The 144,179-nt window shown below is 37.5% G+C and overlaps 4 protein-coding genes across 4 annotated transcripts; 3 read left to right on the top strand and 1 right to left on the bottom strand.

Annotated features, from left to right (window-relative positions):
• The first annotated feature begins 45,171 nt into the window (after positions 1–45,171).
• On the top strand, positions 45,172–66,607 carry LOC106907850 (lysophosphatidylcholine acyltransferase 1). The gene is made up of 14 exons (XM_088013633.1): positions 45,172–45,635; positions 52,223–52,362; positions 53,107–53,321; positions 56,749–56,861; positions 57,211–57,271; positions 57,971–58,029; positions 58,401–58,435; positions 58,853–58,907; positions 59,101–59,183; positions 59,462–59,587; positions 60,102–60,255; positions 61,144–61,242; positions 61,635–61,776; positions 61,931–66,607. Exons 1-14 carry the CDS (start codon positions 45,513–45,515, stop codon positions 62,161–62,163), a joined length of 1,638 nt encoding a protein of 545 aa, XP_087869759.1. The 5' UTR covers positions 45,172–45,512; the 3' UTR covers positions 62,164–66,607.
• A 4,463-nt stretch (positions 66,608–71,070) lies between these two features.
• Positions 71,071–88,411, top strand: slc6a3 (solute carrier family 6 member 3). Its single transcript, XM_014973729.2, has 15 exons — positions 71,071–71,404; positions 71,884–72,088; positions 73,169–73,300; positions 77,293–77,509; positions 78,454–78,592; positions 78,792–78,926; positions 80,413–80,516; positions 81,164–81,288; positions 81,941–82,053; positions 82,703–82,831; positions 83,057–83,156; positions 85,154–85,254; positions 85,462–85,629; positions 85,736–85,807; positions 85,980–88,411. Exons 1-15 carry the CDS (start codon positions 71,348–71,350, stop codon positions 86,001–86,003), a joined length of 1,821 nt encoding a protein of 606 aa, XP_014829215.1. The 5' UTR covers positions 71,071–71,347; the 3' UTR covers positions 86,004–88,411.
• Positions 88,412–91,422: 3,011 nt separating this feature from the next.
• Positions 91,423–107,741, top strand: dcdc2 (doublecortin domain containing 2). The gene is given in 9 exon segments (XM_014973731.2): positions 91,423–92,239; positions 94,125–94,179; positions 97,599–97,675; positions 97,790–97,924; positions 98,117–98,266; positions 99,040–99,094; positions 99,280–99,463; positions 106,560–106,630; positions 106,858–107,741. Coding segments are annotated over 9 exon segments (1,791 nt in total). The 5' UTR covers positions 91,423–91,952; the 3' UTR covers positions 107,635–107,741.
• A 2,538-nt stretch (positions 107,742–110,279) lies between these two features.
• Positions 110,280–114,828, bottom strand: nrsn1 (neurensin 1). The gene is made up of 4 exons (XM_088014178.1): positions 114,404–114,828; positions 114,115–114,207; positions 113,882–114,000; positions 110,280–112,731 (listed from the first exon to the last, which is right to left on the bottom strand). The coding sequence occupies exons 1-4, from the start codon at positions 114,500–114,502 to the stop codon at positions 112,353–112,355; spliced, it is 690 nt and encodes a 229-aa protein (XP_087870304.1). The 5' UTR covers positions 114,503–114,828; the 3' UTR covers positions 110,280–112,352.
• Between the last annotated feature and the right edge of the window lie 29,351 nt (positions 114,829–144,179).

Raw genomic sequence — 144,179 nt, 5'->3', positions numbered from 1 at the left:
TATATATGTATAGCTAAACTTACATTTGAACATAAATAAACATAATGACATCAATTCAATTTTTAGAACATATATGTTTACTTGTTTTTCAGCCAATATAAACTCTATGTGTACATCTAATGGAAAGTTGAAACGTTTGAATGTTTCTGTGTATCAAAGTTCAGTCTCATTTCATTTAGTTTGAAGTGTAGATGTATTTAGTCTTGTATATGGTAAAGTTTAAACTGAACAATAACCTTAAGCATCAAAAAGTGTAAACATCCTTGTTAAAATAACAAATTGTATAACCTGTTCACTATTAACATTGTGCTGTTGCATTTTGCTAAAACATACACCTTATCAATTTTATTTGACAACACCCATGTGGTACTTTATAGACGCTCTATGTGTCCAAATATAAATCTTGCATCCATCTCGCATGAATAAGCGCATTAAATACATATCTTGTTTGTCACTGTTTCTCAGCTTTTGTTGTTTTTTTTTTCCTCTTTTTGTGCAGGTGTAGAAGCAGATTCCTAATATCTATTTCTTACATCCTCTCTCTTCCTTTTGTTTCATTCTTAAATCCTTGCTGGTTCTTAAGAAATTCTGAAAAAGGTCGTTCCAGTTAATGCTTGTGACGGATCTGGATATCAAACCAGACCTGCTGCGCATCTCAGTGACAACAATCTTTTTGGCATTAAAAGGTGTTAATTCACATTCAGCCTTCTTTGTTGGATTTAACCGCAGACCTTGAATTTTAAAACATTTGCAGAACATTTCCAGTGTTTTGCAGCAAAGAAAATGAAAGCAGAAAGACTCCAAAATAGCACCTCTAACAAGTCCCGCTGAGAGAGAGAGAGCGAGAGAAAGAGACACCTTTGCAGGCCCATTGCTCCTGGGCTACAACATGTTGTGTGACGACTCAGTAACTCCAACAGGTCCACTTTAGACTATTTGGAGAGTTTTGAAAGACAGCCCGGCCAACTGTGAGTGTGTGGTCTGACTCGCTGTATGATTCTCCGCCTGCCATGCGTCTCAATCAAGCCAAACGTCTGCTTCCTAGCTGCTCTGTCTTTACTTGGCCCTCCTTTCTCTCTCTCTCTCTTTTTCTTTTTCTATCTTTTCTTCTCCCGCCAAGCTCTGCTTCGGAGCAAGAAGTGGGACTTTACATTCTCGAATCAAATTATGATGAGTCAGCCAAGCGATGTGTTTTCCGTCTTTCTCCGAAATAACAACCCGAATCTGTACTTTCTCCTGACAATCCAGAGGGAGAAGAGCAAGACAGAGTCTTTGTTCACAAGCTTGTAACTGTGCTGGGCCGGTTGCGACCGAGTTTATAAGATCCGCTGGCTGCAGGGCTAACTGGGATTTCACAGTGGTCAAGCCTCTTAGTTTGCCTTTCAGCAAAGCATTTTACAAGATTTCCCAATTTCTGCTTTTGTGACCTACTTGACAGGCGATATTTTCTAACTTTAAATTCACTCCTACCCAACAATGCAGGTATATCTGCCTTAAATAAAAGTTTTCTATGTGAAGAACTGCTGACTTCTGCAAACACTGAAGTAGAACGAACAGGATTCATGCTGTATTACTATTAGTATTACCATTATTATTATTATTACATATAGTTTATAGAAAAAATGTGACAATCATGTTTTAGACCCCTATACTCTAATTGGACCAAATTTAGACTAAACTGTTAGATGTTCAAATCAGCTAGTTATACGGTTTCGGAGAAATCTTTGTAAAAGATTAACAAGACGTCATTGGAGGCACCGAACAGTTGAAGTCTCCTGATGTGATGAAGATGCTGGTGAATCTGTGAGCAGACGTTTGCCACATTTGTTCTCCAACTGAAGTTACTCCAAGATATATTTGTATGAATCCGTCGTTAATGAGCAGTTGATGAGCATCAAACCAAACCACTTGCTCTATTGTATGCCGGCATAAAACAGGGCAGGTTGTCAGCAAGCTAAGAACTGCAGTGTCATCTGAAAAACGTAACCACATATTGACCAGACTCAAAAACTATTACAAGCAATGTAAACAGCTTATGCATCCCTGAGGTGCTCCAGAGAACGTCTCCCTAATTGAAAGAAACAAACGGTGCTATTTAATCAAAAAGGGATTCACATTCAAGTGGAATAGTTTTATTAAATTAATAAGTGCTTGAGACAAAGATGTGGTCGACATCTTTGTCACTACAGAGGTTAGAGTCATAAACACATGAGTTTTATTAGTGTGACTGTGTGAATATTATGGACATTTCATAAAGACACACAGTTCTAAAGTTGTAGGATTCAAATAATTTTCAACACTGGAGACAAAGAAGTACAAAAAGATGTGCTTTGTTTTCAAACAGTTTTATAAGAACTTTAAACTTTTAGAACTTCCAGGCAAGTAATTCATCTGAAAGAAAGAAAGAAAAAAAACAAGAGCAAAGGTGTTTTTTTTCAGACATCAGAAGACAGTTTTCTCTCCTCCCCTCTGGTCAATGGTGCTGAGGTCCGTCCCTGCATAAGCAGTGTGCAGGACGAGTACAGTGGCTGCGGCTGACTGATCTCCCGGCTCATTAAGGCACTGGCGAGCCCATTTGGCCCGGTCCTGTAATGGGAGCCTGTACTGTGTCAGAAACACTTATTTGCTCCACAGCCATCACAGGACATTAACATTCACGACGGCCTATCACACGAGAGGAGGTGAGAGGGGGTCATTGGGGCGTCTCACAGGGCTTACTCACCACCCCTAGCCCATTTGCGTGTGCGCGCACACACACACACATGCACACACACACACACACACACACACACACAGTAGACTTCCATTTCTTATGTAAACATAAAGACAAATAGAACATTCTCTAAGCATTGATCTCAGTATGAAACTCTGAAGCCCCTGCATGTTCCCTGCATACATACGGACCGCTTTTGTGCATGCATCTGAAAAAGCCGTGATATAGTTTCAATTTCCTAACACACTTTTTTGTTGATTGCATGCACACACACTCGCAAACCCTGCGATCTCTTACACACTCAAGGAAACATGCAATCAGCCCTCTAAGTAAAGGTCACATTTGCAATGCAGGTGACTCGAGCAGAAGGCACAAGGTAATTGGCTGACGGGACGGGGAGTGCTAATACCTTGTCTCCAAAAGATTATGTGATGGATGAGAGTAGCTTGGCATTGGGGTAATTAGATGTGTTTTGAGAAGACGAGACTGGGCCAAGCCCTTCTCTTATAGTGAGTGGAAGTAAATTGGTGAAATGGAAGAAAGTCACTGAAGGGGAGGCATCTTAAGAACTTGGGGTCACATAAGGCCTTACTTCAAATTTCTAGATCAGTAGAAGGCTAACACTGAAATGAAAACGAACACCAGCTTAAAGCTGAATTCTACTAAAACGTCAATATTATGGATTGTTGGGAAACTAGAAAAGAGATAAACAGAGGTAGCATATATCTGGTATTATTTCTTACTACAATAAAATGTGATTAGTTAGAATTCTACAATCAGATTAATATTCTGCTCAAAAAAATAAAGGGAACATTTCACTTTAATTTTGTGTGTGGCTCCAAATCCAGGCCTCCATTGGTTAATAAATTTGATTTCCACTGATGATTTTTGTGTGATTTTGTTGTCAGCACATTCAACTTTGTACAGAACAAAGTATTCAATGAGAATATTTCATTCATTCATTCATTCAGATCTAGGATGTGTTATTTGAGTGTTCCCTTTATTTTTTTGAGCAGTGTATATCTATAATTTGCATTCCAGTGAGGCTCGTTTGTCATATTAAAGGTGGATTTTGAATTTAATTAAATTTCAATTAGGTTCATTTATATTCCACCAATTCACATTAAATCACATCTTGATTCACTTTACAAACAAGTCATTTAAATTCAAACAAACAACATTTCCAAGTAATCCTAGAAGTGATGGATACAGCGAGCTAAAAAGTTAGTTGTGCTTTCCCCAGAAGCAATAATCAACATTACACCAATAAGATATGGGCAGAAGCTAATGCTAACGTGTTAGCTTCTATCCCAATTATATCAAATGCCAATTTCCCTTTGACATAATTTACATAGTCTATGATCAGTAGACTTATGTTTATGTCTTCTTCTCTAATGTCCATGTTTGTGTTCCTATATGTCTGTTTCAAATAAAGTTCTTGGGTAAAAAAAAGAGTGATGTATTAAGAGGAAACGGAACTGCTGTGCAAACTTTCTTCACCCACTTCAAAATAAGAGCATGAATGTTAACGTTTAACTACTTGAATTAACAGTGTAGAACCGAAAAAGGTCAACACAGATGTTAAACTTTATTCAGCTGAAAGTTTTTACAGCTGAAAAAACTTTTTGTTTTACAGCTAGAGGAAAAAAAACTTCTTTTTTTTCAGCTGTAAAAATAAAAAAGTCGTAAAACTTTCAGTTGGAAATTAAATTTCCAGTATTTATCTGGAATAGTTTACTTAGGGGAAACTATGTGCGCTAAATGTTTTTAAAGTTAGCAAAGCGCTAAACAACAACAACAACAAAAATAGCTCCACTCTTGATGAGAAATGAGCACACTACTGGATCTTAGCTACCAAACAATGCATTCAATTTTGTTCATTATTCAAATCAGAGTAACGTTTGTGTGTGCACAGACACCTGCTGTCTCATCCAGCAGGAATGCATCGTGCATGCTGGGTTTCCATGTTACTTGCAGCATTCACTCCTCCTGGACGAGCACGTAGAGACAGTAGACAATTTCTTGCGTTGTGTTGTTGACTTTAAAGCAATCCCTCCTAAAGCATGCAACCCATATAGAGGCACTAGTCCTCGACACAGCCTTCACAACTTGAGTCCCATCCCATTGACTTTTGCTGCTTGTCTTCCCCCTCTCTCACAACCGGCTTTACTGTCTGACCAGTGTCAAATAAAGGCTACGAGCCAGGAAAAAAGACTTTAAAAAACAACTATAAAGTTAAAAGAAGAAAGAGAACATTGATTTGTTGGCAGCAATATCTTAGCCGATGCCTCCCTCCAGGAGGGGACCACAGTCAAACAGAGCACCAGATGTAGCTTCTATGGAGAGGAAAAAAATAATGAGAGAACATAAAGTTAACAGTTGAAATAACAGCAAATGTTGCAACCTGGAGAGCAGCAGAAGAATAAAGCATCAGAGTGAGGAAAAGTGGTTAGTTTGTCCTCCAGCAGCCTTCGCCTATAACTTCATAACTACGGAAATCGCTCCTAAACTTTTAAAATGAGACACGAGAGAGACAGAGCAAAGGAGAACCATTTTCTAAGCGGTACTTCCCACTCCGAGTCGGGCTGTAGAAAGTTTAAGCAGATTTTAAATGGACTTCTCAATAAGCCAACACTTCAGAAGTAAAAAAAAAAAAAAAAATTTCATAGTCTTATGTAATATTCTACTTTTACATGTCATATTTACATCGACTGCAAACAGAAAATCAACAACATTAAAATAAATAAAAGCTTGTGTTTCATGAAAGTTCAGTAATATTCTAATTTATTGTATGTGTCTGCAAATGGTGCAAGCAAAAATAATAATAATAAAAAAACAATAACAAAAGAAACTGTCGAGTAATCACTATAGGGATTAAAATTCACCATACATTAAGGCTGTTAAATGTATTTTTTTTTCTCAGTGGATATAAAAAAATAACTTTTTGAAAGTTGGGATTAAGTGGAAAAGTTTGGATTTATAATGAATTTTCTCTATTTCATGCAAAGCTAAAATAGTGCATAGATGCTCAAATGTTTTGATAAGGAATCAAGGCTTATGTTTATGTGAAATTCCATGTTACATATATATATATATATATATATATATATATATATATATATATATATATATTAGAGGTGTGCCGATCGATCGGTCACCGATCATAATCGGGCCGATTTTCGTGAAAAAGTGCATGATCGGTGATCGGCGATCATTGTCTCTTTTACCGATACCGATCACCTACTTCTCATTTCGCAGCCTGCCTGTGCAGCTGGTCTCCTCTTTCCTTCACTCTGCGCAAACGCGCAACAACAAATCTTAAGCGATGTGCAACTATAACGCACTGAGTGAATGGGGAAGTTTGCTGCGTGTTGCTGCGGAAAATTGAAGCAGGTCAAAATGCATCAACACAACGAAGCTAATACGACATAAAAACAGTGCCATACTTGACGGAGTTTGGCTACATCGAGGCTCACTGCAGTAAAAAAGACAAACGGAGGATCAGATAGCAGGTAAAGCAGCGCACAGCTACAAACACTCACCCGGATTAGCATGACGGTCAGAAAGCTAAACAAATAACCTGGAAAATTATTTAAGTCTTCGAGCTGCGATGTAAGACGCTGGCTCTGCTCTCGCTGTTGAACCGCTGCTACGCTACAGGTAGTAATATTTCACAGACGGAGCGCCGCTTCTGCTCCACCTGGTAGTGACTCTCACACCGAACCTCTGCTTAAAGCTGCAGCATCGAACTTAAAAAAAACAAACATTTTACATACGTATTAAAACTTTCGCTGTCCTAACATGAGACAGATAATCTCTGAAAAAATAATTGATCTCCTCCCTGATCTGCATAATTTCTCCGCTCAGTCAGAAACAGCCAATCAGAACTAGCAGTAATCAGCTAGCCGCCATGCTATCAGGAAGTTTTCATTCAGTAACTCTGGATTGTTTATTGTAATGGAACCTGTTTTTGCCTTTGAATGTTAAGTTTTATACTTGAATTTTTTTGGCAATGTTGAGAGGTTTTATTTTGGCTCATTGCATTATTTAACCTCTTCAGAGCCTTCATATGTTATCAGTCTGTTAAAGATAGTATTATCAATAGCAGTACACAATGCCTGTTTTGTTTAGTTTTCTTCTTGAAAAAAATTATTAAAAACAAGTTTTTGTCTAAATTAAGGTGAATTCATGGTTCCTTTTTCCACATAATGTAACCGGTAGTGTTTATGATAAAAAAAATAAATAAAATAATAATAATAATTATGTGATCGGTATCGGTGATCGGTATCGGTGTATCGGCCCTCATGGGTGATCGGTATCGGTATCGGCAGGAAAAAACCTGATTGGCACATCCCTAATATATATATATTCCTTTTCCATAGCTAAGCTGTACTTTTATTGAGTTTCTATGCATTGTATGTAAGAAAATTCAATCAGAAAAAAATGAAGAGAAAGAAGTGATAACAACTAAACCTGATTGTTCTGTAAAAAAAAAAAAAGATATGAATTGCACAATGCAAGGCTTCTACAGAAAATGACTTGTATTGTCATTTAAATTTACCATATAAACAAAAAAAAAAAAGATGAAAAATGTAGGACACATTGAAGAAGCAGACATGAGAAAAGAGAGTGAAAATGGGTGCAAAGCACTCTAATTGAAGTGGGCCAGTTGCAGTGGGGTGAAACCCTTTAAGACACATGCATTATTTACATAGTGTATGTGCGTTTGTGCGTGCACTCGTGTGTGTGTGTGTGTGTGTGTGTGTGTGTGTGTGTGTGTCTGTGTGTGTGCTTGTGCGTGCGTGTGCGTGTGTGTGTGTGTGTGTGTGTGTGTAGATTCTGTGTGACACCCCGTCTGCATTGCGCCTCCTTTGGAGAATGAATATATGCTATCATGGGGCATTCATGTGGAAACAAAGACTCTGCAGTTCTCCATATAGTGTGCTCAAAATGGAAATATTGTCACCAACGCATTACTTAACTGCCACTGTCAAGAAAGGAATCTCAAGTGTCCTTCCAATATAAATCTAGTTTGCAATAAATGAAAGGTGAACTTAGTGGTTGAATCACTATTCCAACATAGCATAAAAATCAACTAAAGGTAGAGTCTAGTCAACGTGGGATGTGACCAGTTTATTTCAAAATGTATATCTAGTATTTTAGATAGCTTCGTAGAAGTGGACACATGCATGCCTTCAATAGAGATGGGAAATCCTGTGTGAATATGTAGAGGATATGTTTTTCTTCTTGCAAAAACTAGGATTGTTGAACAGATCAAAAACTGATTTTATGTTGCAACTTATATATTACTCAGTCACTGATTCACGTAAATTCAACTTTGGCTTTAGTCAGAAATCTTCGGTCCACTCCAATAAATCAGGATATACATTTAAATGCCAGAAGTTAAGATTTGACATTTGATCATCACGGTGAGAACAGTAGATGCTTTATTGAACAACCTTTTCCTGCAGAGTCACAAGAGCATGTCCATTGTACATGCTCAGTTTACTAGCAAATGAAGATGATGTCGCTTTAAAAACATGTTCTTACCCCAAACCACAACTATAATCCTTACTACACTGAACTAATTGTAATACTTGAGAAAGTTGCAGTTGGATATTATACTTTTATGTCTCTCTCTCTTTCTCTCTCTCTCTCTCTCTCTCTCTCTCTCTCTCATAAACATGTTGTGAAATCCCAGATGACAGTGACATGGTCAATTCACAAATGAATTTTGCAGCAACACTTCAAACGCAATGCTTTTTGACATCATATAAATAAATAGAAGTCAGGAAAGACAAAATTGTGGACCTTCCCAGATCTGGTTCATCATTGCCTACAACTTTCCGGTGTCTTAAGGTGCCATGCTCATCAGTTCAATACGCACAATTTAAAACAAAAAGGGAATGTCGAGCCGTCACACTTTTCAGGAAGTTGACCCAATCCATGTTTCAGTGACAAAAGTGCTTTAGTGCAAAATATATTTATCATTCCCAGAACAAAAAGAAAGACACCTTCTTGAAGATACTGAATGAAGCTGGTAAGATTGTTAATATCCTTAGTGAAACAAGCCTTGTGCTGAAGGCTACTCAACAAGGAAGAAACCATTACTCCAGAATCATGATTACAAAAGCCAGATTACAGGTAGCAGGTGCACAGTGGGATTTCTTGAGACAACTATTGGCAGTAAAACTGAAGCGTTTGGCCATCACCTCGACTATTACATTAGGAGGAAAAATGGGGAACCTGCAGGTTTGCAGGACTCAGAACTCCATCCCACCTGGGAAGTATGGAGAGTGGGAACATTGTGCTGTGTGGGGGATTTGCTGCAGGATGGACTGGTCAACTTCACAAAATGGTACAACGAGGAAAACACAGTATGTGGAAGAAAAAGAGGAGAAAATCAAACAGGAAACGCTCAGTCCGATCCATCAGAGAATGGGAAAAGAATGCTAAGTGTCTAACGCATTTGGTTTTAATTGCATCCCTCTACCTTAAGTCAAAACAAACACTTGCTGTCCTGAAATACCCATGAAAACAAGGCCATGACTGCTTCATGGAGGGCTGCATGTGCATGAAGCAAAATTCAGCTGTAACGTTAAGCAACGTCACTTTTAATCCCGTACCAGAGTCAAAATGAGGGTATGGGAAATGTCACATGAGAATTTATAATTCTCTTGCCCAGCAGGTTATTGTTGTTGTGTGCAAATAAGATTAGCAGCTTGTATTTTCTCAGGTCTGTGCTTTGAAACAGTAAGCCTGGCTGTGTATATAATTAGAGAGAGATTATGGCGAGGCCACTGCCAGCGACCACGGCCAACTGACATACTGTGTGTGTGTGTGTGTGTGTGTGTGTGTGTGTGTGTGTGTGTGTGTGTCGACGTGAGCTGGCTGCGGTTGTTTTGCCGTTAGCCTCTCTATAATCTCTGTGTGTGGATGCATATGAGGTTACAAGACCACAGGTGATGTTTGTAGTGCAAAAAAAAACAAAAAAAAAAACACCCAGGACATTAGGCGAAACTGAAAAAAAAAAAAAGTATTAAGTATTAAACTACAGTGTGGTAAGAAAAATGCACATGTCTGACAAGGCTACTACAAATCCCGTTCCATGAAAGACGAATGTTAATTTGATTGTCAGTGGTTGCCCTTTGTTACTCCAGGCTCCAGACTCAATCTGAGAGTAAACATGCCACACTGTGAACTTGGCAGATGTCTGCGGCTACTATCTATCCTGCTGATGCTCCCGAGTGTTTAATTGTGGGGCCATCAATATCCTGTTTATTCAGTCTGCATAGGAATAATCACTTCAGTAAATGTGGGATGTTTTGACAGGACATTTAGGGGATTGTAGGTCAGAAATCTTTCCACATGTAACCCAGGAAAGAAGTTTTTGAAAATGAATTCAAACCCTTTTTTTTTTTTTTTAACAAACTCAAAAATACACAGATAAAATACAAGTTTGTTTTTTTAATAAGTATACCAATGTCCACTTATGATTAAAAACCTTCTCTAGAATTTCTTTTTGTTTTTGTACATTTATTTATTGCAAACTGAATTATAGCACTTAAATCTACACAAAATGCTTCCTTTTATACCTCTGCATCGTCCGTCGTACCAACTACACAGTGCCTCTCCTTCCGTTGCATTACCATCTATTTCCCGTCACTCCATGTAGCCTGAAAGTTACTAAATAATAGAAGAATTATGGGTATTTTATTCAGCCACTTTTCACGCACAGTTTCACACAAATTTGCGCTCAGAGCGTTTTTCTAACTGACTGCAGAATCACAGTGGTTTACTGCAGCCCGTACTAATAGACATCTCCCCCCTTGCAATTAGTTTTCATTGAATGCTATTGATTTTTAACCCCTTTCAATTACATACACAAAAAGTCAACCACCTAGATGTTTGTAGTCATTATGTGCAACTCTTTTGTGTCTTCCTCGATACTAATTATGTGTGGCTGTTGGTGGCAGCATCTTCCCTTTTTGGAAAAAGGAGAGAGAGAGAAGAAAAAAAAAAAACACTACATGCACCAGTGAAGATCTGGGGTCCTGTCGCATATGTGTGTGCATGGGTGTATGTGATCGAGTGTCTGAGCGCATGGCTATCCTTCCACCGTGAAGCCTATGGAGAATACACCTAATAAAATAAATATGACTTGGATAAAGGGGAAAAAAAAAAAAAAAACGTGTTTGTCCCATGGCACGTCTTTCACTGAGTCGGTAATGTATTGCATTGTCTGTGTGGCCTGGCGTTTCTCCTGCATTGTTAAAGGAATGCTCTCAGAAATGTCCTTGCTGTACTTAAGTCTAAATAAATCCTGACGTTAAACTTTTGTATCCTTTGAACGGGATTTGAAGATTTATATTAAAATGCTTTGGGGATTGAAAGGAGAGCTAGAAAAAGGAAGGAAACAAAAGGAAGAGAACTAATTTATAGATGTGAGTCTTTGAACAGATGTATACTTTCTCATGAAGGTATACATCTGTATACAGATAATAAAAAAAAATCTCATCATGATTAGAAATTGTGATTTTAAATCATGAAGAGAAACAACAAAAGAAAAACAATTCTAGCCACATTATTTTCCATAAAAATATAATTGACAAATTTGTTAAATTATGAATCAAGTGTGATTAACTGCATTTTGGTTTAATTTTGTGGAAAAAAAAAAAAAAGAAAAGAAAAAGTTACTTTAAAAGACTCTAGAGAGACTTATAAAGTCTTTTCTAAGGCAAAAGGCAAACCGTTATTATTATTCACTACTCTATTATTCACAAAAAAACTCCCACTGCTGATCAAGAAGAACATTAAGGCACATCTCACATTTATAAAAAAAAAATTAAAAATAAAAATCTAGATGTTTCTAAGACATTTGAAAAAATATTCTGAGTCATCACGAAAAACGTAAAACTTTTTTCAAGGCTTGTGACATCGGCGTAAAACTCCCAAACAATTTCAGAAAACAAACATCAAACATGGTGGTAGTGGTATGATGTGTCCATTTTTTTTATTGATTAAGAAAGTGAAAAATGTGGAATATCCTTCAATTTGTTTTTGAATGTCAGCTCAAGCAGGGTCATGCCACATGTCTATGATCCAAAGCACACTAGCAAGTCAACCTCCAAATAGCTAAAAAAGAAACACAAAACGGTGCTCTGGATGTAAACTTGATCTAAATCCCTTGGCGTGACTTTGCAAATATCAATAATTCAGTTTTGCTGCAAACAAACAGAAACGTTTTGGCTTGGTTGGTCTGGATAGTTATATTCTCCTTAATTTACGAAAGAAAAAAAAAATGTGCAGACTGTATTTAGTACTTACACAAGTTCTCTTTCTCTGACATTAAGACTCATAAGGTAATCTGAACCATCTAGGTGAGGCAAAAGAACAAAAAAAAAAAAAAAGCAGAAACAAAACGCATATCATTTGGATTTTTATGTCACTGCTTACTTCAAATACTGCAGATAAGCTTAAAAAGTAGCACCGGTCTGTGTTTGCGCCAGCGTCACACATATTTGCTCACCCTCTAAACAAGGATGCCATGCATATGTGCAGAACAGATTTGGCTACCTCCTCGGAGTTGAATCATTCAACCTATTCCTGGCGCATGGCACCAATTCAATGACTATGAGAGGACATGTATACATGGTAATACAATAAAGCAGAAACTGACTTGTACTATTATTTTAGATGTTTGATCTCAGAAACAAACGTTACTTCACACTAACATGAAAAGTGACTAAGTGGCAGAGATTTGTCATAAATTGATATTGGATAAATATTAAAACGTTACAGAGATGACAGATGTGTTTACATTACCAAACCAACCATCAATTGCTGTAGAGCCAAAGCTGATGTGCTCAGTATGTTCAGCTCATTTTTCATACTTTTTTTCAAAAGAATATTCACACTGACAATGTAAACTAGTTAATGAAGATTTTATGGTGGATCAAAACTGACAAAAATAAAAGCAAAAATATATAAAAGGCCTTTGAATAAATAAATAAATAAACTTAAAATGCTCAGGAAAGGAGCATTTTAAGGAGGAAAGATCAATGTTCTCATTGATCTTTCCTCTCACTAGAGAAGGGCTCTAATGGGGCAAAGGTGAGATCCAAAGCGATTTCAGTACGGAAAGTCACAAAGCCTCGGTCATAATGTTTCGAGGTCGACAGGTGGTTATGAATTGCGGCTTAATAATGTTTACCTTTGATTTCTTCTCTTCCAGAGGACGTGTTTAAGGAAAAAAAGGGGGAATGTTGGAAGGTAGACGGGTACAGGTAAGGGAGTGTTAAGTTGTGGGAGTGATCCAAACAGCTGATCACAGAAGGGAAGTCGGAGGAGCAGTGACCAAAGGGAATGAGGAAGCACAGCGCTGGACTGTAGGAATGCAGGAGCGGTTCCTGTACACAAGGAGAGCAGTGCCAATCAGAATCAGCGCTTGAGGAAAGAACCAACACAAGAGGTAGGTGTGATTACCGTGGTGGCGAGCAAAACAATCTGGCTTCTGCCTCAGGGGATCCGCTCTTCTTTAAGCTCCTCCTGATTGGTCTTGATGAGCTGCAGCTGCGGGAGGACACCTGTCCGTCACATCCTATACAGGAGGGAGGAGGTAAGGAGAGAAAAATGCACACACCAACTTACACACAGCTTTTTGGATATGACACGCATGTGTGTCTGATTGCTTCAGCGTGACTGTAAGTATAACAGATAGACTAACAGGGAGTTACAGAGTTTGTGTTAGTGACCGATTGTTTAAAAAGTCTTTAATCATCCTCTATCTGTTTTCTAAACAACACAGATGGCCAGAGCTGGGATTAGATCCCAGGGTTTTCTTGCCACTCTGCCCAACACATTGCAATCTGAAAGGCAAGGCAAGGGAAGTTGATTTCCACAACACAATTCATACACAAGGCAATTCAAATTGCTTCATAGAAAACCAAGTGAAAGGCCGCTCCCCGTCAGAAACAACCAATCGCAGCCAGGAGGAACTTCTTAGCACTGCCAATCACACTTGTGTATGTGCTGCGCTACAGCTCCTCTTCCACAGTGGAGCCTATCATGAATCATGAGGTTAGTAAGCGTGGCCATCGATGACGACAGGCAAACAGTTAGCCTGTTACTCCCCTATTAGCACAGCTGCAGCAAACCAACAGTCTTGACTTGTATGTTTTGTACTTGGGAGGGTGTAAGCAGTGCGTACACTAGCTTAATTGGCAGCAAAAAGGCGTTCCTCATGGCTCTGATTGGTTGGCTTTCATATTTTCACAGATTATCTGTGAAAACTGCGTTGTCAGGACACAGTGACAGTTTAACAAATATTTAAAAACATATTGTTATAAGTTACCTAGTGTGGTTTTAAAGTAATAAAAAAAGTCTTTTTTTTAATCAAAAGCTGCCATAAACAAACAAAAAAAAAGGTTTCCAGTTTTCATTTAAAAGAATCTAAAAGTTTCTGCAAATCTCAAGTTTTCAGGAAGTTTTTTCTGGATCTGAGGTAATGTAGGTAATAATTGTAATAGCAGAAATTTTCAACTTTTCTGCTGGGATTAGTACATAGTGTAACTTATCTGTAAACTATTATTTATTGCACATTAACATTGCTTGAAGGGGTAAACACATACTGTAGATAACATCAAATTCCAACAGGATTTCTGGGAATCTGAATTGTTTACATAGCAGATATAACTATTGAAATAAAACAGAAAGGTTCTTAAGTTATTGACTCAAAGATCCCATTTTCTTTTCAACTCCTTCCTTGTGATTGAGCTGATAAATATGCTAATAGACAGCAACTCTGATATGTTTAAATTAATGCTTGCATTTGTATAAAGAGCACCTTGACATCACGAAGAATCACATTTTTTTTCCAGATACTTTGACATCAGCGTTCTATTATTTGTACACCAAAGGTCAATGTTCAGTTTCTTTTTTTTTTTTTTTTTCCCCCTTTGGCACCTAATTAAAATTGTTTGTTTGACAGCTTCGCAGGGATGTCTTGGCTATTCTCATGTCTCGCGTTTCAACAGTTTAAAGGTTTTTTGAAGAAAGTTTTTAGCCCTTGGATCAAAGTCAGAAAGATCCTCTCTAATTATGACGAGGCTCAGACTGGGTGTCTCACTCTCTCTTTCCCACCTGCTCTCTTGATCTCTCTGTCATTGACTTGGCTATCTATCACAAAGTGCTCCTTTGATAATTACATGCCAAAATGACTTAAAACCCCTCCACTAGGTTTAAGGGATTGCAGCCTGAGTGACGTGCCAACTCACCCTGAGGACTTTTAAACAAGGTAAGTCAGGGGAACGGCATGCGCCTCCTCCTCCCCCTTTTCCCATAACTGTTCAGCAAGAGCTAATTACAGTCTTTTATAATACTCTGACTCGTTATTTTTGACTAAACAAGATCACTCTGAATCTTTCCCTTCGCACAAGCGTCTGCGGGAGCGAGAGAGGAACAAGTTGGCAGGAGGTGAGGTGAAGACAGGCTGCAATTCAGCGAAACAGATAATTAACCAGTGTTTGGCGGAGTGGAGGCTTCTTTATTTATTTTAACAGGTTCAGCAAGAGACTCCTCTGAGTTTTTCAGGCGATGGAAAGGAGACTTCAGGAAAGAGGGGCAGCAAAGAAATAGAATGTTGATGGGCAAAATGCCAAGCCGCAGAGTCTCTGGTGGGTTCTTCCATGACACAGCCGTGTACGTGTGTCTGCTTGCGTGTGTGTGTGTGTGTGTGTGTACAGGTGTGTATGGAGGAGCAAAACCCCAGAACAAGCCAGCAGAGCCTGAACATTTGGCACTTGCAGTTCATGTGTTAAATGTGGGCATGGTTGTCAGCGTGTAAGGAGGTGTGTTGAACTTGCTTAGCATGTCTGTTGGACACTTGCACACTTTGTATACTTTTACACACCATGGCAGAGTCATGGAGCCACAGAGGTGCGCTTGAGTGTCTGGTTGCTTCAGTGTGACTGTAAGTGTAACAGATGAACCAGCAGCTGAGTTTATGTGAGAGAGAGAGAGAGAAAAAAAGGAAGTATTTTATTGTCCTGAAGTAGATTTTTATTTGTCTTTGTGTTTTCCATTCTTTGTAATTATGTGGTCAAATCTTCTCAGAATAAGGTGAAGATGTGCTGTGTGTCAGCGCGTATGCAAAGACATAAAGCCAACTGTTTCTTGGAAAATATTAGATTAGACAAGTATAACCTCTTTTGAAAAGTAGAAAACTAATTTTTATTGAAAGAGATGTGGGTGCCTGGTGTTTGGATGTTTTTTTTTTTTTTTTAAATCAAAAGGTTCACTGTGTTTATACACTGCTTAAAAATGTATAAAAGTCATTGAACTTTTCCACAGTTTACAATATTCCACCCACAGACTCCTGTGCATTTTATAGAAAGTGTATGTGAAAGTCCAGCAGTAGTGTACATCTGTGAATTTGAAGGTAAAGGATGTGTTTTTTTTATGACATAAAATCAGATGAATGCAAAGTGCATTTATCTTTTGCTGCCCTGAGTTAAAATGTTATAGAATTGCTTTTTACTTTAAAATAAGCTGCTAATCTGAGGGAGTATGTCTCTACTAGCTTTGCGCATCAAGAGACAGATTTTTCTTTAAATAGCTGAAGTTCATAAAATTTATATGTGGAGCAATTTTAAAATATGCATCTATTTTAGGTCTTCACTTTGTGCCATTCTAGCATATGATTATACCTTGATCTAAACCTTTTAGTCCAACCTAAAAGGTTTAGATCAAGCTGTTTTCGTCAGGCATTGACCTGTTTGTAGCTCAGTTCAGCATCCTATTAAACTTGACCATCTTTCCTGTCTCTGCTGAAGAAATCCCTTGCCACTGCCTGACACTGTCCTTTTTATATTTCACAGGAGGGATTGTGTTTTCAGGCGGATGTGCAGTGCTAGTTTTGTTCCAAACACAGGGGGTTTGCATGTGTGCGAAAAAAATCTGTGTTTTCTTCTACTTTTTTCAAAGCATGTATACTGTGTCTCACTTGATATGTGGCAATCTGCAAAGTTGGACTTATTATGGCTTTCTTGTCAATAGCTTTCTTCACCTGTGGTTTGAATTTTTGCGGTTCAACCCTTTTATTGGGCCTTTTGGCTACTTCTCTGTTAAATTCTCTCCCTGCAGGCCTGTTGGCGTCAGTGGAAGCCCATTTCTCGGAGAGTCAGCTGTCGCACCATGCTCTTTTCATTGTTAGATGACGAACTTGTGAGATGTTTCAACTTGGGATATTGTTCCATAACGTAGCGCTGCTTTAAACATTTACATACCTGTATTGATATTTATCAACAACTTATTTGTAGACAAAATTCATATTGTTTTCCATCATCTTCACAAATATACAAAACTCTCTGCTGGTCTGTGTCAACACTTCCTGATAACAAAGTAACTAAGGATGACTGGTCCATCACAAAAAATGAAAAGTTATCAAGATGCTTACAAACCACCATGTTTTATTTTATTTTATTTTTCTGACAAAAATACTCTATAACTGTTATTAGAGAAGTTCAGGATTTGTCAAAGTCTGTTCAGTTTTGTGGTTTGAAAGGCCAGCGTCTTCGTAAGGTTTCTACTGGAGTGTTAAACCACAGTTTCAGTTTTTAGTATTGAGGTTTATACTGTGAGTATTCTGCTTGTTTTGCTTTTTTTTAATTATGAGACTCTCCTGTACCCAGCGGCCAGAGTCGAAACCCCAAAGTACACTGAACTGAACTTGCGGCAGAACAAAGGTGGGGTTCACATTGTTGCCCCGCTCAGATTAGGCAGTATCTAAAGCAACAGTGACCTCTGTGGTTTAAAAATAGAACTACAAAAGAAGAGGAGCATAAAGTTGGACATATTGAACACACGATCTCAGAGTTTGTGTTGAAATTTGCTCCGTACCCTATTAACTTGTAATTTTATCAGCTAGCTCAGGTGACTTCATCCCTATTTCTACTGATTAAGAAGACAATGAGGCTCAAGATTAATATAGCTGGAATACAACCACGGTGACACAATTCCTGTTGAATGATATGAACAGAAAACATGAATGAAGACCGAATTAAAGACCGGCGACATGCATCTGATTAAAACCGGTTTCTCTTTAGCTGTGAGGAACGAGTCTCTTTGTCTGTCAATCTTGTTTGTCCATCTCTGTGTAAGTCACTACGCCTTTGTGTGTGTGCATGTCTGTGTGGGAGAGGGAAGAACCCGACTGTCAGACTGTCTGTCTATCACCGCTGATACTAGCAGTTTGCTGGAGGGGAAACATCTAGATATTTCTGCTTGACCGTACAGCTGCCCAGCCTGAGACGGCCTCTCCTCCTGTGTCGGCCCCTCTGCGGACAGCTGCGCCGGGCGTGGATGTGTCTGCTCATGTCTCGGTGTGTGCGTGTGTGTGTGTGTGTGTGTGTGTGTGTGTGTGTGTGTGTGTGTGTGTGTGTGTGTGTGTGCCTGTGTGTTTATGCACATCAGACAACTCGAGACAATGTGGGGGCCAGTTGGACAGTGATTTTGGAATCTGTTTCACCCTCAGGTGACTGTCAAGCTGTCAGAAAAGCAGGTTTGTTCCAGCTCAAGATGTATCTCACCATGTTTATATTTGCAGCTATTTTCCCCTTTGAGTGCTAACATCTTGTTGACAATGCTGTACACAGAGAGCCCGGACAGGTAAATAAGTCACACAGTGCTCCTGGCCTGTCGATGCAGCGGTATCTCGAGAAGCAGGACTTGGAAGATAAAGAAACTGCAGACTGGTATTTTGAAATCTTAACATTTTTTTAAGCCTATAAGAGAAAGGTTTATGTTTATTGGTAATACAGTTTTAAGTGATTGAGATGTTAAAAGTTAGAGTTGAAATGTACTAAGGTTTAAACGATTATCTTCCTCCATGTATTATTGAGGCATTACGTAGAGAAGTTAAAAATGTGAAGCTGCAGTGTTTACTTAGGTCCTACTCATGTTTTATTTTTTTTTCTTAAACTCTTTTTCTCTAAGGGAGACCTGGTCAAGAGCACAACATAAGCTATGATTGACAAACTTATATGATTAAAACCGACAAAAAAATTTTACAAAATATGACGAAGAAAATAAAATCAGCCTTAAAAATACTCCTGATTTGGATTTAAATCCACTCAATAAAAAGTTCCGTCATTTTCAAGTCAATCAGTTGATAGTAAGTTGGAAAGACATGGACCAAACAATCTCTGTTTTGAGTTAGCATGTTTAAGCTGCTTCTTATTTAAAACTTATTGCTAATTTAAAGACCTTGTGGTGACATGTAGGTTAGCTAAACCCGCCATATTTAGTCAGTGGAAGACTGACAGTAACCCGCTATTCAACAGAACCTATGGAGAACTGTTTTTGAGTTTTTTTACAGTTTTTTTTTCATTCTGGATTGATTAAAAAGTGGCCTTCACTCAAAGCTTGTCATAATGGCTAAAATAAATGGCCATTTGGGTCATTTCACATCCAAACCCCAGCAGAAAGAGAGCCGATAGATAACACGTTAGACACTTTTAGAACATTTTGTCAACTTAAAAAGCTTAACAAAAATGATAAATGCTACAGGTAGTTATTTTAAAATGAATGTTACAAATCATTGTGCCACCAATGAATTTATTATAAAACCCTTAACATAGATTGTTTTCCCCCTCAATGAATAAAACTACAGGCTGCATTTTTTTTTTCTAAAATCTCTTAGAAATCATTAAAGACACCAATGAGGATTGTTACACTAAGACACAAAGAGTGACACTGCATTAGTTCCTGTTTGTTTTTACCCGATTTGCATAGGAAAAGCCTTACTTAAGACTGTTGTTAAATTTGATTAAGATCATAAAACACTGTTTCTCTGAATACCATCTGAACTTCATGTTTCGTTCCTCCCTAATCCCTTGAGCATGAGAATTTAGACTGAAACAAGACTGGAGAAGTCTAAGCGTTATATCTGCTGCATCCATGTGCTTTATCACTTGGCAGATAATAACGAGCCTCTTAGTTTATCGTCGAACACAAGGCGGTCTACTCTGTTCATCGTCTGCTGTCCCTGGGTGAGCGTGCCCTAAGCGTTCCCTTGACCCCTGCAGTATTGAGAGAACAAAGTGAGAAAAGGCCTATTTATTATAACACCTATTACCTTTTGAATGGCGACAACCGTACAATATGATTTTAAAAAAAAAATAAATTTCACAAAGCAGCACACAATAATTGAACTCCCCTTTGGACATGAACAATAGAGGGAGGTTGGCTGTCATATATCCGAAAACAAAGATTTTTTTATTTTTTTTTTCCCCCAATTCAGGACGGTAATAAATGCAAGCATTAGAGATTACTGTTGGGTTTCTGTTCAAGCCTGTTATCAAAGAGTAACAATGGTTTCATGGCTTTCATGAAACTAAAACTTTTTTTTTTTTTTTCGTGTCAAAGCCATCCTGCACTGAGGGAAATAATCTCCCATATATAAGTCCATTGTATGAGGGCCAATATAACCATCAGCAGGCTGATGTGTCTGTTGTTTGTGATTGCATGCTTGCATCACTTCCCAGAAGATAGGTGATCAAATACAAAGACAGCAGGATGCCAAACACATGTCGCAGCAAATGCGAGGATTTACACGGACCTCTGACGGGCCCTAAAGGACGGGGCGGAAATCCATGTTTCTGGTTGCACAACATTCCGCTGCTCCAAACAAATTTCTTTTATTATCTTTTCCTCGAGGAACACCGATGGGAACGTCGACCGAAGAGGAAATTCCGACGTGTTTACAAAAAAAAAAAAAAGAACAGAACCAAATTATGAATTCAACAACCTTTGTGTTCGAGCGAAACAAACGCAGAGAGGCCTACAGACGATTCGACGTAAGCTCGCGTGCAAACATCTGCACACAAACACACAAGATGCAGAGATGTGCAAATATGCAGTCGCAGTGCACAGAAGGGGATTACAATATTCCCCCCCCCCCTTTATCCAGATTAGACAAGATCAAATTATTTCCCTTCCCCGATGCCAGTTTTCTGCTGTCTAATGCCGGCTTTTCAAACAACACAAGGTTTATTGTGAGCGGCGCATAAAGCAGCAGATTTCAAATTCCTGTCAAATGTGCTGTGACAGAATGCTGCGGCTCCGCTCGCATTCAGCGGAAGGAGGCCCGTGCAGGCCACTTACACTGGGTGCAGCTAAGCTGTTTATGTCCCCCATTCATCAGTTACACAGGCCGGCGAGTGTAAACACAACAGTATCTTTTTAATTGTGCTGTCTCGAGCCTTGCTTCTCGGCCGAATTAGAGAGCAGACCACTCTCTGTTTCTCTCAGAGTTTGGCAGATTAGCAGCCTTCCTGTAAGGGTGGCTCGGTTTTGAGTTGTCACCGAATCAGCTTAAACTTCCCTCAGTGAGCGTGGAGCGGCGCGATAACAACCCTACGGTACGTTTGTAGGGCAGAGATGCTGCAGGACCTGGAGGGGTGGCTGGACGGGAGCGTCTGTCTGCATGCGTTTGTGTGTCCAGCAGGCTTTTTGGTTTGTTGTCCCTTCATTTGTTAGTCGGTCAAAGATAATAGGAAACAAGACTTTGATTCTGTGTGGTGCTCGTGTGTACTTATTCGTGCGTGAGAGTTTGATAGAAAGGAAATGGGAGACGTGCAACTGAGAAACTGGATGAAAGCAGAGGCTGCCGTGAAAGCTCAGGGTACTTACTTATGGCCACCGATGACGGCGGATAAACAGTTTTCTTGAAATGGTAAGTCGTTTCTCCATCATTAGCACATTTAGAAGCATGTACACAACGTTGATTGACAGCGCTAAGACACTACTCCTGGCTCTGATTGGTTGTTTTTGACCAGGAGCGGTGCATTACTTCAGACAGCAACAGTAGCACAGAGAGGAGCTTGATCTTTTCACAGATCATCTGTCTCGTTTCACACCACCACAACATGGTGACAGTTTTAACAAGTATGCACAAAAACATATTTTTCATAAAAGTTACATACTGAGGCTTACCGCAAAATAAAAACAATGTTATAAAATATAAAATCTCTTTTTAGAACACAAATTTGTAGGTTTATTTTATTTGGAAACTTCAAAACAAAAATGCATTTTTCAATCCAAGCCTTTAAAAATTGCTTGTACTGCATTTTTCATAACATTGTCTGCTTTTGTGGAACAATCAGATGGAGTTAAACTTGGAAGGACATTTGGTTTTTAAAAATTAAAATGTTGTCCTTTCTGTACTGAGTATCGAATGTAACCCTGGCAGTGAAAATACGGCCCGTCTCCTCCGCAAAAAGAATGAACCTTTTTGCTTTTAGTCGATGTAGATCGGATATTACTTGTTCTGACAATGACTTGTGACATTTAGGGGAAAAAGAGAACGTGAAAAGAGTAAAAACGGAATGGCAATGAATCAGAAATTATATGTTTAGTCCACTTTTGTTTTATTTTACAGCTAATTAAAATCTCAGACAAAATCATGTCTGTCATAAAATAAGAATAATGTTTCCAATTTGACATTATTTCCATGTATTTTCCTAAAAAAAACTGTCAACTTTGTCATCTGGCTTTATACACTGCTCAAAAAAATAAAGGGAACACTCAAATAACACATCCTAGATCTGAATGAATGAAATATTCTCATTGAATACTTTGTTCGGTACAAAGTTGAATGTGCTGACAACAAAATCACACAAAAATCATCAATGGAAATCAAATTTATTAACCAATGGAGGCCTGGATTTGGAGCCACACACAAAATTAAAGTGAAATGTTCCCTTTATTTTTTTGAGCAGTATATATACATACAGTATGTGCATGTGTGCACCTCAGAGTATTCTCTACCAAGTGCCTTGGAAAAGTAATCATATCTCTTCACGTTTTTCACATGTTGTTATATAAAGTTGCAAAACAACAAATGTTTGTGTAAATCAACAAAAAAAAAGGTATGAGTTTGTATTCAACACCTTGGGGTCAACACTTTGTAGAGACATTTTTTCTCCAATTACCAATTATATATATATATATATATATATATATATATATATATATATATATATATATATATATATTTATATATATATATATATATATATATATATATATATATATATATATATATATATATATATATATATATATATAAATATATATATATATATATATTTTCATGCTTACCAGACAACTTTGAAACTGCAATTCCCAAGAAAATATGAAAACACTTTTCCAGCAGTCCAGATCGTTTGTCAATTATTTGGAAGGAAAGTCTTAGTAGAAGATGATTTATAAGCAGTCATTCTCCTGAAAAATATGTGTGGATGTGTGTAGATAAAACCAAAAATTTTCTGAATCACGCACATGACGATCTTAGGAGAACCCTTTGGTAGCCCTGTTGTTAAATCTCATAGATACACTGTCAATTTGAAGGGATATTTTAAAAATACATATATTCAACAGACAATTGAATTTCTCGTAATCATTTCAAAGGCAAGGGGAAAAAATCCTCAGGTCCAAGGAGCACTGAGGTGATGCCTATTAATGCCCCTCCATCCGACAGCAACGCTGAAAAGGTAGAATCGTGAAATGACAAGCCCCTAAAAAAAGTGAATGAGCACACTTGAACGATTTCAACTACAGCTCCCCTCAACCATGGCTGTGGTTTTGAAAAGGAGGCGAATATAGTGAATACTGTCTGAAGACTGATGCAAAGCCAAGTGGACAGGCAGGTAATGGGAGGCTGAAGCGGGGAGGGAAAGACAGCTATGGAGCAATCATGAAAATGAATGCAAATGGAAGCAAGAGCAGCCATAGGAGGTCTGGGAGCATAAAGAAGGATGTACCTATTAGGAAATATATTCAAGTAGCGCCAAAAGTCTACACGTTTCACGTTAATGTATTGGACTTACCAGACAACTTTGAAACTGCACGCTAATGTGTTAGCAGTTTAAAATCATAAGTTGACAGCATACGCATGAGAATGCAGTTTACTCAGTGAATCTGGAGCTCTTTAAATAAGCAAATAGCAAAACAAAATTGTCTTTAAAGAATTACCCTAGCAGCTAAGTTTAGCAAAGTCGCTCCAAATTGTTCATGCTTAAAGTAAGAGTTGAAATTTAAGTTAAGTGTGTGTGTGTGTGCCCTCTTTTTGTAGATTAGGTCTACCCATAGGCGTTGCCATTATCCCATAATACACTCAATAATTGGATGAAAATATACATCAGATCTGTGAAATTTATTACCTCAAATGTATGTCAATAAAAATGGTAGGTAAAAAAGAAAGATAATATTTGCACTGTTGAAATGCAGCTACAAAAATTGATAAATTAGGTTTAAATTTAAAGTAACAACACTGGTGCTTCCAATGGTCCAACAGTATTGATAAATATAAATATATTTTAGGTATATGAAGTTAAGATAGGACACGGTAAGCTTGAATGAATTCCACCATTTATTTATTTATGCTTATATCTTACTGAAAACCATCAACATTTAGAAATTGTTTCCTAACTTTTTTCTTATGTAAAGATAAAAAAAGAGTCTTGTGACCTTCTAACTTTGTAAATAGCAATAATAGCGGCTCCTGATGAAGCAGCAGTTCATAACTCCTCTCTCTCACTCTTCCTCTGTTTCTCCTTTTTACATGCCTTCTTTCCACGCACCGCAGGTTCTTGATGTCCTGCAGCTTTGAACATCTCAGCTTGTGGTTACCAGATTAATAAAACAGGGAATTAATGAATTTTGGATGGAATATTCACAGTTGGGAGCAGGCTGTACTTCATTAGAGCCTGTATTATTGATCAGACTGAAGACCTCGTGTTCCTCTGGAGCTGAACTGTTAAAACCAGACGCCAGCTTCCCTGTTCACTGCAAAGAATGCTAATTACGCAAAGGTAAAGAATTGATATCGAATTGGGAGCAATTTCCAGATGAATCATCATCACAGCTTGGCACTAAGAGGATTGACTTTAATATGCATCCGGCCCGTCACAAGCGGTTAAGCTGGTAATATGATTAAGGGTGAGGAGGTTTAAAAGTTAGAAATATTTAAACCCTGTACTGCTCTGGGGCTTCACTGTTGGTAGAACTATTGCCTCGCAGCAAGAATCCCTGTGTTCAAATCCCAGCCTGAGTTTCCATGTTCTCACCATGTATGTGTGGATTCTCTCTGGGTACTCCGGCTTCTTCCACACAGTCCAAAAACATGACTGTCAGGTTCACTGATCCAACTAGAAGTCTGTGTTTGTACGTGATTGCTTGTCCTCTGTGTTTGTCCTCTATATTGACCTGTGATGGACTGCTGACCTGTCCAGAAAGCCTCTTGCTCAATAATCTCTGGTGAAGTACACCAGTACTGCTCTATATGGGTTTATCTTTATGAGTATTGAGACATATCTCTTTGTGTAAAATAATAACATTTTTCAATAAAGAATAAAACACCGAAAAGTATAAATTAGCCTTCAAAACTTTGCAGTCAACATGAGCCCACATTATCAGATAAACTCAGGCTAAAAGTCAGGGAAAGTATTAATTCGGTTCTCCTTTTGTGTACTGATATACCAGTATGTAAATGCATAATGAAGTATCAGTTTGTTTGTTCTTTGCTCCTCTTTAGTGACTATAGTTTGTGCTCTGGAGTAACTTGTCATGAAAATTTAACGGGACGCTAAGTGAATAATGCACTTTCTAGTTGAGCGCAGACACAATGAAAAATTAACACCAGAAATAATTAATCTTGATTGGTGCCTGCACGACTTAGGAACTGCTGTTGTGACCTTATGAGTAATTCATCTCTAATGCAAACTCTTCTCTTCACTTGCGCTGAAAATAATGTCACTTCCATGTTGCGTGGATTCTGAAAAGACTCTTAACTTATGTTCCACCGTGTCGTAAGTACAACGGGCACTTGAGCGCCTCTGCTTGACTTTGAAATTTTATTTTTGCTTCATTTTGAAACTCCTCCCAGTCATTTAACATGCATTTAACCAGAGGTAAACATGCATCCTAAGCAAGATTTCAATTTGTAGCGATTAATTGTTACCTTTCTTCCCTGGCACGGCTCACTGTGAACAACTTTGTTTTGTCTTGTTGTCTACCACTTGGCATATTGTTACTAGCACTGCACACGCCTTGGATTTAACTGTCATTTAGCCTAATGCAGCATCCAGTTCTCCGTGTTTACATGGTGTTAGCCTGACTACTACCACTGCGGATATGTTAGTTTGCCTGTTTTCTAAAGCGAGTCAACAAATAAGTCCAGTGTTACATGAATACCTACAGGACCAGGGCGAGTCAGCGTCAACTTCTAGATCAGAATAAAGAAAGTCCTTATTGTTTATTTACTTTGTCATTAAAGCATGATTTTTATGTTGAGCTTTGGAGCTACGGATGAAGGCATATTTTTATTTTTTTTTGCAGTACTTTTTGCATTGTATCTCACAAGATTGCTGTCTTATGATCGACCGGTTTATGTTGCTACAAATGCATTCCTTAACAAAAAAAAGACCTGCAAAGAAATCACAAAAGTTTAGCTGCTAATAATGTGTTTGCAAGTATATTTGAGGAAAACACAATGAAAAGTTCAGATATTTCTGTAGATTAATTAAAAAAGTGAAACTAATATTTTATAGCTTCATTTAAACGCAGAAATAAGTGCTTCGAATATGTCACTGTGTGTGATTTTGTGAACTCATTTAATAAAATAAAACAACGCCTTCAGACATGTACGACTAATTCCACCTGCGGAGGCGTCGAAGGTCGGCACGATATTTGTTGAGAGTTTTTCTGAGTGCAGCCTAAAATCATGCATGTGGGTTTAAATTAGCACATTTAAATGAAAGTTAGATGTGCAATGTTCTCAGTTATAGGATACAACTGATAAATGCTTAGGTCCTGATTTAACCCAACCGATACTCCAAAACTCACAAGTAAAGTTTCTTTCCACAAAACCCAGTGTGTAGTCTGGATGGGACGCCTCCTCCCCCTCCGCACAGACAGAGATTACTCTCAACCCCTCGTGATCCTCTTGTTATTCCCGTACGGCATCTCGCTGAATGAGTGAATCCATCCTGACAACAAATGGGGTATAAGACACAGAATATGTTTCCCTTCACTTCTCTGTATTACTAATAGATAGACTGTTGGGTTGCATGGCATAAATACTTTAACTACGTCGCCTCCATTTGTAGTTGCACGGCCCAAACAGATCCAAACAGGAATGTATGAAATATGAATTGGCATTTTATAATGGCTTATTGTGTGTGAGTAACCGTCTGCCTGAGTGCGTTGTGCATTATCGTCACGTTCTGCGGGGGGCTGTCCAACCCATGAACACAAAATAAATTGAGGAGGATGAGAATTCGAGTTTTCGCCAGGGACTCAGCTTGCAATGGTGGGCAACACTGTATGGGAATCGTACATCTGCCAAATCCTAAGACGTCTTAATAATATAAAAACCCTGAAGCATTGTTTTCTGTTGGGATTTTAAATATTGGTAATTCTTTGAGACAATAGTGCTCCACAACGAACTAAAACTGAAACCGTCTTTTCGGTACGTATCTCACCACATGTGATACAAGTTAAGGAAAATAGCAGAACACAAATTCTGAGCATGAATTTGACTGGTAAATAAATAAAAAAAAAAGAAAATTCCTGAGGAATCAGCGAATCAAGATATTGAATGCCAATGTGGCTGCGAAGAGAGTTGGGACAGGCACCAGCCAGGGAGCAGCCTCACAAATCCTGGTGAAAACACAGCAGACTGGAGAGGATGCAGGCTTGACACTTGTCAGCACAGATAAGTTGTCATGTTAAGAACAAAGGTTTCTATTTTATTCATGTCAGACTGTCACAAAATTGTCAAAGTAGTTTAGTTATTTTCTTGCGGATGTGTATAATTTTTGGTGGATGATCTGAGTGGAGGACTTGGATATACGCCAAGAGAAATCCTACTTACAAAAGATGTTTTAGCCTTTTTATTGCTTTCACAAATTAGTCATGGATAAGAAATTTTGGATTTTTCTTTACAAAAAGAAAAAAAAGGACACTGCAGTTTTACTTAATACTTTTTTGATTCTCTATTGACTTGGCTTAGTCTCATCCACTCCAGAACATGCACCTTGTTCTCACTGCATGCTACATATATACTTAATAATAACATTAATCCATATTATTATTATTATTATTATTATTATTATTATTAAGTATGAAATTAAATACATTTTAGACCAAGAAATTAAGTCAAAAGAATACTGTTTCTCAGTGGCCGGTTTTATGCTCAACATGCTGTATGCTTACCACAAGAGAAAACATAGTTAGAAGAGCAAATGGGCAGAGCATGTAGACAAGATACATGGTTTCTTTGAGGTTGTACTACACTCTTGTTGGACATCATGCCAACCTAGGGCTGATCCATCACACTCAGCAACACAAATGCACTCTAGCTGTGGAGCTTCGACCGCAGATCTGTCATTGTAAGGGCTGCAGAACATCTTGTCTGTCTTGAGCTCACACTACAGTTAAACTGTTGTACTACATATAAAATCAGAGGTCCCTCATTTAACAGGGCAAGGAACATAAAGTCTGTCTTGTTAAAAGCCCAAGACTGCAAATAGAGCCAATTACCACTTCAAAGATTCTGCACTATAAGGATACAGATAAAAACCATGTGGACAAAATAAATGTTCTTTAAATTGCCACAATAGTCTTACAACAAAGACCAGTGAAAGCATCATGTTCACATCGGTTTTGCCCCTTTAGACATATAAATACAAGTGTTATAAAATAATATTTCAAAGTACTTTTTATTTTTCTTTTTTTTTTTTTTTTTACAAAAAGAGCAATGTGAATTGCCCTAAGCAACCTCACGCTTCAGAACTGGAGTGAGGTTGTAAAATTCTGATAGATTTTCTCCTGTATTTTAAAAGAAGTCTTTTTTATGAATGTACATTGTGTTCCATGCCACTGAGTTGACTGAAGAGACAAAGAAACAAAACACAGTAACATAGGTTTGGTATTTATGAATTAAGAAAAGCTTAGTACTAATCAGTAGCCGATCTTGGAATTATTGCTAGTTGAGAACCCTCAAAAGTAGTAGGCCAGAGTTTTTTTTTTATTTTTCTTTTTGTTTTATTTTTCTGAAGGCTAAGCATAATGCAAGAACAATCTTGAAGAGGAATTTTACAAATTCTGTAAATCTGGAGAGATTCAGAAGTGGAAAACATCGGATTGTCCATTCACTTTATTGTGGTTCAGGTACTGGTAGCCTTTGACCTTGAGACAGTCATTTACCCTTCTGTGATAAGAGGATCATCTGATCTATTTGAACCAAAGTCTGACCTTTTTTCCTCAGTAGTGAAGTGACGTTTGACCACACAGCACATATTTAGAAACCTTGTCCTCAGTTTTCATTTTAGATTAACACAGACCACATCTTTACTTTAGTTAAGATGATGACTTGCGTCAACATTAAGTCATGTAAGGACCAGACACACTGGTTGTCTTCATGTATTTCTATGCCACAGCTCCTGTGGAAGAGAGACAGATTCTGCAGTCAGCTCTCCTAATGGTTTATAAGACAAATGGACCATAAAAAGAGAAAACTGCTTCACAGGAGTGTGTCCATGACAGATTATTTTTCTGCTTATTTTATCATGTGTCATTTTATGAACTTGTCTGAAAGAAACATATTCAGCAACTAGTAAAGCAATTTATCACATTATGTGTCACATTAAGATAGGTTGAAATATTTGGTCATAAGTAGAGCCCCAGAAATCTTTCATCAGGGTGACCAGATAGGGCCAGTGAGCATTTTTATATACATGTTTTATATATTTTGTATGATTGACATACTTATTTAGTTATTATTTATGCATTTATTTATTGGGATTTATATTTATGTCTTGATTAAAGATGATTGTATGGTTTCTTGACCTAAATATCATTTATTGGGAGGTGGGCTTCAGTGGGGTGTCCAGGAATTTTCCATGATCTTCTTCAAAGATTCTGCTGAGTTTGTTAAAAAAAAGATCTGAACGTTCTCTGACCTGTCAGACTATATCATTTTATTTAGCCTTGATCCCCAGAGTTTGTATGCAAAATGCACACTCGAAACCAGGTGTTTACATACACCGAATAAAAAGACACATGCACATTTCTGTCTTTTAAAACGTATGATTTGGGTCAAACCCTTTGAGCTTCTCACAGTAGTTCAGTTTAAAAGAGATGAATCCTTGATGCTGACCCAATATGTGCAAACTTTTGAATTTGAGAAATGTTCTCAGGCATTTATTAAACAGAAACGATTTGGGTAATTCTAACTGACCTAAAACAAGAGGGGTTTTGTCGCATTTAACTTCAGACAGTGGAGAAAAAAAATGTATGTGTCTTTTTATTTGGTAAATGTCTGGTTTAAAATGTAACAACTTCCAAACATTTTGGCTTTGGATCTACCTAAAACCGGCCAAAGTACATTGGAACATTGAAACATTAACAATAAAAAATGCATCAGCAGCATGTTTTTTTTTGTTTCTTTTAGGATGGGGGGAAAAGGAAGAGAAAGGGAAGTGAGTCAAAAGTTATTAATGACTCATCCATATGCATGTTCTGGACAATTATCCATTCACAGGTGAATGTAACCGATAGACCACTTGCTCTTTCTACAACAAATCAAATCAACCTTGATAACATCAATTGCATCCTTCTCTTTACTGCATCCATTCACTCTAGTCATCCATTCTAGTGTGTCCACTTGTCTGTGTGTGTCTCCTTTTTTTTGATAAACTATAAGGACCATTTTGCTAATAAAACTTTGTGGGGACACACTCCTCCTTTAAGAAAAGGTGCTGCTCTTGGCTTAGGGGTTATGTTTAGGACCATAGTGTGAATTGATTAGGTTTAGGGTTCAGCATGTATTGGTAATGGTTAAATTATGCTATAGGACAGAACGAAAAGTGAAGGTAAGTCAATGTAAAGTCCTCGTGAAGATAGAAAGATATAGTATAGGTGTGATTTTGTAACCCAAAGGATGTTAGTGTGCCTTTGGTAATCAAACTATTACCAAAATTTGCTTGCCCATCCACTGAGGGGGCCGACAAAGAGACAAAAAAAAAAAAAAAAAAGAGAGAGAAAGGGAAGGGCTTAATTACTTTAGCCTGTTCCACTGTCAGGTCATTAATAAACTGAGTTATCTTCCTCTGATGCCCAGCTTGGAGCTTCCCTTAGCCATATCTGCAGCTTATCTACAGTAAAATGTTTGGAACACTTTTTTTTTTTTCACTCAGAAAATAATTCAAGATTTTTGTCTTTTTTTCAGGGGGTATGAAGAGAATAAAAATAAAGCACGAACTACACAGGAGATATTTATGGCATGATGTGAAAAGTCAGCTAAGTGCATGTGCTCATGTTAGTGTGATTCGATGTGCATGTCTACATGCATGTGTGTGTTCTAGGCGGATAAATGTTGCAGACCAGGGCTGGCCACGGCTTCATAAACATTGATGGATCTCGGCAACCTGCAAATGCAGATAAGGGAGGTGGAAAAATCACCCGGGCAGTTTTCTTACTTCTCGGCCCAATGTATATTTAAAAAGACTGTATATGTTGTAGGTTACATATGCATTGCTTACCTCCTCCCTCACATACATCAATGACAAGCAAGGAAAAATGAATAGTCAATAATAGCATGGCTGGGTTGTCCCGCCAAGTCTACTTGTGCATATTTTACACTCACCCCTATCAAAAAAAAATAGTAATGTGATATGGAGTTCATTTCCTGTAGAGTAACCTTTGGCCTATTTGCCTGGAAAGATAAAATGGTACAGAGTTGGTAATTTAGGCATGCTACAGCCTGCTATGAATTATCTACCTACAAGCCATGAAAACCCAGATTTTTCTTTTTTTTTTTCCTCAACTAGTGCCCAGCCGTATTAAATCTCATAAAATGCTGACAGTATACACAATCATGAGGGAAGAAGAAGTCTATTTATGGATATCACACTTGGTCAAATCTTGCCATTTGTTTTATGCGACAGATGCAATGTGTATGAGTTACGCTTAGCTAGACGAGTACCTTGTTTGGATGGGCTTTCTATTTTCTAGCTAACTTGGAGTTCTGTTTTGGGAGTTCCTTCACCTCCGTTTCTCTCTTGGCTGGATGGATACGTATCTTTTGACTCCAACAGTGGTTCTGCCTGCCACAGGAAATTCTAATGGCTTTTTCACCAATATAGTGCTTACTAAGCTATATTTGGACTTGGATTAACCCACTCCAATGCATGAGCTGCTCCTCCGTTGTAATTCTGGTTGTTTGTTTTGGCCTGTTGTCCTGCTGGAAGAAGTTTGGACCATCTATCGCAGCCTCTTCCAGCATTGCGCTGTATTCTCTTCAACTCTGAACAGCTCTCCTTAATCTGTTGAACTAAGCCTATCCTCAGCATGACACTGAGTGGTAGCTGCAACGGGAAGCTACCACTTGAGTAGCCACAATAAAAGTCCAAAAATAGTGAATAAAGACAGTGTAGAAAAAATAATAATACAGACGTTGACAAAATACCACAAGGTTCAGGCTATGATGTGCTGTAGTTTATGTATGTTTTTGACTTTGTATTTTTATGAGTTGTTAATATATTTAATTATTTTAATGTTGAGTATTGAGCATTATTTTTAATGTAAAGTATATTACTTAGTGATCATATTGTCAGAAGGGCCACTTAAACCAGAGGTTTATTATTAATACTCAATATTATTGTTGTTGACAAAAGGATAAAGTCTGGTCAGGAAATTACTGAGTTCTTCCCAGAATTTTTTTATTTTTTTATTTAATAACCTCTCGAAATATTTCAAGAAGTTATTCCTGGTGAATGACAGACACGCTCGTTCTTTTTACCTTTAAATTTTCCATCAACCTTTGAGTTTATTGGAATGACAAAACAAAAATGATTTTCTAACTCAAATTTGTGTTGGCGCGCTCAGATATTGTTGTCAATGAAGTCAGACTCACTGCTGGTGATGCTGGTTGGTGATTCAATCACCCCACTACCCAGTGTTTTACCCAGCACACACATACACACCCGCACACGCATGTAACCCCCCCCCCCCCCCCTTCGATATTCAGGGTCAGCCATGCCCATCTCCTCTGCTCTACATTTAGGATTCATGAATAAGTAATGGCGTCTCTCATCACCTCAGAGCACTGACAGTCAAGCCAAGAGCTTTCATCTGCTCCAGCCCATGTTCAATGTTAATGTTTTCTTTCCCTCCTGATCATATGACAGACAAGCAGCTGACCCGAAACCACCATAAACAGTGGCACTATGTAAGCGCACTGCTGTGAGGAAATGGAAATCTGGCCAAATTATTTGATTTATTCTAAGGTTGTTATTATGGCACAGTCAGGCATAAGTTTGCAAACTTTTTGAGGTTCTAGCAATATAACCTGAACTTACTAAAATGAATTAAGGTTAACACAAAATACATTTCACGATGAAACTGGTTAAATGTTTTTGATCTTGAAATGTTAAAGTTGCGCAAAAGCAAAGTAAATCGATTTAGCATAGCCTTGCTTGTGAAGATCTCACTTCTTTTGAGCAGGGTTTGTCAGCGAGAGTGGGATGGTACGAAAATAAATGCAAACATTAATCAACAGTGTCATCTCGTAATTGTAATAAATTCTAACCAAATGGCATCACATATTACAGTGTTTTTGAAAATCTGTCTTTTGGGTCAAGCTTGTAAGACAACTTTGAAGAAAACGACAAAGACAGATCCTCTTCTATGTCGTAGATACTCTTCAGTATTTCTAACTAATTCAGATCCACTGAAAATTAATAAACTTGATTCTTTACCTTCACAACAATAAATAAACCACACTTGCTTTCAAGAAAGAAGAAAACGTGTAGTAGATTATCCAGCTAGCTGAAGCTAATGTTTCTCTGACACCTGTCTTAGTTTCTCATATTATCTCAGATCTTTAGTACAGACAAAATAGATTCAATTTTCCCTGCCCACAAGCAGTCCGAATTAAGTCTACCTTCTTTGCTGCTGACCTTGGACTTAGGACAAACCTCAACAGGTTTCAAGGCCTTCTACACAACTTTGATGGAGGATTTCTCTGAAAAGATGTATGGTAATTCCTGTCAGGCTAATGCTAGCTTAAAAGATGTCATTTTCAAAAGGTTCTTTTAATCTGGTGCACACATTTTCTAACTTGTTGAATATGTATCTAGAACTCCAATATCTCCAATACTTCCTTAAACTTAGCTGTGAAATATTTTAATTTTGTGATGAAACGAGGAAGTTGTTCTTTCCATCAAAGTATTTAAGAACTTGCATTTATGCTGATGTCAGACCGCTGACATCACCAAAATTTATTTCAAATTTGTTACAGTTGCACCAATTATTGACTTTGCTGTGATTTTATTCAAAGAGTAAAATATAGTCTCTGTCACCCGATCTTATATGATACACATTAAGTGCTAAAAATGTTGACATTTTTGTGATGAGAGACTTTTCCACTCACCACCCCTTCGATCTCAGGTAACTCAGCCACTCGTTATTTCCTGTCCTTGTCACCCTGTTCACTGCTATTTAATTCAAGTTTAGGGACACTGACCCTCGAGAATGGAGTTTGAAATAGACCACTGCTTTACAATAGATTTAGGATTTCCTTTCATAGTTTCAAACATGCTTTTGCTTTACTTGTTAAGCTATATAGAATAGATTATCCTTTGCTGTCCCACAGTGGGAAAAATTAAGGTGTAAGAGCAGAAGCAAGAGAGGCAGGTTCACGTCCCTCGATGTATTAAAACTGTAGAGGAAACTACATTAATGTTATGTTTCACATTAAGGGGAGGATTATGATGTAAAACACTGTGCAGGTAACAGAGCAACTGAAGGAATTATGGATGTCATGCTACTAGTTTGTCACTCTCTTGTTTGGAGAGGGATAGTAAGTTGTTGAACTTCTTTTTTACACTTTAACTTTGTTTCCATTGATAATCTTTGTTTCCAGATGAGAGTTTGTGTTTGGACACAAACTCATTTCTGTTCATTATCCATTTTCCGGCTCTTACTTTCATTCTGTCTTTGACACTTACTTTTGAGTATTCAGTTAATGCTAAATTGATGGATTAAGTTATCCCTGGCTCCAAATCAATCGCAACATTTCCCCCCCCTCCTCCTCTCCTTGTTCCTTTACGCTGGACTGAGATGCCAGAGAAAGGGAGAGAGAATGCATTGAGCCACTGATAAGGCTCTCACCCATTATGTGTCATTTTAAACAAAGAAGCAAGGCAGCCTGTGGAGACTCCCTATCAGCTATTAAACAGAGACGTAGCACGCAGCCTGAGATTAATGATTAGCATTTTCTCCTGGTAGAATGAAGATGCTGGCTTGGACTGGCGATAACAAGCCGGAGCGTATAAAAAAAACAAAAAAAAAAAACACTTCCTATTCCACACTTCTCTCATTTTTTCAGTTTTCTCTTCTCTCTAGATGTTCTCGACCTCATAAATACATAAATATCTATATCCAGACATTATCGTCTCTTATACATTTTCCTCCTTTTTTTTTACTCTCTTTCATTTTTCTTCTGCCATCACTTTTCATTCTCGCTCCCTTCGTAGAGGCAAATAAATGCACTGGCTGCGTCGCTGTCCTTTTGTCTTGCATCCTCGTGTAATCTGTTAGGAGTGGACAACTTGGAATCCCTTATGTCACAGTCGGAGACTTGTAAGTCCCGGCCAGATACAAGGCAGAACGACACAGAATGAAAGGGGGGGATTTAAGTAAGGGTTTGATAGGAGCATGTAGGGCCATTGTTTTCTTCGCTGCAAGACCAATGTCAGCCATTGTGCTGAGACAGTTTCAGCTGCATGTAAGGGGTTGGAAGACGGCTAGGTTTTAAATGTGCCAAAAGGATCTGGAGTTCAAATTATGTAGCATATTTTATATGAGATCTAAATTACACTGAAGATACTGTAATTTTATTGTAAGATACAAAATACAACACATAAGAAATTAGTAATACTTTAATAAAGTAAAAAAATAAAAACTTGAACAGTGGAGTCAAATAGGAAGTCATTCTGACTGGCCTGTAGAGATCATGTCATTCATTTACCATATATATTAGAGATGCAACATTTTTACAAAAATCATGGCACAGTTCATTTTCATTATGCTTCAATCAATAAAAATAAGTATGATTTAATGATTTTCCTTTTTCACTTCAGTCACCAAAAAAAAAAACTAATAATTTTAAGTTCTGCAATTTGTTGGAATTGACTAAGTTCCAAAACTTCTAAAAGTTCATTTAAAAAACATACATTTATTACATTTTTGTACTGAAAGAAAGGGGAAATAACTACGGTTTATCAACAAATAAACCATATATTCTGAATTGTCGAAATATAAATCATAAATGCAAAACTGTCACAGTGCCACCAGTTTGTTTTTCTCTTCCTTTGGCTTTATCATAGACGAGGAGCCATACACTTAAAAACTTGTAAAACTGCTGTTTCAGAAAAATAGATAAGGTGCTAAAAGTTGAAAATACATTTTGAAATAGCTTTTAAGATTTCCGTTGACTGACAGAACCTAATGACTTTACGCTCTTAATTTGTCAAACAAAAGAAAAAGACATTCCAATGGAGAAACGCATATCACACCTTTGACCAAAGCACTAGTCTCATAAATATGCTGATTTTGTGTTTTTCCACAAGAACAGTTAGAAATAGATGCAACAAAAAAACACCCAAAATTGAATCTCGCACAGAGACATGTGCTTATTTTCCAAGGATGGATATGAACACATGCTGCACATGTGGCACCATACAAACAAAAGGAAATTTACACAGAATGTAGCATGCATGCGTGCATACACACTTGCAGATGTGAACAGTCACAGATGAAGACAAGGTCCACACAAGCACTTTAGGGATGGTCAAAGGAACATCACAAGAGCTCCACCATTTGCTCGCAGCTAGTACTGCAACAAGCCACACACCATATTCTGCATGTCAGATGCTTCTGTATAAATCACACATGTCTACCAATGTGTAGACATGCAAAATTGATAATATATTTTTCTTATGTGGTTTGATTTATATTGGCAGTCAAATTGTCAGGTTGTAAGCAAGTCCTCAGAAAAAAAAAAGAAAAAAAAATCATATTTCCTGGGTCAAATATGTATTAAACTAGCTAACAAGCAAGCTGAGAGTCAGACCTATTGGTTGTCATTACTACGCAGAAGACCAGGAAATGATGGGGAAAGCCCAACAGTAAAAGAGTGTGAAATCAAAGTCCTTTTGCTTTGATACGGTTGTCATCACCACAGGTGCTCAATTAGACTAAACACTGTCACCCTTTCAGGGAAACGAAGGACAAGAGAGGCAGCCAGAGGAAGAGAGGAAATAAGGCTGTACTTGTTGCAGTGTTAGCAGATGTGGAGACATGGAAGGACATTTCTTCAACAAAAGAATATAAACACGTCGCGAGAAATGTGCCATCAACCCTGTTCTACTTTTAGTGTAGATTTATTTTCCTAAGCTTTCAGCCTGTTTTCCATTCCAGCTTGTCTTGACCAATTGCATCCATTAAAGTAAAGAATTTCTGGTTCTGTTTAATTTTTCCAGCCTGCTTGTCAAAACAAGAACTTTCAAATCTTGACAATTTGCAGTGCTGTGAAAAAGTATTTGCCTCTACAAGATTTTTTTTATTTTTTTTTTTTATGGGGGGTGGTGTTCACTTTTGTTGTCACTGTTGATGTGTCTGATGAAGAAAGAGACAGCCTATGCAAATATCTGAAAGGATCCTTTCAGCTATTAACAATAAAACATATACCCAAATCAGCACTAGTCTTCTTTTTTGTTAAGCGTGGACTAACTGTGATTAACCGCAACTTTGGGAAAAACAAAGTTCAAATTCACAAGTCACACACAGGCCTGATTAACTTCCGGACATGTTCAGTAAAGAAATCACTTAAATGGAACCTATCTTACAACATGAAGAAGGCTAAAATATCTCCAGAAGCAACACATTATGTCCCGATAGCTTGCTTTCATGTGACGTCACGCAGCTGTACCGTGAGAGCGTGGAAAACAGATGGAGGGTACAGGCGGTGAAAAAGCTGAGAATCTGCCATTTGAAAAAAAAAATGCTCATGTTTTGTGCAGTTTACAGCTTCTAAAATTGTTCTAATAAACAAAAGGGGAAGCGTTATTACAGAGTACCAAATGTTGTCGTGTATGAATGTGAAAAATGTACAAAGCTCACAGAACAACGCTGTAAAAAGTGGTTAGCTGTCGGAAGGATTGGCATCTGCTAATGCCATTGTCTGCATCGACCTCTTCACCGGCGGTAGGTTAGCTGGCTCTGTTTAGGTTGTCTCTAAATAACTCTTCACTTAATATCGATCGTTAAGCTAGCATTAGTCTAATATGTACTTTCTCTATACTTCTTAGGCTCCACAATCCCATGATCAGAGGTGATCAGTGGACATTGAATTGTCAAGGTAGAATGTGTAACCAGCAGTATTCTTAAATATTACATGTAATATTGCCTGAAACAAACAACTACCAGGCTAATGTTCCCTGTTTGTTGACATGATAGCCTCTACTATTAGTACTATTGGTACTAAGCGGCGTTTGGAATTCCAGCAACACACAGTGAGAATGAATATCCACGAATGGAGAAAACACGAACGCGGTGCACATTTTAGGATGGCCAACCAAAATTATTCCAAGGAGCACTTGCAATTTATCGAGGAGGTTACGGAAGAAAAGGAGAATAGCATCTAAAGTGCTCTTGACGTTGCATGCTTCAGAGAGGACAAGAATATTTAATTTGAAAGAAAATGTGTCCACTGACACTTGCATTTAACTAGAAAGCCATACAATTAAAAAAGATGGGTGTGCCCCTCAGTATAATTCAAACCAAATTATATGAATAATGAATTAAGGCTTCTGAATTATGTAGAGAAACACCTGCCACTACATGTTTGGAGTGCAATCGCATAATTCAGAAGCCAGCATGTTTTTAATCACAGTGCACTAAAAGCCTGATACGAACACACCGAAACAAAAAGTAAGGGTCACAAACTTTGACCTTTGCCTTGACAGCCATTGTAAAGTTCAAGAATTTCACAGGCATTTCACTGTCTGGAACAGACACTAATACCTACTCAGACATTAGTAACTCCTTCGTGGTTTTCAGCTGACATGGTGAGAGCACAACATAGTAAGTATTTTTGTAATGACTGTGTGTTCATCTATGTCAGTACTTCGTCTGTTTTTTTGTCTTCCTGCCGTCTGTATTTTAATCACATTCCAAAGCCTTGAGCTCCCACTTCAGTTCCACATTTTATCTGTTGTTGTGTCTGCAGTCATATTCAATAATTCAGAATTTTATGTCCCAATGAGTCCCATTTGTCAGACTAAATCTGAGAAATTATCTTTTTTTTTTCTCTTGGAATTAACACTGTCAACCATATTAAGTCTACATCTTTGATTTTAAAAATAGTATTTTTATTCATTTGATTATTAGACTTTTTGCTGGGAGATGTTATTTGGTGAAGTTGTATAACCACATTTTCTCACTGTGGTCTCTCAGTAGAAAACCAAACCTAAACTGGTGGTTTAAATCAGGGTATGAAATGTATTTTTTTTACAGGTCTGAATTAAGGCAAGGTTAGTATGAAACTTACCATAAAACAGTTGCTCCATTATTTTTTACCCAAAAAAGTCCAGCATGAACCAATAAAAATGACAAAGGTACCCTATGTTAATGGCCAAAGAAGATTCTCAACTTATGAAAAAGGTGCTTAATACGTTTATGTTAATCTACCTAAAAGCTCGCCTTTTTAGAAAGCGTCTTTTCTATTTTCCTACTGTACACAAACCTTGAAGAATAGAAGGCTACAAAAGTAACTTTCACAAACATTTTCCTGCATAATCCCCCCTTATGCCTCTTTTCCTTTTTGTATTTGGGAAATTACAGTTGTACAGGTGTCTTACCAAAAGAATAACGCTGAAAGACAGGCATGCAAAAGGACAGCCAAGCACTTGTGTTCACCACAAAGATCTTGCTTGTCTTACAACTGACTGCCCTGCCCAACAAGTGGCTTTAGTTACAAAAAAACCTGCTCCTCTACCCGGAACTCCTTCATCTCCATGAGGAGCAAAGAGGACGATGGAAGGTGCTTTCCGAGATGAGCCGAAAAGTGGCTTCCATTTTCAAAGGGCCGTGGATGTACATGGCTTGCGGATTCCTGTGTTAGCTGTGAGATAACGCGACACCTGGAGGGGCCCGACAGGAAGAAAAGACAAGAGAACAGAGATGAGGGAGAAAAAAAAAAAAAAGAAACGAGAGAAGCCGCTTAGATGCCATGCCAGGGAGGGGATCCGCGGCTCTCTCAGATTTCAAATGTCCGTTCTGTGAAATTGTGGTTTCAAACATTTCCAATCTCGCTGCCATCCCATCTCTACCCCTTTCATCCCAGACTTGTCGTCAGCACATCATGAAATGTGAAGATTAGTGCTTTGCGGAGAAATGGCTGGTGTGAATTCCTTTTTACCACAGGCTTTTGAAAAAAAACATTGCCTGTGTTTTATCGCTTATGGTGCCAAAAGATGACAAAATGCATGGTTCTAAATTACATAAAGAGAAAGGCTCTTTGTGGCAGGAGTAAAACAAAGGACCTTTATTTGTTTTTTTTTTTTTTTTTTTTGAATGACACATCCAGAGAGTCCCCTGTCAGTCTCAGGCGGGAGCCATTTCCTGAAGCCAAACTGTTCTCTTTGTGTGTTGAATATGTTTTGGAACATGCTGACCATTGATTGACATGGGCGCAAGGGCTGGTAAAACATTTCTGCGGTATGAAGCAAACAACAGTTCGTCTGTCACTCTGGTTCAGATGTTTTGCCTGAGGGGTTGTACTGATATAATAGTGGTGCAAAAATCTGAACATTTCCTCTTCGTGTTCTCGCTCTCCCTCATCCTTTCCCTTTCACTCACTCCAGCTGCTTTGAAACAGTGAGCTGGTTAAAAAAAAAAAAAAAAAAAAAATCCTTTGTATTTTTCTTAACCTGATCACAGGCTGTGGTTTTTCTTTATCTTCTTCGTGCATAATTTGTGTTTACAACCAGCAATGGATGAAAGACAAATGCAACCAAGCCACCAGCAATCCTTCAGCTGATTGATACGAGCTAAGCAGGATCTGGTAAGAACAATATAAAGTCATAACTCAGCTGTTTTGAAGCCTGTTGATCTAAATCTGAAAACTGGGGAAAAGTTATCTAAAATGTTAGTATTAATCTCATTAACTATCTTGATAGAAAAGCCTCTCTCTCGCAGCAGCGTATTCCCTGGTCAGATACTCCAGTCAACACTGAGTTGTAAATGTAAGTGAAACGATGAGTGAAGAGACTCAACATGGTGTATTCAGCAGCAGCATTTGCTTTAAAAAAAACACTTCGAAGGAAGTTTGGATAAAACCACGGTTGTATGTACGCAAATTATCATGAATTATCCTCCCAGCAAAACACAAAGAGTTTATAGTTAACACTTTGGAGTTAATGTTTCATGCAAAATGACTTCTTTTAAACCTTCATGAATAAGTATGAAAACCTGGAAAGATGAGAACCTTCAAGCATGTTTGGTTTGAGAGATTGAAACACTTCTTCAAAACTTTTTTTTTTTTTTTTGAAAACGTGCATTTCAGACTTAGGCGTAGATTAAATTGTGATTAGCGCTAGAGCATGGATTCAAATTTGATTGTTTTAATTGATTGACAGCTCTAATTTAAATTCAGGCAGGCTATTTTTCAGCTAATCAACAACTATAAAATGTTCAAATCCGGAAAGAAATATGGCTTCATGTGATTTCGTGGCAAGCATTTACAATCCCAAAACCCGACATGGTGAGAAAGTGGACCAAGGATGGCACATTGAGAGGTGGAAGAAAATGTTATTCTGCAACAAGAAAATAAATCTGCACGGTTCTGATGGCTTACAAGATTAGTATGACAACCAGAGTCTAGTCAAATTGTCTTCCATACAGTGACGGAGATTCCATCATAACCTCGGAGCTTCAGGTTCTTCAGGGTTAACGAAGCAGACGAGGTAGAAATGTTTCAGTGAGCCTTGAATGAAGCTCTTTGTCTATGAGACAATGTCTTGGTCTTTCAACAAGGCAAGGTTGCACTTCAAACCTCTCATCTGACAAAAAAACCTCTTCAAGAAGCATTAAGCGACTGACTGAGATTGTACTTTAACGCTCAGAATTATCTAATTTGAAGTGATCATACCTTTAGACTTTTTTGTTTGTTTGTTTGTTTGAGGTAGATGTTTATTGCACATTGCATAACCTTTCTTCTTGCTTATGAGTTAACAGAATGTACAATAACTACGGCGTATTTATACTTTTTGAGACGTTTAAGCTTTACTATTTTACTTAAAATAGTTGGAAGGCATAGTAGTGGCACTTTCGATTTCCAAATGAAAACAACAGGGGGGAAAAATGCTATATATATATATATATATATATATATATATGAAATGTCCTGGTAGTTGTGTATTTTCCAAAATGTCATATGGATTGATTCAACAGCAGCATTACAATTTTAATCAGTGGTGTAGAACCAGGTGTTAAAACCCATGCGGCAGCCCTCCAGGCCATAAGAAATTGGACAAGGCACCAGGAAATTGTCTCTCCTCTAGAAACAAGTGTTTTGTGATTGTTTACCCCATGTCTTTAAATTGCATTTCTTCCTTTTTAATTTAAGCACCTCAGCTATGGGACTGAAGAAGGGAAAGGGAACGTGAAAATAGAGCGGGAGAAATGAGGGAGGGTGGGGTGGGAGGGGACTTTTTTCCTTTCCCCCCCCCCCCTTTCTCTCTGTCTCTCCATTTTCTCCAGCATTAACCCTGTCTGGTGTCATTGTTGTCAAATGCAAATGTCACGACCTGATATGGTCAGCCCACGGGGCACTTTGGCTACATATTGTTGCACGCCAGAATTAAAATATGAAGTAGAGTGGTCCATTTGGTTTGTGTGTGTGTGTGTGTGTGTGTGTGTGTGCGTGTGCGTGTGTGTGTGTGGATGTTTTCACAGATGTGTGCGTTCAACTGCCTGTCCTTGACATTCTTAGAAAAAGCATAAGCAGAAACATGATTGCACAAAAGAACAAGGGGGAGATTCTGTGTCATAGATGAAATGTTGCCTCCATCACGCAAAGCAATTTTTCCTACTATGCTTGAGCACATACGTGAACAAACATGCCCTTCGATCAATGGGCTCATAAAAGGAAAACTTTCAAAACTGCTGTGCACATACAATTCAGCTTAACACCAGCAGAGTTTAATACTTGGTTTATTCTTAAAGGAAGGGGTGTTATAAAAATTCTACTTTTTTGAGTTAAAAATGCCTTGAATGTTGCTTTGATTCTTTCATGCATGTTTGAGGAATCCTTGAATGTCCTGAAGCAGCTATTTGGGGATCCCTGAACGTTCGCTCTCAACAAAACCACTCTTTCCACAGAGCTGCTCCTTGGAGGCGCCGTCTCCAGCCGAGCTTCTGCCTCACAGAGCACCTTGTCCCTCCACACCTTCCCCACTCAGCTCCTTCAGACTAGCAGCGGCAAACACATGGTGGAAGTGCATGTCTGCTGAACTTACACAAATTACTTCTCAGTCCAGTTCTGCAAATAATCATTGTAAACATGAGGTGCTGAGTTCAGTGTCAGAAAAGCTTCTTAAAAAAACAGAAGCCCAATATCAAGATATCAAATTACAAAGTCAAATTTCTTTTATTTAAATCATGATCCATATATACAGCATTTTAACGCAGTTGCTAGATTGTGTTTCAAAATGACACTGTGTACCTGGAACATACACGGTACCACTCCTTTATTACTTAATTTTGGTTTGCATTAATCTTAATTCACATTGTCTCTAGTTAAAAGTACCAATTTCTTAATACCCTGTTTTATATTTTCAAAGGGTCTGATGAAAATGTAAGTTAGAAAAAAATGATCGAGACTTTATGACTCTTATTGAGCGTCTTTCTCTGACATAATTTGTATCTATACCTTGTGTTTTTACACCAGAAAGAAACTTGTTAAATGTTGGTTCCAGCTGCTGTTGTCAAGCATAATTTGAGATTAGTAAAGATGAACATAAAACAGTGATGAACATAAGGTCATGTACTTGGAACAAAATAATATACTTTTGAATATTTAACACCAATGGTTTCAATAGTATTTTTACCCCATATTTTGTCATGTTAGCACTACATCATGACACATGTTTTAAATGTATTACAATTAAAAAAGCTATGTAGAAAATTCACTGTTAAAAAGAAAACATTTCTAACATAATGTATGCTTTTCCATCCACTGTTTTGAATGCTTTGAGGTGGTCTATCATTTGAAAGACCCCTAAAAACATATTCTCATTTTTACTTGTAAAATGGTAAAAATGTGGGAATTGTAAATAAATACTTGCAAGGCAGAGCACAATCCATATGTAATGCATCCATAAATAAATCCTTGGTGGTAAAGGAAATGCAAGTTAATTACCACATTAGGTTTTTTTCTTTTTTTTTTACATTTTACATTGTAAAAAATATTTCAAGGCGTGCAAATGAAAACATTACCGTTTTGTATAGCAACTGAGAGGGGGCCCTTAAAATTTTGAGTTTTCTCCGAATATTACAGAATATTACAAAGATTTTGCCACAAGAGGGCAGCACATAACTACTTTTACAACACCGAAGTCAATCCACGGTGCCATCACTGCTGAATAGCATCACACTTCTGGTAGAAATAATCAGTCAAATATTCCACATAAGCTCAAAACATGCAGAGATTAAAGCTAACAGACATATGTCTTTTAATATTTGAACACTGATTGTTGCTATAGCCTACAACTATCAGGAATTTTTAAAGGCATTCTCAGTCAAATTATCTACTTTGACCATAGACTACCGTAAATTACCAACCTCAGTTTACTCCCAACAACACAAGAGTTCATCCAGTAGAAATTTACCATAAAATGCGAAAGTTAGAAAGGAACAAAAGTGCATAATGGGATTAAGTGACAAAATTACTGAATCCCATAATTGACCACAATAAAAAAATCCTAAAAAAAAAAATCATAATGTTATTATTTAATAGTTACACCTTGTTAGAGATTTATTTGCCAATTGCATCAGCACTAATAAGACAGCTAAAGGAAGATAGGATTACATAATCCTACTATTTGAACACAGGGGTTACTGATATTATTTATTATTATGATGAGTACGGTCTGAACTTTATATAACCCTCTAACTACAAATTACATCTTTGTATTTTATATATTTCATTTTTGCTGTATTCATTACAGTTTTCCGTTAAAGTTTTTAAATTACGACATGTGAGGGGATTTTGAAGGCAACATTGGGTCGTGCTTGGCAAATACCGTTGTGGACGCGCGCAGGCGCCCTGCTGTAAGAAAGGTATCGCGCTTCCGTTAGCTTTGAGAGCTAACGGGCAGGTCTGGTTGGGGAAGAGGCTGTGCAGGAAGGAGACCTGCGCAGCCAGACAGATATTGGTGACTTCAGATATCCCCAGTTAATCCTTGAGCTAACAATTATCCCTCCATGCTGACCAGGAAAGGGAGATAACGTTAATAGCTTGGCACTGCCTCCATTTAAATTAGCAACCGACCAAGCCAGTTAAAGGGGAAGACCGCGTTTTGCTTTGAGGGGCTTCTTCTATTTTTTGGCAGTTTTCTTTTTAGGACATCAAAAGTACCAACTGCAGCCTCACCTTACGGTCTTTCTAAGTATGAGGTTGTCGAGTAGCAAACGTTGTGCGACTGAAGGAGATGGGAAGAAAATGGACCAACCTCCTCCGTTCAGAAACCCTTTTGTGCACGTCTTGAAATTCACTCCACTGGAAAAGGCAAAGGTATGAACAGCTTATCTGCACACTAACATGATGCCTTGCTTGTTGGACATGGAACAGTTGAGTGCGACACAGTGATTGTGTTGTCAACATTATGTCGCAAGGTAGTTTTTTTCTTGTTTCCTTTTAATCAGCTGTGCTAGTCTTAGCTAACCGGCTAACATTAGCAGAGTACATGTCACTTTAATCTTGTGGCTTTGTTTAGCTTTTACTTCAAACACGTTTTGGTTTTCATATAGTTTAGAGCACAATAAATATTAGGAGTTGCGACCACGTTGTTTAATTTTAATATCAGGGTTTATGCAAAATAAGTTTGTTTCACTCATGAAACCCTTAAAATAAAATACAGTTGACTGGAGCATGGCCCACTGTTCAGGAGGGGCCTAGCTTGTTGCTCTGAACTGCATGCTGTTTTAGTGCCTTTGCCAAAAAGACATTTCAGTTGGCATTATCAAAGAAAAAAATAATACATGCATTTTTCAAACATTGTAGTTTAGCAACTTGTTTTAGGATGTCCTCTTGCATTGTTGGATTTAACAATAAGCATAATTCACAGCAGCAAGCAACATTCCTGAAATTGATACATTTTTAAAACACATTTTTGTGCAATGTTTTCATGGGTTACAAATAAGAGAAAATGACATGTGTAAGTATGTAAAAATTGTTGTGCAAACAAAATATGCCGCCATATGTAATTTTGAGATGCATGGAATGACTTGTAGCTTTTCTGAATCTAAAACTATGCTGCCTGGCTCTCATCATGAGTACATGAAGAGGGTGACTGAGTTTCAACATTTACTTTGAACACTGACATGTCCTGTTGCTCTCCATAAGTGTTCAAATTCAAAATAACAAATGTCACAGACGTTATTACTGTAAAAATCAGTGTATATTATTTTAGACATAGCCGTGTAGTAATGGTTGCTTTTCAATTTTAAATAAAATAATTTAATGTGACATTTTTGGTTTAAAATGTTTGTGGGAGGAGAGAGAGGTTATTTTCCAGGTGCATGGTGCCATTTCTTAAAGTCAAGTAAATTGTTGTGTATATCAAGAATAATGTGATATACACATTATATGCCGAGCCACCTGGTTCGGCGTACCAGCCGAACCAGGTGGCTCTTAACATTAAATTGATATTTAGAAGCATGGCCAACCTGGATTGGATAGCTTTATTCACTTTCACTACTGCTACTGCTAAACTACAGGCAGACTAAAATTCTGAATCAGAATTTAGCAGTTTGCCTTCTTGAAATTGGCCTCTGTCTCTTTAAGAATCTCCTACACTTTCACATATTCCTCATTCAGCCTGTCATGACAACAGTGCTTCTCCACGATGCTCTTTTAAACTGTTCTTAGACGCAATGGTCTGAGGAATAGTTTGTATGAAGAGCTCAGCAGATGCACAGTTCCACCAGGTATTTATTCATTGCTGCCACTGCTAGCCTAGAGGAGCAGCATGGTGTAGGTGTGGGGGAGAGGTGCTCTATGAGGTCGTTGGAGATCGTAGCTCTAAGAAAGAGCTTTGGGTAAATACGAGACGCATTGTAAGCAAAACTTTAGGCACCCCAGAATGGCTGCCACGGGACATTTAAGGGAATTCTCAGACATGCAGAAATTATTCAAAGCAGCACTCCAGATATGTTTTTGATGAGGGATTAACAGTATAACATGATATAAGGCTTAATCAGTTTGACATAATTTAGCATGACTTACCTATTTTTTCTGTAGAAACCTTTCATCTGTGCTAATTTACATTCTTTTTTTAAAGGTTTTATTGGCTCTAGTGGCCTTTATTTGATAGTAAACTGACAGAGAAGGGGAAGACATGCGGCAAAGGTTGCCAGGCCGGGAATCGAACCTGCGACGTCTGCATCAAGGACTAAGGCCTCCATATGTGGGTTATGCTTAACCCCTGCGCCACCACAGCACACCTGCTAATTTACATTCTTGTTATTCAAATTGAATTCAACAATGTAAAAAAAAAAAAAAAAAAAAGTTACCCTTTGTTCCATGCTTCATCCAGAGTGTCTGGACTCTCAGCTATTGAGTAACGATTGCTTGCTACCAGGTGGCTCTTAACATTAAATCGCTATTTAGAAGCATGGCCAACCTGGACTGAATAGCTTTATTCACTTTCACTGCTGCTACTGCTAAACTACAGGCAGACTAAAATTCTGAATCAGAATGGAAATCAATATCATTGTTCACAATGTTTTGAATTTCTGCAGGAGTAATCCAGTTCAGTGGGAGAAAGCCCTTATGGGGTAGTGAAGAGAGATGAGAATCAAGTGGAATTGTGTAGGAAGGCAATGGCTAGGCTAGGTGCTTCATGTATATAAAAAGTCAGTGTTGAGTCCTGGGACTGCTGCTACTGTTGGGTTAGTGGGTAGGACATTGAAATTTCAAAATTCAATCAAATGCTGGATTGCAACACGATGCACTTTTCAGAATATTTAAGTCTTACTACTGCTGAGAATAGAGATTTAACTATATGCAACATTTAAGTTTAATGTTTGCAAATATATTATGATAATTAAAATTATCACAGTTTTGGCAGTTGTGTCAAACATTTCCAAAAAGTAGTACAAGTTGCTGCTCATGTGAAACAAGATTTTGATGGAGAAATACTGTCACATGCTGCATTATACACGGCATAAAGGACATTCTACTAATGACATTTGTTCCTTAAAAACTAAGGGTTGACTAATCATTAAGAATACCACATGGACCCTCTTGTTGAATTCACATGAGTTGAAATAGGGGAAGTGTTTGCATCTACTTGAGGTCATGAGTTTCTGTTGTTGAGAACAGTGATTAGAAATCCAGCATGTGGTTTAAACTTCTGACTGCAGTTTGTGTCTTCTCACAAATGAGGTTGAGAAAAGTGTAGAACTCCTCAGAGTGATGCTACTGCATGTTTCCTGTCAAGATGGTTCGCAAAAAGAACAAAGAAATGCACAACTAAGCTGTATGCGGCATGAAGTTGCACACAAATGTTTGTTCAGCATCATAATAAATTGTCTTCTATGATTGATACTTCCATAACAAGTAGGAGGGGAGTATGTTGTTACAGGTTATACATGGTAACCTAGGGAGGGTCAGACACAGGTCACATAATCTTTTCATAGTTGATGTGAAAAGTTAGTCAGATGTATAAAATCCAGAAAATAGTCAGTACTTTAAGTCTGTAACAGTTTTTTCTTATTGCAATATGTAATCACAGTTCCTAGGAGAATAGATATTGACTACATTTAAAAAGACATAGAAATGAATGAGAAAATAAATGTGAAGAAATGTTGCTTGTTAGCCACAAAGCTGAGGAAAAGAATGACTTTATCTTTTAACTAAATTGTAAAAAAAATTCCTATCTGAGAATCGCCTCTAACCCAGATGAACTGCTGCTGAGACTTGTGGGATTTCCTCCACTGGTGCGAAGCGAGATGAGGGAAATCCCCTCGTTCAGAAACTCTTGTTGAGTTGTGGTCACTTCAATTGGAGAAATGTTCCGATTTCAAAACTTTGGCTGAAGCGCAGATTGATCCTTCAGATTAACATCAAAGCCATGACATTCGATGACGCACTTAAGCAATTACGCAATTCAAGTCCATGCAGACCAGATAGTTTGCATGTTTGTTTCTTCAACACCTCTTGTTTGTTTGGTGATTGTGCTATTCTTACAATCTTGTTTAAAAATAATAATAGCCTTATTAGCAAATGATCACCCAATAAACTGAAGTGACGTATTTATGGGTGTGAGGAATATGTTCAATCTAACACTGATATTCGATCTCTTTTCACTCAAAAGTTTCCAGTTTCAGAAATGGGGAGGAAGCAAAGCCAATCCACATCTGATCTGTTAGATCGTCGTCCAAGTTGTGCTTAGTCTTAGACCATAAGTCTCTTACGTGTAAAGGGCAAACTAAAGACCACTGAACTAATAGGCTGAAGCAGAATTATAACCTACCGTGTTTTCAGCATGTCTCTCTTGTCGTAGAGACTTACTAGTGATGAACAAGTCAAACTTATCTCCATGTGAAATATGTTAACATCTTTTCTATCAAAGGAAGAAACCATTCATCAAAGCTGGATGTGTGTAATTATGTATGCTTCTGTTGGTTTTCTACATAAATCTTATACAATTAAGAAACTGAATTTAGCAGTGGGATAACTTGCGCTTATTGTCTTAAATCTGTCTGATCATGTTATATTGTCTGAATTGCATAGTGAATACTGGTCAATAATGCAATGCATGAACCTGTCTTTGTATTAGCCGTCATGTTAAAGACAAAGCAGCCTATGCAACATTTCTAGATTTTTTCCTGTTTTTACTTTATATAAAAAAAGTACAAATTATTTAGAAACCCCTGTAACTCACCCCAGAGTTCACAATCTAGTTATTGCTTTGAACAAGCATGAAGCAAAACAGGAAAAAAAGAGAAGTTAATCCAGAATGCCTAGATGCATGCAACATATATTCAAGAATGGAGTTTAAATGGCTTATCTTTATTTCATGGTTATATGAATTCAGAAACAGGACTCATGAAGTGACATTCGTTTCATAATTATCTTGTCCGATTAGCTGCACTAATCTTTAATCATGTTCATCACTTTTGAACCATTTATCCTGCATTGTAGTACTGCCTGATTTCACAGAAATAATTATTTGCATTACAGTTGCTTAACATTTTAACTTTCTCTACTACAGTTAACCATCTTTTGAAGGGAATGTACCTTTGCATAATGTTGCCATCACTTTTCGTGTGCTGTAGGATTTTGTCCACTGAGGAAATAGACCTGGTGTAGGCATTAAGGGAAATTAGAGTTCATCAAACTGCAGATAAGCACTATTATATTCTACCCATCACGCGTCCAAGAATTTGGTGTTTTGTGACGCTACTTGCATAGCTTAGCACCAATCAATTGTGCAGTGATAATTATGACCAAGTATCCAAGCCATTGGGTGAATTACTGTGAATGCTCTGCAGTAGCCCCTTTTTGAACAAGTAAATTTGAGCGGTTTTTTAGTAGCATAGTTTTGAAAAAAGGAAACCTTTAAAAGCCTGTGCAACTCAGACGTCCAAGTGTTTTACATATATCTCAGAGGTCGCAGTAGACTTTTTTTGTTCTGTCATTTTGACCGACATGTTCTAGTTAAACCGCAAATCCAGATTCCATCACACTTAAAGCAGATGAACGTATTTAACTTTTTGTCCATAGTGACCAAAACTATATATATATATATATATATATATATATATATATATATATATATATATATATATATATATATATATATTTTTTTTTTTTTTTTTTTTTTTTTAACTACTGCTTCCTCTTTCACTGTATGTTTGCTTGTTATTCACAAGAAAGCCTTAACCTGAAACTGCTTTGCGTTTATAGCCCAGAGTAAAATATGCATCTTTACTTGATTTAAACAAAAGCACAACAGTAACAAACTGTTGCAGCTGTTCACTAAAACAGTGTGACATTAGTGAAACACTGTCATTAAAGCTGGTATTTAAATGCACCTTCTGGGTCTTTTCATTGAACAGTAATTATTCCAAAAACTAAATGATGTTCTTTAGGGCAGTGGTAAATGACAACTATGAAAATGTATTCCACTTGTAATATTTTTCAGAGTGTCAACAATGCCAGCTTTTGTTCCCCTTTCAAGAGTGAGAACTGCTTTTGTAAAATTGTATGTGGTGTACTTTAAAATCCTTATGCAATTCAGGGTTTGCTTTAGAAATATTGCACACTTGTTGCAATAAATTAGGTGCTTGCTCCTGTTCTTAAAAGTCAGTTCTCTTACAGCACATGGCTGAAAGCTTCTTTTTATGTGGATGTTCAAGATTTTAAGGACCTGAGACACCCAGAGGGCGCCAAAGTAAGAAGATGTTAGCCTATGACACAGTATCTGGGGAAAATAAACATTTCATACACCAATGATTTATTTATTTTTTTTCCAAGTTTTCTGACTTGCAAAAAATGAAGATGACATATTGTTTAAAAAACAAAGATCCACTAATTGCATTGTTTATTTTTGAATAATTAAATGTTTATTTTATTGCACGTAATGCATATGATATAAAATAGAGCTTAATGTTTGGTGCAGAAGTCTGTTTCTTGTAGTTTGTCACCAGGTTTGCATACACTGCAGCAGGGATTTTAGCCTGTACAGATCTCCAGATCTTTCCGACTTCGGAGCTGTTGCTGGGCAACACAGAGTTTCAGCTCGTTCCAAAGATTTTCTGTTGAGATCAGGTCTCAAGACTGGCTCAGCCACGCTAGGACCTTGAAATTCATTTTACAGAGCTACTACTTGATTGCCCTCTGAGTGTGTTTGGGTCATTGTCCAGCCACAACCCATCTTCATTTCTCTTACTGAGGGGACGAGGTTGTTACGGCCCCATCCATCCTTAAAATCTAACATTTTTCAAACTTCCAATGGTTATGCATTGGTGCATCACCAAAACTGTCTCATTTTAGAGTAGTTTTGATTCCATTATGTGAGTTTCTACTGAGAAGACATGATGCAATGTTTGTTTGATTAACACTTCTTCCCCCCTCCTCTTACTCTTTAACAGATTGGATTAATGACGGTGACACTATTCCCTATCCGTCTGCTCATAGCAGCATTTATGATGCTGCTGGCTTGGCCTTTTGCCTTCCTTGCTTCAGTGGGACGCTCCGAGACCACTGTTGAACCCCAGTGCCTCTGGAGGAGGTAGGTGCTCTGCTGCTCAAATGTGTCTCTGAAAAAATGTTTGCACTGATGTAAGGAAAGCTGAAACAACTTTTTTGATTGTGGAGATTAACCCTTTTTTTTTTTTTTTTTTGCTTTATAACATGTCATATCAGCAAAAACTATTGTATTACTAACAGATATTCAAAATTTTAAAAAATAATTTTTTTGGTGTTCAAAAAAAAGTCACAGCTGTTCTTTGTATCATTTAATCTTTGCAGTGTTATTTTTGTTTTTTTTCCAGACCTTGAGGGTTTATTAGAGAACTTTATTTACCAAATGACAATCAGACAAGTCAATAAATAAGTTTTGGACAGATTTATTTGCAGTTGGGTTATAAAACAATATGCCAAGTTTAAAACATCCAAGTTTTTAACTTTTAAATCTGTGATCTAAAATTAAATTAAAAGAAAACATGGCCCAGTTCAAATATGCAGACATGGTGAAGACATAGCCCAAACGACTTTTAGCTGGTATTATGTCGATTAACTTGTTCAGAGGGGTATCATGCAAATACATACCAGGTTTGGGTTTTCATTCAAAACGCACATTATCAGAACCAGTGTATTTATTTTTTTCATATCTAAATTATTTCTCTGTGTCAGGCCATCTCACAAACCTCCCGTATTACCAGCACTGCTGTTTAAACAAAATGCACCATACTGAGTGTTTGTAATTCAAAGTTGAATGAAAAGAGCACCAAGTCATGCCAAATTTTGTTCACAGACTGGTGGACATCATCCTAAGAGTGATCATGCGGATCATGTGGTTTGCGGGAGGCTTTCACTGGATAACTGTGAAAGGGCAAAGAGCTCTGCCTACAGAAGCACCCATCATCACCCTGGCACCCCACTCCTCTTACTTTGACGCCATCCCCGTCACAATGACGATGTCCTCGATAGTCATGAAGGCTGAGAGCAAGGACATACCCGTTTGGGGAAGTAAGTAAAATGTACTAAAATGTTTGTTGTTACCATTAAACAAAACAACCATTCAGTACACATGTAGCATATGACATTGTTTGGTTTGATGCCACAAATTATTGCTTTAAAATTGTAATGGAGCTAAAGCTTTTACTTTGTCAGTATTTTAAATAAGCTGATTTGGATCGCCTGCACTATCAGTCACTATGCTTTCCTGATAAGGTAGTGTGGACTTTATGCTGAGTAGTAGTTGCTACAATCAAAACAAATATTGACAGTCGATAAGGACTGCTACTGGGGTCATAAAGGAAACAATTCAAATCGGGTCAACGCGGTGACAAACTAAACAGACTTGGTCCATTTATTAAAAATGACACAGTACACACTTCACCTTATTTAGTTATCAAAGGTCACTATTGACCTACACCATAGTTAGGATTGAACATTTTTCCCACATTTTAGCAGTGTAAGAGAACGTGTGTGTGTGTGTTTATAGGAACAGGCTTGAGATTGAGCTGTAAAATCATTGTCAAAATTTTCAACGTCCCCAAAAGCTAATTTGGTAAACTGTTAATTTAAACATGCATATACTTATATAATTTTATGCTCTTAAATACAGTGAGTTGCTAAGGCAACACTCAAATGTCCTCAGTTATTCTAGGAATAGGAAAACTCTTTTAATTTCAAGTAAACATTGATTTATTTAGAATTTCAGCTAACCTTAGTTTCAAAGTTTCAATTTGCTAAATACATTTTGCTCATTGACTGCTAAATATTTGACAAGGAGACACTTTTCTACTAACTCCTACAAAATTCTTTCAGGTTTATCTGAAGTAAACATATTATTTTCTCCTGCTATTATTGATTTAATTTTATCAAAACCCAGACCAGGAGCTTGTACACAGACCCGATGCAGACATCAGGTAGACCTTAGTCGCAGACTGCAGTCACGCCACATTGACAGCATATCCTATTAAGTGGCTTGCATGTGAAGTTACCCTTCTAGCTGCCAGTGAAGACATTGGATCATATACACCTCTAAGCAGGACACAGTCAAGGTTTGTGTCTTATTTTAGCCTCTCTTTCACCTCATCCTGCCCTGTCAACTAAGTCAGCAATTTGCCACATTGTTAGCTCCAGGCTGAGTGGAGCTCAGCCAAGTTAAAACGCTCTTACTTGCTTGCATTGCAAGATTGAAATGACATACTATTGGTGCATAATATTTCTGGCAGTGTGTGTCAGAATCAACACTCTGCAATATGCTGGGATGGTGCGTTGTAGTATTCTAAGGTATCAAATACATGCAACACTAGATTAATTTATTTTTCTTTTTTTTTTTTTTTTGCACAGCTTTTGTTTGACTCTGAAACAGTCATGACAATGTGAAAATAATAAGACTTGCCAATCTTAAATTTCAGTCCTATTGCCTTTGTAAAAGGAGCCAGGAAGCAGAGCCTGCCAAGCATGTGGAACCCATAATGAGCATTAAGACATGATCAGCTGCAGTCACGTGTGCAGAATGTCTTTTGGAAGGAGCTAGCATTAATCCCTTCCTGTCAGTAGGAAACTCAATCACAAGCAGCTTTTTCTTCATGTAGTTCCACCTCTTTTTTTTTGGGTTTTTTTTTCAAATACTACATTATCTTTTTTTTTTGTTTTTTTCATGCCCTTTAATTTCTTCCTTTTTTTTTTTTCCTCAAACATGTTTGGAGGATTTGGTTTTCAACTGGTTAAGCTTGAACATTCAAAAATATCAAGAAATACACAACTGCCATCTGAATCTTTAACCCAGTGTCATATTCATTGTACTTTTCCGTGTGCAGTATGCCTCTGTTAGTGCCAATAGCTAACGTTTACCTTTTTTAATGTTGTGAAAGCTTCCTTTTAGTTTTAAGGAGTGAAGGAGTTTAGACCCAGGAAGTAATATTGAAAGCTGCATTTTGTAATTATTTGTCAGTGTGCTGTGTTTTGTCAGATTTTTTTTATTTATTTTTTAGCTGATTTAAACTGTTTATCTTCCTAATTAAAGTACATCTTCCTTAACCTTGAGTTGGGTTTATCACATTACACATCTGTGTCGCTTTCCCACAGATGTGTAATGTGTGGTGAATTATGGGAACTTGCTAAAGCATATAGCCTTAGTTTTAGTAATTCTAAAAGTACTAAGCCAATGTAACCAGTGATGCTTCGTGTTGGTTGGGCTTTGTTTTTGGTGGAAGTTAGTTTGCATAAAAACGAGGAAGAGTCGTGACAGATACAGCTAGCATGAGGAAAAGCACTGACAGCTTCACTGGGAAATTATCTGGATGGCCAGCAGCAGCATCAACGTACACCATGCTTTTGTCTGTTTAAACAAATTGGTTCTGCATCAACCAAGATTAGGCATAAGACAGTGCCAGAGCCTCCACTTCCACAACAAAATAGTGTTTAAAACAGAATGCAGTGATTATATTCAAATATTTTCAGTCCAGCTAATTTTTGCACCAATGGCTCCTTCAACATAATTTATAGACTCAGTTTGGTAAATGTTATTTCTTTCTCCTTTTAATAATTTGTATTTTAATATTTTACATCCATTTCCATATTTTTATTTATTTTAATGTACTTAAATTTAAATAATCTAAGTTCAGCTATAAACTCAGATTATATAAAAGTGCTTATTATTTTGACTAGCCAGAATTACTAACTGGAGTGCTTGTATAGTAGCGGCCACAGTACATCGCCGCTACTACACAGCTATCGGTTAAACTGAAACTGAACTCTGCATTGCTAAGTTCCTGTCATGTGTCATTGTATATAAAAATAGCTGTGCAAGTTCCAAGAAGAAACAATAGAGTTTAACGGGGAACAATGACATTGTGGAGCTTGATTAAACTAAAATGAAGTTAAATGATCGCTTGTGTCCTTGTAGCCTCATATTTACTGACTGTATTTATAAAAAGAAGCGAGACCTATCTTACATTTACGATCTGAAGATGAGGCTATTCTGACTCATGCTTCTGTCTTTGAGGAACTTGTGTTACTAACATTCACAGCTGTGTTTAAAATAGCAGACTAATTGTGGTTTCTTTGACCCAAACATAACACAGATGGGTTTACTTATTAAAGCTGCGCTCAGTCAAATATAACTGTTTTCTAAAGTTTCCATAATGAGATGTTCTACTCCCTCAAGCTTCTGCTTTTTATCTAATTGTACTTCAGACTTGTAAAAATGTCTGCCAATAAGCATGTTTGACATGACATGTTTGTCAGGAGTGATTTGGTGTTAACTTATTTAACGGCTCCAACTGCAAGTAAGACATGCAGAAGTGCCTTAATGTCATTTGTGTTCTTAATCATAATCTCTTTTGCTTTTGAAATTGCTTTACTTTGTTGAAATAACACAATTTTTTCTTGACTTAACTGTGTTATATATTCATTTTTCGACTCTGTGCGTCTCTTCCAGCTTTGATAAAATACATTCGGCCAGTGTTCGTATCCCGATCAGACCAGAACTCAAGAAAGAAGACAGTGGAGGAGATCAGGCGGAGAGCTCATTATGGAGGAGATTGGCCTCAAGTTAGTGGATTGACAAAACTGTAATTTTGTTGTGGCCTAATAATCCACCAAAAGAAGCATCTTTTAACAGGAACTGTTTTTTTTTTTGTTTTTTTTTTTTGCATGTCTAATTTACCAAGGTGGTTGCAGCTCTGCTAAATCTTTTTGACTTTTATTTATTTTTTTTTTAAACAAACTTACATAGAGTCACACAAATGATTCATAGTAACATTTGGTGGATCGCTTTGGGATGTATTACTTGCCGTGTTACATATCGTACTTAAGACAAACACTGTATTGTTCCTACTGGCATGAACAATAATACAACATATTGTTTTATCAGCGATTAATTTCCTACTCTTACTTTTAGGTCATGATTTTTCCAGAGGGGACCTGCACCAATAGATCCTGCCTCATTACCTTTAAACCAGGTAACATGTTTCCAGGCATTCAGTCGAAACTTTGTTCACTAAAGTACAGCTGATTTCAAGGTGTGGTGTGGTGTGGTTTGCCACTAGTAAACCACACTTTTCGTCATTTGAAAGAATGTTACACAACATTAAACAAAGTGAGCCCAAATGTGAAAATTGGGTTATTTTAGGCCTGTCTTTTATTTTGGGCTCTTTCTAATAATCTGCACTAACAAAATCAAATATCATTAATGACCACTGACATAATAAGTAAATAACACTGATTATTACTGGTGAACCAGCGACATGGTGATTGGTAACAAAGGTTGTTTTTTTTTTTGTTTTTTTTGATGCACGTTGGAATCAAAGGCTGCAAGTCGTCTATCCAACAGATGAGCCATTAAAGCAGAAATTCCTAAAGTGTAACTCTTCAGAAAAACAAACAAAGAATAATGTCCTGTAGATATCAATTTACACTGTGCTGAAAATAACTTGATACTTTTTGCAAGATACTTCTTGAACCACAGAGACATGTGAAGGGTGATCAGCAAAATAGACTAAGTTTAAGTCGTTATTAAACTCCTAAAGGTAGATTCATGACATATAAACTACAGAAATCTGGCTTTGGGTGTTGTATTTCAGTGGCTTTGTTTATGTGTTTCCAGGTTTGCAGCTATGATGATTTATCTATCTAAACTTTGTTTTCTTTTTTTCTTTTAGGGGCTTTTATTCCTGGTGTTCCAGTGCAGCCTGTTGTGATTCGCTACCCCAATAAACTGGTAAGATTGCCGATAGATTGGGTAATAGACTATTTTACTGCCAAACCTTTTATTTTTATATATATATATATATATATATATATATATATATATATATATATATATATATATATATATATATATATATATATATATATATATTATATATATATATATATATATATTTTATATATATATATATATATATATATATATATATATATTATGAGTAACAATTTAGAGTCACTTCCTCTTGTTGCTTTTAGATATTTTTTAAGCCAGACTCTTGTAAATACATCAATTTGCTGTCTGTCATAAAGTCGAAGGAAAAAGTACTATAATAATATGTTTTAAAGCAAATTTACCTTAATAGTTTTATGTGTTTTTAACAGGACACAATCACATGGACGTGGCAAGGACCAGGAGCGTACGTACTGTTCTTTTTATATATATATATATATATATATATATATATATACACACACACACACACAGTAATTATTATTATATGGTCTATGGTAGTAATGTTAGAAATTAGCATTTTGTGGGGAGGTAAACTATTAAATAAATGTAACATTTATTTAATCATAAATAAATCATAAATAATAAATTGACATTTGCTGGAGTAAAAGAAAGAAACCCAGTGCTTATGGTTTTCATCTTGGCATTATTATAACAACTTAGATCTGTGGTTTGTTAAATGCTGTGATTACTTGTTAGTTGGCCTCACTCAGATAGTCATTTGACAGCATGTTGCACAACAATAAACAAAGTGTTGGTGTCTTAGAAACTGCTGTGTGTGTCTTTATTGGTCACTTATGATTTCTATCTTTCTGCCTTTCAGGTTTAAAATCTTGTGGCTGACTCTCTGCCAGTTACACAATGAGTTTGTGATAGAGGTAAGTATGAAAGCATGATTATGTGTGCATTTTTCTCTCATTGTCAAAGATGGCTTGCTTGATGTTCGTCAATCATTAAAAGCAAGAATTTGACCTTAGAAGCCCCCAGGTTCTTTTGTCATTCAATTTTTTGTTAAATTTACACTTATTTTTCTTTTAAAATGCTCACATTTTACTTTTGGATTTTGTGCAGTTCCTTCCCATTTACACCCCTTCGGAGGAGGAGAAAAGGAATCCTGCTCTCTTTGCAGTCAATGTGAGACGAGTCATGGCTAAGTAAGTGAAATGTATTGATTGTTCTGGCAGATGTGAGAAATGATACTGTCCTGTACTCTGCAGTTTGGTATGCACATCACCACAAGTAACAGAAAGGAAGCTCAGATGGCCACAGATTTGTAAAATCCCTGTATCTAATCATAAGGATTTGATCTGTGATCACTAAAAGTTTCATACGTTTGAGATGAAAGCATAAATCTTTTCCATAATAAGAACATACACCTAAAGCAAAGTATTGATTTGTCCCGTCGTCGTCCCGTCATCCCTGGTGCGCTCAGAGCCCTGGGGGTACCTATCACAGATTATTCATTTGAAGACTGCCAGCTGGCGATGGCAGAGGGCCAACTGAGGCTGCCGGTCGACACCTGTCTGTTGGAGTTTGCCAAGCTTGTCAGGAGACTGGGGTGAGTCAAGTTTTCCAATGCACAGCACTCATTAAAGAGAACTAAGTAAAGGGCATGAATGGGAGACGAAGAAAATCACAGCAGGAAATCAGCAGGGATTTTTTTTTTTTTTTTTGGCCGCAGTATTGTAAACGAGTGTGGCGTACTCAAACGTCATTGTCTGATTTTTGTTCAGGATAGATTCTTGACGTTGTAAGATGCACCAGTTAAGTGTATGCAGTGGATTGGTGCTCTTTGTGACAAGCAGCTACCGGAAAAGAGTTCCAGTTCCTCTTTAGCTACTGGAGATTTGACTGAACTTCTTCTTTTAAAAAGTTTTGTAAAATTTAGTGAGGTTATCCAACTCTAAACGTCAACCAAAATTGTCCTTCCAGTTGAGAGAAAACGATCCTTTCTCAGTGCATCAGTTATCTTTTTTTTTCTCCTTTTAAATAATTAGAAAATGTTTTCTTGCTCACATAATGCATAATAGTTTACAGATCCTAAACAAGAGTTTCCTCCCATGCTGTCGCAGGCTGAAGCCCCAGAACACCGAGAAGGTGTTGCAGGAATACGGGAACAGAGCCAGAAAGCTGGAAGGGCAGAAACTTGCCTTGGAAGACTTTGCTCACTTCCTTGATGTCCCAGTTTCAGATATGCTGCGCGACATGTTTGCTCTTTTTGATGAGGTAACGACCTTACGGTTCGATAAAGTATGTGTTTTGTGAAAAACAAAAAGAAAAAAAAAAAAAAAAACGATGGACTTGTGGGTCAATGTAGTTGACAAAGCATATTGTTTTGCAGTACAGGAAGATGGGTAAAATAAATAGATTTGTAATTATCAAACAGTCCTCTGTGTGCTCATAACTTTGGTTAGTGTATCTGTACACATTAAAAAAAACAAAATACAATATCTCACACTATCCATTTATTCAACCATCTATACCTTCTTAGGAAACATATTGCTTTGGCAACACTTTGCATTTCAAAAGATAAATTTTTCGTCTAGACGTTCATTAATAGTTTCTCAAGATTTTGTTCTTCTAGGAGTCAGAATGCTGCAGAAAATCCTCCCAAGCACTTTTCCAAGGGTTTTTAATCAATTTCTGGTCTTTGATTCCCAATATATGTTTGAAAGAAAAAAATCCTTTAGAGACAACTTCACCGTGATGAATCCTAATCCTGGAAATTTGATCTTGGGATATGCTGGTAGAGGTGCTGGGTGTAGAAAAGTGATGGGAAAGTTTGTTACTTTGTGAAACCAGGTAGCGAGATGGCCTTTTTTGTTTTTTTCTTTTTTTTTAACAAGGCCACATTATTCTGCTAAAATTAAACCTCATGTAATGTTACTCTTGTGATCTCATACAGAATTTTGCAGAGTGTAATAAATTAATTTAATTTAGAAAACGCTGTTTCAGCAACTTCCATTGTAAATTTAATGTATCCTTTTGTTTCATTTACTTATGATCAATAAGGCTGCTGATGGTGACGGGGCCGAAAATATTTTTGCCTGCTTTTTTTGGTGGCAGCAAACTTCTTTTTTCGTATTATAGCTCATTTTCATTCTTTTTTTACAGTATGAAGATAACAGCATGGACATTAGAGAATATGTGATAGCCTTATCCGTCGTATGCAGACCTGCCAAAACTCTGGAAACAATGAAATTGGCTTTCAAGGTAGGTTTTGCTTCTATCTGTGCTTAGTTATTTATTTGGGAAAAAAATGGATTTAAGACAAATAGAACAAGATCAAACTGTGTACTGATCTTGTCGCCAGACAGAATGACGCACTGTTTGTTGACTTGGCCTGAGCTTAGTTATATTCAAGTGCTACTTGGTGATTTGAGTGTCGAAGTAGTATGATGTTTTTTTTTTTGTTGTTGTTGTTGCTGTTGTTTCTCTGTGCAAGCTGTTAGTTTATTAAACATTACTTTCCAGGTTCATTGTGCAGCTGTTCAGAGCTCTGTTTCATAGAAATGAAATGTGAATGTGCATCAGAACCAAGTAGACTTATAAATTTTCACAATCTTTTAAATGAACTGTTTGATACCCATTTCCTCTTTTTGCAGATGTTTGAGGCAGAGGAAGACAGCGCCATCACAGAGAGCGAGCTGGCAGTTGTGCTGAAGACGGCTTTAGGAGTGACTCACCTCAACGTGTCCCGTCTGTTTACGGCCATCGACGTCGATGACACGGGGAAGATTACATTTGGTAAAGCGATCCTCCAAACACTTCAACGCTCTTCTCTGTTATAAACTTTCCAGTCAAAGTGGGCATGGGCTTCTTTTCACAGTCTAAAATATCTACTGTCCAGCCAGCTTGTAACGTTGTCTTTGTCTCTGGCTCCCCCTTGTGGTCTTTTCAGATAAGTTCCGAGGGTTTGTGGAGGAGAACCCAGACTTTGCTGATGACTATCTTCACACTGAAAGTGTAGGTCCTCAGAGTGGACCTAGTCAGGAACACCCCACCCAGACCAACCCATCAACTATAAACCTGCAAGGCACTGCCAACAGCAAAACAGCCAATGGTATCTGTCCCGACTTCAGCCCTAAAGACCATGACAGCTCAGTAGATGCACTCATAAAGAAACACAACTGATAGAGTAGAGGGAGCAGGGCCTCTCCTGGTGAGAGGGATTGCTGTAAGGGGCAATATTGGTTACCTTGTAGTAACTTTTTCACACAGTAAGCGACAACATTTCATTAAACACAAACATAAAATGAAATTTACCCTTTCTTATTGGTGTTTTATCCATGAGGTTCTTTTCATTTCAGCCTGTAAACAACCTTTTTTCCCCCCTCCCCTTAGGAAGAATTGTCGTAACGCCAAATACTGGCTTTTTTGGGATACAATGCTTAAATACTTGAAGGGCAAGCACTTATTAGCATTCTTGGGAGTCAATTTTAAGTTATTTTTACTCGTTCCCCCCTGCATGTTTTTAACACAAATTTACCAAGACGCAAACAATCTCTGGATTGCAAAGATAACACAACTTTTTGTGAAATCTATTTTTGTTTTGTTCTTGTAATGTTTTATCCATTTCCTCCTTTTAATGGTAGCTGCCTTTTGAACTTTTAAATGAAAATGCAGAATAAATGGGCTCCTGTAATTTCTGTGGAGAAGGAAGGCCCGGGGGAACCGGTGAGGAACGGCTGGAAGCACGAAGCTTCTGCAGCCGTATTTGAGGTGATCTCGGGTCTCTGAACTTCGACAATTATAACTGCTACGAGTGTTTGTGTGTGTGTGTGTGTGCGCGAGCGAGCGCGTGCGTGTGAATGTGTGTGTAAACACAGTGATATGATTTAGCTCAGGGTTCAGTGACAAAAATGGAAAAATTAACAATGATGTCATGGTTTTTGACTATTTGTAGGTTACATGCATGTAAACTGTTCTTCGCAACTGATCTCTTGTCCTTGTCGCTTCATAGTTTCATACAGTTTTGGTTATTTCAGTGTTTTGTTTCATTTGATAATACACAACTTGGACCAAATTGCATTGGGTGAAAAAATGAAACGCCTTTTTTTTTGTGTGTGTGTGTGTTTTTGTTTGCCTTTCATGTAGGCATGGGCCGGTATGAGATTCTCAAAATATACCAACGCGACCTTGTTGTCACTGTATCACCATATTAAAAAGTTAAAAAGAAAAAAAAAAAAAAAACTCTTCAAATAGTTTTTTTGTTGTCAAAGCATTTTGAGGAGAGGCAGCACTGCATTACTCTCCCTGCCCCACAAAGCTGGAGGAAGTTATGGCTAATTAAAACAAGTTTGAATGCTAAGAGATTTTTTCTTTCTCATTACGATTCCATAATATTTTAAGCATTGGTATATCTTGATACCAGTAACCGCCACATGCCTACCCAGTCTTGTAACCGGTTAAAAGGGATCAAATTATGGCATGAGACCAGTGAAAGCAAACAATCACCAGAATTTTTGGTACTTTCTTCTCAGTGTTACATTGTTAAAAGAAAAACGTTAGAGCCACTTATTGATACAGTTACAATTTTCTGAGTTCTTGTACATTTTTTTTTATTTTTATTTCCAGTCAATGTTGAAATATTTAACCTACCAGAAATATCCACCATGTTTCTGATCTTCACAAAAGGAGATATTTTCATTATGCTGTAAGGTGGATCCGAGAACTTGTACCTGTGACCACAATAAAGAAGAGCCCCCCTCTGTTAGCATTTAAACCTCATTCTGAAAATGTACTTACAGGTTGAGCAAACAGTCGTGATAAAATGCGTCAGTGAGCAGGGTTTAGTTTGAGAGACTCTGTACTCCTGTGAATTCTGTACATGTATGAAATATATTCAGAATTAACCAGATGTAAAGGGGAGATACTTTTAAAATTTAAACTAAAAAGAAGGAAGATTTCAGACTTTTTTTTTTTTTTTTTTCCCATTACAAATTTAAGGAAGTTGTCGAGATGATCTCTAAGATTAGGTAGTCATTTTTGTAGGTGTGCACTGATTGCAGTGTTTTGGCCGATTGCCAATCTTTAAAAAGCCTGGCCTGCAGAATCCGATTTTGATTGATACCAATTTTTTTGTCAGAAATGTTGCTAAATATAGCAAGAAAGACCCTAAGTTGGAGACGGCGCATACTTGTGTGTCAGTCAAACCGACCTCACAGCAGAGCAGAAGAGGGCAGTGGCTGATTCTTAGACCTTTGCTGAGGTTGATAAAATTGGTGGATGAGATTGACTTCACATGAAAGTATCAGCCGATCACCAGTCTCTCAAAATTAAGGAAATCTGCACCAGTAAATCAGCTGGCCGATAAATCGGTGCACCCCTACGTTTTTGCGTTTTTCTTTTTTTTTTTTTTTTTAAGACTTAAAATCTAAATATGGGTTTAATGAAGGTTTGTCTTAGTAACATTAACAAATGTTTGAATTTCAATTATGCTGGTATTTTATGAAAAAATGTAAAATATACACAGCTTGCCACCTAAATTTTTATCAAACTTTGTTTACCTCCTTCAGATTATGCCAATGATGCTCACTTTTTAAGTCATTTTCTGACAAATTTGGTTTTCTTTGTTCTACAGAAACGCTCAGTGTAACAACTTGTGTTTCTACTTCTCTTAAGCTTTACCCTTCTTTACATTCTGCCATTAATCATAAATGATCATATTTAAAGGGAATACCTCCCCTGAGAGAATCAAGTGATTCACTTTGCCGTCTGTATTCACCATCATTTCCAAAACTCTGTAAATTTGTCACGTTCCCATTTCGTTGTATCCTTTATATATCCTCCTTTCCGACTTTGAGTAAAGCAATATTCCTCATATGTTTAGCCTTCTCCAGATGAATGCTTTTTAAAAGTTCCAATATGTATTTTGAATATTCCAGATGCGGGACATTTTGTGAATTTTTGATATACGTATGTGAATGATTATTCTTTTCACTGCCATGACAAAGATCTGTGATCTTCTCTGCTCTGCAGTTTGTATTGATCATGACAAATGAGCCACATTTTTTTTTGTTCTCCTTTTATTTTTATTTTTTTAATAATCTTAGTTATTTTGTGCTTTATTGCTCCTGCACAGTGTAAAATTTTATTGCTATATTATTACTGGTGTCGCCGAGTCGACTGCTTAGGAACAAAATGCAGATTTCATATGAAAACCTATAGCCTTGATAGCCTCTACTGAATTTTTATGCTAAAAAGAGAATGTACAGACAATCTTGTCACAATCAGAAGCTCTCAATAGTGCTGATCTCCAGTGGACATTTTCCTAAGACGTCATGGTTTTCCAGAATTTGCTTTTAGTTTTTTTTTTGTTTGTTTGTTTGTTTGTTTGAGATGTGCAGGTTGAACTAAGTGCGAGTGCATTGAGTGATAGAGCCCTGAGGTGACGCGCCACCACATGACGGGCCGGGGTCACACAAACACTCCAGACTGCACACGCATACAAACTATCGTTTCCTATGATTTATGACAATCTTAAAGCATTGTCCTGCTGTTACGTTTTTTTTTGTTTTTTTTTTTTTCCAGAATTGTATGGATTTGTGCTTGCACTTTACAGTGCTTCTTTTATTTTTGTAAAGATAAGGTCAGAAAGCTCTGAAGCGCAGTAGGGTCATAGTCTACAGTATTTCAATTCACCGTTAACTTCTTTCTTTTGGAAAGGGAGCACAGAGAAAGTTGAGGATTTTATTTAGTTCAGTTTAAGTTCTTCCCCCAGCTCATCCTACTGTTCTTTGTCAAGATTGTGGAAATTAGGCGCCTAAAATAATTGCGTAAACTCATGGGAGTTGGCAGTCAGAAAAAAGATTTGAAGGACTTGACTAGGTTTACACCATGAATTAGAAAACTATTAAATGTTTCCAATTTAAAATAACTCTTCTATTAATACAGATGCTGCATTTTAGAAAGATGTTATTGTATTGGTATACAAGCTGAAAATCAGTGAAATACATTAAAACCGAACAAATTCTCAAAGTTTTTTTTTTTTGTGTGTGTTTTTTGTCCGAGAAGGAATATGCTGTTTTGTTTGATTTAAACAGAATATAGGATTATATGCCCTCAGATATTCAAAACTAAACTTTTGTTTTTTTTTGGTACTTAAAAAGAGTAATGCGTTGGGGTTGAATGAATATACATTTGTTTTCATTTAGTTTCCCTTATAAATATCTCTGTAGAGATTTATCTTTTTTATTTTTTTTCAAACATGAAATCTTCATGTGAGGAAAATGTAAAACCTGCAAGAGACAAACTTGTATTTATGCTATTGCTGCCTGTCACAGTTTGTTCTGCAGTGAGCCTAAGACGAAGGACCGGTGTACTCTTACAGAGTGATATTGTCTTTCTGATGGCTTATTGTAAGTGAATCACCTGAAATATTTTGAGGTTTTTTTTTTTTTCTTCGTCTAGTTTTATTTCCAGTCTTTTTCTATATCAAACAAGTTTTATTTTATTACTGCATTTTGATGCTAAAGAGTCATAACAAAAAAGCTATTTTGAATCTGTTCATGATGGCTATTATGTAACTTGTCAATGTGACTCTTGGATGAAATTAAAGACAAAGTGTTAAAATGCAGCTGTGTCTGTCATTATTAGAACATTATCTCTGCCTAAATAAATGCATGAAAGTGGTGTTCTACGTAAAGGTGCTGCACAGTCTAAGAATTAGGAGTGCAAACAAAACATGTCCAAATATGCTAGCATAATTTATTAATTGAAAGTATTTTGTGATGTCTTTTTTCCTGTTTCATTCTATCAAGAAAAATCAGAAATGCTCATTTGATCCAATGTAGTTTAAGGAAAAGTAAAATACTCGACAGTTGTTTAATGTCTCCCTCTTGTGAGGACATAATGAACTGCTGTTCATTTTTTTTGAAGGCACTATCTTTATGCTATTGACTTAAGTTTTTCCCTTTCTTGTAGGTGTAAATAATGGAGGGACTTTCTAGACCATTCATCTACTTTAAAATCTGCTTTTTCACTTTTTACAACACACCCAGAGCCTTTGCACATTAAAACGGATTACTTCAGTTGCCATGTTTTGCTGTTATTTTCCACTTTTACTATAAAATCCCAAATGAGGATTGTGGGGGAAAAAAAAAAAAAAAGATAATTATTGGGACGTTTGTTGTATTGCGACAAATGTTAAAATGCAGGTACATCAAATATCTCTTATGGGCTGTAGTGAGGCGGGAAAATAAACACAAGTATTGTTTTTCAGATGATTTTTATCAGAAAATGTGCAAATGTCTTTTAATTTTGTTCATTGCCTCCTTTCATTTTTTTTTCTCCCTTTTTTGGTGATTTCTGATGCAGAACTACTTTATTAGTCTGCATCCTTGTGCTTTTTTTATTTTTTATGTTTTATTTCATGTTTAATATTTGTCAGTAAGCAAAAATCTGATTTTGAGCATAAGGATTTTTAAATGAACCAGGGTTGTTTGACCTGTAAGGTGCTTTAGGATAATATTTGATATGAGTTCATGCAGTCTAAAACTGAATTGTGAAATGAGACCTTCAGTGTGTTTTTGCTGTATCTGACATAGTTGTCTGGGCTTGAGGAGCAAAGTTTTAATTGTCTTAAATAAGTGGTAGCCATGAGATGTGCACAATTGTCCTTGCTAATCTTTTGTTCCTTTTGTGTTCTTTTGTTGTAAGACCAGACACTAGTCAGAGAAAAGGAATGTTTTGGACTGTTTTTTGAAGCGGAACAAAAATATGAGTAGAGAGAAAAAGAACATGAAGGGTGTGTCGCTGAAAGACAGAATGATTTAATCCATGTGTTTTCCTTTCATTCCTAGCTACGCATCCTCACCCGTCTCACCTTTCCACTTCATTCGTCTTCACCTCTTCTGCTCCCTCCTTGCTTTTGCTCTTCCCCTCTTTCTCGCTGGGTCTCAGCTGTTGCATTTATGAAAACAAGACACTCGATTATGTGCGACTTGTTGTTTGTCGAAGCTCCACTCGAAATCTCATATTTCCAGCACGACTTGCATTGACCCAACAATTTCTGCTATGAGGCCTGAGGATTGATTGATGGTTGCACTTTGAAGGTGCGCACATTGTGGAGGCAGCAGATTTAGGGATTAGTGGCCAATTGATCAACCTGATTGGCTTGCATACAAGAAACTGTCGTCGCGAATACGGCAGGTCGTAAATCTGTCCGTGGCGCGAGAGCTGATTGCGTTATTTGATGTCCTGATCCTGTTTTGGTTGAGCTGGAAACGGGAGAGGCCTGGATGTTGGGAATTATTGTGTTTAAGCCGCTGAACATGACACATAATGAGATTTATGGTTCTGCAAGGCATGTTGGTTGGTCACCGAGTTGGAGGAAGTGGAGACCAAGGCAAAAAGGGGAAATGGTTTTTATAGCAGGTGGCGTTATGTTGACAGTTACTTTTTCCGTTGCTTAAATGTGCAGAGTAAAATTTAAAAAAAAATATGCTTTTATTTGTTCTGAGTATTGAGATGATGAACTTCTTCAACACAAACCTTTTTGAAGACACAAGACCTCAGTGTGGTTAACACTACACTCAGCCATTCAAGAATATGAAATGAAATACAACTCAGAAAGTTATTTCAGTGATTTAATTTAAAGTGAAGCTTGGATTCATTATAGAAAATGAAATGAGTCAAGATTTTATTTTATTTTTATTTTTTTTTTCCCGTTCATGTTAATAATTAGTTAAATTTCTCAGGAAATTATCTTATCTCACCTACATTTTTGGGGGCTGGTCCACACTCAGCTCAGCCATTTGTTCATACTTCCATCTACTAACAAACCGTATTTGGCACCTGTCCACACAGCCAAAAGTGCCAATACAAGGTTTAGTTACCTTAATATAAATGTATCTGATTTGCTAGCAGACTCTAAACCCCTGAAAAGAGTACTGCCAACAGGAAGACAAGAAAAATCAGTCCAAGCAATGCGGACAGTCTCAATTCCCACAGTAGCTCGGAGAATGGACTTTAAAATATTATTTTTGGTTTATAATTTACTGGGTGATTTGTCACCAAAACGCATCAAACATTTCTTGCCATTCTATCAACCCTCCAGGCCACTCGTGTCTTCAAATCCAGCCTGCATTAACCAGAATCAAAACCAAACGTGGAGCAGCAGCATCCCGTTTTTTATGCTCAACTACTCTGGGACAAACTTTTAATTTGATTCAAAAATACTTTTGAAAACTTCAAGAAAACTACAAAAATGCACAAACACCGTTTGTTTATTTATAAAAGATTAAAAGAAATCTGGGCTGCTTCAGGATACCTGCTGTTTTTCAGCAGGTCCACGGACCTGAAGGACGTAAAAATACACAATTATCTGACATCACTTCATTATATACTGTAAACATCAGGCATTAAACCAAGGCTACAACCGCATTTGTTTAGAGTTGCTTTCTATTCATAACAACTAGAACATCACAAAGTGTATACTATCTTCCATTGTTTTCCCTTTATTTGCCACTGCAAAGTAATGTTTGTTTTTGCTCATTTGTTCTATTTTCCTCCTGATCATATCAAGCAATGTAAATGGCCTTAATGTCGAAAATGTGTTATGCATATAAAATTGCTTTGCCAAGCTTTTCTTACCTTTTATCTAACATTTCAACAGAATTTGGGGGTTTTATTAGTTGCAATACTTGTCAAAATGAAAAGAAACAACACATATATCTGTGTGTGTGACAACTCTACGGAATAAGAGTTTCACTCAGTGAAACTAACTTCTTAACTCAATTAAGTTTTTGAAGGCATTTACATCAACTTGGCTCCTGTTGGCTTAAATCCCTTTCACTGTGAAACCAGGGATGTGCCTTGAGTCAGAGGTGACTAAATCCCAGCACTGCTTCAAGCCCCCTGACTTAAGTTTTGCTCTTCCTCCCGTTAGGCCAAAAACGAATGAACCGCGATCCTCACGGACACTTACGTCGAAGTCTTGTGTGAATGTCTGCACACAAGTCTTATAGCTTTTACCAGACGGATGTACGTAACGCGGATAAGAGACGAGTAAACGCTCACATCAGGTAAGAAAATGCAGTGATGGGCGAGAGAGCAGCGGGAAACGAATGAAGCTCATGTGAGGGCAGAGGGAGGGAGGAGAGTGACGGTGATGGGGGAGTGTTGTTGATTGTTCCTCATATTTCAAGAGAGGTCCCGCAGACAGATCTCCATATAAGACCACAGGGCGCTCTGATCTCTGTGTCTTGCCACCAGAGACCAGGAGGGTGGGAGGTATTTCCACAGCTCATCAGATTGCCAGTTCCTGTCATTGTTTTTGTTTTTTTTTTTTTCTTTTTTTTTGTGTGTATATATATATATGTATATATATATATATATATATATATGTATATATATATATATATTCTCTGTCTTAATCCTCTTCGCATTTCTTTCAGCCAATGTTGATTCATGTTTTTGCTTAAATTTTGAAATCCTTGGTCTAACTTATCTGAGAAGGTCTACACAAAGATGGTCACCATCATCAACCTGCACCAGACTGACTAGCATAAACACTGGATTTAAATCATCCAAGTTTGGCAACTGGTGGAGATTTTGTCATTTCTGAAAAAGGTAAGTGATTTTCTTAAGTGAAGTTATTTGTTTGAAAATGTGCTTTGTCTTTTGGTTATAACATGCAGCTGTAATCAACATAGTTTTGACAAATTCTAATTAATAAAACTTCAAGTAAAATCACAGGCATTTTAAAAAGCAGATTTCATTTTTGAAAACACTAGTTGAAAACATCTTGATGCCTGATTTATTCCTTTTTTTATTATTTTTTTTACAAAAAAAAAAAAACATACTGTATGTTGTCATATTTCTGGTAAACATCATGCTGAGAGACTGTGGTCCAGACCTGTGTACAAAATGGCCATCATGAAATGATAACCTTTTCAAACAGCTCCTCTATGCCCTCTTGTCACTCTCAGTGCAGACCCCTTCAGTGCATGTTGTTTCTCTCCATCCTCCATTCACATCATATGCATCATATGTTGGATTAGTGCTATGGATTTACCTACAGGTGACTTTAAATGTTGGGAATGTTACTAACATTCATATTTAGACGTGATGTTATCTCAAACCAGTGAAACGCTCATCTGTCAATTTCGTTCATTGTGACTTGACGGCAGCAGTGTGCTGCGTCTCAGGGGAAGCTCTCTAAGTTGGTATCATTAACCTGATTTCTTGTAAAGGGAATAATTAATCTCTTTTTTTTTTGTGCGTGTGTATTTTCTGTGTCATTCTGCGTTCAAGACTCATCAGCTACACCTATACTTCCTTTTGCTCTTCCTACTGGCCCCTCACAGCTGAAGTGATGTCCTCTCTTGCAGCATCAGAAAAATCCTCTCCGAACGCCATGGGTCCCAAAGAGGTAAGGACATAAGTGAGGGATAGTTTTAATAAGGGTAAATGAGAAATGTTTTTTGAAAGTGCTGATATATTTTCAAAGATTTATTGATTAATTACTGGTATTTTATTTTATTTTATTTTTAGTCTGTAACAATGTTTGTAAGTTGCGGGTGAAATGACTGAAACCTTTGCCTGGTGCATGTGCTGGAGGTGAGAGGCACCATCTGTTATGCGTGGGGAATCCAGGGAGGAGATTGAAACTGGTTCAGCAAACGCAAACACATTTCCATGTGTCAGCGAACGTCTGCATAATCTAGACTCTCGTAGATCGACATGTTGCATTTGAGAAGTACACACCAGGAAGAATGGGGGGAAATGTTTCAGAGCTGTTTCTTTGCTCACTTTTTGAAAAATCTACTTCATGTTATTATTATTATTATTATTATTATTATTATTATTATTTTGTAAAATGTAAACTTATGACAAAGCCTGGTCCCTCAGGTGGAGCTGATCCTTGTAAAGGAGCAGAACGGGGTCCAGTTCACCTCCACCAACTTAGTAGCTCCGGCCCAGACTAACCCCTCTGGGGAGGAGGAAAGAGAGACCTGGGGGAAGAAAATCGACTTCCTCCTGTCTGTGATCGGATTTGCCGTGGATCTTGCGAACGTCTGGAGATTCCCCTACCTTTGCTACAAAAACGGAGGAGGTGAGGAGAAAAGGGCTAAAGGCTGCCTTTGGTGTTAGAGATGCAGAGTTGTATTATTTAATTTGCCTTGCACAAGTCCTATGGGTGTTTGTGTGTATGTAGATCAAACTAGGAGGAAAAGCAGCACAGCTGCTCTGCATAGATTAGCTCTAACAATCAGTGTCACTAATTATGGCTGTTTAACATAGAGCTGTCATTATGCTTAGAGGCTGTACGTGGTGCTGTGGCTAAAAATGAAATGGTATTCTAGCCATGTTTAGGGCTGACGTATAGCATCTACCAAAGCCTACCTGCACATTGAGAAACATACTGTTATATTTGATTTTAACCAAACTGACCAAATAAGAAAAACACAAAACACTTTTTAAAAATGATATTCAGATTTTAAGCATTTAGTCCCGTACTTTGGCTATGGGACATATGGCATTTTGCAGGCATCAGTTTACTGTCAACTAAATAGACGAAAAAAATACAGTGTCTTATAAATTAATACAAATCATTTATTCAAGTCTCAGCTATGTTGTATGTTGTCAAAATATGACATTTTTCTTTGTCATGTGTCATGATATTGATGTAATATTACCGTATTTGATAGAACCTTAATTACAATATTTATGAGCTGCTGCAAAACAAATTGATTGGGTTCATTTGAGTATAATAATACATTTCTGCAGTTGTAAGTTTTTGCACAATACCTTACACCAGATCATATTAGCATTTTTAAAAGAGCATTTTTTCTAATACTCTATTTATGTGTCTACTAAGAAAATAGCCTAACATTACTTTAATGTTGTTTTTTTAAGCTTTTTGAGAGTTTGTGAGATTCTTGTGTGCTTTCTAAATTGTCAAGACACACACATACATTTATTATACAAGCATCAGTTGAATAACAAACTTTATAAACTCTTTGTATTGTGATATATTTAGGTGCAGACAGCACTCTTTTATCACAGTGTGTGGATTTGATGTGTGTGTGAGAGATATAATTCGATGTCTTCAATGCCATTCCATGACTGTGCTTCGTTTATATAAGTAAATGAAGTAAATAAATGCACATTTATTTATTGTTTTTTTTTTCAGGAGCCTTCCTGGTCCCGTACCTGTTCTTTATGGTGATAGCAGGGATGCCTCTTTTCTACATGGAACTGGCTCTTGGGCAGTACAACAGAGAGGGAGCAGCAGGTGTCTGGAAGATTTGTCCCATCTTTAAAGGTAAGACGGAAACATCACCCTGTACATTTATTTGTCTCTCAGGCAAAGATGTACAAAAAAGATGTGTAAAATATAGTAAAATTGCAGTGACAAAAATTCCTGCAGTAAAACTTTCCTGCAAAAAAAGGTGTGTGTGTGTGTATATATATATATAGTTGCGCAACACCCCCCGCCCCTCTCCTTCTCTCTCTCTTTACTTCCCCTTCTGAGAGGAGGGAGCTGTTGCTCTCCAGCTCTCTGTCTAACGGGTCCGAGAAGCCTCTAACTCCTGAGTATTACTCCAGATGAGAATATAGAGGACATTCTGTTTAAGCTGGGCGCGAGAAAGACTAGCCTGGTTTCTAACGACCTCCATCCAGATGTCCCACCCTTTTTCACCCTGTGAACTAGCCAGATCGAGCAGCCCGCAATCAGCTAGTTTCACAGAGCACACCTGCTAACGGTCGCTCTTTCTCTTTATTACAACTTCCACTTGTTACTGAACCAGGTTGGTTTTAGTGACTCGGGCGAGTCCCCAGGGTGTTGTTTTGGCTAAAAGCAACCTATAAAACATTTTCCACTTTTTCCTCCCAGAATCAAACTTCATAGCTATTTTACAACCATCATAGAACTTTAAGGTGACTCATTAATTGAATGTCCACAACATCTTTTAGATTTTCTTAATGCTAATTATTTTATTAGTAAGGCAATTTTGCAAGGGTCAGTACAGCTTAAATCAGTAGCAGAAATAATCAAATAAGTAAACTCAATAATCTAATCTATCTTTCCCCGATGCTGACACTGTAAACTAAAAAAGGGAAACTTTGAGAGAGACGGACAGAGGTTGGCATCTTGAACCCCAGAACTGGCCTGATGAAGGACGTGTTGCAGAAGCACAAGGCTCACAGCACTGATAGATGAGGGCAGCCGTCCCTGCAGGCCTGAAGAGCTTTTGTCTCCGCTTCGATGGTGAGGTCACACAGGTCTTGGGTGCTGGCAGGAAGAGTACTGACTTAGAACGGCAGGTCTCAGGCCTCAGGATAACTTCCTCATGCGCGTAGCGGTCCTGAGCTTCTTGTCTTGCAGCTCTGTAGCTCCTTTCTCCTCGTCTCACGATCTTTCTGGTCCATCGAGATGTAGACGAGCTGGTCTCACGGAAGGAACACATCAGTTCTTCATCTTTGCCTTTGTCTTTATCTTCATCTTTGCCTTGGTCTTTGTCTTTATCTTTGTCTTTGGGGTCCCAAACCCAGCTGGTGAGAGAAGTGCAATTTGAAGCCACATGTTGCGGGGCTAACGGGTTGGTCCCCATGTGCAGAACAGTCTTCGGCTCTGTGGCTCTGGCTCTTCTTCAGCTGCAGAGTTCTTTGTCCATCTCGATCTTGGCTCGAATATATATATATATATATATATATATATATATATATATATATATATATATATATATATATATATATATATATATATATATATATATATTCGAGCCAAGATATAGAAAGGACTTCTATGTTTGGTCACTCTCCTCAGAATTAAATGGTCATTACTTTAACTTCAGATTAAAGTACCCAGACACCATGACGTCCTCAGCTGAACTATCATCCCCGTGTTAGTTTAATCTCTTCCAAAATTTTCTATTCAACACCTTGGTCTTAAAAGAGAAAATAAACACTCAATTTAAATTTCAAATCCTTTTCTCACTCTTGTTGGTGCAGGATCATTTGCACTTGGCACAATAAAAATGTTTGTAATTATGTTAGCTTTTCTTTTTTCTTCCTGCATGTCCATTTGCCTGCATTCCTGTTTGACAACCCCCCTCTTGAAATCTGCATGTTTAGCTTTCTGTGTGTCTGCCCACATGCCTGCCTGTCCACATGCCAGTCTCCTTTGTCCGCCTGTCTCCTCGTTGAGCAGCGACAGGCATTATTTATCCCCCAGAACATCAGGTTCTGTTGCCACTCAGATGGAAAGCAAATGAAAATTGGGCTTTTAGACTCTTTCCATGATTGTCCAATCGGGGTGATGCTGGCTGACACGCTCTCTCTCCCTGAGTACCTTTCGACACATCGTTGAGCAAAGCGCAGTTTTAGGAGAATGCTCAATTCAAACACACACTAATGGAGACGCAAACATTTGGACCTGTGTTTTGTTTTTGATCCCAGTCATAGGTTGAAAGAAAAAAATAAAGATGTTTGTGGTTTTGTGCTCTTTATAACCCTTTATCTTTGTTCAGTCTCTTGTGGTCTCATTCTTATTCATTTTCAGGAAGTTTTCTTTTGTAATTTGAAGACAATGATTTAAATTTATGTTTCAGTTCCTTGCTTTGTATTCGGATGTGCTCGGCGGAGCATTTGTCGCTTCACAGTGTTCGGTTTTCTGTCTCGTATTACTAAATGTTTCCCGCAGTGTGCACGCTTCTATCTACAGTATGTCTGTCTAAGAGTGTGGGCCCCCTGTCAGGGAGCACACTGTGTATGTTGACGTTCTAATAACACGCTTCTCTCGCTGCAGGGGGATAACAGTAATTATTCAAATGCACGTACGCATGCCCGTATTGACAGTAATTATTCTGATCAGCAAGCTGGTTTCCTCTCAGGATCAATGCGTTTGAAGAAAAGAAGCGAAAACCGGTGATTGAGAGATAGCACGGCATCACGCAGTGCTAATAAGAGGGTTCGCTCTGTGGACAAATATCACATCCACGTTACAAAGATATCAATAAACTCCAGTTGTGGTCAAGCTTCTTAGCAAAAGTCAACAATTAACTGCAGCCTTAGAAGACTGGACACTGCTTCAGATTTAGGAAAAGGGTAGATGTGCTGATAATTAAGGCATAAAGCGTTTGAATTTAAAAGTTCAGTTTTTGGTTGTTGTTGTAGACCGCAGGCATATTTAACAGATTAATATATTGTTTTGTTTTGTTTTTGTTTTTTGTTTTTTTGTTGTTGTTTTTTTGCTGTGAAATCTTTTTTCAAGCATTTGTATAAGATATGACAAGAAAAAAAAAATACAATAAAATGTCAAAAGTTTTTAGAAAAGGAAATATAATGTTGGTTTAATTTGTTGTAGTGAATAGGTTTTGTCCTGCATCACACAGTAATGGAAGTAGAATATATTTTCTGCACATGGTAGAAATACCAGCTCAAAAATATATGGATAGTCTATAAAACAGCCTGGTTTAAAATACTATGTAGGTTCAGTTGGATAGTTAAAAGCTGTTATTTAAATATCGATCCATCACATTCACAAATAGTCCAAAAAGCAGACTTGATTTGTGAAATGGAGATACAAACAAAACACAACGATTCCTGTCCATTACACACAAAAAGCCTGATTTATGGGGGTCCCTTGGAGATATGTGTACATCTGTAAGGTTCATTCCTCCACACATAACTCTGGATTCTGTTCATAAACATTTTAGAGTTGGTGTGACTGATCCTTTCTATCAATGAGCAATCTGTTTGTATGAACACTGCTAGTAATGCCTCTCTGTAATTCTAATGCCTAATTTAATACCTTCTTGAAAAAGTTAAGTCTACTGAATATAAAAACAATTTTAAAATATACAAAACATTTATTAATTTTGTAGAATAAATTTCAAGAAAGCTTACTACTACCTGCATGTCTAAAATAAACTTCATAGGAACATTTAAGAACTTATATTCCTACTGTGAGATCTTTAAAGAGAGAATAAGTTAAACTGATCAGAGTAAAGGGGCTCAATATAAATAGCAATGTTGTAAAACTTTTACTAATCCCAAATTGGATTACATTTTGTTAGCTAGCCATGAGAGGTTGAGCGGATAAGGTCTTTCTTCTGCCTACATCTCCCAGAATGCTATCCGGTTCTGGATTGTAATTCAGTGAATATTGTATATATTGGACATTCTATCAGATGTATTATCTATTGATATTGGTCAAGCGTTTATTGTAATATGTTTTTAAATGTATATTCATTTGTTGTCTAACCATACTCTACATAATGAGTGTAATGTCTATCATTCTGCCCCCTGCAGGTGTTGGCTTCACAGTGATTCTCATTTCCCTTTATGTTGGTTTCTACTATAATGTCATCATCTCCTGGGCGCTGTTTTACCTCTTCTCCTCATTCACCCGCGAGCTGCCATGGGTCCACTGCAACAACACCTGGAACAGCCCAAACTGCTCAGACTGGGCCGACAACAGCTCCATTGGTGACATTTACAAAGCCACGCCTGCTCAGGAGTACTTTGAGTAAGCTTAGTTGACCTGTGGATCTAATTTGCTGGATTCAAACATATTTTCCCTCCCTTAAACCTAACTAAACTTAGGGGTTTACTGACAGTCAGCATCTGCGATGGATTGGCGACCCTGTCCAGGGTGTCCGCCTCTTGCCTCGTAAGGATAAGCATGTTGGACAATGGATGGACGATAGTTAGCGTACTCGGAGGACAACGTAATGTACTATGTCATGTACTGATATTACCTCCTTCACTATAAAGCTAAGCAGGTGTCCTTTGTGTCAGCTTGTTGGATAATGGAATGGATGGACAATAGTCAGTATAACCACAGGACAACGTTACATATGATATCCTGAAGTTTTATTTAGCGGATATTACCTCCTTCATTATAAAGCTGAGCAGGTGTCCTCTGTTTCAGCTTGCAGGGGGTCGTTCTGTTGTGACAGGCAAAGCTCTTCATCCCTGATAGCTGTGTGTGAAGTGGCAGTGTGCTATTTTCACTGAGCCACCTGCAAACAATTTGACCACAACCGCTGAAAAAATGGTATTGGTCTCTCTTTTAACATTTGTGTTGATTGAAGGCTGAAACCGAAGTATAAAAAATACTATCTCAAAATGCATATTTTTGGGTGATGTGTGTAATACAGCAGTGTACAGTCAAGTGTGAATGTACACCATAAAATCTGTTAATTTTATGAGTAATCCATTGATGGTTCAGCATGCATTATTTATAAAATGCCTGATTTTTCTTTCTTTTTTTTTACAACTGTTAAAAACTGTTTAGACGATTTAGACGAGCGGCCTCTAAATCGAAGAAACTTCTTTGTTTTAGAGGCATTTTAGGATTTCTGCATTTGGCACAGTGGAAAAACCAGTATGAACTATTTTCAAGACATGATATAGAGCTGGTGACTGTGGAAGTGGTCGTGTTCCTAAACTGAATGTTCCGTTTCCCAGACGAGCGGTCCTCCATATTCAAGACAGCAATGGTATTGATGATCTTGGACGTCCACGCTGGCAGTTGACTTCCTGTCTGGCTGTTGTGATCATTCTGCTCTACTTTAGTCTCTGGAAGGGAGTCAAGACCTCAGGCAAGGTACGACATACGGCACACATTGGTAAAACAAAAGAAACATGGAAATGTTTCCAACCATCTCGAGTCTGGAGTTCATAAAATTGTGAAGCTAAGGACCTAAAAGCTTTATTACTCTTGTGTGCCAGCTTTTATTTGCTCTGTCTGTAAAGGTTTGGGTTATCCGCAAGTGATGAGCATGTATGCCATGTGGCTCTTTAAGGTTGTGTGGATCACAGCCACCATGCCCTATGTGGTCCTGACTGTGCTGCTGCTCCGTGGAGTAACTCTGCCTGGAGCCATCGATGGCATTAAAGCATACCTCTCTGTCGACTTCCTGAGACTCTGCGATGCCAAGGTGAGTCCAGACAGATCAGCAGACGGATACGAGAGAGATTAGAAGGGGGAGCTTCGTGGGGAGGACAGTGGTGGCTGAGAGCTCCACTGAAGGAATGCTTTGACATTTTCATGTTTTGTCTGTTTATTTATTTTTTCTCCAGCAAAACCTACAACTTGACTAGAAGTCTGAAATCTGAGAAAGTACTACATGTTCTATAAACACCAGCTTGAACTTTCTAAGATAGAGTGCCAACTCATGCTTGGTACAGATGGGTAAAACACTTGAAAGCTATTCAAGCTATTTTGCACAAACAATCACAGAAAATCTTAGAAAAGTCAAACCTTTCTTGTGAGAATTTATTGGGGTGGAGATCGGGTCGATAAAGTCCCAATTGCCACATGTAAAAGTTTCATACTTTTTATTCTTTATGTTGGTGAGAGTGTCTAGAAACTTCTAATTACTAGTTAGAGTCAGTGGCATCAGGAATCCTTTAAAGCCATCTCTTAAAATCTGGTGACCTCTGCTAGACGAGTGAAAATTGGTAGCTATGGTCATCTGGATCCCCATACCTTCATACTATAGTAAAGAAAGAAACAGTGTAAGGATAAATAGTCTAAGGTCAATCTTTCCTCATGCTTTATGCCCCAAAAGCCACAGGCAGCACTAGAATGAACAAAGTACTGGCAGCAGTGGTGCAAATAATAGCATCACCACTGACTTGGATCAAAACGGTTATTTATTTACATGGAATCCCCCTCCCACTTAAAAATGGGCTTAAAGATTGATATTTCTCATTTTTTTAGTGTGAGATTTTCTTCCCTTAATTAAAAATTCACTTATTTTATGACTTTTTACACAACTTTTCAGAGGTGGACTCGATTAGGTTGCCTTATGCACTGCATTATAGAAAGTAGGCCTACAGACTAATTGTTGTAGCTGTTTGAAATTTCTTAACGTGAAAGATGATGTTCAGTGGTAACAGATGCAAGGCACAGAGTGTTTTACAACATTCAGACAATAATTCTAACTCCATGTTAGTGTTGGTACATATATTGTTTTGCAATGACAAACTTCCTGCTATACATTCGTGTCTGTCCATTCTGGTCTGTGAACCAATCTGAGAATTAAACTAAGCATTCTATTGACTCACACAGGCAACCAATGGATGCCTTAACATCATTACTATATTTGTATTATTTTCACTTTAAAGGACTGGCTATTCACTAATTTTAGGTGTCATGGAGCTTAAAAAGCAAACATGCAAGACCAAGATTGAGGAACCTTGATGGAGGGACAGCGAGAAATTTATGGGAGCAATTGGCGAATTAGATTAAATAGATGCATGGAGCAGCAATTTGCAAAATTACCCCCTGTATTCACATGTGTCTTTCATCTACTGCCGTTGAATGAGTTTCCTGCAATTATCTCAAATAATGGCTTTTTTCCTCTCCTGCACCTTTTGTTTGCCGCTTCATACGAGTGCGCTTGTTCTTTCGCTCCCCAGGTCTGGATTGAGGCTGCAACACAGATCTGTTTCTCACTGGGTGTGGGGTTTGGTGTGCTAATTGCATTTTCCAGCTACAACAAATTCAGCAACAACTGTTACAGGTACACACACACACACACACGCACACACACACACACACACACACACACACGCAAGCAGTGATAGGCAGGTGGGGGTTCATCAAGGCAGACAGGGGTGGAGAACTTGCCATGCGGTTCAAGCATGCTTGCTGCACAAGTAGGTAAAATAGAATCTCCTTTGAAGCTACAAAAAAAGGAATGTAGCTACAAAGTATTAAATTCTTGGAAAATCCGAAAGCAACCAGAAGAAACATTTTCATGTCCGCTTTTGCTTTTTTATTGTTTATGGTAGCTGACAGACAACACAGTCCAGCTTTAATATTTGGTTGCACCAAAGAGCTGAAGATACAGCAAATTATACATGAATTTTATTCAGAATCATTTTCTAGAATCTTTCTATTAATTTATATTCTCTTCTTACCTTTTTCTAGACTTTACAAAAACAACAATATGGTAGTTTGTCATCTACCAACTAGAATGACTAGTTTTCTGAATCATTTCTTCAGTTTCATTTTTTAAAAGGTATACGCAAAAGGAAATTCCCTGGACCCACCGCTGGCATTTTCTTTAATAGATATGATCAATTTGGTTGGATGTCACTGCGCTCTGGCTAAAAAAAAACAGTTTTTATACCGTCATCCTGTCATTTTCTGTCTTGTTTCATCCAGGGATGCTATCATAACCAGCTCCATCAACTCTTTGACAAGTTTCTTCTCTGGATTCGTTGTCTTCTCCTTTCTTGGGTACATGTCCCACAAACACAACGTGGCTCTAGATAAAGTCGCTAGAGATGGTATGTTATTTTAATGACCTTAACCTTTTAGTTCAATATGCTAATATGATTAGAACACGGAGTCTTTCTTATGATTTTATAATTTCCAAAAGTGGATAATCTGATTTAGTTTTTTGGGTTATCGTTACTGAATAATGTTTGACTTGGACATGTTGTCCTGCTGAAATAGACCACTGCCATGAAGGCATATTATTTCCATCTTGACTATGTTATGGCTGTGTATCCCCATATGCAAAAAAGCTATGATTTATTGTTTTATTATTTTCACACCTTTCTATTAGACCAAACATTCCCCTTTCCAGCTACTTAAGCTTCACTTGGCGGTTCACTACAGTCTCTCCCTTGTGCTTTTGAAATAAATTGATCACTGTGTAAAACTGAATATCTCCAAAAAAGCTGCACTTTTGGTTATGCTGTGGTCCAGTTGCCTGGTCATCACTTTTTGCCTCTTGTCGAACTACATTAAATCTTCATGGTTGTCCTTTTTCAAATGTGAATATTTATTTAATTTCTTTCACTTGTTGCTTGTACGTGTGCAATAAAAACATAATCATTGGTCTTCATCTGTCAGTGGTCACAATGCTTTAACATTATGCTCGGTCATTGTATGTGATGTTCTTCTGTTCACTTTTTTGATTTTTCTCTTCGCCAGGTGCTGGTTTAGTGTTTGTAATTTACCCAGAAGCCATTGCAACATTACCTGGGTCATCAGTGTGGGCGGTGATTTTTTTCATTATGCTGCTGACCCTTGGTCTTGACAGTGCAGTGAGTATGCATCCACACACACACAGACACACATGCATGCACACACACACACACACATCTCTTATTTCCCTTCGTCATTTGGGACTAGCACTGTTGACAATTCACTGTGATATCACATTGCCAACATTGGTCGTAATTCATTTGCATATTGGTTGGAGATTTGACAATGAGAATTTTGGACCCGATTTCTTAATATCTTTTAAAAAATTTCTTCAAATCTCCAACCAATATGCAAATGAATTACGACCAATGTTGACAATGTGATATAGAAAACACGAGTTCCAGTTTAATAGCTTCTTGCATAGTCATTGGAAACATATAACTTTGAAAATGAGAATCAACATTGCAGAGTGTTTTTCTTTAACATGAATTGGTAATGTTATATCATAATATTATATTATAATATTATATTCAGAATTTAGGAAAAGATCATATTTTTAAGTTTCTGTGCAGCTGCACACTGATCAGAGCCAATCCAGCTTAATATCACCTAAGCTAATTTCTCATTCCTAAAAATCCTCACTCTACAACAAAGTAAAAATGACCATTTTTGATTTTTTCCAATCTTTGTTTGGCTCTTAACATTCATGCAAACACCTGCTGCCTGATTCTCTCTCTCACTTTGTGTTTTCTTCTGATTCCTCTGTAGATGGGTGGGATGGAGTCTGTGATCACTGGGCTGATTGATGAATTCAAATTCCTTCACAAACACAGAGAGCTGTTCACCCTGTTTATCGTTGTTTCAACGTTTCTCATATCCCTCTTCTGTGTCACAAATGTGAGTTTCTTACCAGGAAGACTTTTTGCATGGCACACTTGTTTGCTTGGTGGTAAATATTCACCTCTGCAATGCTTAAACTCTTAATTACAATCAGTGTCCTCCCAAGAAACAGCTATTTGCATATGCAGTTCACCTTGTAAAAAAAAAAAATAAAAAAATGTTTCACAATGCCAAATAAAACCTACGTGGATTTAATTGTGTTTCTTTTTTTTCCCCTGTCAGGGAGGGATGTATGTGTTTACTCTCCTCGATCACTTTGCGGCCGGAACATCGATTCTCTTTGGAGTACTTATTGAAGCCATCGGCATCGCCTGGTTCTACGGTGAGAAAGATGAGCTAAAGTAACAAGGAGAGACGCCACTCGATTCATTTTTTTCATGACCAGCAAAGCTGATGCTTTATTAAAGGTCTGAGGAGAAATTGCTTGGTCTGGGTGTTGTGTGTCCCAATACAACATGCCTTTTATTAGATATAAAACAGCTTCAGGTAGAAGGTCATAAGCATCGGTCTCTTCAGTTCTGTCCCCGCGCTGTGCATATTGTTGGGAAACTGTTTGTGTGGTGCTTACGAAATGAACAGATGGAGAGAGAGTCTGACCTGTGACTGTGTTACCTCTCAGCTCACACAAGGTGGTGAGTCAACAAACAATAAAAATCATTGCTCAGGAACAGGCGCTTCCTTTTTCAGTCACCTGCCATAGTCGCCTTAGTCATTGCGGCTGTGGCTGAGATTTGTCTGGTCACTTATTTGACAAAGATTCCTGCGGCATTTCATCCGAGTCTTGCCAGCAACATTTTGAAAAAATTATTCCCCAATAAATTCTGACATAAAATTAATGACATCTTTATTCTGGTCGATGCTGTGGCACCGTTGTTAGCTCAGCTGCATTATACAAATTTGTTGTTCAAATAATTTCCAGGGTATTTTTGTGACATTTGCATGTTCTTCCTTTGCTTTTATGGGTTCTACCAGCAGACACAGATTTTCTGCTCATTCTGAAAATATTTCTTTTCTTACTGCAACTTCTCGCTTTAAATTGCCTCGGTTGAATGGATATTAGTTTGAAATTTGTCTGTGATATCGTTATGAGTACATTTTGTTACTTTCAAAAATATGGTTCAGTGGCACTATGGTTTGGATTTATGGAGTTCATTGTATCATGATACGCACACTCACAATTTATATTAAATTGTACCACTTCTTACTTCTGAGGACAATTTTAAGAAACCAAATGACCTAGTATAATCATTATGAAGTGTGGGAAGAAGGCAAAGAGAACAGCCATGATGTTTAGCTTTTTTTTCCAAAAACTTTTTAAAATCTACTAAAAGATATATATTTACATTATATTTTTTTTTCCCAACGGTCTCAAATATTTTTTTTCTTTCATTTTTTAAAATTTGTTTTCTGTAAATTAAAAAAGTAAAAAGTGAACAACCAGAAAGTATTGCAAAAAATGTGAACTAATAAGATAAAGATCTGGCAGAACTACTGACGTGAGTCGACTTTCCTCCCCGGTGGCTTCTAACCTAGAAAGTGGAGGGGGTGAATAAAGACCTGAGTAGTACAAAGGCCCCAGGCAAAAGGGGTCAGCATATTACCCCAGTTTGCTGGATCTTGACCTTGGCAAGCCCAATAAATCACGCCCGAGGCCTCAATGGGCTTTTGCTGGTCTTTTTTTTTTATATCCTTATAACTACTGACAGAAACCCTTGACCCTCTGGCTACTGTGGTCTTTCATTCTGCTATCCACTACTTCAGAACTATTTGTTGAACTGAATACCTGGTCGTCAGACTGGATATATTGTTCTACACTGAGGAATGTTAGGCAACACAAAGGAAAAAAAATGAGTGAAGGGAATTTGTTTGCCTTTGCACAATTACTTTAAGCATTGCTCAGTTAGTGTTCTCCTATAACTGTTATGCCAAATGTAATACTGGGAGTTTTCATATTTTTTTTTTGTTTGTTTGTTTTGCACTATTCTCCTAAATGCAAAATGTTTGTAACCCATCGATCCAAAAAAATTTAAATAAGCCACAATCTTACATTTACACAGATTATCATGTTTAAAATCTATATTTACATGTTGATATGTGAATCCACCTTGGCATGCAGCAGCACCAGCTTCTCAGTCGTTGATGATTTTGAGGTTATTGAGTAATCTTAAACATCAGCAGATTTGGTGTGGTTTGTTTTCTTCTGTTTTGCGGACAATGCTATTCTGCTCCTGCATAAATGTGTTCCTCCCACCTCGTTTAACCCGCAGCTGTGTCTCTCTCCAAGTTCCACCCAAAAGTTTGCATCTTTGTGTGTTTTAGGAGTGGATCGTTTCAGTGATGACATTAAGGAGATGATTGGTCACAGACCAGGAAGGTACTGGAGACTGTGCTGGAAGTTTGTTAGCCCTTGCTTCCTCTTGGTGAGTCCTACCCACTGTAGACTTGTGATTTATAGCATAAACATGGATGAAGCTTACCTCAAATTCTACTGGCTTGTACAAAGACATGCATGCAAACTTGCATTTCTGTTTTTGACCACCAATGGTAATTAGGCCTTTGGTAAATGTTGTTTTTGGAAAGATTCTCCAAAGTCTGGATTTTGTGTTTACACTTTTCTCCGCTTATAGTTTATGGTCGTGGTTAGCTTCGCCACGTTCAACCCTCCAAATTATGGCTCCTACATGTTTCCTCAATGGGCTAATCTGCTAGGGTGGTGCCTGGCCATGTCATCAATGACCATGGTTCCACTGTATGCCATCTACAAGCTCTGCACACTTCCAGGAAGGTTTTGCGATGTAAGTCCCCATAATCAACCTTATACAAAGCTTTGGTACTGTAATACGTTTTTGTTTGTGAGGCTTACTGGCTTAAGAACAGGTACTAATCAGTCTTCCCTAACAGCGCCTTGCTTATGCCATCACCCCAGAGACAGAGCATCATCTGGTAGACAACGGAGAGGTTCGGCAGTTCACTGTGAGTGTAACCTTGATCCTACTTATTTTTATTTTTTTTTAGCATATAGTTAGATCTCCAAAATTTATCTTTTGTACTTCTCTGGTCATAAGCTAGTTTGCTGTTAGATTTCTGTCACGATTGTAGAGTCTTTCATTTTAAAGGCATGTTGCACTTTTTTCCCTCCACACAGCTGCATCACTGGTTGGTCGTTTGAGAGCTGCAGAAAGAGAAATGGAAGGAGTGAAAGAGAAAGAATGTCAGAGTGGATGCAGGATGCATGCAAAAATAGAAGCCTAAAGAGCTAAAGAGTGAAGACAGCCATGTAAACTGATCACAGGGATTAGGATGCAGAGCTTAAAAGTGCCAAGAAAAAAAAAAAAAAAAAAAAAAAAAAAAAAGAGAAATACAAAAAAAAATCCACATAAATTGTAGTGTTGTTACATTTAAATAGTGGATGTGTAAAACTGTGCATTGGCCCCTATCTACTGTTTCCCCGCAAGCTTGTGAATGGGATTCAGTAAAATAGTTCATTTGATGTTCAGCCTGCTATTTCCGTAAAATGCAAAAAACCCATGAATGAATAGCATGGAAGTCTTAGCCTGCTGGATATTAGTGTGATGAATCCTCCTCGTGTTTTATAACGGTAGAAAATTGCTACTGCTGGTGAATGAACACAGAACACATTATATGACATTTTTAGTAGCACAATTTAGGACACAATATTTTAAAATTGATAATGTTGTAGAGGTGCTACACAAAGCATTAATTCTCTCAAAACAAAGTGCATTTTATTTTTGATTATTCCCTTTGCTGATCGAGATTTAGGACTAAAGTCATTGATCTGAAGAATTCCAACTTATTCTATGTTCCTGTCAGGACTATGTAGTTATTAATTGTAATTTAAAGACTGTTATGATTGCTACAGCCTTGCAGAATTTAACTTGCTTACATCAGAATCGCTTACTTACATACAGTGCTTTATTTTTCTCAAACACTTATTTTCAACCATTTTCAGTCAATATTGTTTTAGGTGACGCAAAACCCAAATTATGCTACAGCAACTGCTACTTTTCTTTTTTTTTTTTTAAACATTATTTTAAAATATACAGATGGACATATTGGAAATGTTATAAAAGGAAGCCCAAAGCCCCCAAAAGGTCACTTTTAATTACATCCAATTCATTTTTACTTGCCTGACAATGAAGTTACCATTTTATTTGAATTGTAAAGAAAGACTCATACAGTATCCATACTGTACGAGGCTTCGCTATAGGTTCTTCTTCCTCTTTTTCACAACAGGGTGTGTCTTTACATCTGGTTGTTTCAGAATTGAAAAGCTTTTCATTGCATCAATTGCAACGCAGTAACATTCAAATAGGTAACTCAGACCTATTTGCTCAGTTAAATTCAGGTGGTGACTTTGTTTTTTTGGAGGGTGGACACGAATAAGTGTTCATCATCGTCACTGTTTATTACAAAATGTTTGCATTGCTTGCATCTCTGAAAGTGAAGAACAGAACCTGATCACATCTGGTCGAACGTCATACTCAAAAGTTTTAAGAAAAAGCCAAAAATCAAAAAAAGTGTATCGATGAGATTTTTTTGAGTCTTTCAGAATCTCTTTTCTGTTTTGTCCTCATTTGTTTGATAATAAGTCACCGGACAACCAACATTTGACATCCATGTAGTGACCACAGAGGTTGATTACAAAGAAGTTAGCAAAACATATATTTATTGCTGTGTGTCATCAGCATAGCAGTGGTAAGATATTTGTGCTGTCTAGGGACAGATCCTTCCAGAACACAATGAGCAATGCCAACTCTACCAGCTTAAAAATGACCAACGAAACAGAAAACTAGTAAGATAATTAAATCCTTACCAGAGATGTTGCCTCGCTCACCCAAATGCCCACACCCACTTTGACCTTTTGAGGGCTCTCTACTCACAGATTATTAATCCTTGATCAACCAAAGAACAGATATTGCTTCCTTAAATGAGATTATTTTTTACTAAGAGATTTTCCTCAAAGAGTCAACTGTTACCAAATCGCTGCCACTAAATTTGTGTTTGTCCTCCGAGGGCATTATGTGAAAGTTTTGACGGTCACTTTTCCTTTGAAAGGCATTTAGCTTTAATTTTACAGTTTACACGATGCTATTCTGTATTCTAAGACTGTTTTCAAAAGTGTTTTTTGTTTTAGTGAAACTGCAAATTATCACTGTATCATATAATAAATGAAATCGTTCAAAAGAATATATATGTTTAAGCAAAGTAAATGTAAAGCTTAGGGACTCGCTCTGTACTATAAGAAAGTGACAAAGAAGACAAATATACATATATATAGATATAATACATATTCAGAAAATAGATATTAAAGAGAAATGTATGAAAATCCATATTTGTTTTTCTTTTTGACTTATTTTGAGTTACATTAGAAACCCTTCCCCAATAGGTGAGCAATCATTTGTTTTTCCCATTTACGGTACATGTAACACACTGAAGGGTTATTTTTGTCCCAAGTTGTATGCATGTGCTGCTGTACTGTGATGTTTCTGACTGTATGATTTTGTTTTGTACTGTCAAATTGAAGTATAACAATAAAATTGTTACTTTAAAACATAACGTTGATGCCTTCACTTGATTGTTTGAATAAAATGTGTAGTCTTTGTGACCTATGTATGTCACATTCTAGTGGCTTCCTAAAAGTTTATAAAGATGCTCATGTAAACAAAGCCTGATTGCAGTGAAATAATTCATCGCACCAGCTTATAGAATACAGTGAGTATATGGTTTAGGATCATTGATTCATGCTGAAACTGTCTCTAGCTCTCTGAATTGAAACATTGATCAGGCGTGTCTGATCAATGATATTTCCTTTCTTTTCCTTTTTTTCTAAGCATGACCAAGAGTCTTCAGTGTTCATTACAGTGGTATGAAGCGCACACACTCAAAATTCTTAGCCAGGAATGGATTCCTAGCAGATAATATTTAAGATAATTACTGTCTACAATAGACTGACAAGATTCAATTTCTGCTGACGATCAGCCAGCCACGGTATGTGTACAAGCCTTGCATCAAATTAGCAAACACAAACCAAATATGTATATATATATAATATGAAATTTTTGCTCAGATTACAAACTCCTTTCTTCTGAAAGTAGCTTGTAATCTATGTGCATGTCTGGTTGTCAGCAAAATCAAAACCCTCTGCTACACTTTACAACAAGCAGACAGATGTACACAGCCTCTTTAAAAATGTACTGGTACTTTTCTCAGTAACAATTATTTTGATCAAATATTTACATTCATGTCATCACTCCCTGTCGTCTTTGTCTTCCATAGCAATAATTCACTGTGACCTGTTTGTTTCTTGATTGTGCAACCTGCACAATCAAATCTGTTGAAAGTAGGTTTGGTTATAGTCGACAGAGTAACATCTGCCATGCTATAGTACACTTTCTGTATGATGTAGGCGGATGTGCTCAATAGGACGTGTGTGACTCGACCTTGGCTCTGTTTGTTGACAATGTTAAAACACAGAGAGAATTGCACAGTGAGTTGCTGTGAGGATTTTCCAAATGTTGTCAGCCCAGAGCAATTGCAAGGCAATTTAGCCCCATCCAAGGATATGGTTTAAAAGGTGCCATTATCGCACCCAATAAACAAAACGATTATGTATAATTTCATGTCTTGCCACTGATGTTGAAACTGAAAATATACGCACAAGGAGTGGCAGGAGGAAACGCAACTTTGTTTGCAGTTGCTGCGTAGGTTATTCTTTTTGTCTTGAGACTGTGTCAAAGAGGACAGACACATTCAGCAACCAGCAAATTGGGGCACATTGTTACCAAATAAATATTAGCAATTATAAATGCCAGGATTTTGAAACGGCTAAAATCTAGTCATTGGACTGCTGTTTGCACTAAACTGTATATGGTTTGTAATTGAGGGAGCAGTGATCAATTAATACATTAATTTACTCATTTATTTGTTTTATTGCTTCAAAAAACACACTATAAAGTGGTAAAATGAGACCTCAAGCATAGCTTCCTTATGCTTACTTTATCTTCTACTTGGTGTACACCTCCCTCTACTGGCCAAATAGATATTACTTTGTTCAAAGTCAGAACTTTGAATAGATTATGCCTTTAAACACTTCGGGAATGCCCCAGTTTCTCATGTCACGGCTTTATAAGCATATGATTGACTCATTAATTTACCTCATCTGAGTTAGATTGAGACAAAACTGTGGATCTATTATAAGGCACATCTTAAGCAATGTGTGTTCTTGAGTGGCATCAATCAAAAGAAAACCACAAGAGGAATGTGGACTTTCTTTGGTCTTTCCCACAGAAAATGTCTGAGTAGAGCTGAAAAGATGCTTGCAAACAAAGACACATACAAACCTAAATCAGCTACATAATTTCTCTCAGGACAAGTGGGACAAAATTCCAGCGAGTTACCAAGAGGAGGAAAACACACTCATAAAATCTGATAAAAGACATGTTGCTTAACAGGCCATTGTCCCAAATACTAAGGAAAGGTATGTATATTTTTGAGTATTTGCATTAAAATGGTTCTGTGATCACGGCTTAATATCTTAATTTTTGTGAGTGCTTCATCTCTTTGAGAGATTTTTTATTTTTTTTCAGTCAGATAAATCTCTTTATCTACTTGTCCAAAAGAAAAAGAAAAGCTGCCTAATAATGATGCAGTCCTTGATATAGCGTGATGACCTCCTTAGGCCTCACCATCCCTCATTACACAGATAAACAATATGTGCTTAAATCCATTAAGCATTCAAGTTTATCCAGCTTGGAGTTAGAAAATAATATGCCCAAGAATAAGGATGTGGTTAAAATACCCACTTGTCTAATAATTATGCACACGGTATACCTACGACTTTCACTAGACGTAGCATGCATGGCAGTCATATTGCACTTGGTGACCTCTGACTTTCACAGTCAGATTTCTGACTGCAGAGGTCGCTTTGTTGTTTTTCTGGCTCAGGGTCACAGAAGATCTGACTTCAGAGCGTAAATACAGTGCACCATAACAATTCTTCATATTATCTCATTGTGTGCATTTCATCTGGTCAATTCTTGGAGGCTGAAAAAAACAATCCTCATAACTCACTCTGTTGTGTTAAAATGGACCTGGAGACGATTGATATGTCACTTTCAAACTGCTATTTATTTTTTTCTCAATACAGCAGTTTTTAGGTCACATAGGGTTGTGTGACTACTATCCATGCAAAAATATCAATGTGAGACCTTTGGATAAAACCAACAACCAAGGCATGTAATGTTCCTTATGCATTTCACTGACTTTTGAAGACCTCCATATTCCTTTTGACAGCGAGGAGAAGCCAAAGGACACAGTGTTCTTCCTGTTGTTGCGCAACACAATTAAAGTTCACAAAACAAACATGTTTTTTGTCCCACTTTCAGGATGTCACTGGGAACCCTCTGGTTCCAGGTCCCTTGGTGTCCAATTATCTTCTCGCATGGCTGCAAGGGACATACTCAGGTCTTGCACATCCGCTTGCATCGTTGTCCCAGATCATCTCTCTTACCCCACCGACTGCACCTTTTATTATTTACAGGAGCGCATTGTCACCAATGTTGAATAGTTGAGTCTTTTGCCCATTGGTTCATAATTGGCCACTTGATGATAAGAAAGTCCCATCCAGTCTGTGACAGAACAACGTGTTCCCGAAGACATGTCCCAACAGATGAGTTCCCAAGACACCTGGGTCACAGAGCGGAGGAAGCTGCAGCAGGACACCGGCTGTACAACCACCTGTAGCGCAGCACGGAGAATCGGTCCTCTTGCAGTGTACAAGAAGCCGTGAAATTTGTGGATTTTTGCTATTTTCAACTTTGAAGCAATATTCCGAACGCCTGACGTTACTTTTAAAGAAGTAAACTCTCCCTGGCTGACCTTTCAAAGCGCTGTTTGGATACCTGCGCGCTGCGTTTTAATGCTCACCTCCACCAAACCGTAAAGATCTGGCAAGGATGGATCAGCTCTGATTACATTGTCATGGCACACAGACGTGCGATTCACAGCGGGGAGCTGCTTGTTATGACTCTATCTTAACGGGTTTCTTTCCCAGTCGCCCTTTTGTCGTAGTTCTTGTTTTGTTTCCCCCAGCTCAGACATGGGTTCCGAGAAGCCAAACTTTCTCTCGCAGCCCGTGGTGAAGAACGTCTTCATGTTCCGGAACGGAGACCCTTACTACGAGGCAAGACGGATAGTTATCAACGAGAAGAGAGTGAGTAACTTCGAGACGCTGCTGCGAGAGGTCACCGGCGGGATACAGGCTCCGTTCGGGGCGGTGAGGAACATCTACACGCCGAGAGGGGGGCACAAGGTGGACCGCATGGAGAGCCTGCAGAGCGGGGAGCAGTACGTCGCTGCGGGGAAAGAGAAATTCAAAAAGCTCGAGTAAGAAAGATACAAAGGATCAAACGTCTCGTGCATGCTGTTGGATAACCCTGTGTGACGTATCCGCTGTGCTGCGAAGCGCGCGCTCTATAAATTACAGCTAATTATCAGCACTTGAGATCCTTGATTATAATAACTGGGTTTCACAGTCATTGTAGGGATAAGCAACAATGCATTCATGACAGACGCTCAGCATTCAGACCTGCTGACTGAATCCGGGTATTAACATTTACTGTGACTCAACAGTTTTGCTGAGTGCTGAGTCACAGCTTGATGAGATCAGGCCTGAAGAGGAGCATTGGCCTAAAAATAAGTGGACTTATGGATAAGATTATTAGACCCGCACATTCAAGTAGCCTGTAGAGTTTAATATGGAAGCATAAGGAGTTATGCGAATAAACACCAGCACTAGACTTAAGGCATACAGGATCTTAATCTATATTTTGCAATCTATTTCTTGCAAACACTTGCTCAAGTTTGTTAATGTTGTACTCCAAACACATACAAACCCCATAAATGAACAGAAGGGAGCAACTCTATAAAAACGAACTTTTTTTTTTTTACCTGCTCTCTGAATTCATGTTCTAAATCAGAGGCGTTAAGTCATCATGAGCACTACAGGATATGGAATTATATTGTCAGAGTTGTAAGTCAAATGTTGGCTAAGTTGTGAAAAAGATTTATTCCTTTAATGCTCCTTTAATGCCTTACACTTAGAAGGTCTTGGGTGCGATTCCTGTCACATGGGCCTTAATCTGTGGATCTTGCACTCATGTATATATATATATATATATATATATATATATATATATATAATTTAATTCTATTAGCTTTTTATCTCTCCAAATCATCTTGTATAATGTTAAAAGTTACCACAACTTTTTTTTTTTTTTTTTTTTTTATGTATATTTTTAATTAACTGAATGGTTGCAAATGTATCAGAACCCCATAAGCAGAGTGACTTACTCTTGGCACAGCCAAGCGCAGAATACGCTTGGCACTGTGTATTTTTCTATACTATTTATTTTATACTTGAAGATATGGGTACTCTCTGCTGCAGAACTACACTTTGGCTGACACTGTGTAATGCCATTCCTGTTTTGTTATTTAGGGCAACTAAGATATGTGTACATAAAATCGCACCATGAGACAGAACTACAATGCAAAAATACAAACAAACACAAACATTTGACATGGACCGCTGCATTTTGGCATCTTTTAGGAGCAATCGTATTGACTCATTACTCTCTACAATGAGTTTCATTAATGGGCATTGCTGTAAAAAAGTTAAATCTTCAGTGGTCTAGGGGTGCCAGGGGTGCCACTCAATTTGCGTATCAACATATTAGCTTGTAAGCTGCTGCCTTTAAATGTCCACATTGTCCCTTAAGGTCAATAGACAAACAATGTCCAAGGTATTTAACCAGACTGTGCACTTTCAAAACAATATGAAACAGATAAAAGACAAAAAATTCTGCTTTGCAAATTCTTCCTCTTTCATAATTTGAATTTCATTTATTTTACATTTTCTACTTTGAAATATACTTAATGTCAAACTATAAGCTGAACAATGTGCATTTACTCATAAAGGCCATCTCTATATGGATAGAAACAATCTCTCTACTGCTGTTAAGCTGTTACTTGAAGTACCAGCAGATGGATATTGACTGCAAATATTCTCATCACAAATATCTTTATGCTGTCCTTATACCATAGACAAGTTATAGCTGCAAGACCTGGGAAGATATGATAGGTATTGACATGTCCCACTCGACGTTGCAGTTTTCAGTAATGTCTGATGACCCACTGAGTATTTGTGACATACATTCACTAATTCATCACAAATGGGGGTGTACAAATAACTCATCTTCACTTCTCTTCCAAGTTATCTAGATATCGGGACCCGAAAGAAGAGGATGATGCAGACCCTGCCAGCCCAGGTGAGGCAGCAGTTTCTAATGTTCTGTCCTCGTTTAATAGCGAAGGAAAACTCCTGCCAGCTGAATTAAAACAGCGTACCTCCACTGCAGGATTAGAACCTCCTCATCCATCAATGAATTATGTTTTCATTTGACCTTTGTTGTATTGGAACACGCTGCAAGAACAATTACTCCAAAAGGCCGTTCGCCGACTGAGTGATCAAAAATGCTACAGCCTCACTGGAGGCTCCCGTGATACAGTAACCTAGTTTTACAGCATGTGCATCTCAATGTTATTGTTTACTTTACTGTAGGTGTGAGGGACCAATCATCTCCTCATGTTTCTAGCAGTAAGTAAACAGATCTGGTCATAAGACACTGTTCAGCTTCTGCAGTGGTAGAGCTGCATATCTAGACCTTTCAAGGGTAAAAAAAAAACAAAACAATTCTGTGTTTCTAAAGAAACAATTTGTGTTACTCGTGTTTTAAACATTTAAATCTACGATTAAATACGTAGAGAGTTTCTAAGTATTTGATGAAGATATTTTAGTCAAGGTGTGATGTCAAACGTTCCTCACTCTGTTGTTGTTCATGAAGAAACACTTTGCTGTTGTCTCAGTAGCCATGCATTATTGATTTATGTATCATAATCATCCCTCTTTTAATGCATCTTTAATCACCTGCTATAAAGTCACAGCCCAAGCTGGAGCAGCTAAAAGTCATGCTGCTCTCAGGTTCATGCGTTTTAATAGTTCACCTGATGTACCCTCTATCCAAATAGCAGAGACCTTGGAAGAAGTTTCTAAAATGACTTTTATTCAGGAAAGAACATGCAGGCTTATGTCACACCAAACCCATACTTTCATATCAGCTTCTGTTTTCTTTCAGGTTGTGTTCAAACTAACTGCAGTCCAACACCATTTTACTCAGATTAATCACTATTTCATGTTAGATTTTATATTTATATTTGGCGAATGACTGGCCGGTATGCATAGCAGAGTAATAGAAACCCAACAGTCGTAGCATCGTTCCACAAAAGTAAATCATTCATTAAAAGTATCATGTCCAAAAGTTGAGAAGGATCTAGTTCAATCAGTGGCATCACTCACTTTGTGACAAAACAGGTGTCAAACACAAGGGCATGTGTTCGAGATAAAGGTTGTATTGCATTGTTTAGATATATGAGTAAATCAGGTTGTTTCAGAAATTGTTCAGAATAACAGCAAACTTTCATGAAAAACTTTATCGGAAAGGGGGAAGCATATAAGGTGTGCAGAAAATAATATGGTGCTAGGACACAATAAAAAAAAAATAATAAAAAAAAACAAAAAAATAAAACCAAAGTCAAACAGAGAAACCAAAAGCTTGACAATATGAAGCTGAGCCTATGCCAAAGAGTCCCAGCAAAACTTCCATTTTTAAACGAACATGATGCTGGAGAGGTGAAAACGCAAATTAGTCCCTTCCAGATTATAGTTCTGCAGTAAACACGCAACCCTGAATCTACCATCGCAAATCACTTTGTCACTTCATGTCACACAGGTCAGCCTGGTGATATCACAGGCCCTGAGTGCCCACAGCATGCGCTGCGATTGAAAAAAACTTAAGAGACACCTCAGAGCATTTGTAAGAGTTAACGTCGCAATCCTCCTGTCGACTTCTTAAATCCATTCGGTGCTTGAAACACACGTGCGCATGTTGTGCACCATCATCAACATTTTCCTATCAGCAGCAGAATGTGGGGAGCGACATATTGCTCAGATCAGACTGACTCTGGAAAATCACGCGGCTCATCCATTATCCCCGCACACCGCAGACCCCAGCTGCTCCTGTCTGCGCTTGCTATCGTAGCTATCAACACCTCACGCTCACTCCGCAATCCGCTGTGACTCCTCGCACTTCGTAGTGCTTAAAGGCTGGTGGCTACATCACAAAGGTTGATCAGAGGTGTAATGTCGGTGGAGTGACTTCCACCCCCCATTTCATGTTGGGACCTTACAATCGATCGGGAGTCGTAGAGATCACAGAACGAAAACATTATCTGAAAAGGGCCATTGACTGACCGACAGAGACATGGTGAAACTTTTTTATGGACTAATGAAAGCAAGCTTGTTCTGTTTGGGTCTAGAAGCCCTAAGGAGTTTTGTCATATACACTCAAAACACTAATTTGAAACTACGGTACACTCCAAAGTATTGTGGCTCAGGCACAATGCCTTAAGGTTGTTTCTCATAGTGTCAGGCCAATTTAGTATTGTTTGGATACAGGCACTGCTCTCTTGTGCTGAATAAGCCTATGCCCTTGAAATAGGTATTTCCACATTAATTATTTTTTTGTAACCACGTTGCCATTACTATAGAGGGACCATAAATAACAAGGTGCAAAACTGTAATTTGCTTATTGCAGAAAATGCTGAGGCTTTTAGATTTTATTAGCATTCTGTAAAAAGTACTTTTTATGGACCAAAGTGGTGTACATAAAGATAAAAACTTAATAATTCAGATATTGTAAAAGCTGAGATTTTTTTGGTATGTGAGAAACAAAGCCCTCTGGTGAAAAACACAAGTGTGGCATTTTGTCAAAGCTGCTCTCAGGTAGCAACATAATCTATTTGGCCTCTGCATGGATTTTACCTCTGAATATGAACTTCTAAGATGGCAGGCACAGTACAACAAAAAGGATCGTCTTACAGAACCTTGCTTTGTTTGTTGCTGGCTAGAACTAAGTGGGTGCTGCCTATTTCTCAAGTTTTTTTTTTTAATTTTTATTATTATTTTATTTTATTTTTCTTTACAGAAAAAAAAATAAAAGTGGTTGTTGTGGTGGTTTATTTGCATTTTTCTCCAACATGTTTTGTCTGGAACAATTTGTCAGCTTGGCAGTATATCTTTTTTTTTATTGTTTTGCTCTTAACCAGTTGCCGGGTCAGGATCCCTATCTTAGAGTCTCAGTGGGTTAAAGGTGTTAAGGGACAGAACCTGTCGGACTCACCCTGTGCAGTCTCATAGGACCTCTTATGTGTTTGGTGCCAAATAAATCCGAGACCGATAATTATTAGTCTTTTTTTTTTTTTTTTGTTCTTTTAGCAGTTTGTCTTCTTTAGTCCTGCCATTTGGAGTTCATTTACTGTTTTTGTTCATATGACTAATGTCTTAAGTACAAAGTAAAAGTTCCACCTGTAATTGCAAACCTTTCCCAGTTGTGGCTTCATCTCCCCATAGTTTTAAACAAACAAGTGTGTACATGGCAGTAAAGTCACTGGACAATACTATCCTCATTGCATTCATTAGGTTTTAGAGTCTTTAAAGGGACATTATTCTAAACCCCTGGCTATTTTTATACCAGCTCAGATGGGGTTATGCTGTAACATGCGGCATAAAAATGTTTTAGTATTTATACTTAAACAATTAATGGGAATATTTTTCTCTCTCTCTTCTCAGGCCAGACCACTCCCACAAAATCGAATCATTGTGTCGGCACGATTTCTAAAACCCATCAAAGAACCATGCACGATATTGTGAGTAGAGCTCTACCACTCACTGACACTTTTTGGATTTTTTATTTTTTTGCCCTTGACATTACATCGAAGCATAGAATGTCGCTGTTGCATTGTGTGTGTTCTTTTGGATAGTGTCGTAGCAAACGGTGATGTGTTGAACCCTGCGATGAGACTGCTGATCCACCAGAGGATGATGGACCAGTTTGAAAGAATACTAGAAATGATTACGGAAAAGATGGGCCTGCGAGTCCTGGGAGGTGTGCGAAGGTAAACATGGATTGCATAAATGGACTTTCTGTCTCTCTATATTGTCTTGTGTGCATGCATGTCTGTCATCACTACTTCAGTATACGCAAAGGACATTTCGTTTGCGTATACTGAAAACTTAAAAAAAATATATATATATTGAGTGCTATTTGTTGAAACAAAAAGTGGTTGTCCTCCATTTTTGCTCCGTAGTCTCTACACCTACGAAGGCCATCAGGTGGCTGATGGGAGCAAGCTGGAGTGCGGGCAGCTTTACGTGGCTGTGGGCAGAGAGAGATTTAAGAAGCTTCCATACAGTGACCTTCTCTTCACTAGGCCCAAAGGAACAAGAAGGATCAGAGGGTAAGCTGTGTGCTGCAGAAAATCCATGGAAATGACTCGAGCAAAAATGTTCAGAGTGAGCAGTTTCACAATTGCATTTGAATTAAGTTTGACATTTTTCTCATTAATTTAAACCACTTTTCTGAACACACTTTAATAATTCCTTCTTAGAGATCACCTTCTTCTTCATAAAGTTATGCAATATGCAATATAAGTTAGGGCTGACTTTATGGATGTTTTCTTGTCTTTGTTAGGTTATAGTCATGCAGCTCTAAAAAAATGTTGAGACACAAAAATAAAAAAGAGATATTTTGCATGTGAGTTTGAGAAATTCAGAGCAGTTATAAAATGTGCCTGAATTCAAGATAAAACAATAAATTCTCCACACATGCACCATATATTCTTGGTATACATTAAAATCTCTCTCTCTCTCTCTCTCTCTCTCTCTCTCTCTCTCTCTCTCTCTCTCTCTCTCTCTATATATATATATATATATATATATATATATATATATATATATATAATTTTTTTTTTTGCTTCATTGGATTGATATGTTATGCTAATACTTATGTTTTATGCTTATGATCATAAAAAATAAGTTATTGTAGTAGAACATTATTATGTTATTTATTGTCAATGTTTTTTTTTTTTTTCTGTTTTGACATGTACAAAATTTATTTTGAGGATAATTTTGCATACTATTTTTCTAAAGTGCATGTAAGGCAGCGGAACAGACTAAGTCATCTCCAAAATGGATTATTCATGTCATTTTTTTTTTATTTTTTATTTTTCAGAATGAAGGCTCATTCTTTACCACCCATCTATCGATTCTCAAAACGGAGTGGAAATGTAAGAGCTGACGACTATCAGGTTTTATGTTTTATGACGCCATGTTTGATGGAAACATCTTCATTTTACAAAAGCAGCTCAAAATCCTAAAGTCACTACATGTATTGTGGAAAACTATGTAGGACTGTAAATCTAGTCCTGAGTTTTCCCACGTTATTAATCAGTTTGATTTTCCTGTGCCTCAGAGTAAATCCACAGGTCGTTCCAGCGACAGTGGGGATAGGGACTCCAAAGCCTCTCCTCCAAACCACTGCGACAACAGCAAGGAGCACCTGGCGTCTGCTGTGAGAGAGATCTCTCAGGCGAGGCTGCTCACCCTTAGGAAGAAGAAAAGTGGACAAAGCATCACGGCCGACTCACCTGACAACGGTAACGCACATGTTGACTACAGAAATAAAAGGATACGTTAGTCTAAGGAAGGATAAAATGTAATACTCGCTAGCCTAAATTGGTCTTGTGGTTATTATGTTTTTGAAGCAGCAGCAGGTGAATCGGGTCAATCTGGCAGCAGCTGTGTTGCATCAGCAAGTCTGCAACCATAGAAAAAAAAAAAAATCACAATTGTTTATGTCCACAGAAATACTTTCTGTAGGTGCTCACGTTGCTAATTTAAATCACTTTAAAATATATTACTGACCATATTTAACATTTATTGGAGACATTAGTCATTTTTGATTAACACCAAATGTATATAATAGTAATAAATTAATGCAATCAAGGCTGCTGAAGTGAGACATTGAAAACAGCTCCTTTTAGAGCTTATGTAACTTGCTGCATGCCTGCATGGCCACTAAGTGGCACTGTTGCTCTGTGAATCACAGACTTTAAAATTGAACTGGCTTGCATGGGGACTTTGACCAAGAAACACATTACATCATTATTCAGGCTTGTGAGCAACATGGTGTAAAGTCCTGGACAAAGAAAGAAAGAACAAAAAAAAAGAAGAATGCATTTTTTGTTTTTAATTTTGTTCTTAGGAGTGACTTATAATCATTTGTTCTTCCTGAACAGATGTTTTCGGTTAATGAAATGTGGCAGATCACAAGGATGTTTTTTGCACAATGCAGGGAACCAATAATTGAACTCCTGCTGCTTGAACCATTACATCATCTATTACCTGATGGTGTCTCTTTTTTGGGGGTGTGGGGGGGAGGGTGTTTCTCTTGTCGGCTGACACCAGAACTACAGAGAAGTGTGGATAATTTGTGTCGTGGGAGCTGGCATTTTGAATCCAAAGAGAGTATTCAGAAACATCTGTCTGCCGTTTGCTCACTTCGGTCCGCACACACATAGCATACACATATTTTTATATTTTTTTTCCTACTGCCCCACAGTAATTTCACCCTGAAAATCCATCTTTCGGGACATCGAACTAGAGCAACAGACAATCATGTTACATTATTGGTCACATTGGATGACATTGAGCGAAATCGTATTTAGAAAACAGAGCATGAAAACAAGATCAGGCATGTGACAGGACGGCTTGACTCATTTGGAAGCATTTTGCTTCCTCAGACACACACCGCAGACACACGCGCACACACACTCTATTGTTTAACCTTTTAAATCTCTTACAATGGCTGTCATGTTAACAAGATGCAATGGTTTGCTTTTATTTGTTTAGTTTTGTAGCAAGATCGCGGCGTCTTTGAGGAATTTTTTTCTGCCTCTGTCCATGGTTCTGATTGACTTTTTATTAGAACTGTAGGTTAAGATTCTCTTTTTAAGTTACTGTCACAGTAAAGCAATTTTACAGTGATGTTTGTGCAGTTTTATAAATTACTACAGTCTATTTTTGTTTCGATATAGGGCTGCACCTCAAATCATAAACAAGATCAATTCTTTGAGTGGTATACAGCTGAAACAAGACACGTAATCTTTTTTTTTCTCCCTGCCTGACATTCAATCAGACTATTTTATTTCCACTTTTAGTTTAGTAGCGGACATAAATGTCTGAAATATGCCACTTCATGTGCAATAAATGTATAATGTATGAGGTTTCCCTTTAGAGATTATTATCACTGCTAATGTTTCATTAAATGGACTTTTTTAAAACTTGCTTACAAGGAGACAAGACAGATTCCAGACAATAAAATTAGACAGATGATATTTGTACAATAAAGTTATGTTTTAGGTAGCATAGCCGCTTCGAAGAGTAATAATTGACATAACTTTTAAGAAGGAACGTAAATGAAAAGTGAAATGAGTTACCAGCAGGAGGGGATGTCAAAGCTGAATATGTATTTCCCTAATTCAACACAAATCCTGGTAACAATCAAGTACAATAAAAAGCACAGTGGTTGTTATTTCTTTTGTTGCAGAGAGCATAAGCAAAGTGACATCGAGCCAAGAATTAAAGAAACAGTTTCATCTCTTTTGTTGCTCTTTGCTCCTTTCCAAACCCAAATTCATTCTTTCCCAGGACAGGCAAGAAATAGTTCATTTATATGCAGTACTAACTTTATTTTACGTATTCAGAACAGAACCAGGGAGGGCTTTAGTGATAATTTCCCTTCACGTAATCATGCTCTGACAGGGTGCGAGACGAACACGTTTCACCAGAGGACGCCACAAATAACAGGATTATAAAGTTGGCACATTGTTCGGAAAGAACACCTCATGAAAAAGCACACTTCAGATCCGAAACATGAAACGGTCACATGAGATCATCACAGATCATTGCAAATTTGCTTCTGAGTGGGCGTCGATCGAGTAAGAGATATAGTCCTTCTGTTCTTACGTGACCGTGTTGGTCCCTGCGTGTGCGTGTGTGTGTGAGTGTGTTTGTACGCTGTTTCCAATTAGTCACTGTCTGTCACCTGCTGGCGAGTATGACCACAGCAGTCTCGGTACGCTGCGCCGTAAAGGCTTCAACTTTTTCTGCTTCGTTGGAGTGATGGCGCTGGAGAGTGACAGCGAGGACAAGGGGCGTAGCGGCGGCGCGAGAACTCAATCAGTAAAGGTCATAGACTGAATGTGAACTGACTGTAACAAACACGAGGCTTTACCAGCACACTGTGTGTGTGCGTGAGTGTGTGTGTCAACACAGGTGTAAAAGCCTCATCCAAATGAGGTAAATTATTGATCCAACTTGGCCTGTGTTTGCCGTTTTGTTTTAAAAAAAAACACATTCATGCTCAATTTGGGCAGAGGCAATTAGCAGTTGTTTCTGACCTCGGAATAGAAATGGGATGTTTATCAGTGCTCCCTTACTTAAGGGCCCCTGTGACCAATTCAGTTAATGGCTCCCTTGAGAAGAGGGAAGAAGTAAAAGGATGAGGAGTGAGCATGGAGAGAGGAGCCTAAAAAAAGAGAAAAGGATGTATCTGGAAAAAGGTGAAGAGGGGAAGATAAAAGAGAGGGTTGAAGTACATATATATATATATATATATATATATATATATATATATATATATATATATATATATATATATATATATATATATATATATATGTATATATATATATATATATATATATATATATATATATGTATATATATATATATATATATATGTCTATATTTCGTCTTATATCTGTTGTCTCTAATCTAGTTTGCATGGCCCATTTGTTCGGTGGGGTCCATCTGAGCGGCTGCGATAGAAGCTTTAGGTTATGTGATGCTTGAATCAGCACGAGACATCAGAAGCACTCTGACATACAGTCTGCATTACTACATAAGTAAAAAGCTGACATTTGGGGGAATCTGTTGGTTGTCTGGAATCTTCAGAAGTCATTTGAAAACGCTTTGGTTCGAGGATTTGTGTTCAATGTTGTGAGCTGAAGTGACATGCAAGAAATATCAATACCTCTCCAGCATTTACAGATATGATCATTTTACAACCAAAGATGAAGAAAATGGTTCACGGTTTTTCATAAAAACGTAAAAAGTGTGATATTTTATACGTGGTAAACCCCCTTTACGACTCCTAAAAGTTTTTTTTTTTTTTTTTCAAAAACGTTACTCAACTAAATGTATCTGAATAAAAGCAATTTAGTTACTCCACTTATACCTTGAGTGCACAATTCCCTTCTGAAACACAGTGGTGGCAGCAGCAGCCAGTGGGGATCCTTTACGTGATCAGGGTGAACAAAAACAGCTTAGAGCTGCAAAAGTCCTGAGAGTGAGTGAAACTTCAGGAACAATGGCCTTTGCATATCCGTGTGTTAGAATGGCCTAGTCGAAGTTTTGACTTAAATTAATGTATAATTTTTTAGCACAGTTTGCTAAAAAATTATTATCGGATGCATATTATTATCAAATATGCATCTGATTTTACCTTTTTTTTTTTTTTACCCAATCAAATCACTCACAGTCAGAGGAAAACAGCATCAAAATGACTAGTTATTGATCAACCAATGATTACAAGTACAAAAAGTTGTGTGGTTTCCAAACCGTGTTTTAAAACATCTGTTATGCTTTGCTTATTTTCTTTGAGGCAGTTAAACACATAGTAATGCATAAGTATTTCATACTTGAGTATCCGAAAGCAAGCGGGCCATTCAGGTGAAAAACCTTTGACTAATAAAGACACCCAGTGTTCAGGGAACTGTGAGGGAAAAAAAAAAAAAAAAAAATACAGCGAGAGAGAGAAAGAACATCCTGAGTGAATTATTTAAGCTGAAGCCATGACCTTTACAAATACGACTCTGCCTGTCTGCCTGCAACATTGTTAGGCTTTGATTTAATGTCAGAGCTATCTCAACACAAGGCTGCACATTACTATCGATATGACACTAAATAACAGAAATAGCTCTTTCAAGAGACGCATTTATGCATTTATTTAGATTCATGCTGAAATAATACCAAACATAAATGCAGTTGAAACGTTTAATTATTGTATTGTATATACAGTACATATGTATGGATGTATATTTATTTTAGAATCCAAGCTCCAGAGCAGCTGCTTGGATTCAAATAGGCTGTCTTAAAGTAAAACAAACAGGATGTTTAGAAGAGCCTCTCCAAAGCCCCAGGAGGTTTTCTGCAACCTTTTCTCTGAGGTGAATGAGCTTTGGGACCAGGGAACTGAACTTTGCAAGGAGAGATGTGTGTGCGCGTGTGTATGCGTGTGTGCTTGATTAGGGTTTATTATCATTATTTCAAAGTTTGGAAAAGAGAAAAAAGATTTTAAAGCTATTTTTAAAAACCATCTTTTATGTCCACACTTTATTACCTGTCTCGCACTTATCTTAGTTTACTCAGGATTATAATTTGTCATATTTTATAAAAGTCACAAGCACAAAAAGTAACATTTTTTTTGATTATACAATTTCTGCTATTATTTATCTTCATATCTTCAAATTTACTTAACCATTCAAATAAATAGTCTTACATGCAATAAGCACATTTTTTATGTGTCGGTTTGTACTTATTAGCAGGGCTGGATTGAAACTGTTGAGTTTTGTGTGTTTCTTGGATTTTTAAGGAATGTTTCAGGGTTTTGCGCCTCATATCTTTATTTATTATTAAAATGACGTCAATAATGATAACCTAATCAACTAAACGTAAACTTCATCAACAACGAAAACAGTTGTGACCAAAAAAAATATAACATGTCTGTAAGCAAAGACGGAGTCTCCTCCTTAAGCGATGAGAGGATCTCTTCCGAGTCTATCATTTCATCTCCAGTCGTGCTTTGCTGCGATTCTTTTAAACAACAAACATTTACAACTTTCCCTCCTATGATAATGGCTGCAAGAGCCATTTGTGCACACAATTACACCCACTTACAGCTCCATCCTTGCTGATGGATGAGCTTTGGCTTTAAACCTGAACTGTGGGTGCGATCTGTTTTTGAGCCAGTTGTGAGTAAATTAAATGTATGCATGCATTTGGATGATGATGGAATAAAAGAAAAACAAAAAAGTTTCACATTCTCATAGGTTACCTCTAACATGAGGCGGTCTGAATATCTGCAGCACCAGATCGCAGACGTACTTAGATTCAATCGGGAGCAGGAAGCTGATATTTTAAATGTTGTTTTCAATGAGATTTAGCATTTTCATGAGCCCGAGCCTCTTCCTTCTCAAATTACGTTAAGTTGTTTAGAGTCGTGGCAGCTCATCCTCTGCTTACAGCTCCTCTCTCAGCCGCCTGGCCCTCGCTCCTAATGAATGCAAGTAATTTCCATAAAATATTCTTAAAAAGGGTCCACTGTTATTACCATAACGTTTCATCTTTCACCGTGGCTAAACTTCAATCGGTTTTGCATTTTAAATGCATTAAATGTCTCCATAAACCCTTCTAATCTCTACCCGAGTCATTTTTCTTCCTTAACAGCTTTGTGTAGAAAGGAAAACTAATATTAAAGACATTAATTACTCTCTTCTGTTTTTTTTGTTTTTTTTCCACCTTATTTCTGTTTGGAAACTTTAGTCTCATCCGGTGTTTGAGAACAAGTGTGTAATTATGTTGTTTATCAGAGCGTAGAGTTGAGTTCGTCCTATGATATTCAGCAGCAACAAATGCAGAGCCTTTGATGAGCATGCTCACATGCAAGCTGAAAAGCAATATATTAATTTTGCACATCAGCAAACCTTCTTTGCTGGGCTGACTGGCTTAATAGAAATGAGAAGTTATTGAGCTGCTGTAAAAGAGCTTCATTTAATTGACAGGACTGACACTGCAGTGTTGATTTTGAGTGTTTTAAAAGTGTCCTCTTCACATTATATGGCAACAGCTAGGGTAACATCTAATGCAACGTACTGTATGCCAACCTGCAAAGAGATAACACTGTAATCCAATGAGAGAATATGAATGAATGAATATGCACTCACTCTGTTTTGATTCTTGTAGTGAGATCATCTTTAATGTTTTTTTTTTTCTTTTCCATTGTCCACAAGGTGTCAGCGTTGTGCTGTTTGCTCAAGTCTAAGGGCACAGCAGTGAAATGAAAGGATAATGAGTCTAACAACAATTGTCTCACTGGAGGGTGAACAAAAGCTTTCTTATTTTTGGATTTTATGGATGCATGAAAATAATTAATTTGGGGGAAACTCAGGAAATGTTTTTACCTGGTTTTAAAATTCCGAGCAGAGAGCATGAAAACAAGCTTGAACTTTCAACAGAATAATAAGCTCGTGTTTTGAGAACTGACATGGCTCTAGTTATCCACATAAAAAACATATTATTGACATTTTACTTTTAAAAAGCTTCTAATTTCTTTGAAGCTTTAGGTAGTTAATTTTTTTCAGTGTCAGTCACCTTAACTGGTACCGTTAGTAAAAATGTCTGTAAATCAACCCATCGTTTATCACAGTAGCCTAATTTCACACTAGAGATCATATCAAACCGATGTGAAAAGTGACTCATTATCTGAGACTCATGGTCAGTGAAACAAGACATTTTTTGTGTGTGTGTGTGTGTGTGTGTGTGTGATGTAAGACATAGAAATATATATGTTTAAGTCCATAGGGTCCTTTAATTAAGCTTTTTTATTATTTTTTTTCTTTCTGTTTCCAGATGACAGAGAACCACAGAATGACAGTGAAGACACAGAGAGCAAAACCTCCCAAGATCAGAGAGCTGAAGAGGTATGAACGTAAAAGATCGATTCTATTGATCTAATGAAAATGGATGTGCTGGTAAATTTGTTTGGTTCATTGATCTTGCTAAATTAGAATCATCTTACATTGTTTTCTCAAATTCTTTTAAACATGTATTTACAACCCTTGTACTCCCACCGCCTTCTAATAGAAATTCACACTGTCGTTAAGACACATCTTTCTAAGAAAACTCTTCTCATATTTCTGTGTTACAGAAATCTGATGCATCTGATGGCCAGAGGGCTTCAAAAGAGGACAGTGAAAATACTGAAGAGGAACCCTGTTCTGAAAACGCCACGGAAACAGATGGACCCACAAGCAAAGATGACAAGGAACAGATCCAAGACACAAATGTTGCAAAAGAAGAAGAGGAGAAGGAAGCTGATGAGCAAAATGATGAAAAAGAAGAGGGAGGTACTGACATGAATGAGCAGAAGGTGGAGGAAGTTGAAGAAGTGAAGGAAGAGAGTAAGAATGAGGTTAATATCGAGGATCAGGCGTCCACCAGCAGTCCTGTTGATGATAAGCCCCAGGACAATAAAGAGCTAAAGGACGGTCTAACTACATCCTCTGAGGCTAAGAAAGAGCAATACGATGATACAGAAGAAGATAAGCAAGAGAGGGCTGGTGGTAATAGGGAGGAAAGCAGCAATGGGCACAGTAATGATGCAGACATTGGGGAGGCACGAAAGGAGATAGAAAACAGCAGCATGCCTGGCGAGACTCAGTCGGATAACGAGAAAAAAGGAAGCGGAGCTACTAGAAGCAGCAGCAGGACCAGTAACCAGGAGGAAGATGTGATCAAATCAAAAGATGAGGCTCCCATAGAGAAGATTAACGGACAGGGGAACGGAAAGGTAGAAACTCAAGTAGAGCCAGAAACAAATAATTCAGCTAGTCGTGAAGACGCCACAGAAGCAAGAGAGTAAGAGGACGATGTTGCTAAAGACAATCAAGACAACTAAAGTAGCAGAGAGAAAAGGAAACCCTAAAACTAAAATGAGCATTTGCAGAGAAGAATAATAAAAAAAAAATAGCAATAATACCACAATTAATGGAACTATGCGTTGAGGTTTCCATTGATTTTTCAAAAAGAAAAGTTCATAACTATAAGCAGATAAAGTCTTTCAATGCCTTTGACTAACTTCTACAGACACAGCTAAACCAATGAAAGCTACTGTTTTGTGATAACTATTTATTTAGCATATTAATGAATATGGTTAACTCTTAAGGTGCTTTGTTTAAAGAAACAATCTGTGAGCTCTGTAGTTTTGAGAAAGTTTATGTTAACATTACAGTGAACATAAACCTTGCAAACTCTCGTAGTCGTCTACACAGCCAACATGGTCTGACAGTCTTGTATTAATGCAACATCCTCACTGTATAGTCAAAATGTAAAATCTATTTATTTACCTATTCATTTATATTTGTCAGCTATCTGAAGAATAAAACTGTATAAATCAAGAAAACATATTTTTTGAGTCATGTTAATAATTCATTTTCATATTTCAGGGTCAGTCTTTGGCTGCTGATTTTCACTAAAGTTTACACTTTTTTGGAGGAGTTCTAGGTCTCTATTGTACCATCTGCTTTTTTCCAAGTACCAGCATTAGAAAATATGACTCCCTGCATGACGCTGCCACCACTATGCATGACAGATGGTGTTCTCTTGTGTGTTTGGAGTCTATGCTTTTAGTTGCTGTCTCCACACATCAGATTTGTACAGTTCTTTTATTCCGTCTTGGGAGTTTCTTTTTGGTACTGTGGTGTTTATAAATCAGAAATAGCTCAGGTTCGCTCTGGGTTTTAAACATTTTTCTGATTAGGGTAAAGAAGATAATAGAAAACAAATTGGGTCCAGAATTATTATCATTATTATTATTTTTTTTTTTCTGTTTCATTTTCTAAAACTATTTCCAAAGTGGTATGGAGGGTGGTACCACCAACTGAAAAGTAAATAGAAGAAAATGAAAAAAAAAAGAGAATGCAAAATATGGTCAATATCAGTTCCTGCAAAGAATAATAATAATGAAAAATAATATAAAATGATTTAGAATTTGTATTGTGCATCTCTCAAAAAGTCGTTGAGTTGGGGTCTCAAAACTAAGATTCAGTTACTCACAGTTACCACAAGCTAAATAATAATAACAGAAAAAAATATATATTAAAGAAATACAACTTTTTGTGTGGTTGTGCAAATTTGTATTTCTTTTTTTTTTTTTTTTTATTTAAAAAAAGGAAAATAAACTTGAATAAAGTTAAGTTTGTTTTCTTTTGTGTGTTATCTATAATTGGAATTCAATCAAGTACCTGATTAGTTAACACTTCTTCTAATAATTGCTTACAATAAGGTCAAAAGTATTTTCATTATTATACCCCGTTGTCAGTAAGCTATTTAATGTCTGTACAAAACTGAAGCTAAAATGAAGAGTGTAGAAGGATTGCAGCAGGAACAAATGGCAACTGTATTCTGACTATACAACATCTTAGAAAAACATCCACATGTCCTCAACATGACCTGAACAGACAGTTACTTTATCACCAACTAGGTGTGAGTCAGAGATCTTGGCATTTGAGTAAAAACTACTCCACTGCATATTTCATTCACCATTTTCTTTCACAGTTTCACCCCAAAGGGAAGTTATATTAAGCCACAAATAAAATTCTCCAACTCGGGGGGGGGGGGGGAATGCACTAATGTAAAGAATGATCTAATAGGATTTCTTTCATAGCCTCACCACACTCTTGTTCCTACAGCTGTTCAAATTGAGATTTATGCAGTCACTGTGTCTGTGAGTCACCGTCCCATGGGACAAGAGGAGATCGTGTGTGTAAAAATGAGGGTGAGAAAGAAATGGGCAGCAAAGGGGAAAAGACACACAACATAAAGCAAAGGAGGTGGAGGCGTGAGAGGGTGTGAGTCATAAGACCCTGCTGGTGGAAGGTGATGATGCACAAGTTGCTATTTCTGGAGTCGCCATCAATTCAGTATTATCGCTTCCCCTGGCCACTTGCTGTTATTGTATGTGTGTGTGTGGGTGTGTGTGTGTGCGTGTGTGTGCGTGTGTGTGGCCGTGTTAATAGGGCTCTGTAAAGCACTCTGCCTGATTGATTATAATTCTGCAGGATATAATGAAAGCTATGAGAAACACCCTTGAAATGTAGGTTTGTTTTGAGAGGTAACATGTCTTTAAATAATTTTTGTTTGTTTAATGGAATATATTTAAAATAAGTAAACAGTGTAATTGCAAACAAATGCACCTCAATTTGGAAAATTTAATTAAATTATATTTATAAACATTCCTTATGTTCCTTATTCCTTATTGATTGGCACCCTGTTTTGGTTTTAAATATGCATTCAGGAAATATTTAACAAATATGACAGAATACACAATCTCTGATTCAAATCCACCATTTTTTTAAATTGCTGTAACTTTAAAATGTTCTGAAGAACTAAATTTTAAGTTTGCATGAGCTGAGAGACATGGAAAGTATCACAAATGCACATTTGATATGTATCAATCTGAGTTTAATGAATTTATATCACTTTAAAAAAAAACTAAACTACTGAAACAAACAACCTTTTTGTTGATATTCTTGTTTAGCGAGATGCACAAAGCGAAACATCAAATCACACTTTTTATGAGCTGCGAAAATGTGATTTTTATTGTGTCCTTTGAAAAAGAAGCATACTGTAGATACAGCGATACATCTTTTTTTAATCCAAAAGATGACCCTCTTATTACTGGCTGGGATGAGGGACTCTTACATCTATATAGATGTATAAGAACAGAGCAAATCAGGTAGAAGAAAATAATTCAGAATACAATAAAATAATAATAATAATAAAAAACAACACAAATTGTGGTTTTGAATACAACAGTACAGCAGTTCATAATCAGCACAATCACTGATCAGTTACTAAGGTTTAGACCATACTGGACGGTTCATAGCACATTTTGTTTTTACCAGCTCTGATTCTGCTCTGTGGTTCAGTAAGCCTCATGAACATATATTTTATCATTAACATGTATGAGTTGAACCAAATAGTTTAAAATTAATTTTGCTGCACTTTGTAGAAAGAGTGCAGGTTGTATAAATGATAACAAGAGGTCAATTTACATGGATATATGTGACCAACAAAGCAGTTTATCAGTTGATGCTGATAATACCCTGAAGTGCTGCTGCATTCATTTTACAGCCTGATAGTGTAAATGAGCTTGATATGATGTTCTGTTCTAGCATTGTTCTGATGAGCTGCAGTGCAAACAATCCGCCCTATTAGTCATTTCCTCTGTAATTCAGTAGATCAAATCAAAACAGTAACAGCAACAATAGCAGAAACGACTTAAAAAGGGGGAGGATCGCAATTTGGGAATATATTTACGTTAACACAAGATTGTAAGCAGGAAAAAAAAAAAAGTTAATTTGCACTATCTGTGCTTGTAAAATCCAGTTAGGTCTGAAGGACTAACCTGAATGATGTAATAAAAACAAAAACACACTCATAACATTAACTCTCATACAAAGCAAATAGATTCAAATCTGTTCTGATTATATAATCTATTACTTTTCTTGCATCGCACATGATCAGGTTCAGCTGGAAAGTGACAGCATAATTACAATTTTTGGAAGTGACAATGTTACTGGACATCTATGAATCACAGCCGCTCTTCCATCATTGCTGTCAAATGTGATGCTGTTGCTCATCAGGAAGATTAGCGCGTCCCTGTCAGCTATCCGCCGGTTATGTAACCTGCTTGTTGTGTTTGTCTCACTGCAAAGTAGATAGATGCAAAATGGTGTAAAAGGAGCTATGAATTTCATGGATACATGTTTTTATAGGCTTAAATTTCAAATAGTAAGAAAGAAAGGGAAGTTAATGGGGAGGGAGGGACCAACAGTTCATAATTTTAAGAAATGACACTGGGAGCTGTTTTTTTTTTTTTTTTGTCAAACCACTTTGTTCAGTGCGTTTTCTTTTTGTGTGATATAGATTGTTTCTGTGCATCCAAGCTCAGTCTATTGATCCCGTCTGAAGGTTTAGGTTAGAGGAGTAACAAGCCAGAAGAAAATGTCAGTGTCCTGCTTGTGAATTCTATTACATTGTGCCTTTTTGCCAAAAAATAAAATATTTGCACTTTTTCTCTGGCGGTCTAAAATACTACATCTCTGGCTTGTTGACAAATAGCACCAAAAAAGTAGCACTCGTGATCTAAAGTAGCGTCACACTAATGGCCATGTTAAAAATCAATTTGAGCTTTTTCAAGTTGAGCGTTGGAACAACTGAGCTGCTCCGTTCAGCTCCTCTTTCTCATTAACATCCTCTGTCACTTCCAAAGATGTTTATCGCCGTCAAAAACAATGCTATGTTCTTCTTGACTGGATGCTGCTTTTTAATTTCCTCCTCAGATGCTTTTCCTGCATGGCGTTGTCACCGCTCAGTGAATTTTTATCGCTATGGTTCGAATGACGACATCAGACGGTTAACAGTTGTGTTAACTGTGCAAAATGAAGCTATCCAAAATGACAACCAAAAAGAAAAGACCCAGCAGCCACTTAAGCTGGCCTTTTTGTTTTTCTTTTTTTTTTCTTTTTTTAAAGATAAACTGCTCATTAAGATGAACACTCACGTGTGCCCTCATTTATACACATTCTACACACAGTTCAATCCTATTTCACTTTGTGTCTTTCTTTATTGGGGCGCCGATCAGGTCTCTGCTTTCGTGGCCACGGGTTGTATGTTCTGAACTTTGGAGAGCGTTACAGGCACCTTTCCCTCCCCAGGAGTTGGTGCTCGCATTATTGATGAACCTGTGACACAAACAGTTGCTTTATTCATATTCAATGACTTGAAAAATGTCATATTCATCAATCCTTTCATCGCATGAGCCAGCTTACCAACTGTTGCGTGGAGATCTGCTAAACGCTCCTTAAACTTGTGCTGCAGGTACAGTTCGTCTTTGGAGTAGCTCTTGGCAAAGGCAGACAGCAGAAGACCCACAGCCATGGAGGTGCCGCCCACACAGAACAGCACCGCACCAGTCAGTTTGCAGACGTCCAGTGCACGGTTGAAACTGACAGCGTAGCTGTTCCAAAACAAGTTTTTTACGGTCAGTTATCGAGTATAATCTGTCCATTTTTGCACACTGCAACAACAAATGCGAGATGCAAAAACCAAACCAGATTAGAGATCAGTTTAGGCGGGTAAATAGCTTAGTTAAGTTTGTATCCTGCTTTCTTGGTATCTTACACTGTGAGATACCATGGTCCACAAAACTGGACCATGTGATGGTCCTATCTGCAATATTTTAGATCCAAGTTGAATGCAAAGTCAATCAAGTCCCAACCCAGATTTTATTTGTAGCACACGCTCAGGTGGGACTAAACTAACAGAGCAGCAGAGCCCTGAGCTGTGCAGTGTCCTGCTACGATACTTCTCATTAAGATTTATGACGATAAAAAGCAAAGCACTCATTTAATGAAACACGAGAACAGCCCTTTCTGTAAGTGATGTCCATGCATGATTGATTAGATCTGCAAAGGAAGCATGTCATAGAACAACTTAACAAGGCATATAAAACAGAGATGAAGCAAATCAATGTTAGCATCTCCGTAAACTCTCCCTATGCAAACATTGCCAACAGACCCAGATCCACATTTACTGGAGGGTTTTTTTGTAGCTGCATGTGTAAAGTCAGATAGTCCTTTAGAAATAAATGATAAAGTTGTGTTTGAGGGAACTTGTACAAATATTAAAGAAGCTTGATAAAGCATGTCCCAGAAACTCAAAGAGTGTGAAAAAAACTAATGATCACTTAAAAAGAAAAACCCTCTGTAATCATACCGGATCATTGAACTGTTGAGATTTACACATTTACTATAAGAGTAGATATATCAGAACAATGACATAGATCCAAATTGAATGAAAAGTCAAATATGAATTTGTAAAAAAAAAAAAAAAAAAAAAAAATCACTCAAAAATTAAAATAAATGGCAAAAAAAAAGAAAATATGTTAAAAGAAAACATGTAAACCGTTGTGGATGCAGATTGTCATTTCTTTTGCCAACTTCATTCAATGAATTTTGCCATTATTGGTCATTTTGGGTCTTTGACCTTTGAAAGATCAGCTTTGGTCCTCTGAGCATGAATGTTAACGAAACCCTGACCTGTTTAGTTGGTATTAACTAATAAAACTGCTTTCTTCTCTGTGATATATCTTGGTACTGGTTGTATACCTGTCAACAAAGAGGAGATCATCTTCACCAAATGCTTCAGTCATAGTTGGTGTTGCGTAACCCACCAAAACAACAATAAGGCCTGTAACCAGGATCAGCGTTCCAAACGTGAGACAGACCTGCAAGGCGGGAGAGAAGTCAGTTAACGAAATTGTTACTTTCTTGTTTTATCCAAGAAACATTACATGAGACAAGCTATGGATTTCGTTGCACGAGTCAAACGTTCATCTCACCTTCCAGAGTAAAGAGCTCCACCTGCTTGGCGATCTCTGAATCTGAAAATCTTCATCACGTTCCCAGATAGAACCTGTGCACTCCTCATAGAACTGAAAGGAAGCAGAGTTTATTAGTTTCTTCTTTGCTGTTAAAGAACAGAAACTGAAGCCCACATCACATTCGGATGACTCTAGCTCTGATGCAGATTTTATGTTCAAAATAATTTTTTTGGATACTGGGCTAGGATTTCCATGAAAATAGTTTTTTCTATCTGCTTATTATTATTCTTTTTTTCTATTCAGTTACCTGGTGGAGGTAGGAGCGGACTCCGTACTGTTGGCTGTTTCCGCCGGATTGAGCCTGTTCGCTGTATTCCGACCCACAGATCTCTGAGCACGAAGTCATCCTTCACACCCGTCTGCAGAATGCACACGGACAGACATGGCATGAAGCCTTACAGCCATACTTCCAATACAATCCCCTTCTCCCACACACACAACTCAATCTGAAGACAGATCGGATAGGGTTCTGTCATGCAAGTGCACACACACGGGCATAAATGCCACCAAGTTATGTAACACACTGGAGGCATCTGATACAACGTGCCCCAGTCCACTGAGATCAGCGAAGCATCCTCCTTGTGTGACTTCGTGAAACAAACTAGGGCGTCTTTGCCTTCATGTCCAGTAGCACTTCAACTATCTCAAAAAAAAAGTAACATCTAAATCCTTTATACCTGCTTTAAAAACATTGATTCTGTGTTTAGTTATTTGTATTCATACACAATACTTCTTACTCATCCTCTCATGCAGCAGAAACAAAACATGAACAGCACTGGATACTTTAGAGCATTCATAAAACTGATGGAGCAGTCAAGCAATGTGAGGCAGTGATCGATAAATAAACTGAAATTTCTTATTTCCTCCTGTTCAGAAGATTCATCAAGTGTCTATTTAACTCATCAACATGCTACTGACGGAGTGTTTTTCTTCAACAGGGATTTGTGGGACATACTTTGATGGCCATCGTCTTATAATCTCTTCGTTTATGTTGCTTGGCGGATTCAAATCTGTCACTGTCACAATGAAAAGAAAATAATTAATTGTAGGGCTTTAAGGTGTAAATTTAAATTGATTTTATTTTAAGGTGTCCTAAACCCCCAGTCAATGTTTTCCACCATGTTATTGTTTCCAACATGGAAATGTTAGTGAAACGTCAGATATACTTTAAAAAACTCATCACATACAAATACACATAAAAGCATATAGGACATTTTTTTTAATGTCAGTGATGATCACATTTAACTAAAATAAAACCAAAATCAATTTAAATGTGTTACAGTCTTTAGACAGAAATTCTGAAGCCTGAAACTGGGCCATCAAAAGCATCTTTGGTATAGACATTATTTTTTCTGATTATTGTAAGAACTCTCTGGTGTGTGTGTGTATATATATATATATATATATATATATATATATATATATATATATATATATATATATATATATATATATATATATATATATATATATATATATATCACGGATGGTGGAAGTTAAGATTGAATTCTAAATGTTGAATATCTCATGTCCATAAACTAACAACGTACATGTGTACATTTCATCATAAATTAGTTGTGATGGAAGACCATAACCATATGAAGACCACATGTTAACTATAATAATGTTTAACCCATATGCTGTTTATCCTCATGGACATCTGCACCTACAGCATGAAAATAAAAATGGAGGGATGGAACTAGGTAAATTAGGTGTGAAGGATCAGAGATTTCAAAGCTACACTTCAAATGAAAATGTGAGATTGGAAACATTATCAAGGGAATTATTTATTTATTTGTATTGTTTCGTACTTTGACACGTTTCTTCCTGTAGAAGTTGAGGTACAAAGCGTACTAAAACCCACAGATGCAACAAAAAAAAGGGAAGAAAGAAGAAAACTGTTCCTTCAGACCAATGAAGGAATAAGTGCTAAAACACACCGAAAAATCGTAAACAATAATATGACAACTCCGTAAAGACGCCTGTTCCGACCAGCTGCGGCATCCTTGCCTCCAACAAGCTGTGTGTACCACATAACCTGGAGCTGTCTGTGGTGCTGAACGCCATTATCATCAAGCTACCCTCAGCGCAGCAGGGAAACATACAGACGTAATGTGTGACGCCAGACTGAAAACAGACCCCAGCTATTCGTCCCCCAATGAGACGCAAACAGACACACAGCACGTTTTTTTTTTTTTTTTCAATTCAACTCACAAAACGTGAACTTTGCATCAAAGTAAGTCCCATCGTATCTGAAGTACCCGGGAACCGTATTTTTTTTAAGCAATTAATTAGAGCCGAAATCTTTTTTTTTTTTTCTAATCGAAGTTTTAGTTCGTTTGATTACAGACCAAAACACTCGCAACCCTTCGAGGATAAATAGCACAAATCAACACAAAGTTTGAAACAGCACTTGCTCTGCAATTTTGTACAACACTCAGCTCACCGCGGACGCCACCTTTGATTCCGATTTCAAAAAGCCAGTTATCCAACTCTACGTTTACACTCCTATGAAGATAAAACCAGACCATAAAAGAAAAGAAAAGAAAAAAAAAAACAACAATAAATTTACCTTTCATTACCAGCTCGGAGAGTGATCGCTCGCTGCTGTTTCCTCAGCCGGGTCCCATCACTCTACAGTTACCCCCCTTCTTTCCCTCCCTTACTTACCGTCGATGATTCAGATTTTCACGTTGTCTACTGCGCAGGCGTGACCTCCATGACAACATATGATTCATCAGTGAGTATAAATAACCAGGCGGGAGGGTTGTGAGGAAAAGAAGAGAGTTTTATGAATGGATGGATAGATAGATCTGTCTATATATATTTATCTTACGCATATTCATCGTCTCCAAAGGTATGAGCTGAAAAGTCAGAAACTACCGTAATGACTCAATAGGCACAATAAACAATCCTCCACAGAAAACCGTTTCATGATTCATTTATTTGGGCTGACATTTCAAAGGGAAATTAGTTCATTTCAACCTTGAAGGTTTTTGAATCTTTCTGTGGATAGATATCTTGACAGACAGAAAAAAAAAATGATACAAACATTCTGTAAAACATACAAACAGTGTGGAAATTGCAAATAGTATTGAGAGACGGGCTGGACAATGGTGCTGTTAGCACTGTTGCCTTGCAGCAAGAAGGTCCTGGGTTCGAATCCGGGCCTAGATGTACTAGGTGACCTGTCCAGGGTGTCCACTGTGCTTCAGTAGGGTAAGGGGCCAGGGAGGTGTGGCAGGAAGCAATGACAGAAACTGGGCGAGATTGATTTTTATAGAGCAGATGTTTTACTTTTGTATTGCTTAGCCTACATCTTTTAAGCTGCTTCACATTTTCCTTTAATTATATTATTTCCATGCCCCCCTGGCCGTTTAACATATTCAGTGGGTTATGCTGGTGGCCAGAGAGACAGCTCTAATTCAATTCAAAAGGAGAGGCCGTTGACTGCTCGTTCCTACGAGTCTGTTGCCTGTTTGTGCTGAGAGAGGGTTCGTTTTTTTTTTTCTTTTTAATTCTTTTTCGGTACCACTAGACTGGTAAGAAATTACCTCTTTACTACGCTTTTCTTTGTGAGGGTCTAGCTCACGGGTGTCAAAGTCCAGTTTGTAATTTTTAGATGTGCAACAGGTACAACACACTGGAATTAAATGGCTTAATTGCCTCCTCATTGTGTAGATCAGTTCTCCAGAGCCTTGCTAATGACCTAATTATTCTATTTAGGTGTGGTGCAGCAGAGGCACATCTAAAAGTTGACAGCTGTGGTCTCTAGACCAACATTGGTTTTTGAGAAACAATTTCTTTCTGGAGACTCTGTTGAAGTTTTAAACTTTACCCAATCACTAACGTTTGCCCGTGATGTATGTAATGCACCAGTTTGATGCTATGAAGCTTACCGGAAATTTTCCGTGCCGTAAACAACCATCCTCCACCCTATGAGAGAAGTGTTGAGGAGAAAGAGACGGGCTGCCCTTGTTCATTTAAATTGGAAGCGTGGCCAACACGGACTGGATGACTTTGTTCACTTCACCGCTGACATTGCAGATGCAAATCTAAAACAGCGCAGGAAATCAACGTCACTGTTCAAAACTTCTTCTCTTCTACTGGAAGAATCCACTTCAAACAGAAAAAGCCCAGATGGAACAATGAAAATTGCGCAGGAAGGCAACAGTCAGACTAGGATTTCACTAAAACTGCTTGCAGTGCCTGATCCAATGACAAGGTAACTTCTATATTTGCTAAGTACAGAAGCTTGATGTCGTACATTGTGGTGTTGCAAAGTAAATGCCGTCTCATAGGCCTACATAACAGATTCACACGTTTTTGATGCAATCCCATTGAGCGCTATATTCAATGCAAACACAAACAGGTTCAGGCCCTGCTGCTCAAATAAAAGCCTCATGGTGACAGTGGTACTGGTGTTCCAGAGGTTTGGGGGACAGAACAAGGCATTTAATAGACACAGTAAACACAGTCAACTGAATTGTACTGACAGTAGTTTGAAATAAAGATACAACTTTTGCAAACTCTTTATCTTCAGAAGAAGACATTGGAAGCAATGTATGTTTTTCACATTGTATCACAATCTTTAATACAATGCACTGAAGTCATATGTTGTACAACAATTGCAACTCAAAATAAGAACAGTTTAAATAAACTATTCTGTCTGTCATTGTGAGTAAAATCAAATAAATGCACACACTGTGATCTTTTCAAAATATCAGACAGAATAAGTTGATAATTTAACACAATATACTGAAAAACAGGAAATGTTCTATTGACAAACTTAGAAATATTTCCCAATATACAAAATAAAACAATAATTCAAATCAATTTTACTTTTATCATGTTGTCTCTATGGTGAGAAGTGAATGACCACTGTTGCACTGTTGAAAGGTGCCTACTATTGTTTAGCTTTACGTAGGATGGGCTGAAGCCACACTTCATGAACACACATAATAAAAGTGGTTAAGCTGTGAGAAAATACATTCACAAAGGTTTACATTAAATAAATAAACATTTGCATCACAAGCTTGTTTAAAACCGATGCACACAATGAACTCACAACGGATGCATGTCATTCTCCTTATTTGAACATTTTCATTGTATTCAAAACCTAAACATCTGCTGTCTAAAACCACGTAATGTGGACAACATGTTTACTGATGAAAGTATTATTTGCTACCACCACTACACATGTCCTCACATTGTTACATCTCTCCAGATCAATGCTCTTTCCTTTGCAGAAAAGGTTCTGCTATCACTCTCCTTCAGTGTCTCACTCTGTGAACAAGCTGAGCCACTCCATGCACAGAGAGGCGGTTTCTATGGCGACGCGAAAAAGGTCACCTTCAGGAAGTTCTCTGTGAACGTGTGCAGAATGCCATTTGGATAATCTGGCTTCCTGTAATGACTGATAGCATACCACAGCTCATTAGAGAGGAAGACTGTGATAAGGTGGGGAGGTTGGAAAGGATATTAGTCACCGTGCAATGAAACAATAAAAAATTGTGATAATAGCATACCATACTTATTTCACTGTGCGTATTTCTTTGCTCCAAATCTGTTTGGCTGAAACAAAAATATTAATCCTACACACTCCAAAACTGCACCATTGTCCATTTTTAATGTTATCTGGTAGTGGTTACCATATTACAAAGAATATATTACAAAAGAAGCAACTGCATCTGCATCTGAAGTTTTTAATTCAGATATTTCTCCTGGACAGAAAATAACCAGGCCTAGCTCACAAATAGGGCAATTATAGCTGGTTGCATGGCAGGACATTGTGACCTGCAACAAGAGGAGCATACAACTATAACAACTGATTACCACATTTATTCTCCTCATGAAAACCCCACCACCACCATTTTCACAATATCAGGGGACAAGCAAATAGAAATGTTTAAGTGATGATTAGAATAAAGAACAATATATCATCACTTGATGGCTTAAAGTGCACAGGGAAGCATTTTGCCATTATGTTAGAGGGGAAATTCCTCAGTATATTAAACTAAAAAAAATTTATTTTTTAGTTTAATATAATTATGTACACAATGACAAAACTTGTGACATTGGTTTACATATACTGTGCTACAAAGAAGTGCTTGGGCCTCTTTTTCTGTTTCTTTTTTGTCACAATTAGAGTAACTCCAAAGCAGAGATTCAAAAATTTTATTCCCCCCCCACCTCCTGTTTAGGGACAACAATAGCCATCCACATACTTCTCTGGCCTGGGGGGCTGATACTCCTGTGCTCTGCTGTCAACGTCCTTTCATGTCTGGGGTATGCCACACATGGACTGCTGCAGCGTCCAGGACCCAAGGCTACCTGTCCCCTGTTGATCCTGGGGTTGAGTGCTGAGAGGTTACCACTCTTTTCCCCATTTTTAACAACTTCACAATTCCAGGTGACAAACTGGCACACACACACCGGCACTCACAATCTTATATCAATAATCCAAAAGGTTGAAGTACATCCAAACAGAGGTTCATATCTATTAATGCAACTTGTCTTCTTGGCTGTCAGATGCAATCTTCTTTATGTAAGTAAATCAAGCAACTATGATGTCAGCCTTTTTCTTTCTTTCTTTTCTTTTTTTCTTTTTTTTGTAGAACAAAGCTGTCCTGGACAAAATGTCACATCAGACTTTGTGTTTGCTACAAATAACTGTAAGAAAAAAAAAATACAATCAAATGGAAGGAAATACTGCACAATGTTTGTGCAATGTTTTAATGCAAGATGAAAGAAAGACGGAAGGAATCTGCTGTTCACATTCTTAGCTAGATTTTAACCGATCTGCATTGTTGTAAAACTTGACCAAACTAAATATTGACCAAATTCTGTATTTGAGCTTCTAAAACAATTCTCAGTTCATGATTAGGTCAATACCACAATCAATCAATCGATCAATCAATCAATCATTGTAAAGAACGTTGCATGAAATCAAATGTTACACTCTCAAAAGAGGTTACAGTATGTATGCACTATGAATGATAAGTTAACACGATAAAAGAAAAAAAAGAACAGAAAAATAAATTATTCAGAGTATAGAGAGGAAAAAACTTAATCATGTAGATTAGTGAGGAAACAGAAAATAAATATAAGACTTTATAAAGACAAAGTAAAAAAACCCCAGCTAAAACATACGTATAAAATATAAAAGTACAAAGTGAAAAATGTATGCAATAAATCTAAAATGAATTAAATAGTTAAAATAAGATTTGGAGACATTAAAATTAATAGACCTTTTTTCTAATCACAAAACTTGATTTGACTTTACACCATAACTCATAGTGTGTGCTACTCTAATGAAGGAGAACATCCATTAGGATCTTAAAGACAACTTAAAGATAGCCAAACTATTTGTAATTCACAGAGGTGCAATTAGATAAGTTTCACCTTCATACCACAAACTTCAAAAAAGAAGTGTATAACAAACCATTAACAACCTTGTCTAAACTTTAATAAACACACACACACATACACGCACGCACGCACACCCACACACACACACACACACAAAACCAAAACATTTATTGTTTGGTGAATATAAAGTTCTCTCATTAATCATGTAGAAAGCTGACATAACACTTGACCTGCTATGACTAAACCATTGTGTGAGCTTTCCTTAGTAATAACTCTGTGCTTGCAATACTGACCTCTACTGGACATAATGGGATCTACATGGCGATTAAATGCATTGAATTTGTTCAGCACCAGCCCAAATATTCTACTTCTATTGTAATTTAAAATACATTTGTCTGACATATGTACTTTTGGAGAATTGATTCAACATATTTTGTGCAACTACAATTTTCTATTTTGAAACTCAAACACATTTTTACCATTACAAGTACTATTTTAGTTCATTATTTGACACTCTTATCATGCCAATTCAATATATATATATATATATATATATATATATATATATATATATATATATATATATATATATATATATATATATATATATATATATATATATATAAACTAACCATGCATGGAGGTATCCACCCCAAATCCAGCACACTGAGACTGTACATGAGCTGTAAGGAAGGAGGCAGAGGACTAGTGAGTGTGAGAGCCACTGTCCAGGATGAAACATACAAGATCCATAAATACATCAAGGACAAAGCCTCAACGGACGATGTGCTCAGCGAATGTCTCAGACAATGGGGAACAGAGGATGAAGTGCTGGAGGAACCATCATGGGAGGACAAGCCCCTACATGGGATGTAGCACCGACAAATAACTGAAGTGGCTGATATCAGGAAATCCTACCAATGGCTGGAAAAAGCTGGACTCAAGGACAGCACAGAGGCCCTCATCCTGGCCACCCAGGAACAGGCCCTAAACACCAGAGCAATAGAGGCTCAGATCTACCACACCAGACAAGACCCAAGGTGTAGGTTGTGCAAGGAGGCCTCTGAGACAGTCCAGGACATAACAGCAGGGTGCAAGATGCTGGCAGGGAAAGCGTACATGGAACGACATAACCAAGTGGCGGGCATAGTGTACAGGAACATATGTGCAGAATACGGACTGGAAGCCCTGAGATCAAAGTAGGGAACACCCCCAAAGGTGGTGGAGAATGACCGAGCTAAGATCCTGTGGGACTTCCAGATCCAGACAGACAAGATGGTAATGGCGAACCAACCGGACATTGTGGTGGTGGATAAAGAACAGAGGAAAGCCGTTGTGGTGGATGTAGCAATACCAAGTGACCACAACATCAGGAAAAAGGAGCATGAGAAACTGGAGAAATACCAGGGCCTCAGAGAGGAACTGGAGAAGGCCTGGAAGGTGAAGACCACAGTGGTGCCTGTGGTCATCGGGGCCCTCGGGGCAGTCACCCCCAAACTGGAGCAGTGGCTCAAACAGATCCCAGGAACAACATCAGACATCTCAGTCCAGAAATGTGCAGTTCTAGGCACAGCCAAGATACTGGAGGAACCCTCAAGCTCCCAGGCCTCTGGTAGAGGACCCGAGCTCAGAGGATGAAAGAGACCACCCACGGAGGGTGAGAGGGGAATTTTTTTAAATAAAATTATTATTATTATTATTATTATTATTATTATTATTATTATTATTATTATTATTATTATTATTATTATTAAACACAGTGTGCAAAGAGTACAGTAAAATAACTTGACTCTTTCAAAAAGTCTATCTGAAACGAAATCCATAATACAATTTCCTTCCAAGATTTTTCAAACTGATATCAGTTTATTGTGACATTTCTCAAATGCCAAAGAAGGTTTGACAAATTATGTACCTTTAAGCAGGCACAAAGTGTGCCACCCTCCCCATCATGGTTACATTTTATGAAGGATTAGAGGAAGGAACATCAGATCTATCCATCTCACGAATCATACCTTTAGCATTGTTGATCATTTGTCATCCTATTGATTTCTCAGTCATTCTGTCAAACTAGAGTTGGGACTTTTCCACTTGGACTTACACCATTCCTTATTTCATTACTCACTGGCTGGAAGGATTGTAAATGTAGCTTGACCGATATATTTTGTGGTGTGAAACAAAGCTGTCACATGAGACGGCACATACACTGAGCAGAGACAACATTTTAAAACATCTTGAAGAAGTGCTACTCGGAAAGAAATGGTAAAATATATTTTATTTATTTTCACATGTATTCTAGTAACATATTTGCTAAAAATTAATTTGTTCAAAGACATTGAAATTGCATTCAATTTCAATGTTAAATCTTCTCTCCATTAAATTTAACTTTACGAAACCACAACATTAACCAAAGCGTCATAACAGTACCAGATCTTCAGGAGACAGAATAATTTAAAGGGACTATATGACTGTGTTTCATCTGCATTGTTGGGTACAGTGTCCATCATCTTCCTCTTCACAGTACTCCAGATTCTTTATAGGGTCTGGGTCAAGTGAGTTCCCTAGCAGGTCGGGATCAGCCATGTCATTAAACCAGGTATTGGTTGTTTCGGCAGTCTTGGCAGATGCCAAGTTTTACCGAAAATTTGAAACACCTCCACAAACTTTTTCAGCAAATGAAAGTGTGGTATGATATACAGTTCTCTGGTAGACAGCAAGGCTGACTTTGTACTAAACAGTGAACCAAAAGCAGCAGGAGCCATGACTCCACAAAACATCAATGCCTGTCAAAGCCTTACGTGTGATGTCAAGCGTCTTGGATTTTGTGTCTCTTCCTGTGAGATTTTGTCTACATGCTGCATGGCTTGGTTTTGAGGGAAATCCGGCCAAAACAAGAGCTGTCTGCATTGTCAGCATAAAGTCGAGCTTGTTCACATTTCGGCTTGGATTCTACCAAGGATTTATCTTGTCACCAGTCCTGGTTGCAATGTTCATGGAAAAGACTTCAAGGCATAGCTGAAGGAAGGAGAACGTCTGAACTTTAGGGTCCCTTCTTTGCTTTTAGCAGATCATGTGGTTCTGTTGCCTTCTTTAGACCATGACCTACAGTGTGAACTGCAGTGGTTTGTAGATCAGAATGAAATTCAGATCTTATATGTTTAAAAGTCCATGATTCTCAAAACTGAACCTGCTTCCTCTGTGTTGGGGATTGGTCTCAGTCTTCAATTATCTAGGATTTTCTGCCACATATTTGTGGTTCCGCTCACACACTTTAGCCTCTTGCATAATTATCAAAGTTTCTTTCTTTGTTTTGGAAAAGCATAATTTCTCCTTACTGAGTTTTAAAAAAGTGAAAGTCTATTAAAAATGTTAAAATTCCGTATCATCAGATTTTAAAGCGAGCGTCACATATGTGCAGTGTAGTTGTGGACACATATTTATGAATCCACAGCTACTCGTATATTTACTTTGCACTGCATCCAGTAGTTACGCTGAAAGGTCATTATTCATCATTCTATGGGGATTGATTTTAGTTGCTGTAATAGTTTCTGTTTATGCTCTGCGGGCAAGACATCACGTATAGCAGGTTCAGTTATTAATCATAGGCGATCACACCCCACAGACTTTCTTTCACTCCGATTCAAAAGGCCTTTCTCAAAGATTGTGACTAAAGCTCATGTGACTTTGGGATTAGACATATTTCCAGAGGGATATCAAGCCGTTTTGAAAACACAGCTAAATATAACAACAGATGTTTAAACTGTGCTGCATTGTTTCTGTTTCCTATGCTGTAGTCAAAGCCTTTGAAGTCGTTTTGGCTCGAGATTGTTCATGTAAATCAAGAGATACATTCACATGTAAACTAGGTGTCTTCTTATGTAATATTGTTTTACATTGAATACATCCTAAAACCCAGTTAAAATATTATTATTTTTTTTTTCATAGGGATCTTTATTTTTCAATTAAAAATATTAACAAAGACAATTCGGAACACTTCATCATGGTAAATTACCTTTACTTATATTGCCCTTTATCTAGGCCAGAGATTCCCCCATTCACACACACACACACACGCACACGCACGCACATCCACACACACAGGGATTCACATGTTGCTGATGGTAAACTACATTGTAGCCTCACCTGCCCTGGGGCAGACTGACAGAAGTGAGGTAGCCTTACAATTAGCACCACTGGGGCCTTTGACCATCATCGGAGCCAAAATGTCACAGAAGCAGTTGATAATATCTTCACCAAATTTTACAATTTAACATTTTTACTCACTTCCAATATAATCTAGTAAAGCATATTTTAACGTTCAATTACTCCTCATGTTTCAGATAGATATTTTCACATTATATGTATAACTGCATGATATGACGCCTTTACACTCAGAATGCATCATTGAGTTTCTTCTCTTGATCTTACAGTTGCTACTGAAATTATTCAGGTTCATCTGCAAATAAAGTTCATTGACAAAATTCAAAATTATTCAGTTGGCTACAACAAACAATTACATAAAACTGAAAAACACAACTACCGTAATATTAGAAGTATTTTATACAAAAGTTCCAATGTATATATTTATATAGACATTTTCAAAATTTCTACTAATATCTCCAATTAACCAAAATATAATTTTTCATTTAATCACAATTCTGGGGAAATAAAAGACCATGATAAGTTATTTGAAAAAGTTTTCAACAAGCAATGTAACATTTATTTTACACAATTCAGCTACAAAAACAAACAAATCTGTGAGGCAGAACATGGAAAAAAATTAAGAAGGCAACGAAATACCTGGGTACAAATGTGTGGACATCATTAAATGAATACACCTTTGTTTTAGTTACAATATTCAGTTTACTTACACTTCTTGGTGTGTCAGTGTTTGTCAAATCCAGCCTCCAAAGTTTCTCGAAATCTATGAGATTTTGAGGACATCTTTTGTCCACAGGCCTCTTCAGGTGAGACCACAAAATTTGAGACGTATTTTTGAACTCTAACAAGGGACACCATGGAAAGGATGCCAGTCTATCACAGGGCAACACAGAGAAACGGGGACAAACAACCATGCACGCACACACTCACACGTAAGGACAAGTTGGAGAGATCTATTAAACTAACAGTAGTGTTTTAGGAGTGTAGGAGGAAGCCACACTTTCAAAATTTGTAAGTAACTCGAAACGTAGCTGGGGAAACACTTTGCTGGTTTCGTTGTGGCCAATCTCATGTATGTGAAGACTATTCCAATATCTTGATAGATACCTTGGTGCAGTGAGATAATTTGGATCCTTTGTAACCATTTTTTTCCCAACTGTGGCTTTAAAAAAATGGGTCTAACAAGGAAATGCCACAAAAATCCAACTTGGAGAGCTGAGCTTTACAAAGAATTTTATACAAAATAACCCTTTCAGATTTGTCTGTTTTTTACTTTAAATGTACACGATATATGACACATAAAAAATGTATATTTTTTATTATATCACAAAAACCTGTCACTGCACAGTCGGTGTGTTAACTCTCTATATCTGCTGCATCTGTGTGTTTGCAGGAATAAAACCATGAATGTACAAGTGTGCAGACAGGGCAGCTGGTAAACAAATGTCACCACGTGGCAACAGCCAATCACATATCGCTTCTTGCCGCACCAAGCTCTCCAATTACAGAAGCACGCTCTGCCAAAAGACTCCCTTTTCTTCCTTCCAGCCGATGGGATCACTGGGTTGTATCCTGTGACAACACCCTCACTCCCCAACCTCATCCCTCAGACACACGCACACACACGCAACACAGGCACACACAAATGCCTCTCACCACGGCTCTCTTCTCATGGTGCACCTGCCTCCCTGCTCTCCAGGCCAGCTCAACTCCTATCAAAGGAGCTGAGCTCTTTTCTTCCCAAAAGCTAATCCAACACCTGTCCCCGGGCTTTATAGTAGGAATAGAGAGCTGTGCAGAGTGTGGGTGCGAATGCATTGGCTCAGTGTGAATATGGGAGGCTGGAAAACTGAGTGTGTTTTTGAGAGACGTGGGCCGTTTGTGTCTTTGAGAGACCAGGAACAAAAAGAAATAGTCTGAGCATGAATCTTTTGTGCGGGGATTTTGAGAGCAAACATATGGGGACTACACGGCAAACTGCGTTCTTTTTCTCATCAATGGAGTATCAAAAGACATTTGAGGAATAGCTGGCGTTTAATTTTTTTTGGAATCAGATTAGAAGTAATGCAAAGACCAAGTGAGCACTCTTTTTTTGTGATTATTACCTGCTGCAACTGTAGATAATAGTCTTTTAAATGTAAAAAAAAAAAATCAGCTAAACAAAGAACATTTTTGCAAGCATTTATTGTTGTACAAAATGTAAAATAAAGCAGGTTTTAAATGTTGCAGCCTATCCCATGATCCACAGTAAAGAGGCTTTTTTTCCCCACATGGTTCAGTTACTGTTCGGTTTTCTGTCTCATCTTGGGTTGGGGCCCATTTGAGTCATGGTACTTCTTATGTCATGTGGAAACTCAGCTGTAATGAGCCCTGACCCATAATTCTGACAAACATAATGGTATAGCATGTAAAATATGACCGATACTATGGTTCTTGTTGTTCTGTTTGGAAAAAAAAAAAAAAAAAAATCTGTGCAATATTTTGCCATCTTTTTGGGGCTTTAATTTAATGGGACAACTCACATCAGGACTTCAGAAGATTTGCCTCGAGCAGCAGGGTTCTCTCAAATTGGAAATTGGAGGTGGAATAAATCTAAGATTGCCTCTCCCTTCAGAGCTCCAAAAAAAAGGCCTGCAGGGGAGATATTAGAGGAAAGGCTGGAGATGGGAGTTGCAGAGATGGGAGGCATGAGGATGGAGAAAGACTGGGAAAAACCAGAAATGGATACAAATCCACCATATGGGAAAAGCTAAAAAAAAAAAAAGAGGACGATGTAATATTAATGGGGTTTTAATCACATCAGCAATTTAGATTTTAAATAAATAAATAAATAGTCATCTTACCACCAAATGGCAATGCATCAGTGCAAAAAAAAAAACATGTGCAAACTAGAATGAAGAATGACATTGATCTTGGTGCAAGAGGAATTTGTTCAGGGGATTTTTTTATTGGTGTATTTTGGTACAAAGATTTTGCTTGTAAAAGATGCGATGGATGGACTTGTTGCATGTCCAGGTCTCCTTAATTTTTCTATAGATGGCAAAAAGGAAAAAGAAAACCAAGTATTGCTGTATTGCAACATGTTATTTATTGTAGGCTATATTACAACATTTCATCACCACAACACTGCAGACTATTAGTAGAATATCAAAAACTACTCTAAATTATCAGGCATCAAAATGGATACTAAAGATCCCCTTGATAAAGACGGACTGACACAAAACATCTCTTGCCTGTTCAGTATAGTTCCTGAATGTCCAACACTAAAGCAGCAACTCCATTAATTAGTTTGCGTTGATAATGTAGCAGACAGCGCCATACAGTAACACAGACCCTCTTTCTGAAACTTAACTGAAGAAAGTACTCCAACTAAAAACTGAGCAGTGGTGCAACACAACCACATTTACTAATGAGCTAAGAAAGACTTTTTTGATTTGACTTCAGACTCATTTTTTTATTTCCTGCCTGTAGCCACTGAACGCCCAACTCTAAATGTCTTCATGTTTCAGCTTACCATGGACTCACTTATAGATTTGTAGACCCACGTCTCCACGTACACATTTGTTCTTATTTCAGTTTATTTATGTAATTTATTTTATATTTATGTCATGTTTTGCACTCGTGTTAGTAATTTCTTATTACTATTGTTACATTTGTGTGTGCTAATATTTAACACTTTGCATGGAAGTTGTTTGGCAACAAATAAGGTGATAAATAAAGTGTTTTCTCATTCTGAAAAATCATATTTTATAGTAAAAGTTACCAAGTGCAGTTTTAAAGTGTCACTTATAAGATGTTGGGATGATGCATGTTTTCAGCATAAATTTATATCATTCACATAGTTGATTTTTTTAGAAGTCAAACACTAATTAAATGCATACATGTATTGAAATCTTTTTAAACGATGTTAGCAAGCTTTTTTATTATTATTATTATTATTATCCCCGTACCAGTGTTGCTTTATATTATGATCAATTAAAAAAAAAAAAAAAAAAAAAAAAAACGCTGCATAGCGACTGGCTGTTCTAATTATCCCAGTAAATGAAAAAGCAGAAGGATTTTTGTTTGCAGATGTGCCCACAACTTGACTGCAGAAAATACCAGCGTGCCTTTAAACTGTCACCAGTTGCCATGGATACTTGTGGTTGTCTTGCTATTTTAACATTAGCTAGCATGGTGTCAACGTACAAAAAATTTGTAATCACAGCATCATAAAACAAGTTATGCCACCAAGTTGACGCTAGTGAATGAGCAGTTTTAATGTCCAAATGCATCACATGGCAGGTGAGTGGATAAGAAAAAAGTAGAGACAGTGTAAAACCGGACAAGGAGAGGTGATCTGTGTTGGCTGCGCTTTGCAAATAATTTCATTTACCTAACTGTACATAGTTTGAACAGTTACAATACTATTATGGTATACTATATTATTGTCTTCTTTCTGCAGATAAATTGCTCAAATCTTCACTGGAAAGGCTCACAGCTTCCTCCGCTTCTGTGTACTTATTACGTCACAAAACGGCGCCGTCATTTGATCCAGTTACTACAAATGACTAATGCGACACTGCAGTGAGAAGGAATTTGTAATAGTCTGCGTGAAATATTTATTATTAAAGCTTTTGTGTATACTGAATGAAGGCACAGTATTTCATCTTTCTAATGATGTCTTGCTTTTGTTTTGTCAGAGACTCTTGAAGGTACATTAATAACATCTTCAAAAAAAGTTAGCTAATAGCTACAGACACATGCGAATGGCTATAAAACAGTTTTTAGTCGATTGACGTGTTACAGCTTCACTTGATCTTGTTTTATGGTCTTAGTTTAAATAACTGAAATAAAAAAAATCATCAGCTCAATCTAAATTGTGACAGTGATTAACTTTCTTCCGCCCTTTTTTTTTTTTTTTTTTTTACAATACTTACACCTACTTAAATCAGACAAAGAGGAAACCCCCTCTTTCCATTCCCTGCAGTCAAGATTCTTTGAGCGACTTGGAAAGAAATTTATATTCACTCTTTGGTCACAGTGGGATTATAACTGTGTCATTTTGTTTTGGTATACAATAGCCAGGGGAAGCTTGATGAAAAAGGACAAGCGAGTATCTTCTCGCACTCATTCACAAGTTCTTCTACACCTCCCACTACCACACACACTACTACACGTACCCACACACACACACACACAGTTACTCTAGGCAAGCTGTTAAAATCATATCAGCAGTCGCTCACTGGATTAGCATATCTGGGTGAGATAAAGAAGCAGACGATGGTTACTTAACTTTGACTTAGTGTTCCCCATCTGTCTCTTTCTATCACTTGCTCCTGCTGTCAGACTTCCTTTGTCATTCTTTTTCCTCCATTTATCGGAGTAGCTTTTTATTATTGCCCTTGCTGCGTCCGTTTCATTGCATGAATATCTGTTAATGTTTGTCTTTCCCTCTCTGCCTTTCTGTGCTTTTGTGTTTATCTCCACTCTATTTTTTGGCAGACAATGATCTCAGTAAAAGCTTATTTGATCAAAAATAAATTTCTTATCTTAGTATGCTTACCATGAGGCTTGTGGATAATCTGTTTGGGCATTATGACGTCCTGCCTGGCAGTGGACATCACTGACATTGAAACGCAAGGACATATACCAGAAAGTAAATGCAAAATATTCACTTCCAGACACACACACACACACACACACACACACAGACCAAAGTTACACACCTTGAAACTATATATGCAAAAGACACAACTCATTTACAGACAAGTGGAACATAAAGTCTCAATTCCATTCGCTAGAAATGTCATGGCTATGAACACGAGACAGAAAACCATGACATTTTATTTCCCTTTAAAAAAAAAAAAAAAAAAAAAAGTAGGCCTATCCAGACAGGGTAAGGAAAAGACTTAAAAACACATTGGTAGAAAGAAGAAGGATTTAAATGGGTCGTTCATCTGTGAAATTTCCATTGCTTTCCTTTGGCTTTTAACCTGATTTTTTTTTTACATAATAGAATACTGGTTGCTGTTTTGAATGCAACCGATATTCAACAGAATCTCAACTTTTGGAAAGTGATTAGGCCATTATAAAACATGAATATATTCGTCTAAAGCCCGGTTTTGTTTTACTGGAAGCAAAGCTGTGATTAGTGTTCTGGTCTCATTTGAGCAGGATACCCAATATATATTATGTAGTTTGTGGCAAACTGCAACCATGACTTCTCGTGCCTTTTTTAATTTTTTTCCAACAGTTTTCTTCTTGTTACTGTCAAAAAAGACCAATTTCGTGTGAAATTAATAGCTGTCTTATCTCAAACTCTCTATCAAAGCTGTGGATCTCTGCAGTTCCTGCTAAGTTATATCACGGTAATTTTCTACTTTTCTTTACGATTTATCGATTACTGAATTAGTATTTCAGTAAGCGATCACGATTATTCTGATTAACTGCTTCAGCCCTTGAAGCACGGTTTTTGTTGTACTATTTGTTGACTAGTTACATATTTCTGAGGTCTTCGTATGTTTAATCTACACATCAATTTATACTGAGATTGAATTACACACAGGTGGATTGTTTAAGTGACTTTTGAAGGCAACCAATTGCACTGTTTGACAAGGATTGAATGGTAATGCAAGCCACTCTTCAGATTTTTTAAAATATTTTTGGTCAAAAAAATAAAATAAACTACGTATCATTTTCCCTCACTTCACCATTTTGCACGTCTTTGTCACTCACGACTCCATAAAGCGTTTGTATTTTAAAGTCTTTGTCTGTGTAGACTTAACCTCCTCTGATTGCTTGATTTTGTTCAGTATTCCAGCTGGACACCAATTGCCAATGATAATGAAATCAGTCCACATTACATTCCTCAATTTAATCTCTTGCACAATCTGAGTAACACTGATCCATGGACATGAATGTTCCATTTGAATAAATTGTGGTTCACAATGTCACAGAGATAGATAATCATAAGATTGACCCAGGAGTAATGGTTAAGAAGCCAAATGCACTGAAACATATAAATCTCCACTTTGGAGGAAGTTAATGTTTTCATTTGTCAGAGCCTAATGGTGCCATTAGTGCACTCATTGGCATTTGCTGTCCCGCAGAATAAATTCATGCATATGGCCGCTCATCCTAAGATGTGAAACATGTGTACTAACGCAAGTGTACATAGGTGCCATGCAGATAGCAATGCACTTGACCGTGCTCTTCTGGCACACTGATCATTTTTTAAGTCCACCATCACCTGTCGGTGTAATTGAGGTCTGTTTGTAGCTGACCACCTAGTCTGTTTTATAATGGGGCCCCACGGTATAACCGTACAACTGTTGCTATGGATGCCGCTTGTTTACAGTAATCCAAACAGATGGCTGTTTATTAAAATGGCTTATAGGCATGTTTCATACTAAAGTAAAAGATTGTTCCCTGGCACACAAGTGACAGCGGATTTGCAATGATACTAACATATTTATATGAAGGTAAGGAACTGAAATATGCACCATAGACAAAATGATAATAAAAAGTGTGGACGTTTCTGCATGCATACACTATTCATGCGTACAGGAAACTGGTTCTGAATAAAAGTTTAGATGAACACGTGCACATTAATGTTTTCATACAGTGGCATGCTTTGCTGTAAAAGTAAAACATATCATGCAAATACACTCAGGAGATAGTAGTTAGGGGAAATCAGCGAGAATGAATCTTCCATTAGTAATTTAATTCTCATGCAAGTTTACCAAAAAAAACACACAAAAAAAACTATTAAGGGCAAATAATGAGATGATTTCAGTGATAAGTGCAGTAATTACACAACAAATCAAACATGTGTTTTAAACTATCTCCCTGAACTTCTCATGACCTGTGTAATCTTTCCGAACTATAGACACCTCACAAACCCCCGACTCCCAACTCCATTCACTTTCTCTCTCTTACTTGTTCTTACCCCTATTTCTAATTTTCCTCAATAACTGATCTCCCACCTGCCTCAAATAATAAGATACTCCCACAGGCCTGCGAGACTCATTCCCCTTACATCTATCACTCCTGAAGTCACATTACTGGCCTTTACAAGCACTAGGATGTTTTTCTCCCTAATTGTAGCCACATACATACCTCACCCACTCCAGAAATAATAAATGGCCTTGTCCTCCATTATGGCCATTAGGGAGCTCATACTGGGAGTAGCACACCGCCCACAGTGAGGAGTTGCCTGTTTTGTGCTGGATGTTGTTGCCAAAGCACGGGAAGAATTTGAGCTGCATCCTCCGAAACGCGTGTCTCCACTTTGGCAGATGCTCACGTCTTGCTCCATCTTTCTCCTCTGAATAAACATAAACAACAACAGGTTGAATAGGAGATGAGCAAAGGAAAGACTGACTCTCCAGGAGCTCAGTGTCTGCAAATCAGATGTGTTAAGACAAGCTTGCCAAAACCTTAGCCCAAAGAGACAGACATACCGAGCCTGGGCAGAAGATGGCACTGTATTCCTATCACATTGCACGGGCCATTACTTGCACTGTATTTGTCAGAGAGGAGAAAATGTCTTTATAAAACAAAAACCATGGCGGAAAACACTGAGATTTAGATCCAAGATATTTTCACTTTAAGGGTAGGTCATGAATGACAAAATGTGGGAATTCTTTAAAAATAGAACCAAACATGCTTGACAGTTTCTTTGGCAGAATGAATTTTATAAAGAGACTTGAGTTGTCCAGATAAAACCAGTTCACTCTGTTGTGGTAAGGCATTGATGCCTTATCTGAAAATCGTTCCTGCTGATCCGGCAGTTCAATTTGCTCACTACATGCCTGTTATAATGTTATTCATTAATGTAAATTAGCATTGCAGCCTCACTTCTATCACGCATTCAAGTTTCATTTAAAAAGCGAGTCATTTGTAAAATAAAATTAAAAAAAATAACGAAAAGAGAAAAACAATGTTCATTTTGGGTTTCAACATAACATTCAGCTAAATATGATAACTTAATTTCTAAGAATTGTGTGACGTATTTAAACTTTACAAATCTGATCTTAAATGTAGCCCTTGGATTTGGTTTAAGTGAAGTTCAGGTTAAGCTATGTAATTACCATCTTTCATTTTGATATTGTATAAAACACTTTGGATTGCACCTGTATGAAATGTATAAGTAAGCTTACATTGCTTTGATTTAGCTGTGGCGGAAAGATTTTACTTATTTGTTTATTTATTTTTTATCACTGGAGTTTGTTGAAAACATAAGAAATACACAAGTGTGAAAAGCCAATCTCTAGTAAAAAAGAAGCTCCCCACTTTAGCAGAGTTTGATACCTTAAAACAACTCAAAATGAAAATATTCACAACACTGGCATAAAATACAAGATCAGTGGATAGTGCATAGTCCATGCAGCTACACGAAACTGTCAGACTGATGATTGTTAGTCCACTGAGACAATTTCCAAGCAGACAAGAACATACTATATTTTGTTCCTTTGCACAAATAAAAGCATGATGTAAAATTTTAAAAGTAATCCCAATCTTACGACTTGGGGCAGACTCAGTCACCACACATGAGGTGGATCAATACAGCAGCTGCCTTAAAAAGAAAAAAGTTAGCAGGAAACAGTGGAAAAAAGAATGTATTGTATCCCACAGATCTCTACAATTTTTGTTTTGTTTTTCATTTTCGTACAAACCTATGACCAAATAAAAATTTTTTAGTAGAGTTAAAAGAACTATTACTCCTGCCAACTTTAAAGAACCTCACTTCAAAAAATCGGAATCCTTTTAACAACAAAAAAGATGCTTCAAAGCACTTTTTTATTTCATTTTTTTTTATTTTTGTTTTAGCTCTGCTATTGAAATTAACGCAAACGTCCCCATTGTTATCTCCAGCAACTGGCCCACTTTCTTCATAGCGTTTGTGTGGTCATCTGTCACGTTAAATCATTTCATCTTCTGTTGTTCAAAAGTTTTCCTTTGCGGCTCTCGCTACATGTTTCTAACACCAACAGGCCAGTTTACAGATGGCAACGTGAAAACAGCACGGATATTATTTTCGACATATTCATAAATATCACCTGTTCTTTTAATGGTCAGGAGCCAGAAGTTAAAGGTATGAGAGTCCTGCAGCTAAAAGACTCAAGGATAGATCAATGTCAGTCGTCGGGGGGAATGAAAGTCAGTCTGGTGGAAAAGCAGAAAAGAACGAAGGAGCTTCAGGCACTGGAAAGTCATATCATAGAGTCGTCAAGGTGGGCTGTGGTGGTTTCAAATCATGAATTCTTTAATGTACTAAGTCCAAATGGTCCCCTGTGCCCTGCAATGCCTTGCCTGGGAGTCTGAAAATAATTGAGAACTTGAGGTAAAGCAAAAGGAAGGGTGAGGAAATACAAGAAGTGAGGATGCAAGCACCGGGCAACGGAAGGGATGAAGAAATGACAGAAAGAGAGATGTAGTCATTGCTGCTTTACAAAAAGAATTACCTTACCGTCACACAGTTACGGCTCTCTTGTGACTTTGCGACTGTCATTTGTTCAGTCCTGCTCCCGTGCATTGGTCACATTCATGATAAAGCTTTGGTGGGAGGTAATCTAGGTGCATGACAAGGAAGGAACCACAGAGGAATATATATATTTCATTTCAGGTTATTAATCAAAATGTCTAATCACCTCTCTACCAGATCAATAAATCAGTTTTGTAGTAAAAAAAAAAAAATTAAGGGATGGAAAGTGATACCAAACTACAAAACATTTGCTCTTTGCAGGTTTGCAGGTCCCTAGGTCAGTAAGTTAGCTCTGAGTGACCTTTTACAACATGATGAATGAGCTGATTTAAAGACTGTATGTGTTCAGCACTACTTAAAAACTGAAGCAACAAATGTTATAATCAAACCATTTTTATTGAATGGCAGGTTTTTAAAAATCCGTTCCTAAAAGAGCCCAAAGACGCTTATTTCATAACGACTGCTGCTGCACAGTTGCTGCGTTAGAAGCAGGAATCTAAAACCAAGGTTAAAATCATTGCTTGGGGCAGCGATCCTCAAACTCTGCTCTTTGGGAACCTTGATAATTGCCTCTTTCAGTTTCTCAGCTCAGTGAGTACTGGCCACTAACTCTCTTAGCTGGTTGCGTGTTCATTAGAAGTCCTCATTCAGTAGTTAGAAGGGATATGAGGTTTCAGCAAACCCATTAAAGGCCAAATGTCACCAATTTTACTACGTGCAAAGCACATAAAAGAAGTCATGTGTGCAATTGATATTGAATACCTTTCCGTTTTTTGTAACAAGGAGCCAACAACTATAGTGTAAGGAATGTGATATTTGGATTTAATTTGATAATTAACGACTATGTTATTGCAGCCTTCTTACTGTTTTATGAATAAAAACAACATTTAGGGTATGTTTAGCATTTTGTTTTGAAATGTAAAGATTAAAAAGATAAATTACTGATCTATCCAAATGTGTCATTTTAGTCACAATGCCATCCATATTTGAAGGGATGTGGCTTCACGGTTGGATGGAGAGCTGGTTAAGAGCTAACACCTCAGAGTAAGAAGTTAGTTGGGGAGGGGCTTCGCACTTCAGATAACAGAAATGCCTTAGTTATTGGCAAGTGTCGAAGAAATTTTACTGAGTTGTTCTGTTTCCCTGAGAGTAAATATGGGTAATGTGTGTATCTCCTCATAAGTTGGAAAATGTTTGGTAGAAAGTAACTAATTTCACAAACTTGTCCATGTCCGTAATTCAGGCCACAATTACAAAATGTAAAACAACTGGAATTGTTGGGAGAACTTTTGCACATCTGCATTGTTTTGTACATTTTAATCACTGTGCATATCAAATTATTCCAGTTTTTTTCTTTCTTTTTTTCTTTCTTTTTTTTTTGAAAAGGGAACATTATGAGAAATGTTGAATTGAAGAAATAGAATGAGTCACTAGTTGAATAGTACTTCCATGTCCATACTTGAAGATCCAAACTCACAAAAAATGCAAAGACAAACAAAAACATTCATTTTAATGTCAACAGTGTCCCTGCTTCGTCCCTGCATTGAAGATATTGCAATACCAACCATTCTAGTGCTCAGGATGAGGGAACAAACAGCCCACATCAGGGCTTCTCAGGGTTTACTGTTAAGATAAACGTGCCTTAAAGCTTTTGGGTAAACAACAAAAATAACCAGCGGAAGGGAACACCAACATCATTTGATGAGGGACCCTAAATGTCTTGACGAGGTACTGCATTGCCCAGGATAAATATGTTGGTGATGGTAGATGGGATTCCACTGGCTGTCCTCAGGTGCCATGTGACTTCCACCTCTATTCCATTCGTCCTTCAAGATGTTGGCTGAGATTATCTGGTCTAGTTTTCACTTAGTTTATGTGTATTGTACCTTGTATTAATTCTTCTTCTCCAAGTGTTGCACTTGGAACTGTTGCGTATTGCCTGCTGCATTTCTGCCTTGTTTGAAAAGTTTTTTGTTTTTTTTGTCTTTTCATGATCGTGATTTGTCTTTATTTTATTATGGTTGGTAATGAGGCTGAATAAAAAAAAAAAAAAAAACTAAAACACATACCTGATAATTAATTCTTTGAGTAATCTAACAGTAAATTGTTTTGTAAGTCACAAAATGTAAAACAAATATCTGTATGTCTGTCTACATGGTTGGTTTTTAATTGATTGCCATGATTATTACCGTTTTATCTTGTTTCTGCTTTTGTCTGCAGTGTTTTACGTCAAAAAATACTAACATATACTTTCAGTATATGTTAAACTGTTGCAGGACATAAATTAAGTCATCATCAAATTCTTTTTCTGACTTGAAATAGAATTGTGCACAAAAAGAACAAAATCTAAATTTCACATGAAATGTGCCTACCAAGGTATTTTTTGGCACATTTATTTATTTATTTTTTAATTCAGAAAGGCTCACTCAGAACAAGAAATGAATAATTCTGCACTGGAATGCTTCTTTTATTCCACCTTCTCAGCTGAATTATTGATATAAGTTTTAGAGAAGTTCCTCTCAGCGTGCAACAAGGATTATCTGTTTATATGCCTAAAGACAAAACACCAGTGTAACAAAACCTCCATCAGCGAGTGCAGAGATGGAGTTTGAATATTTACAGTCAGTTAATGACATTTCCATTCAGCGAGCTTGTCAGGAATAACAAAACCCCCCATTTACCCTCTGCATCTGCTTAAGTCCCTTTTCTTCCTCCCTGTGCCCCAAGTGGCTCAGAAATCCTACTTTATAGCAGAGAGGTGTCAGAATTTTAAACAGGCCCTGTCTTTATCCCCTGCCTCCCCGAGCTCTTTCCCTTTAATTCCTGGAAGGCTAGGCTGTGGTCGCCTTTTAACCCTCACCTGCTCCTCCGCTAGAATAATGTTGGTTTCTTTCTCTATTCTTTGGTGGAAGAAGGTAAGGGGTGATGACGAAGAGAGGAGAGGGATGGTGTGAAAGGGAAGGGAATGGAAAGGGGCTTTTGGAAAGATACAGTTAAGATGGAATGGGAAGGGTGGGAGGTGTGTTCTCTGTGTCTGTGTGTTGGGGAAAAAAATAAATAAATAAAAGAAAAATGGAAAATACTGGCAGAAGTACAGACTGAAGACATGGACAGACAGCAAAGGCTCGGAGTGATATTATGCTCCGGTGGGAAGCTGACTAGCCATTTATCACACCTCACTTTAAAAAGAAAACAGGGAGAGACGGCGGCAATTTTTTTCCCCCCATCTCTTGTCTGACAAATCTGATGACAAAGCACAATCCCTGAGCCAGGTAATGTCCCCATTGTGAAACCAGAACAACTTTACACAAAGCCAAAATAAGGGGGTGTAATTGGCCTATATTTGGGGGAAAATAGGCTGGTTCCTTTGTCCTGACAACAGTAGCCTCTTGGTAGTGACATAAATTTGAGTTGTAAATTGTCCTCACATACAGAAATACCCATTATGAGAATATCTGTTTTTATTTACTTATTTTAATTCATCTGTAGTCACCATTTTCACTCAAAGCTAATTTCTTCAACTTGTAAATGTTGGCCAGTAGTACATTGGTAAATATTATTACACCTGGGAATTATTATAAGACATTTAAGCTTGTTTCTTTTTTTTTTCTTCCTAGGAGCTCCATGCTACTAACTGGAATAAATTTCCAAATGAATTGCCTATAAATGATATTCTGCTGTATGAGTAATTGCCTTCAATTCACTCCCCTTTGAATCAATCTCATGTGTGAAGTCAACACTGTTAATTAGACCTGTTTTTATGTTCAAGGAACCAGCTGAGCCTGGCTCCTATCTCATTCTCTCCCTCTCCCTTTCTCTCTCCAGCATTTGTACTTAATTACTGAGGGACTGCTGTCTGCACCAGCGAGGCATAACAAAGAGATGTAATGGCAGCAGCCAACCCCAAAAAAAGAGAGAATAATTTAACGATTTCTCTCATTTTTACGTCTTAAGAGAGTACGGTGGTTAGAATTCACTAGCAAGCAGATACGCTCAATTTGGTAATCTTTTTTTTTTTTTTTTTGAATTAAAGTTTGGTATATTCACAATTTCTTATCTGTTTGAAATACTGTGCTCATTAGCTCTGCTGATGATGCCATAACTTTTTGTCTTGCTAATTTATAAATGACTTTAAAGAGCAGATATCCTCATGTTCACATCTGTTTCTCATCGATTGTAATCAGGTTTGTAGCTCACAAAAGTTCAGAAGATTTCTATGACTGAAACCTTTTCAGATATCTGAAAAAACATAAACAAAACAAAACAAGCATAAGGAAGCTAAGACCAGTTGCTGAAGACTGATGGTGTTGCATTTGGAAATGTGAAACTTGGGCACCGATGCATAACGCAAGACAAATGAGATAGCTATTTCTCCAGGATGTAATTTAGTAGCATCGAGATTTGAATGGCAATTCCTCTAGTGAGGAGAAGTGAGTCAGAATAAACTGTAGACTCAACAACTGTGTTTTTTTTTGATACAAATATTTTCAAACAGAATAGACCTTCTCTGAACATACCAGTTAGTCTTTTAATCGCTCTATAAAACTTCTGGATGGTGTGTAAGTCTATCTTATGTGGTGTCTTTCTTTCTAGGTAATGTTTGATGTTTGTCTAATGTCTTATTTGTGTTCCTGAAATGGAAATCAACAGCTTCTACTCTAACCCCAACCCTCAAACTTATATTTACCATTTATACTCATAATATAACAGGTACTGTGAAGTGCTTTGACCTGGGTTATGAGAAATCAGTCGCCTTTGTCTAGGTACTTCAACAAAGCTCAACCATGGTTCCTATGTTCAAAGCAACAATTATCTTTGCATTATTTTTTGTTTTTTGCCAATGAACTGTTGCACACCAATTTCATAGTCATTTTTTTTTCCATTGTGAGAGATATTCAGATGGAGCCAGTACAAACTTTACATCCTCATCCATGTGATAGTTTATGCGGGGGAAGCAGAGTTGACTTAAAAGTCTCTATTTTCCCCCCAGAAAAGTACATTTGAAAGTTCCTGATCTCATTTGAATGTTTTAGATTTTCTGGATTCAACATATGACCATATATGCACTTCAGTATTACAGTCTGCAATTGTGATAACTGATATGAGATGACAACGAGATTTGTTCTTAGCAAAACATGTACTGTTTTTTTTTCTTCTGTTTTTTTGTAGAGTAAACGTGGAACATTACTTCAGCTTTCATTCCACCAGTGTTCATCTTGAACATGACCAAATATTTTTTTTTTTCAGTTTTAACATCCTCACACATTGAAGTTTAAGAAAAGTGATGGTTATTCATACAGATGAAACATTCTGTTCTCTGATGAAAGTATTATTAGTTGAGGTGAGAGAAATGCTTTAATTATAATGATGTAAAGCGAAGGTGTGAAGTGGAGATTTACATAAGGCACAGAATGACACCTACAGGGTGCTGAAAATTGGTTTCACACCATACCGGTTGGTTCCATTTGTTGCTCTAAGAGCAGTGAGCGACAGTGTGGATATTGGGTGACAAGGTAAAGTGCACGCACACAAGCACGCCCAACACACACACACACACACCCACACACACACACTCCTCTCTGTATGCCGATTCTCCACATACGCACAACGTGAGAAGATGAGAAGAAGTTTTACAGGTTTTGACACTTTTGATTACATTCTACACCCCAGAAATCCATAGGACATGTAACGTGGAAATTATCGATTGATCACAGACACTCTGTCCCAGTTTTTTTTTTTTTTTTTTTATATGAGATGAATTGAATAAGCTGCACCTTTGCTAAGCTTGGCAATACCTGAGGTTATGAAAGAAAGCTCATAATTTAATAGTCCCATTATAGCTTCAGCAGCAAAACCACAGGCAATCATGTAGCTGGAACTCGTGTTTAGCACACTCGAGTCCCAGAGATCCCTGGCAATAGCTCATATTTGTTCATCACAGTAATCACATTGATTTCTGAAAGATCACACGTCTTATCTTTATTAAATCTGAACTGATCAGTCACAGCATTAAAACACTGACAGATGAAATGAATAATAGTTGTTTTTTTCTCTCCTTACAGCACAGTGTTGCCTCTTGACATTTAAGGTACTGGCATTTATATTGCTGTTACATTGGCACATAGCACCCATTCACACATAGTTTTAGATCAAACATACCTGTCCATAACACTCCGAGTTTGATAAACATGTTTCTCTACGCTGAAAAAAGCTGCACAGAAACAACTAAAGGAGAACGATAAGGATTGCTGAGGGAGCTGACAAACTCCGCAGCCAACAACCCCCATCCTAGTTGACAGATCATGAGATTCCCCAATACAAGTCAAATTCTTACACTTTAAACAATCAGCATCTAAGAGCTTAACTAAATAACTCGTATCAACCCCAAAGCAAATGTCAGTGGTTCTTTATTAATCGCAAAACAAGCTCTGGCTTTAACACCTGAAATGCACAATGTAACAGGGAACATTAATGTAAATTAATTTAAGACACACAAGATCTAGGGATGTCAGTCTGGATGGGGCTTTATATGAGACATTTTTTTTTCAAATTTGTAGCAGATAAATAATTTGATGAATCGTTTTTATTACACTTTAGAATTATGCACTACTTTTGGTCAGGCTATCACATAAAATCACAATAAAAGACATTGAGATTCCTATTTTTCACATAAAATAATTCATTGGGCATGAAAAGGTTTTCAAGGCATTATAGTTTCAGTCCGAGCAACCGTCTCTAGTGTTGAATCATGGGCACTGCAATAATGAGAAGAGAAGACGCCATACCCGTCTCATATTTAAAAATTATTTGACACCCCCACATTTGCATTGAAATATTTCCTCCAGTGCTGCTTGTTTTGCTTCGTGAAAGAAACGGTTCTGCTTGATGGATAGGGGAATTTCCATATCCGCTAAAACTCCACTATGGGTTTTTCTGGCTACCTACAACAATTTATCGCTCCACATGATCCAAGCAATCACTAGTGCAGGGTGGTGAAAACTAGGGAAGGCGACATCAGTCCCATTGATATCTCGCAAAGTCTAACTTGCATCATGAAATTGATGATTGGTGATGATATTTTCTGGTTTAACTGTGTTAGTGCTAGTGATTCACTGGAAATAACTGCAATCGAGTTGATTAAACTGCAGGTGTGTGTAAAGTGTCTTTGTTGACAGAAGCTTAATGGAGGGAGCGGAAGTTGGTATTTGCATATATTTCTGTATTTTTAAAACAAATGGCAGAAATTCAGACTGGTCAAAACTGAAATTCTATTTTAATGCAGAGATTAGTGGTTAAAGTCTTGAAAGCATCCATAAAATATCAATTCTGTGTCAGTAGTAATGAAGGCACTGTATATTCATATAAAAATAATAACCAAATTGCGGCATTAAGTTTTGCTGTATAAAGCGCATTTGCTTATGGATTTATTGAAACTTTAACATTTTATTTGCACAAGTAGACTACGGTAATCCACGGTGATTCTGCATGTACGGCAATGTAACTGTAGAAGTCATGTTTAGGAGGGTATCTTAAGGTCATCACCATCCTTTGCAGCTCAATGGAGCCATAAGTTGATAAATTCAGGAGGGCATTTGCCCTTCAAGCCACACAATTTGCTGGCAGCCCCTGCCTCTGTTAGGCCTCTCCTAATCTAATGGCAACTGTCTGCCTGTGAAGAAAAATGAGAAAATTGTTTGTGAAAAATGAGCATCAAACCTGTTCCTTCAAAGACCCCTCCCCAACTCTAGATACCCCCCACCCCACCCCAGTTCCTCATCAGAAGCACGGTTAGCAACAGCAGCATTTATTAGGCCCGGGAGAGTTTCTTCTGCTTGGCCCACTAAGGAGAAGTAAATGCAAGCAATTATAGAAGGAGCGATTTAACATGTCAGTGTTGCCCTCGCAGTATAAGTGGCTCAGTGTAAAGTGCAGTCTGAACAGGCAGAGTATGCTAACAACACGACAAGATTGCGGATTATTTATGACTGGAAACATTATTTGATTTAACTCAGTGTTTTTTTTTTTG

The sequence above is a fragment of the Poecilia mexicana genome, unplaced genomic scaffold, assembly GCF_051168715.1.
Source record: "Poecilia mexicana isolate PSO_F unplaced genomic scaffold, ASM5116871v1 scaffold_16, whole genome shotgun sequence".
In the NCBI taxonomy this organism is placed as follows: Eukaryota; Metazoa; Chordata; class Actinopteri; order Cyprinodontiformes; family Poeciliidae; genus Poecilia; species Poecilia mexicana.
This window is presented reverse-complemented; position numbering and strand designations above follow the sequence as displayed.

Bases quoted from the DNA above. Each gene is read 5' to 3' on its own strand.
- slc6a3 (XM_014973729.2), top strand. From the start codon at position 71,348: ATGTCCTCTCTTGCAGCATCAGAAAAATCCTCTCCGAACGCCATGGGT. The intron at 82,832-83,056 runs GTGAGTTTCTTA...TTCCCCTGTCAG, and splicing joins CCCTCTTCTGTGTCACAAAT to GGAGGGATGTATGTGTTTAC. The intron at 85,630-85,735 runs GTAAGTCCCCAT...CTTCCCTAACAG, and splicing joins TTCCAGGAAGGTTTTGCGAT to CGCCTTGCTTATGCCATCAC.
- LOC106907850 (XM_088013633.1), top strand. From the start codon at position 45,513: ATGAGGTTGTCGAGTAGCAAACGTTGTGCGACTGAAGGAGATGGGAAG. The intron at 56,862-57,210 runs GTTAGTGGATTG...TCTTACTTTTAG, and splicing joins ATGGAGGAGATTGGCCTCAA to GTCATGATTTTTCCAGAGGG. The intron at 58,030-58,400 runs GTAAGATTGCCG...TGTTTTTAACAG, and splicing joins TTCGCTACCCCAATAAACTG to GACACAATCACATGGACGTG.
- nrsn1 (XM_088014178.1), bottom strand. From the start codon at position 114,502: ATGACTTCGTGCTCAGAGATCTGTGGGTCGGAATACAGCGAACAGGCT. The intron at 114,208-114,403 runs GTAACTGAATAG...GCTTCCTTTCAG, and splicing joins TCCGCTCCTACCTCCACCAG to TTCTATGAGGAGTGCACAGG. The intron at 114,001-114,114 runs GTGAGATGAACG...CCCGCCTTGCAG, and splicing joins GGAGCTCTTTACTCTGGAAG to GTCTGTCTCACGTTTGGAAC.